The 116,150-nt window shown below is 38.1% G+C and overlaps 1 protein-coding gene across 3 annotated transcripts; it reads right to left on the reverse strand.

The window, feature by feature from the left end:
* Nucleotides 1-14,547: 14,547 nt before the first annotated feature.
* On the reverse strand, nucleotides 14,548-95,521 carry RGS12 (regulator of G protein signaling 12). 3 transcript variants are annotated; one of them, XM_009953961.2, is made up of 17 exons: nucleotides 93,665-95,521; nucleotides 79,336-79,455; nucleotides 58,537-58,558; nucleotides 50,487-50,656; nucleotides 47,243-47,335; nucleotides 45,429-45,572; nucleotides 40,929-41,108; nucleotides 39,573-39,726; nucleotides 38,569-38,645; nucleotides 36,593-36,793; nucleotides 35,559-35,632; nucleotides 32,681-32,807; nucleotides 31,629-31,725; nucleotides 30,036-30,112; nucleotides 29,362-29,515; nucleotides 26,123-26,740; nucleotides 14,548-14,912 (listed from the first exon to the last, which is right to left on the reverse strand). In XM_009953961.2, exons 1-17 carry the CDS (start codon nucleotides 95,519-95,521, stop codon nucleotides 14,548-14,550), a joined length of 4,530 nt encoding a protein of 1,509 aa, XP_009952263.2. The 3 variants fall into 3 exon arrangements, with proteins under 3 accessions (XP_009952263.2, XP_086320145.1, XP_086320146.1); XM_086464019.1 differs by lacking the exon at nucleotides 14,548-14,912 and having other exon boundaries at nucleotides 26,106-26,740; nucleotides 30,036-30,103; XM_086464020.1 differs by lacking the exons at nucleotides 14,548-14,912; nucleotides 29,362-29,515 and having other exon boundaries at nucleotides 26,678-26,740.
* Between the last annotated feature and the right edge of the window lie 20,629 nt (nucleotides 95,522-116,150).

A 116,150-nucleotide genomic window follows, 5' to 3' on the forward strand; every position in this document is an offset into this window, starting at 1 on the left:
AAGGACCAGAAACTTGTATTTCTGTAGTGACCAAGGCAGGCTGTAGTAATGCATGTTCCCATTACTAAAAACAAGCAAGAAGAAAAGTAAGAATGCATTCTGTGTCCATTTGTCTGCTCCCAGTTGCTGTAGTCCATAGGCATTGAACTACAAGCAAGACCTGCAGAGTGTCTTTCTGGTGAGGCACAACTCTAAGCTTTTAGCTCAAACCAATTCCTCAACATAAGAAAAAGGAAGAAGCACCAACACCAGGAGCCACTTCAACTGATAGAATGATGCTGGCACAAAGCAAAAGGAAAAGACATCAAAGCCAGGAGTTGCAACAGCTGCCGGAGAAGCACCACCATAGGACGGGGATTACCTCTGAGTAAGGTCTGAATAACGACCAAATAGTGATTTCAGGGTTCAGACAGATATGAATCATTAGAAAACCCTAACTACTAAACTGCCTGCATTGGTTCAGCAGAGAAGTGTCCGAACAGGTCTTGTGGCCATAGAGAAAAGGCAGAATTTGAGGTGTGTTTTTTTGTAAATTATGTTAAACGGTCAATGACTCTTTCAGCTTTTTATAACCAGCAGAAGGTCTGCCTGTCTTCATCAGGCTTTTTGTAGAATCAGTGAAAATGAAGTATGCCACATATTGTTTTGAGAAATGTTGTATCTCATTGGCAAGAAACTACTCAGAAAACTGAAGTTTTCATTGATACTGAATTCTTACAAACTTCACAGGGGTTTGGGCACTCGGGAGTTCATAAAGGTGAAGAATAAGGCCTTGGCTGTAGATATTTGTGTGTCATCAGCTGACACTGTTGGCTACAAGCAGCACAAAAGGTGTCTATGGAGGGACAGTTGGGGAACAAACCTGTGGTAAGAGAGCTGAGACACATGAATCCCCTACACTGGTCTGGTTTTATGCCATTCCAGATAAAGCCACCCAGCAGCACGGTCCTGGGTGAGCTAGGAATGACCTCAAAGGCAGAGAGGTACCAAGCAGGGAGGCCATCCCTTACCCTAACATATGTTCACGTCTGCCTCCGCAGCCTCTCCATCAAGAATCCAGATGCACAGAGCTTCCAATGTGAAGATAATAAAAATTGTGAAAAAATAAGCAGCACAGAGCTTAGGGAGTTTCAGCAGGCGTAGTTTTTTCCTTACTCATGTACACCGGTGCCACAATCACTGGTGCTTGGATGGTTTACGGGAATCACGCGTGACCTCAGGAGTGGACTAACCAGTGAGGAAGGCAGAACCAGAGCATGCAGTCAGCCACCTCCTCAGCACGCAGAGCATCCAGTGGTCCATGCCTGCAGCAGTCCTCGGCCTCTGCCAAAGACCAAAGAACCACTCTCAAGTTCAGATATCACCAGATTACACATGGTTAAGACTTCTGGGGATGCCTATCATGAGAGAAGTGTCTTCTGCTGTCAGGAGGAGATGCCGTTTGGTTTGTATCGCTGCAGCTGAGAACCCACTAGCCTGGGAGACCTAGGGCACCATGCTGAAACCATCACCCCATGGGTCAGCCTGATGGGTCCACAGAGCTACTCCCCTTAACCTTCTCAAATCAATTCATCTGGGAGAAATCAATTCATAAAGGGAGAAAACAGTCAGGTGTGTATGGAGCAAATATCATAACAACAACAAGAAAAAAGTGAAGATATGGAAACAATCCATATGGCATTCAAGATAAAGTCCTTAGCATAAGATTTTAGGCTTCATTTAGCACCCATTTCAAATGAGGGTCTGTAAAACGCTAAATAAATAAATAAATAAAAATATAGAGAGATTAAAATATATAAATAATAGAAATAAAGATATAAATATGTGTGTGTGTGTGTATGTATATGTGTGTGTGTGTGTACATATATATATATAAAAGAGAGGAAATCTGGAAATATGAGCTAGAGAAATAGCCTGGCTTTGGGGTGACAGAATATTTGTTAGCTCTAAGGTCTGGATCCTGTATTGCAGCTCATTCCACCAGTGAAACAGCAGCTGGAGTCTGGGTCTTGTTTCCTGAGAAAATTCCATTTTCATTTTAAAGAAAGGCGCACACTGATTCTCAGCTTTGTTGCACATAATATTGAACATTTCCTGTGGAACACACATAATCCAAACGCATTTAGAGGCAGAGTCTGCTACTGCGGAAGTCAATGAAAGTTTTCAAAATAAGACTAGGAACTCTTTATCATGTTTGCAGGCTGTAATCCTCTGTATCAAAGGCTAAAACCCCTCAGTTTCAGCGTTTTTTTCCTTTAACATTGACATCATCGTGGGAAAATGAAAAGGCAAATAAACACATGATAAACAAGCAGAAAGGGACAGAAATCCTTGCTGCAGGGGGTATAGCACATACCGATAATGCTGCCTCATACGTCTGCCTTTTCCTCACTTCCCACATTCCAATGTTTTTTAAATTTAACAATAACTAATAAAAGCCCAGATTAAGCCCAGGCTCTGAACTACTTAGTAATAATGAAACAATATTAACAACCATCCTAAATCATTAAATACCAACAAAAAGTAAATTAACTGAGTCAGCCACCAATATGAAATAATAAAATGGTGGGGTTTTTTTCATCAATTAGTTCACTAGACATAAGCGGAAAAGACAAGTTTAAACATACACACATCCGTTTGCATTTATTCCTATGTACCAGCTACCAGGCAGACTGGGGTTGTCCCACAACTTCAAGTTCATGTATTCTCCATTTATACATTATTTCCTGGTCATTGTAATGTTTCTGAGAAATCTACTACTCAACTACCACAAACCTGAAGAAAAGTCTTTTCTAATGACTAACTGATTCCCCGAGTATTTTTGCAAACTTCTGTGCTTTTTCATAGTGATAAGGTAATAAGGCTCTCTTCTTTCAAAGCCAGGTTCTTCTTCCCTTGTGAAGGTAACATACATCAGCCAACTAACAGGGCAGTGTCGCCTCCTGAGATGATCTAATTTCCAGGCTTTAGTCGACATTATTGTTACGAAACCCAAACCCACCTTCCTGGATAAGGAGGCTGTTGCAGCTACAGCATCGTTGGCACAAGGACCTAGTGCTGGATCAAAGTCTCTGCAAGTGTGCTGTGTCCGAGATGTTTACACAACCTGATGAGTGCATGTGTATTGTAAGTAATTAGAAGTATTTCTAGCATGAAAAATACAACTTTTGATTTATCTTTCCGGAAGGGGTAGGATGCAAGCAATCATGTGTGGCAATTCTCCTCCTGGTGTACTAGCAAGGCACTCAGTGTCAATGTAAGGCTGTGTACAAACCCCCCCACAACACTCTTTTCCTCTGGGGGACCTGCAAACCATGCTGCAGGCCTTTTTGTCACTGTCGGATGGGATTTCTTTCATCTCTGTTTCTTGAGATCGTTCCCATCGTTCGGGCCTGGAAACCATTACCAAATCTCATCTGTCCCCGTTCATTAATCAATATCCTAGTGACCAGAATGGGAGCTAATACTCACGGGCACCAAGTCTACTGACTTTTTAAAGATTTTAAAACAAGGCAATACAACAACACTAGGAGTGCATGAGGAGCCCATCCAGTTCTCTCTAACTGCTACTGCTCAGGGCTGCCCCGGCACAGGAGGGCTCAGGACAGACCTGTCTCGGGAAATGGTGCAACCCCAATCTGGTCACTTACATCCGAAACCAGCATCTTCCCCTTTGAACAAGTAGTGAGCCTCCATCTACTTTTCTCTGTTCTGGAGCGATGCCTAAAGAAAAGGCATTGCATTCCTCTTGCCAAAGCCACGCGCAAAGGAAGAAAACTGAAATAATTCTGCTTGTTTGCTTATTTCAGCAAGAAAAAATAAAAGCTTTGCCTCAAATCAAACTGAAAAGTTGAATTCTTCATATGGGACTTAAACAGTGTATCACCCAGCTTTCCACAGAGCCACACTGCAACCACAAACACCTCTGGGTGTCACCCCCTCCTCTCCCTGTGAGCTTCAGAAATCCCAGGGGAAAAACATAGACATGGTTTTGGCTTTCAGAGAGGACTGGAGCACCAGTCCATCCTCTCCTGTGTCAGACTTTGCTGTTAATATGCACAGGCCCCAAGCTCTGCATAACCTCTGTCACACCATAACAGAGCAAACAAATCCTTTTACAAACCGCCCTCCCCTCTCCTAGCGGCAGCGAGGCTGGTAAAAGCGCAGCTGCAGAAGGCTGGTTGTTGGGCAGCTGGGATCCAGCAAACATGGATTTGGCGCTGCTGCGCTTAGCAGATAATGCTGGGACAGAACGATATGCCTTCACCCAAATGTTTACTCCTCCTCACTCCTCTCACCTCCCACGCTCCTCCAGCACCTCTAGCAGCTCTCCTGGCTTCCCTCACCCATGAGCTTACAGCTCTGGGGTTTTCTGCACCAATTTCCTTTCCTTTCTCTCCAGGGACTGAAACCATTCTCAGATCCATTATGTTATTTTTTTTCATCTCACTACCTCATCACCCTCACCCCCTGCCCCCAACACACTGGCTGTGCATGTCCCATCCTGGCCCACGACCTTGGCAACAGCCTCCACTGCCTCACCAGCTCACAGTAGCAGAGTGAGTGTCTTCCTTCCATCCACGAGATGGTCTCATTGCGTTATCAGGTCTTCCTCTCACCTCTGCCTTCTGTAGGGCTTGGAGCCCTCCTTCAGCAGCTCCACAGACCTTCACAGTACTATCAGAGCTCCCCATGGAGATGGATCTTCCCCTGGACTCCTGGGTTTTCTCCCCATGGATCCTCCGCTTGCCTTCGGTGTGTTTTCATTAAACGTAGCTCTTTTTGCCAGATCCCATGTCCTGGTGCTCATCTGCCACTTCTACCCTTTTACCTCACTGCTGCCCCTCAGACATGGCCTCTTTGGTCTTGCTCTCCACTAGCATCTTCTCTTCCCACATCACCGAGTCTGCACTCACAGCCGTACCTACCTAGGTATCAGACCTTGTGTGTCCCACCTCAGTCAGAGTTGTTGTATTGATCTCCCCACCCTAGCCCAGAGCTTCACAGCCTGTCCTCATCGCCTCTGTCCTGCAGGAGCAGGCACAGGACCCTCCACAGCGGAGCACCCCAAAGGCGCAGCCTTTCAAACAGGCTCTGCAGCAGCAGCAAACACCCAGGGCGTCCCCTCCTCTGGTTTCAGCGCTCGTAGGAAGACTGTCCCCACCTTTTTGTACTTTCCCTGTGGCTGGAGCCCAGTTTCATCCGTTCCCGCACCAGTCTTTCCTCCTAACATTTACTTTCCCAAAGAGGCATATAACATACTGATTGAGGCTGCAATTCTGTGAGCACGACCTCCTGTATACTTTCTCCCATTGGCTTGTGTGGCTTTGCCTTGGCAGGACGTGGTATCAGACAATATCCTGCCTGAGATTTTCCTCTTTTCAACTGACCACCTTTGTGTGCACAGGTTTTCTAACGACTCCACGCTTTCTTCTCTGTGAAATCACATTTTAGCCAGATTCAGCCACTGCAGTTGTAGGTGTGTATTTTAAAAGCCTTTACCTGCAGCTGTGCTTACAGATGTTTCTTTCGTGCATCCAGAAAACTTTAGTTCTGATCTGAAAAATCAAATCGTATAAAAGTAGCAAAGGAAGCGCTGGAGTTGAGCTGCAGAAACAAACCAGCCTGTGATTTTATACCCCTAATCACACAAATCTGTGAGTGATTTAAAGCTCTGCTACGAGCCACAATATGCAGAACCTTCATTTATACACTGCAGACACAGATCTAGTTGCAAAAACTAACCAAGATTTTTAAAGTCCATTTCAAGACGATACTTAGTTCTGTTCATACACCCAGATGTCATGACATATCTAAAATACTATGCCTGCAACCAGTCTAGGATGTGTTTGCATGAAGAGACTGTTCCTCCTACTGTATGAATAAGAGTGGAAAGTAGGTAACTGTATTTTTCAAGGACTTTGATAGAAACCTTTGCCGATAACCCTGGCTGAAACAGTAGGCCCATATACAGAGGCGTATGATTTTTTTTTAGCCATGTGCTCACGGAAAACTGACAAGAAGAGGTGTAGAGGCACCCACCTTCCACCGATGCCAACTCATTTAGGTAACTTCAGCACAAGATGATTTGCAATTGTTAGGCATGTACATTTTTAGCTGTGCTCAAATTCCTGCTATTCCACCCACTTTCTTCATTAGCATATTAGACGCCCCCATGGCATACTTTAAAATGGTCTATAAGTCAGGCGTGTGTGAGGGAAGGTGGCTCCAAATCTGCAGCTGAAGGCAGCTGAAGTCTTCCCTTTCGAAGTAGGAAAGAGCACTAACGGGGAAGAGACAGCCCCATGAGAAGGACACCAGCCCCACAGCCTGCCTGGACTTCAGGGTTATTTCCTGTGATTGGGCGGAGAGCAGAGTTTGCAAATAGTGCTCTAATTATTCTGATAATATCCTGTATGGAAATCTGTATATATACATATATATTTTCCATGATTTTTTTGATAGATAGATATATATATGTATGTATAGAAACCAGATGTCTTATTAAACATGCACTTTCTGCTTTGCAGGTAACTCATACGAGAAGGGTTGAAGTGCCAGGTGACACCTGTTGATCAGCCTTTTGGCTATGGTGACCAGGGGAAGCCGTACGACGAGGTGCCCTCTGCTAAACCTGCACCCTGCGCAGACAGCACTCCTGTCACTCGGTGTCACTGCAGCAGCTGCCCTGGGCCAACAGGGCTGCTTGAACACTTGCAATATCATTATAAGGATATTCACCTTAGATTTGTCAATCTGTTAATCTACCATAATGTTTGCCCAGGCTTTCCCTGGGGGTTTTGCATCTCAAGTCTGGTAGGAAACCTCTAAGGGACTCTTCCAGCTTCTCCCCTTGGTCTTACTGCTGCTGAGCTTTTGTTCCTATGCAGAAGCAGGACCCTTGGACTTCAGTCCCACGCCTCGGGGTGTGTTGGGAGAGCTGGTAACGTAATGGGCAGGCAGAGACATAAGCTTGCCTCCTGGAGGGAGAGACATGGATGTCTCTTACCAGGGCTCCCCTCTCACTGCATACAAAAGCCCCACTAGTGATAGTCTCCTCTATTATCTCCCTCTGCTCTCACCTGCCCACAGTCTCATCCCGTTGGAGATGGATGTACAGTTCTTTCACGAACTCAATAGGGATTTTATCCCTGATAAAACCTAAAGGCCCTTTTTCCTTCACTCTCAAAATTAAGGCAGAGAGATGTCCCAGGAAGAACCTGGAGTCCCTCCCAGTGAGCAGCCATCTCCCCACTGCACAAATCCTTACTTCAGAAGTGATACGTGTACCGCTCACTACCTCACTGCTGGCCTCAAGAACAGGCTTAAGCTAAAGATTTCACAGCGTGGCAAACATCCCTACTGTATTTCCTTCTCTATTTCCCCCCTCATTTCCCTGCACCTCCAGTGCCACTCCTTGTAATTGCTGCAGAAATGTAATTGCTGCTCTGTGTAATTGCTGCAGAAACAATCTGAGCTGTCACTGATTTACATTGTTCACACATCAGGAGAAACTGGCAGATCAGAGTCACCCCACCTAGCTTCAGGGACCTCCTGCATAGGTATTTACATCTGAGGTATCTATCAAGGCTCCCAGCACAAGCAATGGAGACCTAGAAAACATAGAAGAGTGAAATTTAAGGTATGAGTCACCTGTCCAAAAATACGTTTCAACTCGAGGATGAAACAAATCATTCCTTATATCCATGGACAGTATTAACCATATCTCTAACAAATATATTTATATAAAGTAACACCAGTGTTTAGGATACAATGGCAGCTTTGGAGTAGACACCTAAAGTTAGACAAGAAGATCCCAACTGGGTTCTCCTAAAAGACAAATCATGACTTTGAGATCAGCTCTGTTAAGACTACTTTGAACTAAACTGGACTTTCTTTTGCTCACACGAGGCCAAATACTGTTAACTACACAGTTGTCTAGCAAAGAAAATTACATTTTATGGCACCACAGAGTGGGTCCTTTCACAGTATAAGCTGATGTCGTCACAATGAATGGCAGCAAAATCTCATACCTCTGTACCTGTACCTTTCCCACAAAAGCATAAAACAAACAGGCAAGACGCAATGGCAGAACCAGCATTCTCCAGGAGACTGAGGTGGTGCAAGACCAATGGAGTGTGCAATCCAGAACTTTCCAGCAGGAAGAGGAACATCTGTGCCTTCACCCTCTTGCCAAGGAGTGAAGTTGTGGCATGCATTGTTCTGGATTTTCCAATACACACAGGCACACGTTTTAGTCAATGCTCAAATGAGCAAGGACAAGATCAAAGATATGTGCCCACCATCACTGATTGCAAACAAGTTTCAGCTAACTGCTTTGCATACAGAGGGCTGATTTCAACCAGGAATTGCTTCATCCTGGCCATAGTATTGACTCTGGAAATTTAAAAGCATGGAAGAGGTTGAATTTACGCAGGTATTGTTGGTATTTGAGTTCATGTCGTTGGTATACTGGCAAATAGTTACTGAAAAGGATGCTTGTGTACATCCATAAGTGAGGGAGAATAGTAATTAAAGCATAGTTTCCCCTCATCGCAATGTTTCACCCTTCCAGGAGAGATTCAAATCATTAAGAAAGACCCTAGTTATCTCTCACAGGAGTGGGGAGAGGCATTAGTTACATTTTTGTGCCCTGATCAAAGATTATGATACTCCAAGAGGATTAGCTTTAATTAGATGAACTTCTAGCTAGCCTTTCATTTCTTTATCAGCCTGCTCTGGAATTGAAGCTTAAAGCTGTATAATAACTAAGTTGTATACTATTGTGAGAGTGAGGAGATCTTTGCAGTCAGAGAATGCAAATGAGGTACAGGTTGGTGCGTCCAGCTGAAGCAGACACGAGGTTTTTAAGAATACACTTCCAAAACTTGGACTTCAGGGCCTTCTCCAGTGAGGTAGGTGAGCGGTCTTTACAGTACTCGTCCTAACACTTGCTGCAGGCTATGGGCGCTTGGAAATGCTCTCGTGGCTTTGCAGCTATCTGTACCTGCAGGGGTGGGATTCAGCATCATCACTGGAAACTGGTAGGAGATGGTCACGGGGATGAATACAGTGCTGGCATGGACTTGGAAGAGTTACGTTTCATCCCATTCCCATCAGTCACTATTTTCTACTGTTAGTACTCAGACCTCTGTATGCCCCCTTGCTCTAGCACAGGGCATCCAAAGCACAAGCGAAGCGGAAGGTAAACGAGAAGGGAATAATTTAAGAACCATTGAGTCACTGATTCAGGTTATTGTACACAGACACTGAACCACTGGGCCCCCCAGTTATTTCCACTCTTGCTCTCAGGTAGATAGAGCATTCACACACTTTAGCAGTGCCTGCTCCAAGCACAGAGCAGTTCTGATGCACTTATCCACTCAGAAACTGCAGAGCTAGAAAACCCACCAAGACTATGCAGAAGCGAAGCCAGAGGAGGATTACACTGTACCTGGAAAACATTCGACTACTGACTTACCTCAGGTTTGAAATCCCTTTATGTTGCTAGAATAGAGCAAAAGGAATTAATTAAAGGCTAAAAACCTAACCCACTATTATTAAATTCCAGAGGATGAGCTATTTTTAAGGTGTATAAATATTTGGCAGAAATTCTTAACAATCCTCTTTTAAAGGAATTTCTTTACGTAAGCTAGGTTTAAGAAGACATCTTTCAAAATCTAATAAAATGTGGCCTAGTTTCAAGTTGTCTTATACTTCCATTGAAGCTGTGATGTCCAAACGGCAGCAGGTCCCAGAATAACTGAAAAAAAACTTTTTCACATCTTTTCTCTACACTGAAATTAGATATCGATGAAACATTACCAGTTCCAGTGGTATAAATTATTTACTTACTATATACACAATTAACATTTTAAATGAGTTATAAGCAGTACTGTGCAGTAAAGGATTTTTCAATACTTTGGGGAGACAAGGCATGAGAAACAAATCCAATGTGCATTTTCATATTAGAAAGTCATTATATAGACTTTTAAAGACAAAAAAACACAAATAAAACACGGATACAATCAAATTCTGTACAACCACATTGTAGACTGTACAACAGAATGATCACTTGGGATGAAAAAATATAAACAATTTTCTTTCCTTATCTCCCACCCAAACAACTCAGAACACATGTTGGTTCATGTGTTACATACTGTATTTGCTAACATTTTGAGTAATACAGGCAAGATTTGCAGACACCTGATCATCCAGCATTTCTCAGCAGATAAAGGTTTTTTGAAAAAAATCAAAAGTGACCCAGCTAGAAGTGACAGCTGGTCTACAGCAAAGAAATATTTCAGTAAGATCAATGAAAGATTTTCCTGTGCTTTAAATGGCATTGGATTAGGGTTCTCCTGGTTGTTCAGTACCCTGAGATGCTAGGCTTGGGGTGCTGTTCCAAGAGCACAGGCAGAAAGGAGTACTTGGATGCACCGCTTGTTTTTGCTGCAGGGTAAACACCCACACTATCCGCAGAGCAACACTGTTGTCACACGGGTTTGCTACAATCCCACAAAGCTTGGCAATCTGCCTCTTGATGCAGAAAACACAGTTTTTCTAAACCAAACACAATGAGTTGCCTTTGAGAGTTAGGAAGAGTGCCTTAGACCTGCAACGGTTTTGGCTTCTCACACCTCTCGATAAAGACCTGTCGCTGGGCCATGGCCTTTGTCTAACTGAGCCTTTGGAAACTTTTCAAAACCTTTGAGAAATTGTGAAAAGGTGCCTCTGGCTGTTTGCATCACAGACACTGTGGCACGCTACCGCACACTCGCCTGGTCTCCCAGATACCGAGTATCTTAAGAGAGACCAGTCTAAATGACAACATTTAGTACCAAAACTGTTGGAGAGGTTTGGGATGAGACGTAGCACCACTACTGATAAACAACTCATGGCAAGGATTTCAGTTTTGTGGCGAAAATCAGGCCACTTCCAAATAATGAAAATAAGCTCATGAATCTTGATTATCTCTGAGCCATGTCTTTTGTTTTCTGTCACAAACAGTAAATTCCAGCATCAGAAGAGAAGGAGGAATAAAGCAATGCACGCTACAGTAAAGGCAGGAAAAGATGCCAAAACTTTCAGGCAGAGAAGCAGTGCATGAAGGACCCAGCATCCTTGAAAGCCATTAAATAGCCCCCAGAAGACCTTCAGGGTCATGAGAAAGGACATGGTACAGCCAGGTATTGGCTCCTTCCCACAGAGCAGTAAATCTCTTGCAAAGTTTCTTTGCAAAGCCTGTTCATATGCTTTTGAAAAACATTGGTTATTTGTCATGCAGTCCCCCAGAGCTAAATTGTGCAGTGGTTTATTTTGCCTGTGTGTTATATCACAGATTTGTTGGCAAGGGACACTGCTACAGCAATCCTAAGGGGGAAGTCGCTTTGCAAGTTTGCCTATATGTATATTTTCCATTCTTCGCAGAGCCTTTAAAACAACAACAAAAAAAAAAAAACCAAAAAAACCAAACAAACCCACAACAAAACTGTGACTGTTGTAAAGCCTATGAGGCTGAAACCACTACCATTTGAAAATCAGAGACCGTGACAACAAGTGAAATGTAAGACAACTGGTACATTAAATAAGATTCAGAATGCTGCAGGATTTTCTAAGTGTTGGGGCTGGTTTATTTATATCACTGGTTGTTACAATTTCAGGTTTGAGTACTGATATAGGTCAGTGGATCTCCTTCTGCCATGTAAGAGGACGCGGAAACCAAATTCCCCTTTTATTTATCATTGTGGGATTAAGGAGACAGAAGAGTAACTCTCTGTACAAGTGGAGTTTCAACAGGGGAAAACTGGGAAAAGTAAAAGAGAAATAAACCACAAAAAATCTGATTATCTTTAGGAACTAGCTGGCAAGATAAAGGATGAAGCTATCAAGCACTGCTTCAATTGGGCTGCTTTTTTAATTGCAAGTAGATTTCAATAGTAATAGAAAACACAGTATAATGAGGCAACTTAAAATCATATTATAATTTGAAGTCATACAGTAGTTAAAACTGGAAAACATCCTTAGTAAAATCTTGGAAAACATCAGCCAGAGACAGGCTGTCCACGTTCATTTTTCTTAACTCCATGATCTTGGGCAATAGATTCCAGCAGGTTTAGCTTTTATATTCTGCCAGATATTGAAGAGGAGAGCTAATATTATTAATTATTTCTAAGTCTAAGGAACGAATTTCCATGAGTCCCAGCTAAGAACTCATTCTTTCAAACAATATACCAATAACTGGCATAACAGTGCAGTATGGGGAGGAACAGTTTTTCCCATGTCCCTTTTTTTACAGGATTTCCAGGCATTGTGCCAAGAGTTTTCCTTATGTTAAAGAAAACTCCGTTCTTTCACATCTTTCATTTTCCTGCACAGAGCTTGTCTCTCCCATGCTGTCAAATTCCCTTTGAATCCTTGATACAGTCAAATCCAGATTGCTGTCCTCAGAATTTAAAAACAGTGGTTTTGTTTGCCTTTTTTTCTGAGCACAATAGCTTGTAGAAAGAAAACAGGAGAAGGTGAAGAACCAGCTCTTTGATTTGAACCTGGGTTCTACTAGGTTCATCTGATGGCCTCTAATTCTTCTATTAGAAAAGAGTGTGACAGTCAATCCCTATCCACCCTTTCCATGGCACTCAAGTTTTTTTAGACTTCATTATATCTCCCCTCAGCTGTCTCTTTTTCCAGTTGAAGAATCCTGTATTGCTCACTAAAAGTCATTGAAGTGCACTTGCACAACGTAAGATAAGCAGCCTTATTCCATCTAAAATACTGTTTAGAGATTAATAAAGACTGTAGTGATTGGATTTGAATTTCAAGCTTTTACGTGTATGATGTTAGGATTTTATTTTCCAAGACACACAAAAAGTGCAAAGCATATCACAGGCCAAAAAGTCCTCTCTTGAGTTTGACTAGTGTAATGTTGGTCTTGATTAGAACAAAGCTATTAATTTTCCAGAAGATAGAAAAAATTTCTGTGGCCATTTATCTGTGCAAGGAAATATCTTCTCATGGGCAATTATTAGCAAAATAATTCCCCCCCCCCAAAAAAAAAGAAATACACATGGGAAAATGTTTAAAAATACATAGATACTTCAATATTTTCGCATCATTGGGCTATGACTGTTTTGTTTACGTTGTGCCCCACACAGGTGAGATATAGATATATATAGATATAGATATATATATATCTCACAATACAAAACAGCATATCCTATGGATCAGTATAGAAGCTTGCAAAAGTTTTGGAATCTCACTTTACTGTTATAAAATTATATGTATCTCTTCTTCATCTTACAGATTTGAGTTCAAGAAACAGAGCCACTGCCTCCAGCATCCTCGACTATTCAGAAAATTCACGGTTCTTGGTATGCTTTAGGAGCGAAGAAAGAGAAGGTAACGAATAATTACTGTGATGTTCTAGACTTACTGCCTGTGTGGCTCTGCAGTCTGGCAGCTATGCAACACGACTTTTTAAGTCTCACCATAATTTCAAAGCAGTGAACCACTGACAGATCTCAATATATACACTCAATATTGTTTCACATCGATGAGCAGAAGTCCAATGGTCTCATTTCTTTGTGTACCCTTTTGCAAGCCCTTCTGAAGAAATGGGAAAGGAGGAAAAGGAGCAGGTGGCAAAAGCAACGTGTTTAGTCATCTCAAGTATCTTTTCTTTCTCAAAACTCCACCCAAGCCTAGAAGATTAACTGAAACTAGAATTGACGACCAGAAGAATGAGGGGCACTTAACCACTTATCGAAAGACCAGTAACAAAATCCGCCTTCGCCCAAAGCTGAAAGACACCAAGAGCAATGATGAGGAGGGACGCGGACGACCTCCCACCACTATATAATTACTAGATACATTTCCGGTATGGAAACGTCACCAGTGTTGGCTACCAGAGCAGCTATTATTCCCAGCACAGGAAATTCACAGCTATTTTTTTTGCTTCTTACTGCTTGTATAACAACGGTCTTATTGCATATATCCATCCAGGCAATGCATTAGACAAGACTGAATTCCACTTGGACCTCTTCCCAAATGTTATGAGACAGATAGGAGGATATTAAGAAAATAATCCTAATCTTTTTACACCAGTAGCTGATTTTACTTCCACTTCAAAACTCTACCAACACACAGAGAATGCTGCAGACTAGGAAAAACCATTAGAAGATTAAAGTTAAATAATATTAAATAAAAAGTTTGGATAGAGTAATTTAAAGTGAGTTTGTCTTTATTAAAGACAAGAAGGGTAGGGGTAGAAATCATAATTTTAATTGCACTGTGCAATGGAATCATAAGGGAAAATTATATAGAAACAGTAAAAGAACAAAAACAAATATCTCAATACTTTCATTGAAATACTGGTTTTTTCATTCTACAGGTTCTAACTCATATCAGAAGAGACAGCCTGGCAGGCTCGTTAAAGGCAACTCGGTGCTGAAAACAACTTGTAACTTGCAGAAACATGTCTCTAAGGCATATCTCCGTTGCTGCTGATGCCAAGCAAAAATACCAGAACTCTTAATTAAAAACAGATATTTAAACAAAAGTAGCTTTATACTGATTCTCAGTGCCCTTATTCTTCTCACTTTTGACATTAATCAGAGATGGAAGGTCTGATGTCCTATAAACTCCGGTCCTCATCCTCCCTTGGCAAGATCTCAGTTCAGAGATGTAACCTTCAAAGCTGAGGTTCCCTTCGGAATCGTCACAGGAGCGTGTGCCAGTGTCTTCCAGTTTGACTCCATCCACATCGATTATCCTGTTTACAGGGAGCTCAGCTCTGGGGTTCTCTCTTGCACCAGGAGGACTGAAGTTTCTGCTGGTCTTCACTTTGTGAGAGGTGTGCTCACAAGAGTTTCCTGAAGTCCCTTGTGAATCTTTTTTCTTTCTGGGGTTTGCACCTAACAGAAGAATTAAAAACAAAAAAACACAAAACAGGAGAGTTATGTATCTTCTGCTTTTACCAGTTCTCAATATTGCAGCCTCCTCTGAGGTCCTAATGGTAGGTAGTCAGCTCAGATATTCCTCCACACCGTTAAGGAGACTTACTGATGTACCAAGGAGGTAACTAAACAGTAGATGTCAAATAAAGATAAATGTAAATATTAATATGCATCTGCCTTAATCTAGCATTTTTCAGAGTTTTTAAAAAGACTCCATTAAAAATAACTACTTCGTATAATTCTGTATACCTCTAGAACAAAACCTCTCACATCAGCAAACCCAAAGGGGAAGGAGGAAAATGTAGAGTTTCCACTGCGGCAGAACGGAAGATGTCCTTTGACTTGAGCTGGCCCCCAATATCAGATCCTTGCTGAGATATTATTTTGCTTGGTTAGAGATTAAATCTCTAGCAGACCTAATCTCTAGCAGACCTAGAAAGGATGATTTGAAGTTGCAGTTCACTGCCTTGAACTGCAACCAAGGAATTGTGGGCCACAGTTTACAGGACAAGAAGAAAGGAAATCACTTAATCCACTGAAGGGCTTTAAACATTGAAGAATCACCTGAGTTATGTGTGATTTTTCTATCATGAAGTTTCTTTTTGGCACAGTGCTTCTAAAATCACAGTTGTTAGGATTCAGGCCTGTTCTCTAGAACTACTCATACAAAGTCATCACTATCCCAAGTGAACCCGAGATTAAAACCCCGAGCTCCCAAAAAGGTAGTTTTGCATTAGATGTGACTCTGCAAATGAAGTTGGTTTGCCTGTTTCAACAGGCAACAGGAAGGGAAGAATGAAGAATGAGTTGATTTCGTGATTTGCACCAAGGTCATCAACACAATTTCTATAGTTGAGGTGCCCCAACCACAATGATATAAAAAGGGGCAAAATTTTCAGGGAGAGAGAACTGCTTTTATTAGACCTACTGAAATCCAAGAAAAAAATAGAGAAACTTTCAAGGCACAAAGGCAGACCTGAGTAAGGGCTTCCATTTCATATTTAATTTCTTTTTTCCATGTGTATCAGCTGGTCTTTTAAAAGATACCATCTTACCCAACATGTCTTACCTAAAACATTTTTAAACTTTTTGCCACAGGACACACAAATCTCATGAGACTTATGTGGTTAAACCTCGTAGCTGGCTTTAAAACCTCTCATGTTTGTTCCACAAAGTGATGTACACAGTTCTTTGCAAGAAAAATAAATTTCAATGTATAATCATTGTAATCAAGAACTTTTTGATACAGAGAAGAGGAAAAATTCAAATGAAAAGGACAAAAAAAAGCAATTTCATACTGTTTCAATCAAATCACTCAAGGGTCTTCTCCAGGGTTAAAGCTTTCTATTTTATGAAAATAAGTTTGAATTTTAAGTAGTGCAATATCATTTTAGTGCTTTAGTTACAGTGCAGCCCTACATTAATAATGTGGATATTCCACATAAGTAATGCTTGCCTTTTTTTCCACATCCAGAGAAATTAGATCAAATTCCAAACAAATGAGCTGAGCAATAGCAGGGAAAGTCAGAAAGCTTTCTCAGCCCTGCTAGCCCAGCACGACTCCAGCCTACTAAATTACAGCTAACATTTAATGGGACTATATTATGCTTCATGTTTACATCTTCCTACTGCAGCTGAACACTGGCTTAATTTTAACTGCTGTTTGCATGGCTGTGGTGTAAAATGCTATTCTTCTATTCTAAAATGTTTATCTTAACATGAATGTACTGAATTGTACTCTTGATCTTTTTAATCTACTATTCTGTGCCCTTTGAGGAAGATCTCTGATTCTCCTTTCAAGTTGGTTTAAAAGAGATACTAATTTCTAAAAAGCCGTACTAATGATAAATTACACCAAATAGTTTGCATTGACGGAGGATGAGTGATCCAGTTGTCCTAGTATTGAGAGTGCATCCTTCTGCTAAAGGTAATGCAATGTTGACTTGCACTAAGCCAAAACACTCCACAGTCAAAAGATACAGCCCACAGGGTACAACAGATGAAAGACCTGGAAACTCCTACTGAGGAACGCTACAGAAGGTGTAAGTATTGCTGTAGTTATTTGGTTGCTCAGTCTTTCTACAGCTAAATATAAGAAATGCCATTAAGTCTTGGAATTATGGTGTCACTGATTCACCACATGAAGCAACTGGGCTTGCAAGTTGTCTAACAGGAACAAAGCAAAAATAAGGTCAACGTTAACTCTTGGGCTTCACAAGACAGAAGCCCATCTGAAAAGGAATACATTTTGTATTATGGGCAGTTTTTTCTATTAATGCCCTTTCCAGAAGCAATCCCTCTGAAGCATCTAACAAATTACTACTAGAGGCGGGACAGTAACAGAGGTCTTATCTAAAATATTGGTACAAAAGTATATGGAATTACTGAGGGATGATACTGTGAACATGATTTCTCTTTTCCTGGCAGGGTAGAAAAGATCTTGACTCATCTGCACCAAGCTGGAGGATGATTTCAAGAGTAGCGCTACACTTAAAAAATATTTTAACATGCTTTTTTTCCTCCTTTATAAAAACAAAACATTTATGAAGCAAGGCTATTTAGCATAAATAATAGGAGAGATTCCCAAAACCAACAAACATAAATGTAACCCGCAATTTTTAAAATAGACTCAAGGTTTGCAACTTGCAATTTGCAACTCAGTGGAGCTTTATAATGAGACTTAACTGATGCCTACAGCACTTTGGCACTGGCCGTCTCCTCGTATTCTCTCTGTGAGCAACAAATCCTTAGCTATGCAGAGCACCATCTAAGGTGCAGGGAGCTTTCACAGATAAAATTTCTCTTCACATATTCTTGCACCGAAGTGACTAAAACCTCCACGGATATCTCTGTGGAGTGCATTGCCTTGCATAAAGCAAGTCAAGAATGACACTCCAGTTTCCTGAATCTAATCTGTCAAAGTCCTACCTAACTTAGGAGAGCAAGGAAGCCTGTCCTCAGAGCAGTGGTTGCACAGATTAATTTCCAGACTGGAATAGAATAATCACGCCTATTAGTAACCTTCACGTCCCCTGCTAAGCATTCCATGCAGCTCTAAGGGAATTTTCTTGTGCACCCAATCCCATTAATACGCTCCAGCTGGTTTAAAGATGGGATGATGCATGTTGTCACCTGCCTTTAAACTGGAGATCTGCTGCTTTACAAAGTCACACCTAGATGCTGCTTAGAAGGCTAAGTGCACTGGTCTTCATTTTTCCAAAGGTTAATGATCAGGCACGGTTTTTGGCTGATCTCCTGACTTCATTTACCAGTATTTATCTTTTCCTGATATTTTGATTTTGTGTATTATTCTCAAGCTCTCTGAATTTAACATTATGACTATGGAAAAGTGTCTTCACAAAGGAAAACAAAGAGAATTTTTCTTCTTCTGTATAAAATATTCCTCAAGCTCTGAGATCTAAGCAAGATACTGGAAGACACAGTCCTCTGAGTAGTTTAGGGCCAAGGGAGCATTTGGCCAAATTCCGGGTAAAGATGAGGTCACAAAAAACCTGGAAATTTCAGGAACAGAACTGTCAAATGTAGATGATAGGATCAAATAAACATAACTCTAATGCAAATGCTTCGGATTTAAAGGTCCACCCACAGTATCTTGTAATGCTAATTTTTTCTCTACCATAATTATTAGATCCATTTATTTTCAATGTGACAAATTTTAGTTATGATTCACTTAAAGCATAATTTAGATCTGATCTGAAATTCAGCACCTATAGTTTTACGTGATCAATACTCGATATAGTTCCAATCACACCATATTTATCTATTTTATAAAAGCAAGTAGATGTTTATTAGGTTTCACTGGAAGAGATAACTTTGTATTTGAAAGTCCATACTTAGTGGATTTCATAATGACAGAATGTTAAATTCTATTCCATAATATCCTCAACACCATTTCCATATAGGCAGACACCTCTTCCATGTAGATTCAGCATTTCACTTGGCATGCTACCTTTGTTAAAATCCTACTGTCCTTGTCAAAACCATTTACTGGCTCTCAGTTCTACTGAAAGATGACAAGAATACTCTGATGGCTTCTATACCATTGATCCCAGGCATTCAACTTCTGATGTCAAAGAGGATCAGATAGTCTATTAAAGAGAATGAGCTCCAGTTTGATGATTTTGTGCTGACTTACAGCAGATCAGAATCTGTTTGAAGTATTTCATAATGTTTCTAATACAACTCTTGTGAAAAGAAATCACCAAAGTTTTCAGAAATAATTCCTAGAATTGGTTATTTACTGGCATATATCACAACCAAATGTAATCAGTTATTTTCAGTCTCCAAATTAATAAGACTCTGGTGTGTTCTTTAATGCAGGAGATTGGGCAGAAACTGTTCTCATCTCTGATTCCGTACAACAATCTGTCCTAAGGTGATAACATGCCTCCTGAGAGAGCATTTTCTTACATGAGACTTAAAAAAGGAGCTTTGTGATGGTCACTTCTGCACTGGGTATTCACTTCAATGTCCTGGAAATATTTCAGTACAAGTAACTCTTCCTTAAGATACATGTAATCTGGCAGTTTCACTCTGGGAAAGATGGTTCTCCCTTCCATGTCCTAAACTGTTGGGAAGTGGCACTTCAAAGTTCTAGCCTTCCTAGATGTGGATTCTTTTAAGTAGTGGATAAATGACTTCCACACTAGCTGACATACTGTTAGTACTGTAAGCTTTTTTTTTTTTTAGTTTGTAAAGTGATTTATGCTTCCACAGGAAAAGGCTACTTTGCATTTAAGATTTAGAATTCTGCAGGTTACATTTCCTTTAACAGTTTCCTTCCTTTTATCTCCTAACTGATACAACATGAAGAAGAAAGAGGATTTAATAAAAGATTCCTACCTACAGTTTATGCTAAATCTTTTCAAAGGAAATTTAACTTTATATGCTCTATTTCACTTGCATGATGAAATACCAACTTCAGCATATGCTTGGTGCCTTGAAATCTGACTCAGTAATAATGAAGGCATCAAGCTAGGAATGGATTATTCTAGAAAGCAGCAATACTCTGCATTACCAGTCTATTTACTTTTGTCCTGGGAATTTCTCAAATACATTTGCAGTACTAAGTCTAGAAAGACAGGGCCGATGATAGAAATTTTTTCATTGCACTCATCTCAAAAGCATTCACAAGAAGAACAACGCAAAAATATTATTGAGAAAGAAAAATTCTGAATATTATATAGAAGAGAGAGCTGATACAGCTACTACTGCTCACCAGTGGCACATATAATCAAAAAAAGGAAACACTGCAAACTGTGTTTGCTGAGGGCAGTGACCTTTTATATACGTGGCTACAGCAGCTGCTGAAGGGAACTGCATACAACATCATTTAAAAGCCAGGAACAGTCTGAGAATAAATAAAATGAAGAGTTCTGAATTTTGATCCAGACTGACGCACACGCCCTCAATAACACTAACCAATTTCCTTAAACTTTCTGTTTCTCCACTGCTAAACTTGAAATAATTTTTGAATGCTTTCCAAGCAGTAGACATGACAAAACATCTCTGCAACAGGCTACAAGTATTCAGCCCCGAGTTTGATCTTCCAGCACTTATTGTTAACATTCATTCTGCTTTTCCGTCAGTAGTTGGTAACAGCAGGTTTAATTATTGCGGAGAGTAATATGTTGGGAAATAGTGGATTGAATTACTTGGATCAGTTTTAATTTAATCTGACATTCATTATGTTATTTTTCAATTAAGAAATTCTAAAATGTGGTTTAGCAAGGCTACCAGTTACATTTCAACTAATAATTCAGCTAAGTTCATTGCATCATCCAAATGTGTTTGCATAGATCCGGTTTTAGCCTGTGTGCATTTGGTTCAAAGAGCAACTGTAATTTTTCTAACATTTTATCTAGTCAGTGATAAAATTCGTAATTCCTTCTAAAATGCGTATCTTGCTGTTTTATTGAAATAAGCTTACATTTCAAATAAACATCCCTCAAGGCCTTCCTTGCCTCCCAGTTGTCTACTCTTAACATAAGTCCCCTTCTCCTTTGTTTATTATTGATCTCAGTCATGTACTACATGTAATTCTCTCATCTAATCATACTCTGATTAAAAGAGGATTAACAGATTCTGGCCTTAGTATTACTGGATGCCCACGAGTACTTTATATTGATCCAGAATCCAATTATCTTCTAAAAAATTACTCAGAACCGGTAAGAATATAATTAACGGCAGGACAACAGCCTTTGTTAAAAATACTGATTTACATTATTTTTATACTTTTAAGTCATAATCCCTTCCTTTTCTCAAATTTTTATTTCATTTATGTGGTTATCTTGATTTACACAGGAAACACCACTGGATTGTCTCTAAACTATGCCACATGAATTAAGGGATTAGGTAAAATATTAATTATGTAAAACATTATAGAATTTATTACAAAAATAAATATTTATTTTGCCTTTTTGAAGATAAAACTAAATAAACTATCACAGAGTTTATTGCAGATGGAATTCATGACCCTTATAACTGAAAAGTTTAACAGCCAAAAAGTGAAAGTCACAGAAGTACCACTATTATCTGATCTCTATTCCTCGGTTGTAGCGTGCTGCTTCCTCTCTGTGAATAACAAAAAGGAGCAGTTGGGAATTTTTTTTTTCTTTGGGAACAATAGCCAGCCCCAGGCTCTGAGAGTCCACCCTGCATTTTATTTCTGCATAATTTATCTTTCAAAGCAAAAACATGGTAGTGCTGGTACTAACTATCCCATTTCTGAAAGAATTCTTTCCAATAAGAAAGGAAACAAGTTTATTTTGAGGATACAATTGCCCATCTACTTCAGAAACAAAGCACTGTCTTCAGAAAGTTAAGTAACTGTTCATACAGTCCAAATTCACCCTTTATCTTCCACAGCCGTACTATTAAAGTATAATTCCAGAGACTTCACATGTTTTTATTTTCCTTAGCTGGCTCTCTATCTTAACCAATGACATTACATACCTATTAAAAGGGAGTTTTGAATAAACTCCATTTGACTGAATTGCTGGATCCAGCCTATACACCTACTCAAAAAAACACCTTCTTATTTGGTAGGCAACAATTCCATTGACTGCAATTGCAATTTCATTTTAAGAATATCTCTTACCCTAAATGAAAAAAAAAAGGGGGGGGGTGGGGGGTGGAATTTGGCAGAATCACATCTACAGTCTGCGCACCTTCAGTCTGGATGGCTGCACATTGTCCTATCCAAGGATGAAACAGTGCTCCCTGAAAAAAGCCCAGTTGCTACTAAGGCAAAATCCCCACCTACTTTGTGTTAGGGGCAACAACCACAGTGAACAACTCACAAGCCACAGTGGAATTTCGCTGAATAAATAACCTAGTGCAAGGCCTCTGGTTTGATAGTCACAGCTCTTGAGGGAACTAAAGGTTTGAAAGACTGCCTCTCCCCATGACAGCTATTTTTCACGTGGGTAATGAACGTATCTAACCCCCTGGGAAAAACTGGAAAACATTCAAAGTACCTAGACTATACCATGCAACTAAAAACAAAACAAACAAAAAAAGCAACCAAAACCCGAAAAGATTAAATAAGTATTTTAGCACTTTCAAAAATGAATGCATGACTTAAAGTCAATTACACCACACAATAATTGAGTTATTTTTTCCACAGATGGGTACCACCACCATTATATGTAGCGACATGAAGTAAGCACATTTCAGAACTAGTCTTCAGATTCCTGAAATCCCTGATTTTTAAAGTGGGAAATTTGCCAGAACTAAACAGGCTTATTCAAAAATAAAGACGTTTTCTCTTGATGAGTAACGCAACTGGAACCTGTAATGCTTGTGTTGCAAACTGATCTGATATTTACTTCACAGCTAAATATTACATATTTCACTTACATAAAGTTAAGATCTGCGTTTGAAAAATTGTTCTCAAAAGCTCTGAGCGATGCAAACCTCATTTTGCTGTTTTCCACTATTCATATTTTGCTTTCTAGATCTTCAAATGAAAAAGACCTCAAGAGTTACCCATTACAGGGATGGAGAGTGGCCTGGCTTTGCTACATCAGTCTGCAGTTACCGAATTGCCCCCTGCACAACATGAGGGACTCCTTCATCCCCCCCAAGCCCTTTTCCCAGCGTATACAAACCCAATATATAAAAGCCCAGTGCACAGTGTAAGCATACACGTCATTTCCCTTTATACCAATTTGAAACCAAGATTATCGACCACTTTAAATTACGTGGTCATTATTTTTCTTTTTATCCCAACATTTTAATTCAATAAACCAATCAGAAATGCATTTTCCATTGATAGGAGATTATGAACGGAGAACCATTAAAGCACTTAAAAAAAGAAACCATTATTAATGATTTAGTCCTTTGAAATATCGATTCTTGACTGGAGATAGTTTCCAGCAGTCTTTATAATTACTGTACATCATTGAATAGACTTTCCATGCAAACTCCAAGAAATCATCAAAATAGAAAAGTTTTGTTTCAGCTCACACTTTTTTCATAAAATCACTGTTCTTTGTAGAATAGTTCCCATAAAATAGTAGTGTATTGTGAGAGGAGTGTAGAATAGAGTTAGTGTATGCCATAAGGTTGTACCAAAAAAAGAAGGTGTTTTACATCTTTCTTTTATATTTTTGCTGTTCCTCAGGAAAAAAAAAAAAAAAGAATCTGGTTTGTCACAAAGCTAAGAGAAACTAAGATTTTTGTGTTGCAAAATTATTTTGTTTGACTACTGAAAGGTCTCTCATAGGTGACTTCTGACTATAACAGAAAAATAAAAGACAATCATCAGTGAAAGCAGAGTAGTTTTGAATACATACCGGTTTGAATACATGAAAATTAAAATCTGTAAAATAAAAAAACCCAAAACTAACATACTTAAATTTGTAGGATATTAGTTATTTGTTGTGGAAAAGTTTGACTAATTTTAAAAAGGAACTGCTACGGGACTTTCAGCTGCTTCATTTTCTTTCATGGAGGCCCACGACTATGTGGGAACAGAGTGACTTTTGGAAAAACTACATTTCCAGCCCCCAGAACACAATGAGCCTAGGTAACAGCATGACGAGCCTCTGCATTTTATTTTTTTTTTCCAATTAGGCTTCACAGTACTGTTATTTAGGACCCATCTCTAAGAATGAAAAGGGTAGCGCGGTCTCCAGCACCCATCCAACCCTCCATTTCTTACCCAAGACTATCAAATAAAGAGGTTGTTACATTGGTTACTCCACGTCAAATGAAGTGAGATCACCAGCTCATTTCTTAAAGACAAAGGAAGAATTACTTTAGTTTAAAATGAGAAGGAAAGTAATGAATGTAAAGTTCAGCCCAAGAACCCAAAGACAGAAGAGACTCTCCTTTCAGGAGTTCCTTATATGACTCATTTAAAAGAAATCTCCTGTCTTATCTGCCTTCTGGTGCACATGCCAATGCTATGGATTTCACATGTGACCCATCAGCACGTCAAGACAGCATTTGCCCGTTAGACTTCTAGATTATTAACATATACAATGTTTGTCAACTTTGTCTCACGGTAATTGCTAGTTCATATCTTTTAATCTGTTATTAGAAGATAATTTCAATCAGAATTCTTAATCCGGGACTGAAAGAACAGTTTTTAAATAATGAAGAAAATCAAAGCTTAAAACCAGTTTGCGTAACTAGGTCTAGAATTTATTACTCCTGAGAGAACAAAGATACAAAATACATGTGAAAACTACACAAAGATTTCTACAAAGTAAAAAGTAGAAAGTGGGAAAGGAAAAGCTACAGTTCAGTGGTTACACAGAAATGTATGGCATGCATAAAATATCGTAAATTCATGAAGTTTTTTTTAAGTGCAAATGGTTTTTTTAACAGTTCTCACTGAAAAATATGCAAATTGATACCTATGTTGTACACTTGTCATATTATCAGAAAGACACCAACACAAATCTATGCATACACACATCAACATGTCTGAAGTACATTTTGTGGTTTTGTTATTCGTAGGCACTGGTTACAAGTCTGCTCAATACTCAGTTTCAGAAAGTAAGTGGTAGCGCTTATAGAACATTTCTCAAACACTACTAAAGGAATTTGTTTTTAAAATACCAAGAGGACGAAATAATTTGCATTGCCATTTATAAGCATTCAACAACCAAGGAAGTATTTACAAATCATCAACCATACAGATAAAGAACAGTATCAAATACTCTGTGTAAAAAGATAAATAATTAAAATGCATATTCCCACATCACAAAGAAATGTGATCATACAAATTATGGCACCATATGTTTGTGAAACATCAAAAATAAATGTAGCACATAGATACTTCTTATATTTTACATTAAAATGTACAGTACAATGACTGTAAAATGTCAATGTCACAACACCCATCGTCTTCAAACTCTTGTTTCTGGTAATAGCAATTACTATTAGAGTTCATTGTTAAAAAGAAATTCCGTACTTCTGCCTTGGACTAATATTGCTCTGTGGTATTGCTAGACCATGAAACTTACATCCTTAAAAAAATTACATATTTTCTTTAAAATTATCTGATAAGAGCTATTTCACATTTGAACATTATGGGAGAAAGTGTGATAGATGCAATCTATTTCTCTGCGTAGCAAAGTATGGGTTAAAAAAAAAACCTGTAACTTTTTTTAGTCTCAAATATCTAATTTATTAGAGAAATATTTTTTAAATTAAGGTTTATCCATTTCAAATCTTAATCATAAACAGTACTGCAATTTTCAACACATAATTAGGGTTCCTCCTAAAGCATTTAAACTTCCAAACCCTAATCATGTATCTCATTATGACAAATGGATCAGAAAATCTGGAACGCTACAGTGCTATGGAGCTCAAAATGCTGATATCCTGTTTTGAACTTCGAGGGTAAAGAATAAGATAATTATAGCATATGGATGTACTTTAAAGGTTCGTCTGCATGTGTCCCTATTTGGCCACATGCCAAATCTGAACAAAAGTACATTGTTAAAGGCAACCATAAATATTACAGTTAGCACAGACTAAGGCAATGAAAATCTTTTTTTTTTTTTTTGTAAAAAAAATTAAGGTGCAAAGAGAATTTTCTTTCCTGTTTTAATGGGTGCCAAATACTGATTAACAGTGCCAAGGAAAAGTAGTTTTACTTAAAAGGAAAGACTATTAAAATCTAGAAATACCTGAATTGGATCTTTGATATCCAGATTTTTCCTGATTACCTGCAAAAGGAGTTGGGGGTGGATAGTTGGCTTCTGTAAGTTTACTGATGTCTGACGGTGGTGTTGGTGGTGGCGGTGGTAGCAAAGTGCTGTTAGGGCTACTAATGTCTCCTTCAGCCACAAGAGTCAAGTCTGCCACATTCTCATCATCTACCATCTGTATGCCTTCAGCTTGTAATTCTCTCGACTGCCTTTTCCATATTGCTGCATTGTTTTCCTGTGCATGCGGAATTGGAGACAACGCACTATTAAAAGGAACACTGAAAGTCTTCTGACTGTGGAGTGCTGTCAAAGCAGATTTATGTTTATTTTCTGAGTAACCCATTTTCTTAACTGAAATTTCATTAAAGTTTTGTACAGACTCCTGTTTTCCGGTTGGTGATGTACATCCATCCTTGCCATCATTTTTTGAAACTCGCTTGTGGAGGCCTTTAGGGCCTGCAGGAGTAGATGAGGATGGTTCTGGTCCGGTGGGTGGTAATCGAAGAAAGTCAGGAAGAATAAGGTCTTCTTTCCTTAGCAGTCCACGTTGGTCATCTGCTCTGTTACTTTGAGCTTTGGATATGAGTTCAAAAAATTCTATTGGGGAAAAACCCAAAATTGACAAGGTTTTGTCAGAAAGTGCAATGCCATTAAAACGTAAATTTTCAGCACATTTATTTTCCATGAAGATCTTCAATTCTTTCAATGCTGCCTTGAAATAAGATCCCATGTTAATTAGGAACTTTTTCAATTGCAGCAATGTTCTCTAGCATCACTATAATTAAGACCATCAGGACTGCTATTGTAAGAGTTTTGCAGTTTAGAACAGCTGCAGTTCACTGAGCCTTGAACACATCTTCTATTTTATGCAGTTAATAAATCTCTCCACACACAGAGAATTTTTTAATTCTTTATACAAAACAAGGCTCTGGTCTTATTGACAATGGGTGCACATTTTTATATTCTGGATGGTTTTTACCCATCTTAACTCAAAAATAGCCATGCCATTTGAAAGTTCAAAGATTCAGAATGTTGCAAACTTCCTTGTTATATTGACTTTCTCTCAGTTTAATAATATTTTATCACAGTTTAAATTCAACTCATGGTGTACTTTTAATCCAGGAAGTTATCATCACAGGGCATGATCAGATGATGATTTAAGTAACCCCATTTCACTTTGCGCCATAGTGAATCAGTAGCATGTAGGTTGTCAATAACCATCAAAGTAGCCATTACCAAAAGCAATGGGGCAGCTTTTTTACAGAGTTTTTAACACAATTAGAAGCGATTTTCTGATCATGTCCTTAATGATGTCCAACGGTTTAGTATGTTTCTATATATAAATAACACCCAGAGTAAATCATCACTGTTCTAGAAAGTCTCAAAACTTGGCAACAAGAAACTTCTCAATCATAAGTCAAGAATTATACCACTCCTCAAAAAAGAAGCATTGCAACATTAAACAAACTCTTTGGTACAAAACGTATAAATATAAAAATATGTAATTCTCATTATAGGGTCTCTGCACGTCCTACTTTTTCAAGAAGAGAGCACTGAAACTACAGAATATTAAAGATGCTTAAAAAGGCCATCTCCAACAGATGAATAAAAATCAATAGTTTCATCGCAGCTTATAAACACTGTGAAGCAAAATCCATCACAAAGTAAAGCACAGAATGTGAATATCAGTTTTAACTTAGCATACTATGAAGTCATACACTTGCATTTGTATGACCTTATTCCTAATCCTCTATTTATATTTGTCAGGCTTCGCAACATATTTGTAAAAACAAATTTTTAACATGCTTTGTCAAATGCCATAAAATCTGAACATAGCCAAGATGGAAGCTTCAAAACGCTTCTTATTGCCAAAGTTTTGCAAAATGGCGGTATGCATATTAAAACATGCAACACTTCTAATATGTCATACAAAAATGTTCATTTCTGAAATCTCAAACTTCATAGAACAGTTGTTGGTTTTTTTTCATTAAAAAACGATCTACAACATTTGGTACGTATTTTCCAAACTTGGACAAATTTCACAAAATTCAAAAATAAAATGTGAAAGCCTCGAATTCTGAAGTTTTCAAATTATGTTAATGATTTACTCAGCCCTAGGAAGAAAAATGAAAATATTAAAATATGGAAAACAAGTTAACAAAATAGTAAGCAACAGAAAATAATTTAAAATGCACTAATATTTTGAAATAACACTTACATTAACAAACATCTATTCTGCAATAAACATGTTAGCCACAGCATTTTTTCAATTCCAGTCAGTGGACATTTATTCACAGATGAACATCCATTTGCTGTATAACCATGCATAACCATGTTTTGGATATGCATACTAGGTAACATCAGCAGTAAATTTTAATCTGTGGGTAAAATATGTCCTCTGATTTTTTTCTACTTGGAGAAAATAGGGAGGAACGTGTAGGGCTGCCAAGATAGATAATTGCTTCAGCTAATGCCCTAGGGCAGAGGGTGGTATGTCAAGATTTCTACTGCTAAGTCCTTTTTATTCCTTTCTCCCATGGACATCTTTCCATAAGAAAGCAAATTGAGCTTTTTCCTCATTATGTCACCAAAACTATTAAGATGCAATTGAAGGTAAAAATAGGACTCAGCATATCCAAGATTACCAAAACCCTCTTCGCTTATTTCTACTTCTAACCACATTTTCCAAACACTTCCTGAATGTAAACTAAACTTTTACTCTTGCCCATCACAGCTCCTCCACAGTCATCAGACCATACTGCCCTGACTGTTACAGACTTTAGCAGAAAATTTTCAAAAATTCTTACCTGAGTAAGTTAGGGTCTACACCACTGTGCAGAATGCCTTTCAGTGAGTTGAAGACTCTTACATAAAGGTGAACAGAAAGGCAAGCTTCTACACAGCTTGCAAAGGGTATCGAATGGGATATTCAACTGCAATTGAGTAACTTACTCCTTTTTGTTTTACCGAAATTAGGTAGCTTTCACTTTTGAAAACCTCACTAGGCACCTACACCTATCTTAAGGTATGCTTAAAATTTTACCTTCAGCTTCAAGAACTTTACAATTCAAACACAGTATCGAACAAAAATGTAAGGATCATGACTATGATTTTTACAATGCAGTATTAGACACACAGTACCTTTTCCTACACAGATAAAAAATTCTCATTTTTCTAAGACTACTTATGTTAATACGTAAACTATAAAGTTCACATACCCTCTGCTTCATCCAAATTTATTTTCTGACATTTTTTTTTCCCAATCTTTGCAATAGAGTCTTCTCTCTTTGACAGCCGGACTTCCCTAGCATTTTTTCCATTTTCGCCTTTCATTTTGATAGAATTAGACTTTCCTAGTGTTCTTCCCTCTCCCTGCATTAGAAGGAAAGTTAAGGTACTACTTATATTTAGGCTATATCATTGTGTACATAATATGGTCTAAGTGAATAAAAAGTTATTTTGAAAACACATTTCTCTAACACCACCACACCAAATGTCTTAGTTTAACCTTGATTATTGCAAAGAACATTTGCCATAGTAGTTCCCAAAAATGTATAAACAAATATAATATTGTTTACTCTGAGGAATTCACATTACAGAAAGGGCCTTTGAGTTTCAGAGTAAGTCAATCATTTTCAAATATAGATAAGCCAATGAGACACAAAAAACAAAGACAACACAGTGAAAGAGCTATTTGATTCATCATGAAGACAAAGTTCTCACAAATAAATGCTGTTGACAGCAGAAAAACATCGGATGAATTATAGCTATACTCAATCTAGTTACGTAATTTGGCTGATTCAAAGTCATGGATGAATGCAGCTCTCAGTATAGAATTCCAAAAGGAAACAAAAGATGATCTAAGGGACAAAAATCATTGCAGAAGACTTACAGTAGATACTTGATTTCTTGAAGTAGTTACAGTTGCACTCTGTTTTACTGATGCACCCTTTTGTTTATCTGTAAACACTGAACATAAACATACCTTATATAACTATGAATTTATGATTTCCCAAAGATGTAATATTTAAGTGACAATGATGCACAAAACAGATTTTTTGCTTTAAAGTTTCTCAAAGATGTACTCAGAAAACAAAGAGCACAATTGATAGCCCTGATACTTTTCGGTCAAAACCTGCCTGAATCTCCCTCTAATATTCAAATTTTCCCAATACTGGCAAGACTTTAAACATTTAAAGTTTAAAGATGCTGAAGTTTCATGTAAGTTCTTCTAAATTTACAGTTGATTTAGATGAAATAGCTTTTAAAAATCTCAGGTAGTAACTCAGTTTGTACATCTCTAATTTTGAATTTAAACAAAAATAAAAAGAATTAGTCAGAAAAGACCTTGCAAGGTCATGTTGAATCTTTTCCAACCTGTTCCATGCATCAATTGTTTTCTAGACATTGCCATATCCTCCTTGTCTACACTTAAATAACTAAATGGCTCCTTCAAATTACAACCGCCTACAACAAATATACTAACTGAAGACGAAGCTGCAAATACAGAATCATGGCCCTTTTTCACTGGTATATTGCCATAGAATCAGCCTACTGCTAGGATGATGCTCTATGATTTAGGCTTTTCTAGCAGCTGGCAGCACATAGGATTACAGTTTTACTTGTAGCCCTTAAACTAATTATCTGTGAGAGTATTTAGATTGATATCTTTTTTCATAATGACAATCGGTTCTGTTTCCTAGAAAAATGACAAATCTGATCTCCTCAATAAATACCCCCATCTTTATTCTCCTAGTTCTTTCTCAAAGAGGATCTCTGCTCTAAGTCAATTTAATTTAACCACATCTAATTTCATTTGTAAAACTAAGTGTTCTATATCTATAAAAAGGTCTCCTAATGAAACCAAACCTTTACTCTCAAGGCTGTTTACATTAGTGCGTTAATTGTGCCAAAAGAATGCCAGCTATTCAGTTGTTCAACTTCTATTTTTCACTTACTTTGTCCAGAGAAATGACAAATTATATTCTTTTTAGTTTTATCTCTAGAAATCACCACTTAAAAGTGGAGATGTATACTCTGCTGCTTTCTCATGTCAAAGAAGGGGGTTATCACAGCAGTATATACAGCTGCTGCACAAACTGCATCTGTTTTATTATACAGAATGTTGTTTGTGAATTAATTGCCAAATTCACGGAAGTTATTTGGCATTTTAGTCTCATTATTATTACTAGGCACTACGTCCCTAAACGTCCATGTGGATCTACAGCCAAGTGCAAGTAAAATATTCAAATATTACTTGTGCAAAATTTCTTACAGCAACAGTAAAGTATTTGCTATCAACAGATAAATTTAATCTTCAATCTTTAGAAACTGCACTCCTTTTTAGTTAAAAAGAATATATGCTACATCTGACACACCTAAATTTAATCTCATTTACCTCACATTTGCGCCAACCGACAAAACTAACCAAAGTCAGGGTTTATGAAACTGACCTGACATCATAAAAGCTTATATGCCAACTTACCTCTACCCTTTGTTGGCTCTTTTTCATCTAGAACAACCCGCTGACCATCCAGATTAGATATAGGGACACCAAGATCAAGTGGTTCCTGCTCACCATTCTAAAGTCAGATCACAGTTTGTATATAATAGAGAAAAAGCTGTATTCAGAACAAATTTATGCAGTCTGACACTTTTTGAAAGAGAATTAGCAAAGCATTTTTATGTTTCAGTGCAACCTCAATGTACCTTTCTTTTACCATTCTAAAAATATTTATTCCATTTGTATAAAACTACCATGATTACAATAAGTGTAACCCATTTACATGAGGAGAATGGTATTTGGGGAAAAGAAGACAAGGAGAAAAAAATATCATCCGATTTGCAAGCATGCACAAACACTCTAGGGCCATTGGTGTATACGGTCACAAAATCATATTTTTCAGAGGCAGTTTGAGATTATTTTATATTCTAAATTGGTTGTATTTTATTAGTTTTGTAATTTTATTAAATGAAGTTATCTTTATAGCAACATGTTTTTCATTTATTTTGAAAACATAGACTACTTCAGCCAAGACAGTATACATTCTAGAAATACCACAAAAGTAACTTTCTATTCCTTGATATTCCATCATAATAGAATAAAGAAAATGCTAGCCAAGTGTTTAGTAGTAGAGAAGTTGAGTCAGACTGCTTCCGCAGAAGTTTTCTGTGAGAGGATTTGAGGCAACTTTCCTGATTTCCAGGATAATGGAACAACAGCTTTAGCTAATCTCAATCCAATTTCCCTGCTCATAGTGGAAAAATTGAGCTCTGGAAGAAGCTACGTTGAGGCTCTACTATTTACGATGTTGGATTTATTCTGAAGGAGAATATAAAACAGACGCAGACTAAAGCTTTGAGGTAGTTACTATTAAGCATAATGGTTACAAATACTATGCATTTTCATCTCAACATGTAGTTATAAATACAGATTTTAATGCCTAATTATAAGGATAGGGATAATTTCGGGGATTATCATATGATCTTCTCCAGACAAAAAATACTGCAGCTTGAATTACATCAAAAGATACTTACTAGTCTTGCCACAAGTTCATTAAGATTTAAACCATATTTTGCAACCACAGGCCTTAAGACCTCTGTTACTGGTTTGGTGGGTTTAGCCTTCAAACCAACCGATCGATTGATTGGAACAAGATCCAGCCTGAAACATATCAATTGTAACATTAAGTATGAAAAATTCCAGTAAAACAAAATGCACAAAACATATAAAATTGAATCTACAGCAAAGTTTTACTAGTTTACAGCTAGTGACCCTGAAACTTCACTAGCACAAATCTACCCTAACTTGAAGGTATAAAGCACTTCTAATACACATAAAAATTCCACTGTTTCACTGGCCAGAGCTGAGTGAATGCATGAGCCAACCCAATCGCATGGTGATCCTCAGACCAATGAGATACCATAGAACTTCCATCTTCACAGTGAGACTGCTTTGACCATTCTAGTCCAGGAGTGCTTCCAAAGTGACTCCATGCCTGTACTATAGCCTTGAAGGCAAGAAAAATATTTCTTCCCACTTCCACAAGAGAGGCTCACAATGTCTTGTTCGACTACTTGAGATGGGCTTGGACAGGAATTTTTATTTTTAAGCATAGGAATAAATACAGCAGAATTCCAGATGATGCCAATTTCTCGATAGATGCTACCATATCACAAAAAATTGCTGTGAAAAAAACTTAATTACAAAAGCTGTAAAAGAAATTCAGTTGGAATTTAAAGGATAAAGACAGCCCTCTTCAGATTCTATTATGCAATGTTATAACATTTCATCAAAATAGCAAAAAAAAAAAAAAGAAAGAAGAAATGTTTTTTAAAACCCAAACAACTATTCCATTTATGTCTATTTCCCTGCACAGAACTGTGCCTAGTTTGTTTGTTGCCCTGATTCCTCCATAACAGCCACATTTGGCTATAATGGCACTATAGTATGAAAACACAGGCAGGCTCATTACTTACAAAACTACCAGAATAAATATAAATCATCAGAAGAAATTAAAATTATTAGTGACTTTGTCAGTCACGATTATGTAAACCCCATCTTTTCTCTCACGCAATTACCCAAATACAAGATGTTTAGTTTTACTGACTTTCACTTCCACAAGAAACCTAAATAACTGAAACTTTGTCTTTCACATTTTCTTTGAATACAACAGCTACTAAATGGAAGTATCAGTTTTAATCATTAACTGGTAATTGACATAGAAGTGGCAGACATTCAGGTAACCAAGTATATCCACATAGTATTTGTCTTATGTCTGAAAATATTCCAAATATTTGAGTATTTTTGCTCACAGTGTCTACCCACAGAAGGAGATAATCTAGAACATTTCTACATTTTAATTAACACAGAAGTAACATATGGCACTGCCCACTTAAAGTCCGTTTTTAATTTGGAAACTCAACAAACTCACACCTAATAAAAGACTGCTCTATCTCAATTTTGAAATAGAATATGCTATATCATATTCATTAATCTGAAGTACCCTTAAATAGAAACTAGCCCTATTTCCTAAAGAAAAGTAATATAAAGCCAAAATGAAGAATGCCTGACAAAATACATTTTATTCACTTCAAAACCACATTCAATAATGTAACAGAAACATTCTACTTAACGACTTTTTCCTGAAACAATTATTTCAGGAGTTTTATAGCACTAGTTTGGATTTTTAGAATTTAAGAACATGATAACATTTTCTGGAATTTAGGAAAAAAATAGAAATATTATTTTGAAAAAAGTGCATACTATAAAATAACATTACATAATACTAAATATATAATGTATTGAATTATATTATACCCATATTAATATTATATCATTCAGGGTTATAAATTTATACACAGATTAATTTATATTTAAACAATTAGTCTTATTGTAATCTGCCAGTTAGGCACATAATTACAGATGTAACTGAATGGAAACATGTAATCAATAAATATATCCCTTTCATCTTAAAGGCCTATTTTTTTTAATTGTTGCATTTAGGATTAGACTGGGAGATTTGCAGTTCAATTTCCTTCTCATTCTTGTGCTGCTTCAGCCTACTAAGTGTGTCTCTTCCCCATGTGGAAGGTCCCTCTGGGCCTGCAGATCTGTCCTATCCTGTGCTTCTTCACATCTGCTTCAACTTGAGCTGTTAGACATCATAATAATATTTAAATATCCCTAAAGTGGAACACTGACATCAAAATCCCACTCATATCCAAGACAGCAATCCAGAAAGCTTCCTCTTGCAGCACTTAAAACTCACCAGGTGCTGCTCTACTCAGTTTGAAACATGCTTGTAGGTCCACATTTCTCCCACCAATCCTTACCCTGGTTGCCCTCATCTGAATCACCTTTTAGAGGTGCCCTAATCTCACCATCACCTGTAGAGGAAGCACTTCGCAGCTGGCTCCAAATCTAAGGGATATCAGTGCCTAAACACAGGCAGGGTATCTAACTTAGGCACTTGTGTAACTCAGAGAGTCCCCATGATAAATGCGAATCTCTTGCATTAGTGTTATTGCAATCTAAAGTAAAAATGGACTTTTCCTTTAATAGAAACTCAAACTGTGAGTTAACTGTAGGACATGGGAGTCAATAATTTTCAGTCACAAACATTAGGTCACCTTCCTTCTTCAGATGTGACTCTGCATGATACTAAGGCCTATTTCTTCTAATGTACAATGAATGGGAACCTTAGATCCCCTAATGCTGGATTCTGGATTACAAACTAAGATGTTGCATTGCACGGCTAACTGTATTTTTTACTGGATTCAGATAAATTCTTTTCTGCATTATCTATTGTTTTGCTGCACAGGTAACTGACAATATACTTTAGCGCAGTTACAGAGAGTAAAATGGAAAGTGGGGTGGAAAATACCAGAGGAAGAGAATATTTTTGACTCTTACCGAAATAAAGTGCGTTTTTCTAAACGTAGGTCCCGAGACTCCAGGATGCTACTGTCTTGGTGCAATACCAGTGGCTACAGAGCACATGTCAGAAACAAAAGAAGAGAGAACAAATTAATTTTAAAATACATAAAATGGAACAGCTGAGTGGTTAAAAGACAATTCAGATAAGTCAGAAAATTACTAATATAGGTTGTATGCATTCTAGCGGATATTCATTTACAATATACAACATGATTAAAGTGTATTTTATTTTGGCTAGGTGTGAGACAATGACCAAACTTCAACTTCCACTGCAGCAGCTATTCAGGAACTCAGTGTTTTAAAACAAGCCTGGGTCCTTTAACTTAAGTAAATCATTACATAGAATGATGCATTATAAAATATGGCAAGTTAACAGTCTTTAAAAGATTTAAAAGAACAGGCACATAACTATGCACATTGTTTGATTTTTGTCATTGTAATCATCTAGATTGGTCATAAGCACAATTTTAAGACAATAAATGTTTCACATCCACAGCTTCTCTTTGAATTGGATATGCTTCTGATGGAGTAAGAGACGTCACCCTCCCATCAATGTAGACTGCTGTCTTGGAAATTTTCCTCAATATTAAAACATGTACCTTAATTTTAGCATGAATTCATCTCATTCACCCCTGAAAAACTGAATGTCATTAAGTTCCTTTACTTCGATGAAGTACCATCTACTACAACACATTTGTTTTCTTTGTGGATACTTGCAATCAACTACAAGCTAACCAGTCCCCCAGACAAACTACACGGACTAGAGCCCTAAATTAACTTCTAATAATAAGGAAATCCTTGTCATGAGCTCTCTTCTGCTTTCTGTAATGCAGATACTACAATCACAGTACTTCACCAGTTCTAGTTTCACTAAAATTCTTCAGTTAACTAGCATTGCCAATATAAAGCTACAGGCAGAACTAGGAGATATGTATCACTATTAAGAGAACAGAATTCCTTATTAGTAAAATATGAAAATGCTTTAAAAAAAGCACAGGAATATGCAATACCTTATCACCTCCAACTAAAAAAAGGTCCACTGCAGCTATGTTAATGCCATGTTTCTCACAGAGCCCAGATAGCACCTCTTTGATAGAGAATCCAGATTTAACAGCCATTTTGCTGGATGAACCATCTGGAAGGTTTATACAGCAGTATTTGGGGGACTTCTCTTTATCTGGTAGAAATGCAGGTAATCTTGAGGCTTCAGACTTGACAAGAAAAAGAAAGAAAAGTCAGTGCCCAATGGGAAAATTAGGAATATGCATAAACTTTCAGAGTCTGTACAAATCAAACCAAGGCAAGAAGGATACTTTCTACCATGTTTACAGGTTAGAAATACTGCCAAATACCACAAATATCAGATAAATTTAAATCCTGAAAACAATCCATTTAGAAAAAGATAACAGCACTGCATAAATCTGAAAGTATTTCAAGAATAGATGAAGTTTTCAAGAATAGATTAAGTTTTCAACAGTATGTATGTAAAACAGGTTACAAGATTCTCAAACTATAGAACAGAGCTCCTAATCTAAAAGTGTAAGAATTAAATACAATCTTACTTAGCTTCCAAATACTTAAGTGTCTATACTCCATGACCTGCTGATGTAAAGATTGCCATTGGCACATTACAAACCAACGTTTAAGTGATGAGGAACACCTTTAAACATCAGGTTCCTCAAACAAAATTTCCTCTTCTTTTGACACAATCTGAATGCTACACATGCACATACACCACAGAGAAATTAAAATCTTAAAATTCACTTAATGACCACGCATTTTTTTAAGAGGTCAAAAAGTTCAATGTTATGGGTTAAGGCTAAAGGGCATAGCATTAACCTTTATTCTAAAGTAACACTAGAATAGTAATTCTACTATAAAATATCAAAAGTATCTTTGAAATTTTAACAAAAAGCTCACTTATAGCTTAAAAGGACACCACAAAAATACTGTTTTCAACAGTCTTTTAGGGTACTCATCGTGCTTTTTCTCTTGTCTTTAACTTGCTGCTTCTCATCCAAAACACAGTACCTTTCTGACTTAATCAGTTGGAGTAGGACTGAAAAAAGAGGTTGTTGCTTTAGGGACGCTTTGCATTTTCTCTTTTTTTTTAAGATAAGACTTTTCTGCAACAGAAATAGACATGACTTTGCCATGCTTGCTTCCCTGATCAATATTTGTAGCGTAGGCAAAATTACATACTTGCTACAATCTACTAGAGGGATATCAAAATCACAAAAAACTTTTTAAAATCTCCTTTTTTATATTCTTCCTCCATATACACATAGTTAAAATAAATTTAAAGTATTACATTTATGTTCTATTATTAATACTGCTTTAATTTTGCATTTCATTAGTTTTACACTGCAAAGGTAGAACTTGATGATTCGAAATCACAGTGTGAATATTTTCCTCCATGATATGAAAAAATCAGTTGTTTGCAATGAAATTCCCTACCTCTCTTTTCTCAGATTTCAGGAGCAGGGTTAAGTCATAATGACAAGAAGAAAAACTCACAACTTTAAAAGAAATGGAGAGGAAAGAAGCACAACAGACACTGGTAACACAGGAACCAACCTAACTCAACAACCTTTGCATACAGGTCAAGCACAGCAAAAGCTTTAACATGTGGTTATTCAGAACAGAATTTCAAAGCTCTGGTAGGTGGAAAAAGCTGTTTATAAGAGCTACAGTAGCTCCCTTTGAAAGGCAAACTTTTATTCTGCAAGTTCACTGGTGCCTGACGTTAAGACAGACAAGATGTAAAGAATATCTTACTGTTACAAGGACAAAACAAGAAGCAACATATGAACACAACCTCTATTACATTTCTAGTATTCTAAAACTGCTTAATATTACATCTTGCCCTTTCACTGTATCACGTAAAGACCCTTTCTCAAAATATTACTTCAAACTACTTGGAAAATTAGTAATTCAATGTTTTCACTGCTTCCCCACTTCTTCATAATTAAGAGCCGGCCATTACCAAGTCAAGACTAGCAGTTGATGACATGGAGCCTTGCGATTCCCGTCTGTATGACAATCCATTGGACTGAATAGAATCTGTTTGTGGAAACAAGCAGCAATCAGTAAAATAGCTTTCTGTATTATAAAAATAACAAAAATAAGCCATTTCAAGTATTTGCTCCTCTGGTCAGAAAAATAATTTTTTTCATTAAAGGAAAAAATAACAAATCTTCACACCATGCACTGAAGTACAGAAATCAAAGATATCTTGTGGGTCTGGGCCTTTGCTAGAAAATAGAGAAGAAGAAACCACAGTAACAATATGGTCCAAATTTGGTGTTCAGTGGAATTTCTCTATTATTTTTAACTCAGTGGAATGAGTTAATGCAAAACTCTCATCTCTCTTCTGAAGGCCATGTGTAGGTGCTCTCATAGGGGAACTCTTCCTTAAAGTCTCAAAAACCCTGAAGTAACCAAACAGCAGATTACAAGGGTTCTCACAACTCTGACTCTTCTTTTTACATTTTAGTCAGGAAAGGTGGAAACAGGTAGTGAGCGTGTTCAAAAGTGAACAAACCTGTGTGGTACTAATAAAAGAAAGAAAGGTAGGATAATGCAGATGGAGGACTTTTTAAATAGCTGTAACTATAGCACTATTTGCAAGTACAGCTCCTGAACTTCTCTGTGAAGAGTTGAAATTATCTTACTATAAAAATAGTAGCTCTCTGCTTGAAAAAGCAATTGTCAGGACACAGAAATGTAGAGTCTACTGGAAAGCAGAAAAAAAGTATTTTGGAAGTCAATAAAAACAAATTTAAATATTTTCATACTTTTATCTGTTTATTTGTACATCTGCTTCCACAAAACTTCCAGTGACACCAGCCCTGCGATGGCCTTCTGACTCGACAGTTTCTTTTCCCTCTGTCACACCCAAGGATGCACTTAGATGCAAATTAAACACGACGAGATCAGTTCATCTATTGCTGAAAAAACTTTGCAACAAATTGGAATGTGAATACTCACCATTTGGATAATCACCGTTTTCTTTTCTCTTCTGTGATTTTCCCAAACTCTTACTTCTTGACCATGAGAAAAATGTTCCCCTTTTTTTCTTCTCAGTGTCCTCCTCTCCTGACTCTTCATTTAAAGATCTTCCTGACTTTGATTTACCACTTAACTATCACCAAAACACAATGAAATCATTGGTTATAAGTATAATATCTACAACTGATCACAGTTATAAGTATAATCTCTAAAATAAACCTTCCCACAACAGGAGTGTGATGGTCAGGTTAGCTGTCTTCTTTACCCCACTCACAAGGGTAAATGCCAGCATGCCTCTCAGTAGCAATCAAAAAAAAACCACCCCAGTGGAAAAAAAAAACATAGATAGAAATGTGCTACTTTGTAAGAAAATCAAAACAAGCCATAAGAGAGCTCCTGCAAACAGGAAAGAAGTCTCCACAGCTCACCAGTAACGCCTAAGTTAAAGTGGAAAGGCCATTTGCCTTGCTTTTAAAACACAAAATTTCATTTTGGTATTTTTCCTAGGCTAGGCTTGAACATGAACTGCATTTAAGGACAATGACCAAGTATTGTTTAACATTTATAAGTACAATCAAAATATTTTTACTGCTGAAGAATATAAACATCAGGAATATTTGATATTAAACTAGCTTTTAACAAGCTACTATTCTTGTTAGATTATTAGAGTATTCCTTAAAATGCTACTTTTAAAAAGGTTCCTAGTCATAAAAATATATAATAGCAGATGGGCTAATGTGTAGTGATTGACACGAAAAATGCAAAATTATGATTTACCCATACAGTTATATAATACTATGGTGGTATTACCTACACGAAGAAAAAATAAACTCTAACTACAGGTTTAATTCTTAAGCAACTTTATCTGTTTTACACAGAATTATCTTAGTTCAGCAGGGGCTAAGAAATTCAAAAAACTGTCCTCTGCAAAGAGGAGTTAGATTAGCTTAAGCCTTCTCCAATAACTTCTGATAAAATGTCAGCTCTCAGCATAGGTTCAAATATTACATCTTAATTCCAATACTCAATCAAAATAAGCTTCTGAACTGAACCATTAAGGTAATCCTCAATTTTTTATTTGTACACATATATTTAAATAATAACAAAGGTATGAAATTATATTCAGAAAGTCAATAGCTAGAAATCTGATTCAAAGGTATGGATTTAAAAAAAAAACAAACAAACAGTATTTTCCTGAGATTTTGTAATTATATTTGCCAGCACCACTAAACAAACATTCTAATCATTTTTTATACATTATCTTCGATCTTCTAGAGAACTTTAAAAACATTATTTAAGAACATAGTTTTGAGATAACAACAATGCGAAGGTAACCTTTTTCGGTGTTGAGATATTGGACTTCTCTGAACTGATACTGTGTTTAGAAGTGGGGCTGCTGGGAACACGCTGAGGATCAGGAAGAGGACGACCTTCTACTTCAGCTAAGATGCATTCTTGGTAAAGGGGGGATTTAAGAAAGCGAGTATAGCTATCAAACTTCATCAAGTTAAATATCTGAAATTAAAATGGAATGGATAACAGTTATACAAGCTTAAATAACACATCAAGAAAATGAAGCTATTTCACAACAGCCAACTCCCACAAAATTTAGGATATCAACCTGTAAAAAACAGTAGGCAAGGCTTTGTTTAGACCTGGTTAAATACACTGCATGAATTTGAAGTGGTCTATTCCTTAGCAGAGGTTCAGAAAAATGCTATGATTTGTGCAAAATACAGGAGAAGCTGAGATGCTGTAGAATCTTGACAACACCATCCTCATAGCCATCTTTTACTGCATTTATGCCTTTGTTCATTCTATGCAGAGCGTAGCCAGCTAGACATTTTAAATTTTTAAAGATTATTACCTCAGTACTACACGTGACAGTATTAAATTATACAAGTGTGTTTTAAGGTAGCTGTGAACAAGAAAAGAGTTTATGATCTAAAACTCAGGAATACGATATAATCACAATATACAAGATATAAAAGGTTAACTACTGACATGGGGAGGGGCAAAAAGTCATTTACAGTATTCTGTAATGTTTATGTGTCCAATCATACAGAAAAGATCAGTATCTTTGAAGATCCAATAATCAAGGTGCTGCAAAATCAAGACCTTGAAAAAGAACAGTTTACATAAAACGGCTGTTCTGGGCAAGAACAACATTTATCTTTAACTACAGAGGAAGGAAGAAGGTCTATACCAGGCCTGGAGTAACATTTGGGGCTAATTTAGCCAAAGCTAAATTTATGCAAGTAAAGGAAGAAAAGTTCTTTCTTAAATGCTAAACAATGTCTGAATTTCTTGTTCCATTTTAGCAAACCTATCGTTTTAAGTGAGTTCATACTTTTACCTTTATATCATCTCCAGAGATTCACTTGATCTAAAAAACAGTGTGAATGCCTCCTTCTTTGGACATGACAAATTCCCTACAAGGAAAGAACGGTATGTGCCACCCAACTGGTTATGGCATTCCCAAGAGTCTACAGGGAAGTGCACCACTAAACCACAGTGGCCCAGCTGCAGATGGAAATTATTTTTCAGATTGTGCAGAGACACTCTTCCCAACAAGCATTAGCCCAAACCTTTTATGGCAAACAGCAAGATGCTGCAGTGTCAGAGAAACCTAATTCAAACTGAATGCTGACTTGGACATTCTTGCCTTCCCCCCCATATATTGCCTCTTAGGTGTTACCTGTGGTGTTTGTTGGGCCCTCTAGCAAACTGTATTCCACATGGTAAGGTATGGAAAAATAGTTTTGTAGGGTTAAGTTTTGCCAGCTTAACGTGCTGAAACAGCTCAGCACAAAGACTAATGTGCCCTCAATGCAGTGTCAAAGACACAATCGGGTGTCAATGACTCTTCCCACTTGAAAAACCGCTCACAAAAGGGGAATGTCTCATGCTATGAAAGATACAATCCTCTAAATGCACGTAAACTGGCAAAATTCAGAAAGCCAAATAGTTTCAGAGCACACGTAGTCTTCAGGTCAAGGCTCAACAAATTATTCAGTGTAGACAATGCACATAGCTCAGAAATGTTTCTTGAGTTCTGTTGAACTCAAAGTATAACACTGTGGTGTATTGCCAAAATAGCATAAAATACGGAGAGGCAATTACGAGATATCAAAATTTCTCAGTCTCACACTTAAAGGTGAACTGCTGATAGAAGGTTAGTTATTGGGGGAAAATCATAAGTGCAATCTGCACACACTAACCAAACACGAAGCTAACTGGAAAATACAAAATAATTCACCTGTCCTTGAGGTTTTCAACGAAACAAAATGTATAGATTTGACACTCAACAAATCTCAATATTTTAAGCTAAATGCGATTTGTGCTCCTAAAATAAAAGACACCATTTTACAATGCTAACCTTAAATACCTTAAATTTAATATCGTTTCAGGATGAAAAACAAAGCTTTTTCAGAGTTGTCTACTGTCACAGAATCTAGCACCAAAAGAAGATAGAATTGTTATTCTATGCTAGGCAGTTCTCTGCAATATTTTCCTTTATTCTTCCTAAAAGATACAAAGAGAGTACAGCAAAAAAATTCCAACCTTTTAACATTGCTGGACAGAGTGATGACGGCTTAAATACTTTATCTGGAGCTCATCATCATCTGCCCAACTACGTTGCTAGCCCACACTACATCCCCAATTTCCTACATTTAGCATTATCATATTAATTTACACGTTAATGACTTCCGCTTATTGGAAAAATCTAGCAGATGCAATTCCTTGTTCTTACAAATAACAGAAATATAGCTTATAAATGTGTAATTTGAACTCTACACGTGAACAAGGGTAGAAAAAAATTACATATGGTTATGCAACTCTACATGAAGTACATGATATTTTATTCTTATTTTAGTATCTTCAAGTGACCTGACAGTGTCTTGTATCCAGAAACACCAAAAAAACTTGTTCACATTCTACTACAAGAAACAGTGAAATCCTAACTAGACATTTTGGCTACATCCACACTGTCATATTACAACACCTCAAACAACAGGCTCAAGAGCAAATTTGGACAGAAAGCAACTTCCAGCAGCATTCGCAACAGGCAGTGCTTGAGAGATAATGGTTTCAGCAGTTCTTTCCAAGGCATTTTCCCACACACACTTCTGCAACTCCACTGAAGCCTTACAGCAACACTCCTTATTCCCCAGCATCATATTAACACTTACCCGATGACCACCACAGATCAGCACCCTTGCACTCTATCATCAGTGCTGAAATCTAAAATATATCTTGTGAAAGACCACAAACACAGAGTCTTCGCATTATTAATATGGTGTCACCACTGTGAGCTGAACTTTGAAGTCTGTGGGTGTGTTGTGCTAACTACATACACCTACAGTTCTATGTTCCTCAGGTCATATCACCCACCAGGACCACAAAAGCGATCTACTGCAGAACCACATCTTAGTGAAACCAAGATATTAATGGCCATCAAGGCAGTTAACGGCCAGCGCTGACCTCAGCCAGGCAACACACCATTAGTACCTCAACTAGCACACCTAGCTCTAAGGCGGCTTACTTTGGCAGAAGTAACTCTCATCCTGCTTCAGCTAATTTTTCAGTGGGAGGAATGTGCCTGACTGAGGGAATCTGATGGGAGAACTACAGAGGCATTGACAGTCTGAGTGAGATAAGCAGGTCAGGTCCAGACAGGCCATGCAGCATTTCACATCAGCATTTTCACCCACCTTATGAGCCCTCCAACCTAAGGACACAACGTTTTCAAAGAAGGAAGAAAATCTGCATCAGTCCAGCCACCAGACTCATTAGAACACCATCTGCTCCACCAGACAACTGAGAGAGGATGAAGAGGGATTCAGGCATGGGCTCCACAAAGCCAAGATGAGGAATGCATGAAAAAAAAGGTCTGGGAATATTGTGGCTGGTAATTCCCACAGAAGCCTCAGGCCTTGGTAGGTGCATTGGAAGTAGCTGTAATGCTAGAAGCTACCAGGCCAACAGTTAGACCTACCTTTCTATCTCCGCTTTGCAGATGGAGGAAGATACTATACCCACCTGCTCAGACTGCCCCAGAAGCATGTGATCTGAGGTTGCACAAAGGCTAAGGTGTGACCTGCTTCATTTACGCAGTGAAAGCTATATCCTTGATTTCTAAATAACATCATCTCAAAATTATTTCTACCAATAAATTATTAGGGTGTCAGAGTTACCAAAGAGATTACTTAGGAAAAAAAAAGAAGAAATTTAAATTCTACATAAATTGTAAAGTGTATCTTGTTGCTACATTAACTGTTCTGCACTCAATATCAATAATTATTTAAAATCCATCCACTTCAGAGGTCTTCAGACACCAACAGTTTTAACAAGCTCTTTGTCTGACAGTTCTATTAAAGGATAAGGGAACGACTCCTTTAATATAACAGACGTGTTTTCCAAACCACTTTAACCAAAATTAGAAAGTATTTGCGTATACAATTGTACACTAAAGAAAAGAATAAGCAACCATGTCCAAACACCATATGCAATGGTGTTGCTCACATGGAATTATTTACTTGCACTAAACCTTCATTTCAGTAATAGTATTTTTTAGTTAATGGCAGTTTTCTACACATATGGAATTGTACAGAAAAAGTCAAGCAGGCTTCCATTACACAGCCTTTTTCTGTTCTGCTAACAGAATCTGTATGATCTTGACTTCAGTGTCTTTTTATACATAATAAAATATACAGCATGTGAAACTACTTTTATAGATTTTAAAGTACTTCAAAGGAAAATATAATATATATATATTATATATATATAATATAATAGACATAAATGTACCGCAGTCATGCTTTCTATGGTTACCTGAAGTTGCTGTTCCTTGAACATATCTGGATGTGGAGAATTGAGAATATCATCTGCCAGCTGTGCCTGGCTATCAATATTAACTGGGGTTGTAGCTTTGCTACACAAGAACTTACTGAAGATCTCCCGAGCTCTGTAAGAAAGCTACAGAAAAGAAATTCTAAATGTATATTTGCTTTAAAACCATATTTTTAGACAGGTATTTCTTACAGTGACATAGTCCATTCAAAAATATACAGCCATTCCAGTTTTCTTAATATATAAGTATTTTTCATTTAACAGCTTTTGTTAAGTTTTAGGCATGTAAATAGAATTTTTCCTTTAAAATTAAAAATACTCACCTAGTATTTCTTAAGCAGTAAAAATACTCAAAATAAAAATTAAAATAATCAAACTATGAAAATAATAAAAGCGAAGCACATCAAATGCTCTTACCAAGGAAGATAATTTATTTTAGATTTTAGACCTTTTACATAACAGTTACTATTTAAATGAACTCTCTAAGCTTCAGTTTCTAGAAGTCAGAAAAAGGTAAGCTCACATATCAATATTTATGTTCAAAACCATTCATGCTCTATATTTAACTTGCTTACTTTGAAACACCTACATTCTGGAAATATTGAAAACACCACCAAACTGAGTTCAGAGCCCTTAAGTGTGTGTTCAGAAAACACATTGTCCAAAGACAGTGGGAAAAAAACTCAACAGTCCACAAAAGAACAAGAGGGACTTGGAAGATGAAACCATTTCCACAGCGTAAACCTGACTAGATTTGGCTGTGGTTTGAATAGAAGTGTTGCCAACCTGTACAAAATTCAAAATTCACCAAAACTGCCTGATCAATGTAGGACTATCTTAAAGGAATAAGACAGAGATTCTCATAATTTGTAAACAAATCTGACTAGTTATAAACACATTATCTTGGCTAGTGGAGGCAGGCTAGCCGAAAAAGCATGACAGGCTGATTTTTGCCTCTCCGTGACACATTAAATTAATTTGCTCTGCACGCCCTTGCACTGGGCTACTGCAGCTAGCCATTTTTCAACATCCAGTATACCTTAGCTCATTTTTACAGAGCTACCTCTGCACTTCACTGCATGCTAAATATATCCAACATCTTAAACTTGGGACAGTACTCCCAGGGGACTGAGAAAAATAGACTGAGGATTCAAACCTATTCTAGCGAAGTCACAGTAGAACGACCAAGCACAGCTCCAATAATTTCAATAATCTTGAAGAAGTAATAACTTCTGATGAAGCAACACCATGTATTGAAATACAACATTTGGTGAGGCTGCACCTCGAGTATGGGGTCCAGTTTTGGGCCTCTCTCTACAAGAAGGGCATTGAGGTGCTGGACAGGGTACAGAGGCGGGCTACCAAGCTAGTAAAGGATTTGGAGCATGTCTCGTATCAGGAACGGCTGAGGGATCTGGGGCTGTTTAGCCTGGAGAAGAGAAGGCTGAGGGGAGACCTTACTGCTCTCCACAACTACCTGAGAGGAAGTTGTAGTGAAGCAGGGGTCGGTCTGTTTTCCCTAGTTACAAGCGATAGAACAAGGGGAAATGGCCTTAAGCTGCACCAGGGGAGGTTCAGGCTGGACATTAGGAAGAACTTCCTTACTGAAAGGGTTGTCAGGCACTGGAACAGCCTGCCCAGGGAGGTGGTGGGGTCATCGTCCCTGGAGGTGTTTAAGAGACGGGTAGATGTTGTACTTAGTGGTGGTGGTAGAGCTAGGACAAAGGTTAGACTCAACGATCTTGAAGGTCTCTTCCAACCGAAACTGTTCTATGATTCTATGAACGTTGACTTACCTCTTTTTTATCATGTGCAGGTACATGGTTAAAATATTCACAGGCCTGCCAAAATAAAATATTTTCTTCACTGAATTCTTTCCGTAGAAAGTCCTAGGGGAAAAATAAACAAATATATAAATGTCTCAAAGAAAAGAAGTTACTTGCCATTTCAAACAACATATTTACCATGCTTGATAACTTTGCATAATGGTAACATTTGAATCAGTTTCACAGTCCAGTTTTCTTCTAAAGCAAAAATCAATGCATGTCCAATATATGCCTAGTGCTTCTCTTTCTCATTTCTTTTTAAATGTATGCAATTGAGAAGAATACATCAAGTTATGACCAAATCATTTGCATGTATACAAAGATGAAGTTTGAAACTTCATGTTAAGTAGTGCATAATTAGTGAATAAACTTTTAATAAAAACTTAAATTATTTATGACTACTTTTAAAAATTACACTATAAAACAGCTGTCCTTAATTGTAGTTCTACTAATATAATAGAGTAGAGGTTTATAGAGCAGTGCCCATAATCAATTCCATATTCATTACAGCATCTTTCTGCATCACATGGCAACTACAAATAATCTTTTATCACTCCTGGTTGATGTGGTTACATGGGTTCTCCTTGGAAAATACGTTCTTAGAGGGGGGAAAAAAAACCAAACCCTCTCAGTACAACACACAGTAATCGGGACATTTACATTAGAGCAACCAAAAGTCTAAATGAAGACTGGGACCCCATTCAGTTGGGAAATTGTACAACCACAAACTGTCCCTGAGTCAAATCTGTGTAATTCAATATTCTCCAAGCATTTTAATGGGGGCGTGGGGGGCAGGGGGGAGATATAAAAAAACCTAACTTGGTCTTCTGAAAAAAATTATCTAGGCACTTATGTAATTGTAACAATGCTTGTTTGTACTTTAGAGCTTTAGGTATTAGTGTTTAATGGAAAATTTTATTTTAAGTCAGCCCACAAGCCACAACCTTCACCCAAGCATCACATTGAAATGACTCAAGCTTCCTTAACATACAAGGCAGTCTCAGAAAGCAATGTAAGGAATCTTCACAGAAATACTTAAAACTTAACTTTATTTGTGCTTTTAAAATTTACATAGAGTTTAGGGAGTCCAAATGTGAGAAAGCGATTGAGAGAAACTACAATACAGGGAGTCTAAATCTACTAGCAAGCTCTCAGTTTAAATTAAATGTTCTTCAGATACCTAACCTGAGACACCAAATGTATAGAAGACTATTCAGAGAGTAGTCAGGGGACATTTCCGCATTTCACATGTAATTACAGATTAAATGAGAATCAAATTAGTGAGCAGGAACTGGAACCCAACTGCCTACTTCCCCCCTCAGTGCCTTCAATACAAATCTAGTCAATCTCCTGCTTGCTTGCTTTCTGGCCATATGATTTGGGCACAGCTGGCTGTACAACAATTCAGCTTCGTCAGGAAGACTGAGCGGTGTCCCAGTTGGAACATTACGTAGCCTTGCAGTTGTCACACATGGCTGGGAAGCTGGAGATGTTGGTTTGAACCACTTGAGGAAGGAACTTGCAATCAGGTCTCTCACTTCCTGGATGACTCCTCTAATCAGCAGACTATTATGCAAAATACGAGTATTTGCAAAACATGCAAAATCTCTTCTTAGAGAGTAATTCCTGCTCTGTGACAAAGCTGTCCTCAGGAAAGGCCTATGCATGCTGAATCCCAAATGCACCATGATGCTTACTATGTAATCGTAAATTAAATGCTGATGCTTCAATGTTCTTGAATACTGGCAGAAATCTGTAATTGCACAGTGTTGTGATAGCCAGGTTGAAGACAAATCCATGCAATGTCTCTCGATCTCTCCTGGGCCTCAAGAAAATAATGGTGCACACAGTAAATTTCAACATTCCCTAACTGTTCTTTAAACTGGGTGTTTCTTTAAGACACACACTTTTCCAATGTTTATAAAAATATTTTTTAATTAGAGTAAAATAGGGGAGAAAGTAAAACTCCCTGAATATCTGAGATTGCCTTTTGCTGACACGAAATGTAAATTTAACCTTTTAATCTGAAAATTTAATAAAATGACGTAACTACTTTCTGAATTCTTAATGTAAGTTTTGAACATGCAGAGTACTGAAAAATTACTGCAGCAATTTCTTAAGTGCACATAAATAAGCAGCACCCCCACAAATGGCATCATTTTTCAGGTGGACTCTAACATCAGAACAGAATTGTAGTTTTTCCTTCAGTCTGACAAGAAGTCTCACTATCTAAGCAGAAATGCTAATAATTCTTAGGCTACTCTGCTAAGAAAAATGGAAAGTCAGGGAACATAATATCCAGGGTATAATATTTTGCTTTCATCATCTCTGTTTCCGCAAACAGGTGTTCACTGTTAATGTGGTTTTTGGGTTCCAACACCAGTTAAGATGGAAGTCTGCTTATTGATCATTTTGGTATTTTAATACTTTTGTACCAAGTAAAGGAGTCTTTCTGACTTAGAAGCTAAATCTCCTATGTCATAGGTTTCTTTATATTCTCTTCCTGAAAATTATGTGGGTAGCACAAAATTGTCCTTGTGTAGCATATTCAGAGTCAGCACCATACTCTCAACAATGCAAAAGTGTATACACTTCAATTTCCATACATGTAAAACAGATGATGCTATTTACAACTTCATAAACGTGCTGTGAAGAAGTATAATTTAAGCTTTGCAAATACTCAACACTATTCCTGCAAGCTGCAGCTTTAACCAGTGCTCTTAGTTAAATTAATTACTTCCAAAAACTATTTCTAAAAACCTTTTGCAAGAAGATAAGCCACTATATAATTGAAAAAATCTTCCACAGGCTTCCAACATTTCAGCAGGTAAACGTGAAGAGATTACCAATTCCTAGGAAACGACTGAAACTATTGCCTTTTTCCTGTGCAAAGGCTACAGATACAAATATAACAAAATGTAATTGTTCTACAAAATGGAGTTTTCTAAATGTTCAGATACAAAGCAAAAAATAGCCTCCATTTTTATGTGAAACTTTTGCTATCCAGAAATCCATGGCAATATGTGTATTACTATGAACCGTACTCAACTGTGAACCAGTTTAAACTTAGAAAGATCCTCAGATAACAACCGTGTAAGAATGAATGCATATCTTGTCCTATGTAAGGACAGTGTCAAGAAAGAAAAAACACAGGAAAATTACTGCAGCAGTATCAAGTATTTTGAAAGGCCCCTTACTGTCCCTCAAAACTTACCGAAAAATATTTAACACCAACAGGATCCTGAAGAAGACGCTCAAACGAAACAGCCCAGCTTGCAACCCTTCTTTCTCGAAGTCGACGACAGCTCTGTACACTGGGAAGACTAGCATTACTACTGAGGCTGTTTTCACTGATGCAGTCTTTTAAATCAGTACTATTCAACTCTGTACAAAAAATGAACAAATCTGTCAATAAAGTATTATTTATTTTTACTCTTCAACATTGTTTACTTGATTTATCACACCTCCTGCTCAAGTTCACAGTAGTGGAGACTTCAAAACATCCCTCCTCATTTTTATTAGGAGTACTTGCATACAAAAAACAACCCCAAACATCTCTCCATTTTCTTCTGTTCCACTGCAAAGAAAATTAAATGATTGTCTTAAAAGTAATCCCCTGCCAGAAGCAAAAGGGGCAGGCACAAAAGGAAATCTTTTTTCTTGCTCCACAAAATAAAACATTTTCGACAAAATTTTCTGCTCACTTTCCTCATCCCATGGACCGCACTCCTTCATAAGGTTATCCAAGTAAGATAGACCTTCAAGACCTTCTATTCACCACAAAGTGGGCAAAAACCTATTTGGTGATAGGAGATAGCAAAATTTCATATACTCTTAAATCAGCAGAGACAGGGGCTCTGTGAAGATCCTCAATTTATCTTGGTTTCTGATAAAAACAGGGATCCATGATTCCCTTCCAGACTCAAGCCCACACGGTGCAATAATCTAGGGGCCCCAAGCTGAGAAATGACCAGATTCTTTAGATCTTGAAAAAAACAGAAGTGCTTTTTTTATTCTGAAAAACAAATTAACAAGAACCCATAGAGAATTCAAGAAAACACATCCTTGTGTAGCAGTGTAACTAATAATTTCAAGTATTAACCCCAGATCATCTTTGTCCCGTTATCAGTAAACTGAATACGCACAAAAAAATACTTAAAGTGACCACTTGTCCACAGAAGTGGGAAGGCAAAAGAAACAGATGCTCTAAGTAAGAGAGGGAACTGTGTACAACAGGGTCCTATTCACAAACTTGTCATTAGTTTGTTGCATGCCTTTTTGCAAATCACCACTCTCTCCATCTCTCGTTTACACAAATGGAAAACTGGTATGGTCGAGCTTACAGATAAACACTTCACAGAGGTGGTTGGAGGTTTAGTTAATTGGGAAGACACAACTAAATAAAGCCCTGAGCTACCTGGTCGTAACAGACCCTGCTTTGAGCAGGAGAGGTTGTACTAGAGATAGGCCCATTCTGTGATGAAGGGATAAAAAAAAGCAGACATTCAAGTCTTTGAAAAACTAGCAGAGACAGATGTGAAAAAATAATATCCTCAAACAAAATGGATGATATCTTCAAAAATTCTATGTCAAATGGAAAAGCAAACATACAGCTCACTATAAGTGTAAACTGATTGAGAAAACTGAATTCACAACCCGTAAGAAATGGCCTGTTCTTCACAGGGACATTTTATTTTTGTTTATTTTCCTCAGTTAATCACCTGGACAAACTAAAACAAGGCGTAATTTCACCAAAATTACTGTTCTATAAGCTCTCCCAAGGTCTCCTTTTCTGTTATATATATATTTCAAAGCACTCTGCATTTCCAAATTCTGTTACAAAACATTACTGTTCCTCCCTGGAAGTATGAACTTTGAACAAAAGAACCATTCAAAGACAGTTATAAGCAGAGGAAAAAGTTATAAAGATAGGTGTAAAGTTAAAAAAAAAAACAACTAAAAAATAGTTCTGAACCTTCATTTTTAAATGTATTCTGTAGCTCAGAAATACTTACTAAGATGTATCAGTTAACTACTGCAAATTTCTATAACCAAAGCTATTGTTTAAGATAAAAATAAGACAAAATAAGACAAAGATACAGGATTAGGTTAGGGAAGAATGAAAATGTAACTTTATATTTTCAACAAGGATATTTAAGGACCATAACAACACATCAGGTATATAAATATTTTCCTTTGCCTAATTGTCATATTAAGCAGAGCTAATTAAAACCAAATAAATATAACGCTGAATATTCTTATTACAAATATTCACTTTTTCCTTTAAGACATATGAAAAAGCATAACCAAGTCAACTGTTAGCTTCATTAGAGAATATCTGCCACTACAGTGAAACTACTGTGAAAGAAGCTAATGTGAATCTGAAAAGAATTACATCTAAGTTTATTATCTGAAGTATTTTGCTTTAACTCTGCAGGTGGATGCATTTTATTTTTACAGTCCAGGATATAAATAGACACCCACTTCTTGATAGATCTGGAACAGTTTCAGATACTGCCTCACTCCTAGAAGGTTCAGTCCCCAGTATTCTCCAACAACAAATGATGAAAATTTCCTAGTTTCTTTCAGGAAAAATCAGGTAAACCCATCCCACATGCCAAACCATTTAAACCTACTTGGCTGACAGAGGGAAATTAGGGAGTAGCCTCACCAAGTGCTCAACTCTAAATTCACAAGTCACAGCGCCTTCGGACTCAGAGGGGATAGCTAAATGGTAGGCACAGCAGTCATTAGCAGGTCAGCCTCGCCTTCCTCCCTCCAAGTGGCGGCTCTTGGGTTTCCCTATGGCAGGCAGGACAACCAAACTGCAATTACAGTCCCCAAATGTTTACACCAGTGGGTGACTGCTAACCACCTGTAACTGACAGCAGCTGCTCGCTCTCTCCAGCTTGTCAGAGTTACCTTTGCTCTAAACTACCCTGGGTTCTCGTTCCTTCGATATGCTGCTGACTCTGGAGGTCCCATGAAAACAAATGAACCGAAATAAGACTGCGTTTTCAACAACTTTGAGAGGTACTGGCACAGGTCCTCCAATGTGCTAAAGCAGCATTAAGGGATTACTCATTCACAATAAACTGTCTCTGTTCTGGTGCATTTTATTTATCTACTTCAGGTTTTTTTCAGAAAGAATTATTGGAATTCATACTTAACCCTGATACTGCTTTGTTTTCCCTTAAAGCAAAAATGCAGCCAGTTTGCTTTTAAAATTTGCACAGATTTCTGCTGGGGTACCTGTCAATCTCAAAACAATACAGAACAAGGTTGTTTCCCAGAAAAGGCTTGGTTATTCTAGTTTCTTTTACCACATAGATCAACAGTTGCAATTACAACAGTTACAGCCTAGTGCAGGTACGCCGTTTAGAATCAGAGGAAAAGAAAGGTCAGATGGGAAGAAAAAACTCACCAACTATAACACTAGTACGCAATTTATCCAAATCACATTTAAAAGAAGACCGAATAAATCATAACTCCTGCTCCACTCCTCTCACAGAGGAGCGTTTCCAATGTAAGACTTCAGTGTCAGGTTTCCTGACTCTCACAACTTGTGCGTTCCTAGGCACACTCAGCCACCTTGGAAAGTGGGAATGGAGAAACTTTCCAACCGAGTCATATATTTCACCTAATGAGGACCCTGTGATGATCATTAGAGGAAACGTGAAGTCCTGATTCCCACCTTCAAACGTTCTAACTGCAAGGCTGTTGTGCAAAGTGGCCTCCTCCTTCTTGTTAAGTGTTAAAAAAAAAAAAAAGAAAACTAGCTATTGTGAATCTCAGGAAGCCAGAGGAATTTACTGTGAAAATTCCAACTCAGATGCATGGACAACTTAGCAGTGTTGTGAGGTTTCCTAATGCCTGCCTTCCTTTCTCCTTACTGTGTGGAAGCACCAATTCATCTTGCATTACCTGTAAAAGGAGGCTCCTTACTCAAGCATCCTGGATCCTGGGGACCTAAATACATTTCTGTTCTGCCCAAGAGCCACTGTTCTGTTTGAAGAGCCACTGTACCTAGTGAGGAAGTACTACTTTCTGTGCAAACTCATTCAGCTTCATTTATTACCTTCATCAAACACAGAATTGACACAAAACCTAGTATTTTACACCTTTTGTGTTCACACATTCTGTGGAAGGTCTTGGTTTTATTTACTTTACAAAACCAGCATTATTTAAGAAAATGCAGGCATTTAATCAACTAAAACCTTTAACGTATTCAGGGTAAGATGGCTTTGAAAGTTTTGATTAAAATCATATAAAGCAGTAAGTCTGAATATAACTAATTAAGGATATTTTTATATTCATTTGTTTATAAAATCCATATACATTTTCGACCTACAAATACTTTTTATTATTGTGAGAAGCCACACGTATTCCTTGTAATATTGGAATATGTACATTCATATAATTAAGCTATACCAGTTAATCACTAAATACGTTACCTGGATAAAGCTGATAAGAACCACTGTGGTGCCACTTAATCAAATACTTCAAGCCATTCAGTGAAAGCCATCCTTCTGAATCCATACCAAGTTCAGCTGTAACGTCCCGGAACCCATTGGGTGCAGATTAGTCTTACAACTGGGCACATTGTTCCTCTGCAACTTTGGGATAAGGGGAGCTACCACGTTTCCCCCAAGCAATTCCTGGTACCCTCTAACACCATTCTAAACAAACTGATTCTTTACCTTCATGGCTTCAAGCAGAAGAAAGCAATAGTATACTTAACACAAAGCATTATAAAATGCTACATAAATAATTTAAAGAAAAGACCTTTTGCCACTGCTGCTAAAGGAACTTGAATTATTTATGTTCCAGTGGAACACAGCTACAGCAAGCACGCATTGCCAGCGTAACTGAGAAATAAGTCATATACCTGCTGGAGGAAATAATCCATCTGTATTTATAGTGTAAAATGTGTGAACAGTGTTTTGTTTTATTTTGGACTTCATTGCAGATTTTTTGCTCTACCTTCTTTAGTTACTTTTTAAAATACAGTTTTACATTATTTATTATTGTAAACAGCAGATTCCTTCCAAAAAAGTCTTTAAGAACACTTTTCCTCATGAAAATTCTTTCCAGGTGACGAACACTAAACCCAAAAATCAGCAGAAACTACAGCAAAGTAGCATCTTAGGAAATAAGACACGCATATAGTATCTGTTAAGTATTATAAAAAGACACGCATATAGTATGATTAAGTATTTAGAATTAATGGTCTCATCTTTGTGGAACTAATCTCTGTAGCGAACAGCAGGTAAGAACTGACTTAGACATTCTCAGATACCTCAACACCCGTCTGTCTCGGAGATGATGATGTACTTCTATTGACCTTGTCTTTGACCTTAAGTTTTTCCCTTTGTAAAGTGCCGTCTAGGTATCAGTAGCAAAAGCCAGACCTTAACTGGGGACTATTGATCATTCCTGTGACAATTCAGTTGGCATAGTGCTCAAAACATCAGGCATAGCCCCCACACTGTGTACGCACTCTCACTATTCCTACAGTCAGCAGGAATGGACAGTTTCCGAGATCGGAAGTAGGAGAAATCTGCTAATTACAGGTCATTGTAGTAACATAAAACGGTTTCTGCTACTCCTAGAGCGTAGGTGCTGCAGATTAATTAATTGATCTATAGCAGTGATCTTGCATCTAAGCATTATTGCAGTTTGCACCCTGGTCGTCTGCAATTCATTAAGCAAATCAATTACAGTTAAGTGGTGCTACTGGTCAGCATCCCTGGAAACAACACTAATTCAAGCACCTATATCTTTTACATGTTACCTATCTTGCAAAGCCCAAGCGCACAGTTTTAGCTGATGAGAACATCCCAGCCTTGCACAAGCTGTGTTACCATGTAAAATAAATGCAACAAGGGGTAGACGGTTTCCAGTTCCTGGCTCTAATGTAATAAAAGCCATATGACATGAGGCTTCATTGACCTTGGAAAGAAAATGTACAGAGAGCTGTCATGCCTCCTATTACACTGAAGGGATATATATAAACACATTGTAATTACTTCTTACACATAAATTTCCTTTCCCAGACTAAAGCTTAACAACATTATTTATAGTATCTAGTTATATGTACAAATACTAATACTAACATTTAGTCTAGGAAGGGAAGTACGGTTACACTAGTGAAATTTTCTTTAATCTAGACATGCCCTAAAATGTCTAAATCTGTGAATCTATTATCGAATAGTGAGACTAGAGAAGACTGCAAAAATTTCAGTGCTGTGACATATTCAATAAAAGTGAAAGCCTGAAAATGTAATTCAGACATGAATCAAGAGCTTTTTACTCCATGCAGCTTTAAATGAAATGAATTAGGATTTTATTTCATTTCACTTTTTCTGGTTACAGTCTCTCTGGTTCTTATTTTTCCAATGCACTTTCTATGTATTTAAGCAGATTAGATATTACTCAGTAAAGTTCAACTACACTCCTTACATAAATTATACCCCCTTCTCAAGTAGCATCTAACAAGGAAGAGAGAGTCCGTGTTAAATCTTCAGCACCAGCTGAAAAAATAGGTCGTACAACTCAAGAGAAAAACGCACAAAACATATTGCCTGTTCTTTCACCTCTGCAGTCTACAAGGCCCTTAGATTTCATGACTTCACAAAACTGTATAGAATCAATTGTGAACACACAATTACCTACAGAATTGGAATGAAATACAAAAGTCATATTGGAAGAACGAAAATAGGTTAGATCTTTAAAACAATTTTCAGCTGGAAGCATAAAAAGCTTGAAAAAACTATCATATGAATACTATCACAGGGATCTCCAAGTTTGGATAGGCAACAGAAGTAAAATAATTTTCACCAACATGGAACAAGAGCCTTCATGGAGACAAGATGCAAGGACATTCCATTTTAGCTAAAAAAAAAAAAAATCAATCAAATTTTTTGCCCCTCAGTACCTGGAACTTAATTCAACCACATACACAAACCAAAAAAGTCTGTGTTTCCTCTTGATCTTTACATCAAACAAGTAACATCTAGGGGAAAAATATATATTTTTCCCACAAAAACATAGCCTACATTTTAGAAATAGAAAGCAGAACACACACAATTATTTACTGTTTCCTTCTTTTGTCACTTTGCAGACAAGACAGACACCATATAGAGTCTGCTCTCATCTAGACAGAAGCACTATTACAGCAGTAGACTGAGTCAGCAGTAGAGAAGGAAAATACCTGACAACGTCAGCCAGCCACTGGAAAATGGCTCTGTCAAAAGGACCAAAACAGTAATGTTTCTCTCAACTTTAGTTTTAGTTTTGCAAGGAATCAGAAATTAGGACATGATGGAGTTTTGTGAATAGTATTGCTAATTTGCATTTACATCTGCATGTAATATGAAAAAATATCCTTACCATTCAAAATATTTCTTCAATTTCACTGCACTTATTAGAGCAACACAGTTTGTCCCCTTTTTATTTAATAAAACTGTCTTGTACTATTGTCAAAGAATAGCAAACAATATGTATGTAAGTGAGTTTCTCTGCAGGATCAAGTGAACCAAGTCCTGCCAAGCAAGACAAGTGAGAAAAGCTTTGTCTACCCTAAACCATAAAAATTCCTTTATTCCATTAAGGAAGCATACTTAAACTGTTTCGATTAACTTCAAAGGTTCAGAGACATCATCTTCTAGTGTTTAACAAAAAGTGGATGTCCTTTAAAACATTAAAGCCATGTTAAAATCAAAACAAACAGGCTCAGGTGACATAAAGAGAAGTTGACTTAGAAGTACTCCAGAACAGCAAAAGCTCCAAACTGGGATTTTACAAATATCAAATTACTTACCCCTTTCTCAAAATGCATCACACTGCAAAGAAATCTCCACCTCAAGAAATGCAACAGCACAGCTTACAACTTAGGAGCTAGAGCACGACTCTTCAAAAGCAATGTAAAGGACAATAAAACAAGATTTTATCTACCATCCAATTATACACAAGTCTACCAGCTCTGCCTCTTTATTATTATGAATGAAGAAGCTGAGTTATAATAAAAACGTGCATATATAGAGATGTGCCACCAAAAAGAATTATGCAAATAAACCAGTGGAAATATGTGAATGGAATCCTGCAATATTTTCATTGTCACAGTTCCCAAAGAAGTCACAGAGTTCTGCTCCACTTTGGACCCACATCTTGTAATACACCGCCTTATTTAACACATATTTTGTTGTTTAATGTGGAAAATTGATTCTTTTTCATTATAAAAGTAAAAACAAGCTTCAGCTTACCTCCATCAGAAACAGTTGCTGACTGCAATAAAAAAGAGAAAAATAAGTGTTACTTAAGTTTCACGGTAAGTATTAGAAATCTCTAAGGTTCACATACTATATGAAGTATTAGCTACTTTAATCACCTGACTAACAACAGATAAATGAGAGAGGAAAATCTAAAGAAACCATCCGTTACTTTCTCACAGCTGTTTCCTCCCCACCATGAAATTCACCCCAGGCCTTTTAACTGCTGTCCTGGAACTTGATCCCACTCGTATTTACTGGACAAAGTACTTCCTGCTGTGAGTAGCTACACTGCTTCCAACCGTCCTTCTTAGATGAATAGTACCCATTGGTTGGCATATGTGAGAAAGCAGATACCTTAAAACTGACCTGCAAAGACTTAAAATGAAAACGTCACCTGATACACTTTATTTTGCTGCAATATCTGGAGGTATGTGAAATCAAAATTAAAATTCAGTATTTTGTCAGTCAGATGACTGAAAACTTCCCCTCTCAATCACTTCTGACTTCCACAGAGCCAAAAGGATGCAAAGAGTGTTTCCAATAAGCTAGGTAAGAACTCCTCACCATCTCTACATCTTACATCAAATTGTCAAGGACAACTAGTCTTCTAGTGAAACAATGATGATTATGTGCTTATCTACCCTAAACTTCTCACCTTTGATCACAAATTACCTCAGGCAGCTAACATTTCTTTAAAATCAAGCAGGTGGCCACTTCCCTAACATGTACTCCCGTGCTTGCACCTTGATGCTCGCTGAGTGAAAGACTGGAAGGACAGCTGATTTTCAGATTTAAGTTTGTATTGATTTTTAATGGCTATTAAAAATTAGTATTATTTTAGTTTGGGGAATATTTTCTTGGCCATGTAAATTATCCATGAACCTTTAAGTAACTTTCTAAATAGTTCAAAAGGAACTCTCTTACTTTGTATGGCTCTTTAAAAAGACAGGGAAGAAACCCTGTAATATCTACAATTTCTTCAAGACAGAAAATGCACAGAAGAAAAAAACATACGTATATACACAACTCAAGAGAAAAAGCTATCTTTCCATAGTTTGTCCATATGTTCTAGCCTTGGCAACAAACATTCCTTCTCCCCTTCAAAATCCACAAAAACCTTTAGTAATCCTTGAAAGAATTGCATTTTCTCCTTTCTTTCTGTTTCCGTTTCTGTTTCACTGCAGGATCTCATACTGTTGTTAACACCATCTGAAGAACATCGCTTGTTACAAACTATTGTGGCCTCAGCATTTGCATCATCATCATAGGATCTGATCTAGTTTTTAGTACAAGTATTCTGGAACATTAAAAGTCTAAACTAGTCTCTACTGACATCATTCCTCTGGTGCTATTCAGATAAAGACAAATACATCTTTCATGGAAAAGATCAAAAAAATGATGGCACTTCTTGTTTGATGATGGCACAACAATAAATGCTTCCAAATCTGTGAAGCATAATAATATAAGTGTATCCAGGCCTCTCACTTTTTTTAATAGCACTGTTTCAGGTATCAAAAAGGTACTTTTGTTTTGGGTACAGTTCTTTAGTGATGCTTAGGACATCTGTTCTACTTCTATTTTGCACCTAAGTCTAACAAGCGTATTATGCATTCAGAAGCCATGACTTAAAAGAATGAAGGAATGGATGACTCAAATTAAAGTAGTAGTATCAGTTTACACATTAGATAGAAAAAAACAAAAATACTTTCAAAATATACACATTTTAGGAATGGCCATTTACTTTGGCAGCTTGCTTGAATCTAGACTCAAACACCACAAGTACAACTCTCCATGTTTCTGAAAGGTATCAAGTAAAATTAATAGGACTTTCACGATAGTAAAACAAATATTTAACCTACCTTTTTCAAAAACTGGGAAGTTGACAAGGGTAAAATATCATTTTAAAGGAAAAATGGTGTAATATCCTAGAAAAGCTCAAACATTACTGTAATAGTACCACCTAATTAAGTGCTGTGGACAATGAGATACAGTTTTACCTCAGTCCATTGAGCATACGTTAATGCAGTGAGCTTTCTACACACCATGGGTTGGTTTTGTCCATTTACTTTAAATGCTTTGGCTAATGCACATGACATTACATGTATCAACATCGTAAAATCTCTCCAAGTCAGGCCTTAGTAATTATTATGTCTAAACAATTAAATGAAAAAAAAAAAAAAGTACCCATAGGAAGAACAGAATTTCTTATCTAAATACCAACCATCTATATTTCTGGCTATTAAGATATTTAATTTCCCCTTGGTTTTGATATATTCCAACTGTATGGGGTTTTTTTTACATTACAGTGTCACTAAAACTGCCCAGCATGTTCCAAGCATTATCAGTTTACTTCTGTAGATCACAGACAAGAACATTTCTTTACATTATCTATGTAACTGAACTAAATCCACTTAATTCGACAAAACTAGAAACTACAGCTTGCAATTATTGTATAAGAATTCACAGTAATATGCACAAAACACATTTGTGAGTACTTGGAAATCTTAATGTAAACCTGTCAGAAACTGCATGCAATCCACATTTAGACAAAGCAGTTCCTTCTCTAAACTGTTCAGCTGAAACTTGTCTAGATTTGTCCAAAGGTATAAGTTGCAAGACCAGATTTTTTTAAATACTATGATGATCTCATTTTTAAAATTCACTATATGTTGGGGGCTGGTTTTCATTCTTCAGCACTCACTCTTACCACCACTGGAGGCTCTTCAGGACGAAATTTGATCTACTATACATATAAAGTTTGATTAAATTTAACACTTACTAAGAACTACCTATTAAAAAATGTATGTATTTTAAAGCTATAAAATCGAACAATTCCTGTATGTAGCCATTTCTGAAAGATGAGGAAGGGTAGGGTATGACCCTGTGCCAGCTAGGGCTAATGTAAAGATTAAAAAAAACAAACACTATTTAAGTATTTCATTCCAAATTACAGGACACGTATGTATTCATTTTGTGAATGTACATATGAACTATCACCCAGAGATAAAATCTAATTGCATTCAACCCTCAAATCTTTCACAACCAGATAAGAACTGAAATTAGTTATTTAGATTACGCTGACTTCCAAATTAGTTTAGGAAAAAGCCCGTGGTATATGCCAGCAGTCTGATGGTAACAAAGTTCCAAATTTTAAAAAAATAAATCTAGTTTAGGAAAACTAAAATGTCTTCATGAGAGCTCTGCTTGCTCAACTAGCTGGATTAGCAGCTGAGGTACACACATACGCACGCAGTCCCCTGCGCAAAAGTGAAGGATGCAACCCTCTTCTCTAGGCTTCCCTAGGGGCAAGATCTTGATCCCTGTGATCCAAGTGAGGAGCTCCATGCCAGGGCCAGCAAGCTGAACAGCGGCTTCCCAGTTAACATACCCCATAAAAGATGTTCTACGTCTCTGTAAACTGGCAAATGCTCCAGCATATATTAGATAGCACAAAGTTCTGATTAAGAGAAAACATGTAAAATTTCTCTTTGTATCATCTCTCTTTGCTAGGTGGAAAAACCAGAAGGGCCCATGAGTTTTTGATGTCATGTTCAGGATCTGCTTGCAACAAATCTAAAAGAGTATTAGCTTACAATAATTATCAGGGAGAAAACTACTTTGTGAGTACATAATTTATTTTTTTTTTCCAGAATAGAAATAGACAACCTAGTATCTTGCACCAACAACAGGGTACAAAGGGAGTGAGGGCATAAAGGAGAATAATTCATAAGGTTGAAAACGCCTATATCTTTTAGCTTTCATGGTCTATAACCTGCTAGATGTGTGCACCACTGCATAAAACTAGTCTGATGGCATCTTTCTGTTGACAGAAACTCTTACCCAGAAAATCCATTTAGTTCCATTTTACACGGAGCAGGTCCCAGGAAACTAAGTACTGTCAGAGTCTGCCACAGTACCATGATGCAGAAAACTGAAAAATACCCTACCCATACCCCAGACATTACATTGAGCAAATAAATCCACGTGTACAGACTACCCAGGTAACACAATATGAAAATGTCCTTTTTCTCAACCTCAAGATTTGTCATTCAAGTCAAAGTCATGCTCAAGTACTTGAGTAAAACAAAGGGAAAGATGGGGATACCGGGAGGGGTGACACATACCAGGAAATGCCAGGCCTTAGCAATAAAACGGAGCAACATGAAATCATCTGTGCTAATAGAGTGTGGGTGAGTGCCTTCCTGAATCAAAAAGAGACATATCTATTTCCAACTCTTTCTGAGATGTGGGGGGATAAAATCTATAAGGAGAGTGAAGACTTATTCCTCTCTCCTACCCTAAAAATGACAAAATCACAGATTAAACAGAAACATCTATTTCTTTCATGGGCATCCAAAACCATTCAGAGAAAAAGGGATCAAAAAGTACCTCTCTGTGTCCTTTCTAAAGTGTACTTTCTTCCAATGCAGGCATCAACTTTTTGTTGCATCCAAAGAATTCTCTGACTGCTGCCTTCAGAATCTGTTAGACTTACCTACCCCAATATCATACAACACACTACAAAAGCCCCTCTCATTAAGCTGTCCAGCTTGGAATACGATACCTAGCTCCACCAACCTTCTAACCTGAGTTTTTCATACAGTTTCAAGATTTGCGAAACTTGTCACGTTGTTTAAGAGATGAAGCACTGAAGATTTGCAGACTGAATACAAATAGCCAACTTTCAAACATTCAGGGAAAGCCTATCTCTCAGTCGACTGTCTGCTTGCATCTAGCTTTGTTCAAACTCCTCGTTAAATCACCTGAAGCAACTTCTCCTTTTGCCAAGGTATGAATTATGAGCAGGTCCCTATATCTTCAGTCACATTACTCCAGGACTTACATTACATACATGTATTTTTATCCTTTTAAATACATTACAGCACTAACATTGTACAAATGCCATGAACTCCAGTGATCTCTGGGAAGGAGATCATGTCTCAAAATAGGGTATACACTGTTCTAACATTTTAAATATAAAATAAAGCCACATTACTTATAAATTACTGCTAGATTTTCCTTCTAGTAAATAATCTCAAATGCACTTCTCATCTAAACATTAGAGTAATATTATAGTATTTTTATCCTTGTTTCAAAATGTTATTGCAATTAATTTCATGATTCAGAATTCTATGAGAAGGGTGTCCCTCCAGAATACCACTTAAAGGAGGACTATTACATAATTATCTTTTCAATTCTCTACCAAAGAAGTGCATTTATAACAGTTAATACAAAAGTATTCTAGATGTAAGAATTCCCAAGGAAAAAAAAAAATACAGTACAACTACTGTACAACAATTTTACTGAATACATTCTTCTCTGAAGGTTAAATATTTTGTCAAATATTTGAATCTGTAGAAACAACATATGAACAGTAAATGATTTGACATTTGGAAATCCTTTAAGAAATAAATGTTCAACATTTTACCAATCTTATCACATATCTACACAGTGCCATAAATGCCAAATCCATCCCTAAAATTATCTTAATAAAAATATATACAAAACATATACAGTCTTACCTAAAGATATAATATTGATATAACTGTACAGAAAGCATATACAAAATACATTGCAGAGAACTAAAAAACAGGCACAGATTGTAAACACACTGATTTTTTAGCTTCATACATATTGGATACAGGTCATAAACACACCTCAACATCTGAATGTTAGTTGGTACAATAAGATTCTCTTTTCTCTGATAATAAAACCCAATGTTTGCATTTACAAAGGAGTTTTAACTTAAATACTTTAAAGTAAAAAACCTTAAAGGCTAAGCAAAAAGCGTTCTGAAGCTGGTAACATTCTTCTCTAATTTCTTGCCAATAACAATAGCTTCTTCTAATTTCTCACTGCAACGATCTCTTGCTTAGCTAAATATAATTCATCACTTACCCGCTCTTCGTAAGAAACAGCAGTTATTTTTCCTAACAGTACTCTTCCTAAATTCATCTTCACTTAATATGGAAAAAGCATTTCCTTAACACATCAGCTTCTCAAAGATTAAACTAAAAAATTCAACCCTGTTCCATGCCTGTACACGCCAGCAAAGTTTAAAGGCATTTCGTATGAAGTTCTATTTTACTCCCTTTATGTTACCCATAGCAACAGGCCAATGCAGGAAGCTGTGGTTCGTCAGGGATTCAGATTAGATCTCAATTATCTCTCACCAGAAAAGCTAGATCATTTTATATAAATCATGCTGATTGTATTTTAAAACGTTTCCTTTAACAAATCAGGAAAATAAAATGATGTTGAATTGAGTGATAGTCCTGTACTCAATAAAACAGATTTCCAAGATAGTTTTCAGAAAAAATTAGTTAGTCACTCTAACATTAGTTATAGAAACATTTACATAGTAAACCACTATTTTCAGAGGTTTACATAATGCAAGCCAGAATAAAGTAGAACCTCAAACGGTCTATTCTGATTAACTTCTTTTCAGTGGTTAACACTATAAATTGCATGTAAAAATCTGCAGTACAAGGAAACTTGGCATATTTGGTTAAACCTAGGAGCAGCCTGTTGTCACTAAACCCAAAATTCTTCTTTCAGAAACCAGCTGATATTCTGCCCTTCCTTCCTCACTACCCAAGCTTGTGCTCAATCGATGTCAAGACAGTTCTGTGCACAGTGCCTTAGGAACAGAGAGCAAAATAGGCTACTTGTAATGTAAGAGGGAAGTGCTATTAACTTGCCTGTGACAGCAGTGTCTTCAAGAGACTGTATATGGAAAGTATAGGTTTTCATGAAGTTCGCTGCTGTTCACGAGTAAATAGTGATAGTACCTAAACCATTCATTTCTGTTATTTTTTTTAAGCAATCAGAATACAATTTTCTCCTAAAAATAAACGCCAGAATTGCAAACTGGGAATGATTAGTGGGCATTTTTATGCTAAGGAATGTCCTTAAAGCCAAGGTGGACTTACTAGTTAGCAGTTTAGGAAAGAGGAATCTTCTCCCTTGTTCAATGCAGCATGAGGAATCCCCCACATCCATACAGTTTCTAGGTTGAGCCCCTAATATAAAAACAACCCTATGAAGAAGGCAAATATTACTCTGAACTTATACAGAGAGAAAATGAGGCAAAAAGAAATTAAGAGCCTTTAATCAAGATCTCACAGTGACTGTCTTGCCAAAGACAACTCAAGTCTGCACATCTTCCCATTTTTGGATTTAGGATGAAGAGACTTGGTAAACAGAAAAACTCAATCTTCTCAATTTAATTTGAAGTGATCAGAGAAGAAATTTTAAGCTAACTGCAGATGAAAATGCAAAAAGCATACTTTAACAAGCATTCCAGAGAGATAAGCAAATCGCTGCAGTCAACAAAGTTCATTTTATGATCCATTACTTGTTTGAATAGGCACACCACTGCACTTTTGAGTGCTGTTTTCTGCAAGTATTTAATACCATGAAGAAATGCAATGGAAACAAATGGGCGGGTAGACAGGAAGGAATGTGTTTTACAAATTACACCCTCCATTATTCTAGGACTTAAGAAGCAAATGCCCTGTGATACTTGCACAGAAGAATAGTTTTACTATGTGCGGATAAGTATTAAAAATTTATAATTTTGTAAAGAAAAAGTGACAGAGCTGTTTAAATCCTGCATTTTGCTTGACACAAAACCAAGTGGGTTGCAGAACGTATTTTCACTGTCAATACCTTAACCAAACAGCAACACCATTACAAATATGCAGGTGACCAGGCACATAATAATCCTTACATTGGATAAGTAAAAAGCACAAATGGATCAGAAATGGCTAGAGAACTTTCCTGTGAACACCCCTTTGGGGTAACACAAAAAAGGTCTTTCATCAATAGTGTTTACTTAACGCTCAACCTCAGTCCTCTAGGAATCACCTAGAAAGACCAAATGTACTAGCAGCATTTTAACAGGGGAGGATGTTACCCACAAGGACACAAGAATGATTAGGAGAAAAATAACCCCACGTGCAGTGGGCAGTAGCTGTAACACTAGCAGTTCATTGGTGCAACCGTAGTGAACATTGTTAGGAACACTGTGGGTGGGCAATGTTTTATACATTCTAGGCACTCATACTTGGCATTATAAACCTCATAATCCCTTAGTTTAAACAGACCTTTAGAGATGTTGATTTTATTTCATTGAACTAAGCATTGCACATCCACATTTTTTCCATGCAGTGACTCTACCAGCACCGCAAATAAGGTCTACCAATCAGACAGTACCAGTTAATGATAATGGCTATGAAATGTCACGTGACTCTGAAAATCCTTTAAAAATTCATATCCCTCTGCATTTTCACAGATTATTTCAGCAGTTGCCTGATTCAAAATCTTGTGATTTTGTTTAGCATATTTGTAAACCAGGCAGGCAACTCAAAGTTCAAAGGTCAGAAGCAGAAGGTATGTTAATTTGCAAAGCTATTAATGGAAAGTGTTAAAATATGGCACAACAGCTTTAAAAACCTTATTCAGATATACCAAAGACGACATTTGTAAACCCACATCCATCTGCTTAGAAGCTAAACTGTGGGAAAGGGTAGAGACCCCAGACATGGTTGATCTGTTTTTCTCTTCTACCCTCCCTCCACTTCCTGCTCATATTTTCTTATGTACATTTGTTTTCAGAGCAGAAAAAGCTGAAGAGAAAGACAGAATGACAGGAAGCCTGGATAAGTTTTAACTTGTCAAAAGATGAATAGGATTTAATATATCCCTGACTCTTAAAAAAAGAAAACACACACAAAGAACACCAGGCAACTAGAAAGAGGCAATCCCCTGGACAAGCTCCTAGTCACGCAAATTCCTAAAGTAAATTTGATGTTGGCAGAATGCACCATCAAAAATCTTAAATCTCATCAATATAAAATATTTTTTTTATCTCATGTTAAAGAAAGTAACAACTACTTGCATGAAAAACAGAGAAAAAATATCTGCTAAGAATATGATTTAGCTCACTGACCCTAATTACTGAAATAAAAAGCAGGGGTATCAAAAAGCCTACGCACAAATTAAAATAGCTATAAAATTAAATGGGTTTTTTTCCTAATCCTCCAAATTTTCTATAATCTGTCTAGATATTTATTTGTCAGCTACTCAACAATAAACAGACCCCATATGTGCTACTGATTAAAAGAGGGAGGATTCTCTTTTTACAACATTGTGGTTTCCCTCTATCAATTTTAAAGATAAAACTCCTTCCAAAGCGATATTAATGAAAAATATTTTCAAGCCAAACTATTTGGAATTTGTTCCTGTATAAATAACCAAAATACAAGCCGCCTTGTCAAACACCAAGACTTCTCATACAAGAAATTCAGTGAGGTACAGGGACTGGATGCAAAGTGCTGTTCCGAGTGCCCCCTGCTGTCTTCCTACGCTTCTGAGGCTGATGTACACATTTTAAAATGTTAAGTTCACGAAGATTTGCCATCCAGAAAACTACTCTAAAAACAAATATTTGGTTTTGAAAGCCATATTGTAAACTGTGAAAAATAATTCTGTAGAGCCTGACTGTAAACTGATCATAAAAATTACACTTTTTCAATACTGGTTTTTAAATATTTACTATTTTTTTTCCTTCTGTTGATCAACATTTTAAGACAACTGAATTCTCCCCATTGATAAAAACACACAGAAACAGTGTAACTTGCACATCCAGATGGAAGGTGACTTGCAGCCCAATAGTAAATTAAAACTAAATTACATATTAAGGAGGATATGATTAAGTGACAGATCACTAAGACACATTAAGCCGCTTCTGAATTTCCTACTACTGCAGATGGAGCCTCTAAGAATCAATGGATTTTGAGGAAATCAATGTAAAGCTGAGCATGAAAACTACTAATTTTTAACTAAACAATGCATATATATCTTCCTAAGCCTTGCAATTGTTTCTTTCCCTTTTCATTTTAAAAACTGATAGTTTTACTGCTAGACTTTTAGCATTAAAAATAATTATACTCTGAGATATATAGACATAAAGAATAAGACTATAATGTCAAAATTTGATAATACAGCTAGGACCTTTACTTACAAAACATGTTTTCTGAGCAACAAGAAGCTAAAACTGGTTTGAAGTCTCTACACCTCAGAAATACTGTATTCTACAAATACTTCTCATTTATTTTCAGTTATTTTAATAACTCATATCATCTGGATTCTGTTTTATTGGACAAAAATCCAGCTGGAAGAAAAAAAATCACTGTAGCTGCACACCTTAAAAAAACACTTTAACAATTAGAAGGTAACATGACATTCTTGCTTTACGGAAACACATGTGCAAGTATATTGAAAACTGAGTGAAATATTTACAAAAACCTTAATTAGAGAAGTATCTGTATATCTACTATACTCACTCCACATTTTAAAAACAATACAATGCTAAAGAGAGATTTAAAACACGTCTATAAAAACGATGCATTCTTAATTTCATAATACAGCTTATATAGAAAGTCAACTTAAATACTTATACTTACGAACTTTGTCTCTTTAAAACCTCATTGAATCCTTAGAAGCATTATTTATCATATTTCACTGCAAGATTTCTTAGCTCGGAAGACTACTCATTAAACCATATTCCTGTTTTCTGTTCGCTTTAGACAAACAAAACTTTATACTTACAGACACTTGACTATCAGTAAAAGTTTTCTCCATGTATAAATAGTTTAATAGCTCATTGTTAAGAAACAGTCCCTTCAACTTTATTATTACTGTCTTTCTGAACACATATTTACTTCTTCCAGAGTCCAGTAAAAAAATGAGGCTTCTCTTGTCTGTTGCCCTATCAACACCTCTCCCATTCTCCTCCCTCCCCAGCACATTCTCCGCCCTCAATACTGGTTCTGTATCTTCTCATCAAAAGGAACAGGCAGCTTTTAAAATGGTGTTTAGGCAGGTCCTGTGTAACAATAAAGCTACTGTAAAGACAACAGCATGCTGCTGAGGAATCTGCTAATGTAAAATGCATTTGGTAAGGGCCTACAGAACTCCGTCTTAAACATTTGTCCAAACTTGTTTAAGCATTGAGTCAACATCATTTTCTCCTCTAAAGTATTCTCTTTTCTAATACATTCCCCTTCGATGAGTATATTATGTGAATGAACCAGGTCATCAATCCCTATTAAAAATACTTAAAATATAATCTAAAAATACTTTAAAAAAATTGTTAAAACTTATAAGAGTCACAGCGAATTTCTTTCAGTTGCTGGCATGTAGGTACGTGTCTCAGTATGATTACAATCACACGTATGCATATTATGCAATCTATCTCATCCTAACAAAACGCTCTGTGTTCTTTTGAGTAAGCAGGGCATTGGCATTTACAAGGATCGTGTTCCAAGTGAAACATGATTCTCATAATTTTCAATACCACACCTTCTCTCCAGACAGACCAGCAATATCTGTGTGTTTTCAGAAAGAAATGCACACGCTTTCTGTCCAAAAAACAATGCTTAAATACCATCCTTCTGCAGTTCCTCAGTCCAGAGGGAAGTAGAGGATGGGATTTTTACTGTATTTTTTTAAGTATCACAAGAACAGATTAAATGTTTTGATGATTTAATATTGAATAAAAAGCAGTAGCTCACCTACTAGAAGCTCGACAGGTGACTCCTGCAAATCCATGAGGACAGTGAAAATTAAACGGTACCAACTCCTAGACAAAATCTCAGTGGTTTAAGCATGGAGACAGGGTCAGAAACTATTCACAGATAGCTACAGTGTTATCATTTGTGCTGTATGTATTCTGTGATAATACCTTAGAAATACCACTTCAGTTCATTCAATAAGGCCTTTCATTCCCTAACATTAACCACGTCACACAGAGCAAAAATCCTCCTTACCCCCGTTAGCACGTGACACGACAAAAAGTCGTACCAGGTAACAGGAAGAGCAGCCGAGAGGGGGAGGAACAGAGAGGCATGAAACCAGTCACCCTGTTCCTCATTCCTGCCCAGGGAATTGCATGGGCAATCTGTTTTGCAGCAGAAGCTCTAACCAGGAAAGCTGCAGGTGCCCCCTCCCTCAGACAGCTGTAGCACAAACAGTAAATGCCCCCAGTGCCCACAGCACCTCACTGCTAGGAGCTACTATGGTCAGAGAGCCCTTTACTTTACAAACAGACAAATTTACATCAAGTGAAAGGTAACGCAGCTTCCTGTGCTGAGAGTACAATCCGTAATCCCACAGCTAAGGAGGAGCAATGTTCATCCTTGAGTCTAAAAGCATAATCAGTTCAGAACATGGGTTTATCAAACCCAGTACTATGTTTCCAGTAGCGGCTACACACGGATGTCTATCAACAAGTAGCACAGGACAACACATAGGACATTTCCCTGACTACATTCTCCCAGACTCCAAGTATTTTTAGTTCAGGAGATTTCCTGAACCTGGTGTGACTTGTCTCCTTACTAATCCCCAGTGGCTCTCTTTTCCAAATACTTGTCCACTTTCCCCCCAGGACATGCAAATTTCTTGCATCCACAGCACTCAGTGGTGAGGTGTCCCACAGACCAACTCACCTCCTACATGAACAATCGTGTTCTGTTTGTTTCGCTCCTGGCTCCAGCTAGCTTTAATTAATGGTGCCGGCTTCTTGTCCCGAAGGAGACAGTGAGCAGTCAATCCCAACTGCTTTTTCTATGCCACCCATGATTTTGTACTCTTTCTCATGCCTTTCTGAACCTTCTCTACTTCTAATATCATAACATTTTTGAAATAAACAGACCAGGTGTGGGCAAACCACAGATGTATACAATGAAATCATTATGTGGCTTTTTCCCTCTATTCCTTCCCTAATAATTCATAATGCAAGATTTTGTTTCATTGCTACTGTACTGAGCTTAAGTTTTCATGTCACTCTCCCTTATAACTCAAAGGCCACACTTCTGAAAAGAAACAGTCAGCTCAGAGACGTGTGTATCATTTGATAGACGAAGCTAGGGCTATTTTGCCTCATTTGCATTGCTTTACATTTATCTGCATACATTTTCATCTGGCATTTTGTTGTCCAGTCATTCAGTCATATAAAAGCAGCTTGCTCTCATCTTCAGAGACTGTTCTTGTCCTTATTACCTTGAGTAACTTCACCTCACTGCTCACCTTCTTGGGAGAAGCCTTAAAAGATGCTCTTGAATCAACAAGTGTAACATAAGAAACTGAAGCAAGGGCCAGCCTTAAGTGGCAAATAGTTCTGGGTTTCAATACAGACCCCAGTGCAGTAAGCTATTAATCTGTCATGTGCCTCATGAATTAGACCCAGAAGAGCAAACAGTTTCAGTTCAAAGAGAGTAAGCCCAGTTTTAGAAGAATGCTAGGTACCAAAGGTTACGGAGAAAGATACCCCTGAGAGGCTGCCCATCTACCAAGTGTCCCAGTTCTGCAAGCACTCACTGTTTTGTTACTTCTCAAGGAAACCAGAACCAAGGGAATAAAGCCAAAACCAAACCTTATATTTCTGAACTAAGGGATATAACCCCTCTGTAGCTTCAGGTGGTTACTTTAATTTGTTCACCCTGGCTAATCCTTGTAGTTCCACAAACATGACTGCATCAAAGATGTTGACAGCTTATGAACTCACCTGTGTCCAATTAATGACATGTCTCAAGAATGGTGGTAGTGGCTACTGACAAGAAGTAAGGCCTGCTGCCTGAGGATTTACGCAGCATACAAGTTCTTATCTAGTCCCTGAAAGTGTACACTGTCCCTCTGGTTCTGTGACAGAAATTGGTCTGTGTCGGAGAGCCAAGCCCACAGGCAACATGCTTGGACAGTGACAGGGTCAGACAATGTACGGATTGCTTCCTCAGTGAGAAATTTCTCCATACAGCGTCAACTGTCTTTGCACATATGGGGACTGAATTCCCTGTGGAATCCACCCTAGGCAACACTGTTGGTTTCTTCTCAGGCACAAAGTATGGGATGAGCACTGCCATATGCACCTCATGAAGAAAGTAGAGATAAGATCCAGCTACTTCTGGATTCTCTGACTACTCTGCTTTTTACATACAAATTTACATGGCAAATTTCTCCAGAATCTGAAATAAAGAAAATAACCCAAAAGCAGCAGAAAACAGTAAACGAGAAAATTAACAAAGCATGCTCATTTTACCACTTGGAGTAACAGAAAACAAACCCCATTATTCCCAATGTCTAAAAAAAACCTTAAAAAATCTAGAAATAAGTATCTCCACGATGAGGTTACACACAACTGTACTCATCTGTTGACCAACCCACCTTTGTCAGATAGTTTACAAAACAGCGGGAAGAGCGTAAGAACTTTCCATGATAAAGTCTATAAATGCAAGAAAAACTTATAAGCATTGGTAATCTTTTAAAAATTATGGCACAGAATAAAATACCAGCAAAGGTTTAACAATGCTAGTGCACAATCTGTGGAAAAAAATAAATAAATGTATACTGCTAGCATGAAGTTTTCCTTCTTTAGAGAGTAAAATTGAATGTAACTAAGGTACCTGATAAGATCACACATGCCAAAGTAAACACCTGAAGAAGATCCTCTACAGTATGCTTAAAAGAGTTTGAAATTCTAGAGCAGTCTAGAGAACCAAATGTGAAAAAATTATGCTCTTGGAAGTCTTTAAGACATACTAAGAAAGATGACAGCAAAAAAACAATGTCTAAGGGATAACACAGGCATCATCCAGAATGAGAAGCTGGTAATCTACAGACATACTGGCTGTATCTGTACTAATCAAATAAGCAGTGCCATAAACGACTGTGTAGCTCCAAAGACAGCTGGTGCTTTCTGGCCGCTATCATCCCACCCAGCTCTCCCAACCTCCTATCACTCAAGTTGGTTGCATTCAAACTGCCTGCTGAGCACAGGGATACTAGCTGTTAGGGCCAACTTCTAAACCATGTCCAAAATCATTTGAGAAAATACACTAGTTGGCCCAGGACAAAGCCACAAAACTGCCAACTCTAACGATGGGGCAGAACAAACATTGCAATTCCCTGCTGGCCCCCATGCCCTGGCAGCGTTTCCTCTACCAGCGCAGGTGTGCAGTCACTGTGTGGCACAGTAGGTAATCAACTCCAGCCACGACTGTAACAGTTGAAGTCTGAACAGAGTAAAGAATGCCTGGCAGAAACCACTGGATGCTTTCAAAGCTTTACTGATCAGCTCCACGACCAGATATGCCGCAGTAATTCAAGGTAAAGAAATCAATGTTTAATGTCATGACTAACTTACACTATTTAAAGTTATATATTATAGTTCAGCAAGAGGGTTTGAGCTATTATAGCAAGTGACTGTAAAATCACTAAGCACACCTCTTACGCTTTGCACTGTTGTAAAAGCTGAGCCCTGGTGGCACGCTCTGAGAAACAGGATCTGTCATTCACTGCTACTCCACCGAGCCACACCAGACAGGTTCTAGCAAATGGAAAAGAGAAACAAAGAACCTAGGCTGTGGTCACAGGTCCATGAGGCTTCCAAAACAGCACTGCTAGGGGCTGGACTGTGTTAGCATTCGGATTTCAGAATATCGGTACATGAGACAGGAGTAGCCCTTTAAGAACTCTATTATTAGCATGCTAAAAATACAGAACTACCTTTTACATACAAAGATGGGGATTTTATCTTGCATCCAGGTTTATTTCACAACTGGCCTTTTCTCCACCTTCATGAAGGCAGACAGCAAAACTGTCATTTGGTCAGTTACATCTTAGATAGAAATTAGGAAAAAATATATGCAACAGACGCAATACTTTAATGTAGTACATAGTGGAACCTGTGTATACTGGCAGCCCATGGCAAGGTATTATAGCTTAAAAAGATTGGTGAAAGCTAAGACAAAAATATACGTTCTTTTCAAATTTTAAATTCACAATTATAAGTTGACAATGAAGAGGCCTCTTGATTTAAATCACGTAATTATATTACCCGTAGTGGTGACATTGTGGTCATGGTGATGATCTAAGAACATCAGTAAAGCAAGCTGTGCAGGGAGGGTTAATACTTTTTATTAGATCAACTGACAGGGTGGGAAAAGTTTGGAGCATGTTTAGCTCTTTTTGTCTGATTTTCCTAGTATACTAGTTGGTCTAATACAAGCTATTATCTCCCTGTGTAAGCTTTGTCTGATTATTTAAATCAGTCAAACAAAGACAGGTACCCACTTAAAAACTCATTATTAAGTCAAATGAGCATTTAGGGGGTTTTGCCACCCACAGATGCCAAAGCTAATATCCAGCAGAGACATGTCGTTCATTAGTATAAAAACCTCATACCAAAGAGATGTGTTGTGTGCTTTCAATTAGCAGATGAAATACAAAAAAGAGTTGCTTCAGTGAAATTAACAAAACAGAAAAAAAATCAAGCAGTATTATCTATAATAACAGCTAATAACACTATGTTATTAATGGTTATAATTAAGATAGAACAATCTAACAAAATTCCTCACACTGATTTTAAAAAGGAATATATGATACATTCCAACTTTGAAAACATTACTAAACTCTAGAAATTTGATCCAGCAAATGTTCTTTTTCATATAGCATATAGCTTTAAGGTTTCCAAAATGGGATGAGGAAAAGAAGAAAAGCAGCAACAGCCATCTTTTTTGTCCTGATATTTAGGTAAAAGAATTAAATAGTCCTCCATTTTAAAAAGATCTCTACATTAAAAGATTATTTAACAATACTCAAAGACCCTGACACTTGTTTGCCTGAGATATTATGTCTCTCACGATATTATTCTGCCCTATTTTTAACCACAGAGAAATACCAAAAGTACAAGTGCCACAACAATTTTTGGGAAAAGCAACAGCTTTGAATGTTCTCCTTGGCAAGGAGAAACCTAAATTTGTTGACTACAAGGGAATACTGCAAGGGTCCCCCATTTTTACAGACCTGAAAAAAAATTAAAATATGAATGGAATTGAGCTACAGTTGAAAGTGTTAGAGAATCTGGTGCCAAAACTGTTGATGAGTAAAAGGATTACTCTGTTCAATGTATATTTTTACAAAGGCAGTGTTCTAGTCTCTGCAGTCTCGCAGAATCACCTTTAATACGTTTATAAATCTATAAACAATGTCTTTGCCAGGACAGAATCACGCAAGAGGATGAGTAGTGGAACTTACCTACAGGGAAGACAAGTAGGAAGAAAGATAGGCTCATGCTCTCTCATTAGTCCGTATATCAAATAATCCTAAATTAGCATTAGTTTAAGCTACATCTTGCAAATATAAACCAGCAAACATGCTGTGAAGTAAAATTGGTGGAATTCACATAATTTTAACATAGTTGTTAACGGACACTATTACATAACAACAAATGATTCACATAGCAAAATTTATTACTTCATACAAAAAATAGGAATCTGTTCTCAATAAAAACATATTTCTTGTAGTTTAATGAAGAAAAAGTTCTAAATACGTTGCTTGTGAAAACAACATAATTAAGGCACGTACTAGACACGCTAATTTTCTGAATTCAGTTACAAGTTACAAAGTAATCATATTCAGCCCTAGTGTGAACAAGCATAATTTCCACAGTTCAGAAATAAAATTGTGTATTTTGTGTTTTGTGAAACATTTTCTATACTGTAGGTGTAGCGTAACCGCATCCATTAATTTTGCACTCATCTTATTTTGATCCCTGCAGATATAAAATAATCTTGTATACAGGTTCTATAAGTAAAACAGCACCTAGAAGTTAATCCTACAAACTTGTCTGGTTTTTTCTATGTATAATACAGCATCTGCAGGTAAAATGAAAATGCTTAAGGAGGGGCAACTGTATCATTACAGCTAATTCTGACCTTATAAGAACATTGTCTGTGCATGTATAATCAGACATAATCTAATAATTTAAAAGAAAAAGTGAAATATTCTCTTGCACTATTGTTTTTATTTATTAAAATTATATCTATATAAATGTTTTATTCTTGGATAGATTGAAAAAAAAAAAAAAAACCAAACTGCAAAGAAATCACGCCACCTTATGGCAAAAGACAGAAAAACTGATGGCTGGTACTTCACACACTATGGCTCCAAAGACAAGAGGAGCAAGTTCATACTTTCACAAAAAACCCAAATACAGCCTTCTTCAGAGCCATAAACAAATGAACAGTGTTCAGCATATGCCCATGAAAGAAACTGCACAGAACCTACTTATACTGCTCAATTTAGAAGACCAAGTTGGATGCCAGCAGGAATCAAACCCACAAGCTCAGAGAAGTATATTCATTTTCAGACTTTATGTTTGGGTTAGTACCTTATCCATTCTGCTAAGATCACTGGAAAGAACACAAAAGCAGCTGAGTAGCCTATATAATATGTTCATGATCATTATTCCAAAGGTGGAGTCTCTAAGAATTTCCTGGTATTGTTATTTCCTCTTCCAGCAACTCTAAATAGACGGCCTGAAATAATCTAAGCATGTACTAACAACATTGTGTTCTACTACACTTAGTGTAACAGTACTTGGGAAAAGTGCTGCAGTAGCACTGTTAAAGTTAGAACCAAAATCAAAACACCTCACCGCTATTATACTTTCACTTATGAAGTTTTCGAAATTCTTCTCTGGGTCAGTATTTCTCCTGGTGGCTAGGATAACATTCTCTTATGACATGCAGAGGGAAAAAAAAAAAAAAGAGATTTCAAAGCAAAAAAAAAAAGCAATTGACAGAGAGCAGTCCACACCCAAATAGCTACATGTAGTAACGGCATTCATCCAAATACAGATTTTAATACAGATTGTTTCTTTGTCCAATTCATATCATGACCTAGAATGTAAGTTTCCCCATCCAAAGTAAGAGCTTAACAATTAGGACATTGGGAAACACAGAGAGTCTCTCAATCCCTCCTGTTGGTGCTACTCAATTTATATACACTAAAGAATACCAACTAAGACATAATGAGAGAAAAATGAACCTTTTAGGCCAGTAACTATGCTATCTCTCTGAAAGGAACAGAAAGTACCAAGTCCCTATTTTAATTAATATTTATGCAGTGTAAAACAGCTCCAACAACAGAAATTAAATTATATCCTTGGTGTTTAAAATACTCTCTCAAAATATGAGATGTGTGCATAAAACTATATGAAATTTCAATCTGGAAGATCGTGGTGTGAACCATGTTTTACCTATTGCATGTGAATTACTAGCACTAGGCTCTTAGATATTCTGAGAGGATTCTCTCTTATTGTGATCAGATACTCTGTCAAAACTGGTAATATATATTAGCAAGCTTTTTTAATTCAGAAGAACCACCATTTTCTCATGAAGAAAGATGTAGCTAGACGGTTCCCAAACAGCTTTATCCAGAGGATCTTGCTCTGTTTGTTAAGTTTATGCACTTACTGTATTAAAAGTTATGAGTGCAAAGAAATGAAAGTATTTTCCATGACTAGGAAAAAAAAAAAAAAGGCAAGACACTTAAAAGCTTCAGACAAGGTAGAAATAAACCACAATGAAAAATGTGCTTTAAAACATCTGAGCAATAAGTAATTATAGTTCCTACCTGCATTCCCTAAGCACACCAGAAGCTCCTTCCATATATTCTGTTTCCTAAAAATCCAGTGCACTGAGCTCCCTCTCCTTTAGTTCAGAGTCAGTGAAATGCTGTCCTTCCTACATTTTCCCATGGCTGGAAACTCAGAATATCTCCTTCTTTCCTCCTCCCATCTCAAACACTTTTTACACACCTCCTTCCCATTTAGAGGAATCAGTGTGCCACATTCCCACCCATGCTGAAGAGTGGTATAATATGTATTACATGATTCCTATGCCAAGAGCTCTGCACATATTTTTGTTTCTTCTCAATCAGAAACCTTCTTCCAGATAAGCATGATCAAGGGATAAGAGAAAAATATCTCCATTCACCTTCACATCACTATGGGTCAGGTTTTCCCAAGGAATCACACTAGAAGATATAATGAAGCCATATTCCTACAGCTGGTTGAGAGAGGCTCTCAGCAGAGCAGGAGGAGCAGCTTTTTAAATTCAGATGGCTTTTCATTCCTTGTTTTCATGAAAATCAGTAAGGTTTCGCCACTGAGGCCCAGGCATCAGCTGATGTTATACCAGATGTGAAATAGTGTTATTATAGTACACTCAGAAAGACGCAAAATTACCTTAACCAATGACCAACACCAAGTTGATTAGGAACACCCTTTTCTCAACTGCTGACATGTAAAGAGGAATAATCTATTTAAGTATCTTTAAAAACTTTTCCATACTTAGTAAGCTACATTCCTTAGGAAGATACGTAAAGAGCCTGGTCCAGCAACAAATTTAACCCCCCAAAATTTTCTCAATCCCATGATCATCAGCTGAATGAAAAAAAGACTATGATAAGCATTTGGGTTTTTATGATACCATGATACAATGCTTTCTAAGATATATATGACTCATATAACTTTCTAAGATATATATGACTCATATAATCATTAGGTTAGAAGAGACACCTAAGTTCATCAAGTCCATCCATCAGCCCAACACCACCATGCCCACTAAACCATGTCCTGAAGTGCCACATTTTGATCAGCAAAACTATTGTTTTGCTTTACATGACCAGCTGTGACGGCTAAAACAGTCAAAATTTCCCACAGAAAGAATGGCCACTGCTGGCATCAGTGTAAACTATTAAAGAAACGCTGAGAAAGTCAGGTGATACTTGAAACCTGTACCCCCCTCACATACACATCATATGCTGATTAGTAACTTTATTACTCTGCAGATATTACTTACTTTCTTTCATTAATGATCAGCATTAACTACTGTAAGTTCTTCTCTAGGACTCACTTCTAAGTTTTAACTGAAAGTTAATTACCTCAAGGTCATCCAGAGAACGAGTAATACTAAATCGCTTAGATCTTCCAAAGGATCTTCGAACAGAAGAACGTGGGGGAGGAGCCTGATGTAATCCCATTGGATGTCCAAATTTTGCACCCTAAACAAAACAGAAAATATATATCATTATTTTACTTCTTTAATTTTAGTACATTGCTGATAATAGTGACATCATCTGAATTTTAAGCATCAGTAGGTACAGAATTCCAAGGAGATGGATTTGCAAACCTGTAACAGGACCACAATTTCAATACAAGCTGGTCACTTGCCATGCCCCTGAAAATCACGTGTGAAAATCATTAAAGGTATGACTTTTCCAGTCTCAAGTCAAATATCACAAATATTCAGCATTACTGTATAAACATGAGTCACCAGTTAGGCTGCAAAAAGTGTACACATGCTACATGTCAGTATTAGTAGACAGAGCTTAATTAAAAGCAAGACAATCCTAGCTTTTTACTGTCTTAACTGGAAAATATTTACAACGACAAAACATTTGTTCCTTCTGTCAGAAATCATCTCACCCAGCTTCTGTTGGAATTCTTCTCTATGCTTTTAAAAATCTAACTTTCATGACCCTTTTTTTTTTTTTAAAGGCTTGCTATTGTGGAGTCCAACTTTTTAAATCACACAGTACAAAATGCAGGAACTGTTGTTCTGAGGAAAGAAACCTCCTCACTTGGATGTTCCATGACTGGAATTTGGTGCTGAAATAATTAAATCTAATGGCTTTCTCTTTTCCTCATAATCATACTCCTTCTCCTTGAAAAGTCACCAGATGTCACTTAAGCTACAACAGCTCAGCATGTACATATCTAGTTTATGCCAAATGGCAAAGTGTAAGCTTAAACCTAAGAGTAGGCACACAGTCAGTCACTGGTGCTAAGCAGATGTACATAAACTCACTACATTATGAAAACTTGTGATTATGTGCCTGAAATTTTGGATTCCTTTCACTGTAACATTCAATGTGGGGAAAACTCCTTCCTGTCTTCTGACGCTATTTCGCTTTAAAAAAAATGGAATTTAATTCAGAGTAAATTTCTTCTATTGCTTTTCACCATCTTTCTTCATCACAGTAAGCTTAAAAATATATTTATTACTACTTTTATAATTGCTTATTGGCAGCTTTGTAATATTTATTAAATTTCATATTTGTATTTGTTTATTCCTTTGGGGAAGTTTCTGTGCTCTCAATGCTGAAATATTTTCGTATCCCTTTGATCACTTGTTTAAAAGTCTATACAGATCACATTAACCAAAAGAACAAGAATACATTTCGCATTCTTATAATCTCATGTGAACAACCACTCATACAAAGTAGAGAAGAGCATTGAAAATATTTTACAGCCTCCTTACTGCAATAAAATATAAGGTGTCTAACAGATGTCTGCCTGTTTGCTTATTCCCATGGAGTCAACACCATTCTTTAGCAAGAGGGCTCTGTCACCAGTATTCACAGCAGACTCTGTTTACAGGCTCATAGAAATGTCAAGACATAACACAGCATACAGGAATATGGATCCAAAGTGTGTAGCAGGGTTCATCACTGCAACAGGCTGAGACTCGAACTTGTTCATTCAATATTAAAAGTCATCCATTTTTATATGAAATCTCCTTCCCTCTCAATTTTCAATTTACTGAGGTTTTTTTTTTTTATCGGCTACAAAGAAAATTGGGCTGGTTCTGCCAAGGAAAATTGGGAATCTGGCAACTGGAGATGAGCTTCTAAGGTTTTTAAGAGAACATTTAAAAGTGCGGTATAAACAAGCTAAGTAGGCTTTTGCTAAAATGATCAACTAAATGTGAAGCCAGGAAAGTTGCTCTCTGTAAACGTTCACAGAGCACCCACCAAAATGAGGACAGCTCCTGTCTTTCTGAGCAGCTTTTAAAATCATGTGTTCATCCAGGCAGGTACCACTGAGGTGGTTCACCCTTGGCTCATACCTTACAGTCACAGCAGTCTTTCCTGTCTAAACTGAAAGCTTACACCCAATGCAGTAATCTGTGTCAAACAGTGAACCCCATATTAACTCCTGACTAAATTCAGCAGTATCTATTACTATTAAACGCATAACATATTAAAACACTAACATGGCTCCTCCTGTATGAGTATGTCCGTGTGAAATCAGCATGAATATACGTGTACAACTATATGAATACATGTGTACAAGTATGACTACACCAGTTTTGCAATTTTTAGATTTTTAATCTGTGAATTAGTGAAAAATCTATCAGACTACAAACAGCTCAGCAAACTCTAAGGCTAGTGAAATTAATGACATCATTAGTGCGAGTACAACTGGTATTTTGAAACTAACAAAACAGTTACACGGTACAGATTCTGCTTAATGGTCTTCCATGTATTACTCAAAACAAGATGCATCTCTGACTTCATTGTTCATAAAAGAAAATTGGTGAAAGGAAACGAAGAAAACTATCAATAGCAGTCATATCTACTTTGAATAATGAATACATTTTCACTTTTCTTTCTAATTCAGGCCAAAAAGAATATAAACTGTCCAGTATATGTTTAAATAGTGGAGGTTGCTGTATACGATTGTGGGAGATTAAGACATACACTCTAGAGAACGTACACTCAAAAAATTTTTGAAACAGTAACATTACAAATTGAAGGAAGAGAAACAAACTGCCTGAAGACAAATCTAATTAGATTCTGCCAAGAAGCAGATTCTAGATAAGATTAATTATCACCAAATGCCCCATTTTAGAAGTAAATGCTGCTTACCTATGTGTGGTCAGAAACATGACAAAGAGGGAGAGCAGAAAAAAAACCACTTGCAAATTGTGTGGTAGTAGAAGAGGGAACAGTAAATTAGTATCCAATCAAAATTTTTATTTACAGTTTTTGACATTCTTATACAAAACTCACTACCATTCCATCCAGGGCTCTTTACGATAAGAGCAGGAAAAAAAGACCCTGAAAACAGAACAGCACTTAAGAAACGATTACACAATATAAAAATTTACTGAGCTATCCATTTCCCCAGTCCATTTGGATAACAATTGCAATTAGGAAAACATTTTCAACAGACAAAAATCTCTTCCTTCTTCTGAAGAACCAAATTAATAATCCAGGAAATTAAGGAAGACATTACTAAAAAAAAGACTGCAGTTCACAAAGTATTTAATTTCCTGGTAATGGTGCTGAGAAGCCTCCCTTTTCATCTTTTCTTGACTCTATTCCAGACATTGAGACGACGAAGGCAGACCTCCTTCTGCAGATCAATTAAAAAAATTGCCTTGCAGACACATATGCACACAAAGAAAGAAAGAATCACGTAGCTTAAGCAAATAGCAGCAACACTTTGGCAAATGTTTTTCATGGGACTCTGAAGAGCTGGAAATAAAAGCATCCATGACTTGAAGAGAGAACAGCCATTGCAACTAGAATGTACTACTCAGCATGGCTAAAGAAACACACAGTATTTGAGTAAACAGAGATTGCTAGTGCAATGACTGATATTAATGTAAATTTTGCAGTCTGTTACCCATAAAGAAATTACCATACTTCTAAAAGCCTTTATTACACAATTAAGCAGACATCAAAAATCTTTAAATGAACCTAGAAAAGTTTCAAAACAGTACACTATATGGCCAACAAAATGCTGTTTCATTCATTGTTAGCTGCCAAACTAAAACACTGAAATGTACTACACGAACACTGGGCTGTGAGCTTTTTTAAAATACAGATTGCCTACAAGCCCTAGAACTACTTACAATCATATCTTAAAGATTCTCTTCTGGAATCACTGTGTGGCTGAATCTATAAAAGAAAACTCTAAGAATATCTAGATATTCAAGAAAATCCGACAAATCCTATCACAGAACGGTATTAGAAACTAAAGTCCATCTGATACTTCACTAACTGTCTTCATGTTAGGAATACAGAAACAAACAGAAAAGCACAGAAGTTTGTGAAAACAAGCTGATTAGTGAAAATCATGTGCTACAGCAATACAGATACTTACAACCCTGCTACTACTATCTATCATGGTGAAAGTACAAAAGAGCGTTATCTCTAAAAGCCTTTATCCTGTTATGATTTGGCAGATGGAGAGGAAAAACAACAAAGGATTAAAGGAATTAACACATTGATGCTCTGAAAAAACCCATTCCTTTTTCTATTCTTATAACAAAGCAAAAATTATGAACTAGCATGGACTGAAATACCAGTTAAATGTATAATCATAAGAGAAAAAGTAGGACAATTAATGGGTCTGCATAGATCACTGACCAAACTATAGTCTTTCTTTCCCTTCAAATATGATTTTTAATTTTTTACCTGCTTATTTGGCCTTGTGGATGAGCTACCTCTAATCTTGACCAAAAAAAAGCATGAAAAACAAGTCACCAGAGGAGGACTGATATAGCAGCAGTTTGTGAATGTGTCCAAGTGAGAACAGTTTCTGTCTGATTACAAGAAAGGTGTACAAGAAAAGTACAAATGAGAAAGTGGAAAATGTTGTACTTCATGTATTAGCAAGACAGAGGGAGTGAAGAAGCACATGACTCATGTTAGACTGCAAACGGAGGGACAGAAAGAACAAAAGTGATCCAATACAAGGTGACTTGCACAAATCTTTTTCTTTAAAGACAGAAAGAAAAAGGATGGGCTCTTAGAAGTAATTTTAACTGATAAACAAGTCAGGCAGAGTTCCACACAACATTATTTTCAGCAGCTGTGCTAGCTTAAGGACTTTGCATGTACCTCTGACCACTCATGCCAGCTCCCAAATTGCAGCAGGCTGCCCCCTCATCTCCATGAACTAGTACTGTTTCTAACACAGATCCTCAGACAGTCGTGCCAACACAACTGATGATGCTCACTGCCAACTCCAGCCTGAGCGTGACAGGAACTCTTTAAGTTGGCACTACCAAAGAAATGCAATGTGAAACTACGACAGTCGATACGATACTTTAACCTGCAGCTTCAGTGCACAGAAGCAAGTAGATGAAACTGTATCAATTATTCAGAACCCAAAGAAACCAAACACCTTTAGACAACATCCTCAATTAGCTTAAAGAAATTCCCAGCTATAGCATGAGCTGTATCGTGCTCTTTCATATTCTAGCAAACACGCTTATCAAGTGTTATAACTTTTTAACAAATTGTCATACGTAACAAGCTGAAATTTCCATTTTGTACTACATAGTCTTTGTGTCTCTCTACAGCTAAACATATATTGTCCTCTCATCCAAATAGCTGGACATAACTAATAAAACAACGAAATTCCTCTTCCCTGGTACAACAGTTTTAAAGCTGGAGCAGGAAGGAGATAGCAAGGAGATGACACCAGCAGCTCTAGTACAAGAGGCTAAGGAAGCAGGAGATTTTTGCTGGGTGTTCAAGCATCCCTGACAACGACAAAATACAGGGAGCTGGCAGCAGGAATCCAGAAAGGGGAAAAAAGGAGAAAGAAAAACTGTGAGGCTTAGGCCAGCTTTACAACATCAAGCAAATTCAACCTTTTCATGGAAAACACATTACAGTTTGTGACCTTGAGGGGAAACTAAAGGGGCTGAATCTTATGGGACAGAAATTTTGGCTGCTGTACGGAAAAGCAGGAAAAGGGAAAGGTAAAATATAAGAAGAGGAGCTAATCTAAAAAGTTAAAAACACACTAACTTCCAAAACTGTTGAAAAAATTAAAGCTAGTCTCACAAGATTCACAGGTATGTGAACGAAATAGTTTTTTTAAGTGTTGGAGAAAAAAAGCATAAGAAAGTAACTGAATGTCATGAACAAAGTTATAAGAGCTCCAAACTAAAAATATAGTTACTGGTATGTAGTAATTTTGACAGAAATTGTTTCCTGCTCCTGTTCAGGTGAAACAAGTATACTGTCCTCTGCCCTGACTGTTTAAGATAATACAAAAGGACCACGCACATGCTAGAAAGGTCACATAGGACTGCTTGTCAGCTGGATTAGAAAGATTCCCCAGAACAACACTTTGGGGAGTCTTACACAATTCAGCTAAACCACGTTTGCGTCAGAAATAATCATCTTTACTTTGAGGGTGACAGAGCACTGGAACAGGCTGCCCAGCGAGGTTGTGGAGTCTCCTTCCCTGGAGATATTCAAAACCCGCCTGGACGTGATCCTGGGCAACCTGCTCGAGGTGAGCCTGCTTCAGCTGGGGGGGTGAGACTAGATGATCTCCAGAGGTCCCTTCCCATCCCTACCATCTTGTGATCACTACCCAGACAGCAACTGACCTTCTTGATCCAGAGAACCAACTCCCCAGGTGAGCATCTCCCTACACTAAAAAGCCTAATAAATTAGATTATTTTAACAAAAACTCTGTCTATGTCTGTACAAGTGTCAAATGAATACTGATTTCTGATTAATTGCCTCTAAAAAGCATGTAACAAAAGAAGGGTGCTTGTATTCACAGATTTTATCGCCAAAAAAAAAGGAACAGCACCATTTAAAAGGCCTCAATTTAAGGAGTTCAACTAATACAGTATTTGCTACATTCTATTTGTCACAGAGCTTAATCACACTAACTATAAAATCATCACATTTTAATTTGTCCTACTCCCATTTCCAGCTATTGAAGCTTTTAAAAACTCTCACTGTTTTTAGGTTTGACTCTATGACTTTGTATGGTAAAGTGCATAATAGTTCGGAACCCGGATACACAGATCATATAATTTGAAACTTGCATTGATACTCAAACCATGCCAATTTTATTTTCGGATGTTACAGCAGAAGGGTCCAGGGTAACTGGAGCAGCAGTTCATCTTTACTAAAAATGCAAGTTTAAGACTTCAGAAACAAAGTTCCTAATTCAGACCCTTCTGAAAAGGGTCAGGAAACAGGGATGCCACAGTAACGTCAATATAATCAGTGCACAAAATCTCAAAAAATACTGAAAGTCTTGGAGGATCATAGAACAAAGTAGTTGATACAAATATTATTCTGTCATCAATATTAGTTTCAAATCCTGCTCTGGAGCATTTGGTTTACTATTCTTCTGTTGCCCACTACCATCCCTAAGTGCCCGTTCTCCTGATTACGGGTGCTGCTAGCTGAGGGCCGCCCCACTATAGCAATGCAGAGCAGGCAAGACTGTAGGCCATGACCTCCCTTTACCACTCATCCTATCAGCCATCACTGCTCCTCCACCCAAAAACTGACAGTGCAGACTTGCAGGACTTGTAAAGTGAGCATCTACGGGGTCTGAGAACGGGATGGATTGAAATATGGGGTATGCTGGGTTAGGGCCTCTGGTACCCCAAAAGATATAAAACAATCCGGGAGAGAAACGGGAAAAGAGCTTGCTGTGGTCCAGTCCCCTGGACCATAACGAGAAGCAAAGCAGTAAGTGCTGGGGTAGGAGTAGGCATTGCAATAGAGGGGGCTCCATGTGCTATGGAACAAAAAAAAGAAGGAAGTAACACCCTCCAGGCTGCCCTGCGCTGCTGCCATCATCATCACCTCACAAAATTGGATTAGGTGGGGGAGGGTTAATTAAAAAAGGTCTAGCACCATTCAAATTTTACTGATGGCTTTTTCACAGGCTTTAATTACACTGCAATACCTGTAATTATTTATATTTTTTTGGCACCAGTATTACAAAGGATTCAGATGGTATTATTCACTATCACTGGTCAATGGATTTGATCACGTTTAAGAATACCTCTTTACTAATCAGACGATGACATAGTTCACTGCTTTCTAACTATTACAGTGGCATTTTTAATGGCAGTTAGGCCCACAGTATAATCAAGAATGATGTAACATTTCAAGTAAGATCTCTATGCACTCTGGGAAGACATAGAAAAGAGGCTGTTCTGTCACATTGAACATCCACGTAGATGAAGTTTATTGCTTGTCTCCTGTACTAAGGATACTAGGCACACAACACTGACCACCTGCATTTCAGTACTATCCTAATCCCTTTCAAATGAAAAACCACACACATTGATGGTATTGATGTAGATGGAATAGTGAAATAATTTTCTAAGTATAACCAGATAATAGTATCATGTATGAGTTGGAACCCTACTAGTTGGAAATCACAGAGGAACAGAATGACTTAATACACTAAGGGAAAACGTGGGGGAAATTACAAGTACACACATAACAATTGGTTCTAAATCATCTTGAGATTTAGGTAGGCATTAGCTGGGAACATTAAGTCAGTATCATCCAATAATCACTAACAATTAAAAAGGCAAATGAAGAAATCATCAGAAAAGCAAAAGAAATCAAGAAATAAGCCTTATGAATATATTACCTGACCACACATTTTGAAAACTGCTTAGAGTTCTGGTCAACCCATAGTTCTCGTCAACCCATCTCAAAAGTAATACAGTACAACTAAGGAAGGAAGATTACAATTAGGAAAAAACTTTTGTATGGGAGGAGACCAAGATTACTTCAGCTTGGAAAGTAAGTGATTGGCGGTTGATGTTTAAAACAAAATAAAATGACTAAAAGAAGATAAATACAGAGTAAGACTGTTCAGTATTTCTCATGACAAATATTAGCAGGTATGAAATGAAACTATATGGAAAGTACAAAATGTACTATTTTCTTTCCATGCTATTAAACTGCAGAATACGTAAGTCAAACGATAACAGGAATGCCAAAAGTACAACTGAATTTAAGAAATAATAAAAAACCATTTAAATTCAGGTGTAATGAAAAATTCTAAATCTCCATATTCGGAAGGAGAAAATTTCACAAATTACTCTACAGACATTTACTGTCCAGATTTTATCTAAATTCTTTTTCAGAGAAAAGCAACCAGCATTATCTTGGCTTTTTACATATTTTTTAAAGATCCTAGAACTGACCATTCTTTAAAATCCTTATTTTAGAAGGTTACGATACATCTGAAAAGGCTGCATGAAATTACAAAACATTTAATTGCTTTTCATTTTCTCATAGCAAAATGTATCAGAGGACCTATTTCATATAAATGCTTCTGCAGATTAAGTCACACTAGCACATCCTCAGATCTAGCTCCATGTTTGGGACTTCAGTTGAGTTCTCTTTAAGGCTTAGATGTACATCTCAAATCAGATCAAAGCCTATAATTCCAAAGGTTAACATTAAATTGTACTGTGTAAGAATAGCAATCCAGCTGCCATTAATTGCGCTTTATAAACAGCTGGGGTGGAACAATTTAAGCTAGTGAGCAAACAGAATTGTAGAGGAAAAGAAAAAACCCATGTAATTATATAACAAAAAACAAATACGGGATCCACACAGCTTTGCCAACATTGTCTTTGTATCTAAAATATCTGCTTTTCAGTTAGTTCACCATCCAGTTTCCAACATTAAAAACTGCAGTTCTTGGATTTGAAGCAAATAATGAATTTTCACCAAAAAGACGATTCCATTTTTAACTTGAACAGCATATCTTTTTCGGTAATACTTGCTTTGGAAACAAAGGCAACTCTGAAGTAGTTACAGTTAAACTTCTGATCAAAACACAGCAACAATAACAGTAACCCAGAAAATCTATTAGCAAGGAAAGATGCACTAGTGAACTCCACAGTATTGCTCACCTGTCTTCTCTCTTCTATATTTTTACAATATTTTCAGTAGCTTAAGACATGAAGGCTACAAAGCAGTTGATATGGTTTTTGGTTTTAAAAGAAAAAAAAAGTATTAGCAATACTATCGTCCAGCGAGTCTCAGACAATGAGATTATCTATTTTTTTTCTTTCTCTAAGATCTACAAATAGGATCAATTTATAGATTCACACTCTTCATGAGCACAAACAAGAATGTGGTCAAGATAGAAGTCTTTCAACAAATGTGCAGCAGAAAAGGGTTTCTAAAAATCAATATCCAAAATTTTAAAAGACTTTTTAATTACTTTTTAATAGATGTGGTCATATTCACTTGAAATAAACCTAGTACCCAAATACTAGTTATTAAGCTCAGGTTGTAAAACCTCTTGTGATCTCAAATGCTACACTTGCCTCCACAATACTAAAACAGACTTTCTTTTTTTTAAAAAAAAAAGAATGGTGAGAGGTCAATGACTAGGATTCTGTCCTTATGGAGAGAAAACTCAAAGACTAACTGACTGTTATGAAGCCTTCCAGTGGAAAAAATAGTATTTTCCCAGTAAAACTTAATTTGAAACAGTAATGGGTAGACATATTTTTGGCCAGGCACTAGCCCGAAAACAGAGAATGAGGGTTGAACAAAATCAAACGTATTATATTAATTCAGTCTAGAGGGAAAGGAATGCTTCCCTCTTCAGCAATTTCTCAAGTCCCTTGCCAATCCTAACATCCCCTGATGTTTTCATATTGCTTATGGTGCTTTTCTTTTGCATAACCCAAAATCACGCAAAAAGGCAAGCAGGAAAGTGACTGGAACTTCGTGGGATGCTGAAGAAGGTGGAAATAACAATGTGACAGCAAGGGTAATACAGTGCAAAAGGAATAACAAACCAAAAAGCAGGAATTATTCCATTCCCACTGAAACTGTAACCAGACTCTTCATCTACTAGTCTCACAGACCTCATGAGACCACACACCCTTACCCAATATCAGGTGGCTTCTCACCACCAGAAATCTTCCTTAGTCATTCTGAGATTGAAAGCCACTTCACCTTCCATGATCTGCCTTTTCAGTGAATTTCAGCAATGTCATCAGGCCTCCCACTACTTGTTTTAGTCTAAGGCCTACAGAAGTCAAGGAGACCCCCCAGAAAGTCTCATAAGGTGCTTCAGTAGAAATCTGTTCACATGAAACTTTTAAGAAACACAGGAAACCTCAAGTTCAGTACAGGAAATAATTGCAGAGGTGCACAAGGCCAGAGATACCTTTCAGTAAATCTCAGTCAGAAAAGGTGGAATAGAACCAAAATTTCCCTGATTTAGTGCTCCTCTTGCCACGTACAACCACCAATTTAAGCCAAAGATTAAAATAAAAAATAATTTTTAAAAAAAATCGATTGTGAAAATATCAGTTCGGTAATTTAGCGATATATTCCTTACAGCATTTTAAAGCAAAACAAAAAGCCTCATGCTATCCAATAATATTTAATCAAATCAGGCATTTTTAATTTTTTCAACTACTCACACTTACACTGAACTTTAAAATGCAGCATAAAGAATATTAGTATTTAAAAAGTGGTTTTACCAATTATTACAAAATTAACCACAATTGTACTTTGTAAGTGAAAACATCATCATTAAAGGGTCTACACCACTAAAGGGAAAACAAAACTCAGAAAATGCATTTTCTTCCCTGTAACCTGAAGCCTGAAATGCCATACTTATTCCTACCCACAAGAAACACTTCCCAGGTCCAGCTCTGAAAGAGCAATTTTAAATAGATATGTTCACTAGCGCCTTCTCACATCTGCTCTTGTGTTCTGTACAATTCACAAATGGTTTATCAGTGCAGCTATAAAATCAGGAAAGAGTTTACACCCCTCTTACCCCCCACAAGCACTATACATTACAGCATATTTTCCTGAATTACATGCTGTGATCATCACAGTTTAGCTGCACAGCAGTTCTGCTAGATCAGAATTTCATCCAGGAACTCACGTTCTTTCCCCAGTGTGTAATGAAAGCTCCAAGGACGACGGTACATAATACGGATGTGCAGAGCCCATCACAAAAAAATTCTAGTTTTGGTAACCTTTTTTCCCCTCTAGTGGCTTCTGTACACACCCACTTGTAGGATATATTTCCCTTTAGTATTAATGTAAAAGACAAAAAAACCCTCACCTTAATTAAAAAGCAATTTAAGGACTACTCTGCCAAATGAAGCATTAGATTCAGCCACTAGGTTGTGAAAATATGAATGTAATCCCATGTGGCCACTTTATATACTTTGCTCCATGACTGGAATGTGTCTGAGCATGCTGTGTAAAATCAGTCCTTACCACTTAAAAAGGTCACAGGAAGCTGAGGACATACAGCTTTCTAGAACGCAGCATCTAACCCATCAGAATAATGTTTTGGAACAGACATATCTCTTCTCTTCACACAAAGAAAAAAAAGAGCCAATTTCTTATGAAAGAGAATTAGTGCTCTAATACGCAAAAAACAGATTTTCCCTATTTCTGCAGTACCTACAGAAGTACAGATTTCATCAATAATGACATCCCCTGACTATTTTCATTAAAGATTTAAGAACATAGTACTACTTCATCTTTTTTAATTACATGCTCGCAACTTAACTTGCAAACGATTCCAAGACTTTCATGAGCTTTTCTCATCAGTTTCAATAGCCTTCAATAATACTGAAAAAAAAATTAAAACGCAAAAAAGGTTCTGTAGCCTTAATGGGGAGACTGAATGCTAAAGCCATATAGCAACATTCTAAATGTGTCTTGCAAACAAATTTGTTATTAATCAAAGAACAGAACAGCTATTTTATTAGGAAATAGACTTAAAAGGGAAGATTAATTGAGATATTTACTGTTGGAACATATATTCTGGTATATGCTGATCTGATTGATACAGCAAGTGAAATATTATTTGTTTACCCACATATAGAACATCTTTTATCTTAAAGCATACAATTTTCTGTGAGATTTTCATTAGTATATTCTTGACTTCCATTAAATAAATGTTTCAAACATTTCAGAAATATTTTTATTTTTACATCTCTTGAAAAAAATCTAATCCATATTACTATCATGGACAACACTGCAGACACAAACTTGTTGCAGAGACCCTGAAGGAATTTAAACAGCATCCTATGCAGCTGGTCCAGTTTCCAAAGAGCTCTTGGGACCAACATCCATAATGCATCTGCACTAGGTGGTACATATAAAGATGCCTTTTCCTTGGTCCATCAGCAAAGAGATCATGAAGCATTTAGTCTTCAGGATAGCAGGTAGAATTGACAGGTGGTTTGGGTGGGCAACATTTACAAATTCAGTTTTTCTGTTCAGATAATTTCTATTTGGTTTTTGAAAAGTGTGAATCACCTTGTATTTAAGATCACTTGAAATTTACTACACTATTATGGGTCTGGAAAACATTGCTGCCTGTAACAGTCACTTTACCTTAAAAATATACTAGTGTATTTTTTTATTTTCAGCACAAAAAGCGTACAAAAGAACATATGTGAAAGTTGTTGGCTTCACAGTGCAAGAAAAGCAATACAAAATAATTTCCCTTTCCACACCAAAACCAAAATGTTCTGAGTGTCACAGAAATGCAAAGATTTTATAACAGTACGAAACAACCAATGAATCTTTACTGTCACACACTTGAGCAGCGGTTGGATATTTTTAATCAGGCGAAAAAAACCATGTTTTCAAAAACAGATTTTCATAGCATGATGGACACTTGCATAAATCATATCAGCAGTACTTTCTCATGGCAGGACAATGCTTCTTGAACACTAATTTGGAGTAGAAGGTTCTGTCTTTCCGTGGAGTCAGCAAATGTTTTAGATACAACTCTGCTACTAACTCTTTTCCTGTAGGACCAATGACCTCCACTTCACTAGAAACCGTTATCAACAACAGCCTCCCATGAGATTAGCTCCCTCAACAGCAAAACATGGATGTGACAAAGGGAACGGTAGGTAATTACATTGGATACCCCTCACACATTTTTTTTTTACATCTTCTCGCCTTGGTTTATAGAAGCTTAACAGTAGACAAAACAAATAATGAAGCAGTAATTTGGAATGCAATTTGAATCACAGCTTACTGGCAGAATGTTGGATTTGTGACCTAACAGTGGGCGCTATAATCACCACTAACAACTATCCTTTTATGTAGGTTTAACACTACTTGTACTGAGAGGCTTGCTGGCATGAATTTTTGTAATAAAATTGTCTTATTCAGTTACAGTTAAACGTCTATAACACACGTTTTTGACTAATGATTAGACTGCATCTCTATAAAAATAGGTATCGCTAAAATAATAACATTTGCAAGCCAGCCTTCTATAAAAAAGGAACCAGACTGAAGATCCAGGCTGCCTCCATTCTTTTCCTGCTGGAGGTCAGAAGGAACTGAAGTTGCTAGAATGTCATGTCTCCTTTTATCACAATGCCACTGCAACATTTGGAAACAATGAAGAGACAAGAAGAAATGCAAGAAAGCTCTAACAGACAACACTTCCAGCAGAAGTACAATTCCAGAGCTGCACTCAATTAGACAGGAATATGAAAACCCTCTGCAGAGGAGAAAGAACCATACTACTTTCTTCATCTGAGATTTTGTAAATGATACAAAACATGTTTAAATTTTAGTATACAAATATCACGGTGTAAAAATACCACAGGCTGATGGGTTTGGGTTTTTTTTTCAGGAACCAGTACCAACATATTCTTACCTTTTTATCTTCTTTAGACTTCCTAATGCCATGCGGAGGGCCAAATTTGTTCTGCATGCAAAACATCTTCTTAGACCATTCATTTTTATGAGATTTTAACTGCGGCTGACCAAAGCCACCATCAACTCTGTATCTGTCAGCTGGAATCTTACTCATCGGTGGGGGAAGAGTTCCACAGTTAACACTTGACCAGCCGTCCGTAGAATCAGTGTACGACTCCTGGTCGCTAGCATTTCCATGCTGCCATTCTTGTAAAACATGCACAGGCAACCACTTTTGATTGCCTACGCCTGCAGTGTTTTTCTTTGATGGGGGTACGGAATTTCGGGAGGAAACCAGTGGAACTTCAATACGAGCAGAAGGACTTAAGTGTTTGCTTACATTTTGGGACTTATCACTCGGAATTACTTCTAAAGGAATGCTTCCTTCTTGTTCATGACAGAAGCCATTCCAATGGGAAGCAGGCTGATTTTGTCCCCTTCCTACTGGATTTTCCCATAGGCTGTTAGGAATATGTTTACTCGGATTGCTCCCTAAATCAACCACCAGAACTCTATTATTCTTTTCTTCTTGATTAAAATTTCCAATTCCACTATCACTGTTACTGCTTGTACTATTATTCTGATGAGCATCTGCATCGCCATCAAGAAAAGCCCTCGCACGCATTCCCTCAATCAATTCCCCCATATCCCTATACAAGACAGAAATAAACTGAAGAACAGGTAGAGATGATGTTGGAAACTCCAGACAGCCATTTGTGTCTGGATCTGCTGTACATTCCAGTCCAAAACGTCTTGCTATGCCCTGGTGAATTTTATGATGAAATAATTCAGGATCCACCATAAAAACATGGCAAGATGTCCTCAGAACCCCTTCATCTTCCTGAGCCAAGCTTGCATCATCATTTGTCTGCATTGTAACTAGTCCAAAGAATCTCCTATCATCTGGGCAAACAGCGCTGAATGCCAGTTTCTCTGCAGGATATTCTGCCACTACACCTGATTTGTCACTGCAGAGCTGAATACAGTCATGCATTATCTTCATCATCACGAGTGAATGGATTTTTTGTTCTGCCCGCAGACGTCTCATGCATCCACGAATAGCCTGCAAACTCTCATTTTCCAAATTCGAGGTTGTTGAAGGAAGTTCAATTGAGCCTAGGTAACCCACAATCATGGCAACATTTAAAATGCTTGCATCTAATCCGAAGTCTTCTGCACTCTCCAGTCCAATTCTAAAAACTGAATCATCATTCAGGACTTTGGATATTTCTTCCTTTGACAGTAGGTTTGGATTGCTTACACTTTCATTGCCAGTTTCAAATTTAATAGCAGCGGAAACTGAAAACGATCTTTGTTTTGGTGCAGAATTATCTGAGTTACCAGCACAAAGAGTAGGATTCTCAAAGATCATGTTGAAAATGCCACCAGACTGCATTTCTTCAACAACTTTCTCTGCTCTGTTTATACCCAGAGCTTTAGAGTCAGGTTTGGGTTTCAGCCACCCTTTCCCATCATAAAAACCAACTTCTTCATCACTTGAACATGAATCTACATGACTAATCCCTTCAGCAATGACCATGTGCAGGACTCCAGAACATTTTCCTATAAGCTTCACTACATCTTCATGAGAGGCTTTCTTCACATTGATTTCATTAACTGCAAATATCTGATCTCCTGCTTTAAGTCCAACATAATCTGCAGGGCTTCCTTTCATAACACAACTAAGAACACAAGGGGCTTGTCCAGAAAGGGTAAACCCATAACCTGCTCTGCCTCTAGCAACTTCCACGCTTCTTATCCGAGGAGGAGCATGCATGTTGAGTCGACGTTTGACAGTTTCCCCTGGTCTATACATTTTGTGGGTTTTTTCCTGAAATAGGAAAACTTTTAATTACTCCATTTTTTTGTCACGTTTCAAGAGTCACTCATTCATCTGATGAAGCTCTAAAGAAAGAAAGAAAAAGACATTTTAATTCTCAATCGTATTTCAGGCTTTCAGTACACAGTATTTCCTTTACTGTTCAGAAATATGGCTAGTGAACTCTACCAAAAACTATTGCTAGAGAATTGACACTCAAAACCGTTTGAAAAGAACAGGTACCGCAGTCTCCAATTTTAACACAGCAACAAATGCAAATAAAGTGGCTGTCCAAAATGACAAAGTAACTGAATGGCAAACCAAAGAACAGAATCTAAGTCTCGTGATGTATGGACAGTGTTTTTACACTACAGCATGTTGTTACATCTCCCCCAAGTCCACCACGTTACCTACTATGCAGTTAACTTCTGGCTTACTGTAGCATTACAATACCACCATATTTTACAGCACAGTGAAAATCCTGGATGAAGCTCATCTATCCTTTCCCTGTAACATAAAAATCAGAGCTCAAGTGTATCTACTCAGCTATAGCCCACCCTCTTTTATACTCAATGTACAGAAACAGGTACTAAATGTATCCATGTAAAACAGGTTAGAGAAATTACCCCTGGATTTGCCTGTGTCTCTCCACTCACTGACTGTAAAGGCAGCTTAAAGTAAGTATCTCAAACTTCAACTTTTGCACATACGCTTCAGTTACATACGCAACAACAAACAGGCATTCAATCACTTATTAGACCAAAAGGATCCAAAATCAGATTTACTCTGCTACACCAATCAATTAATCTATTCAAAAATAATTTGTCAGAGAGCAAACGCTATAAAAAAAGTATTTCTGTCAGTCATTCCAACATCCACATGTTTTAGTTTAGCTCAAAAATTCCAACAAAAAAGAGGAAAAAAAGAAGCAACTCCACATGCTGCCAGTATTAATCTAATCATGACTTTACAATTAAGATAAAGCAGCTTTATCTGAACAGCAAGAAACAGTAGATTTCATTACATTTCGGTGTTGACACTGAAGTCTGGATGTCTTGTTCTAACTATACTCAGATAAATTCCACTGTTTTAGGGAGGGTTCCTCCACTGAGCAGGTTAAAATGCATAAAAAATGTTTTAACATAAAGACTAGAAATGACAACTTGGTCAACTTTTTAAACTATCCCCTTGTTGCATGATATGAACTCTTACTTCCACAGGTCTGGAGGATGACTGACTGAAATAACTGGAGGACTACAGCTACATAAAACTGCAATAAACTCGGTCTGAGCAAATGAGAACTAATCTGAAAATAATTACTGCTCTGAGCTGGTCCACGGGCTTATTCGTAACTCAGTCACATTGTAACCTACTTGGAGTGCATAAGGTACTCGAAAGCAAGTACCTTGTATATGTGGGCAAAGCACGGGCAACATTTTAGATAAACAGATGCACATAAAAATACATACATGAACACACAGAGACATACGTTTGTTTATTGTATCTAAAGTGTTAAATTAGTGGTGTCAAACCCACTACTTGCAAGGAAGAAAAATGACCAAGAAATCCTTCTGACACTGCTCTCAGCTACAGAAATAACAAAAAAAACCACACTCAAAATACAGTGCAATCCACAGCACACTACTTTCACAGTATTTCTGCCTGGGATAGAACAAACAAAAGGGCCGTGACTTCAAAAGTTCCACCAAAAAAAGGGGAAAAAAATCAAAACAAAACCCACTAAAATACGATTTAGGATCAAAGTCTTAACTACTCAACTACATATGAGCTCTTTGACTACCAAATGTAAAAAAAAAAAAAAAAAAAAAAAAAAAAACCACACACCTTTGTTTCTTGAATATTCTACTAAATACTCAACTACAGGCTGTTATTCCCTTACGACCTTTACAAATCCTAAATAGGACAGCCTTCAAGATACTAGAAGGCATTCACTTGGCTTTACTTTTGCTTTTCAGTTTGTATTTTTTTGAACAAAGGGACATCAGGTTTTTACGTCTCCATGGTGCAGCTGTGTGTTCAATACAGTATGGTTTTTGCAAATTGTTTTAATATAGCAATTATCTAGCTTCAATAACAACAGTTCCCCTATAATTTGAGAAAATAGCTTTAAGAAGTAATGAAACTTCACACTTAACCTTTGGATGGAAATCATAGCATAAGAAATGCTTTGCAAACATTTAACCAAACTCACACGTTGCTGTAAAAGACCCCTGTCATTTTGAATCCAGTCTCATGCCTTAAACATAGATTCACCTTTTCCTGATTAGGCTACACTTGTGAACCAAGAGATCACTGTGCATTCAGCTATCTCTAATCAGGTCTGGTACTTTCTGAGAATAAACATTACACATTTCCAGATATAGTTCTCCAACCAAAAAAAACGAAGCAACAAATGCCCAACATGCTATCTAGGAGCAAGAATATATATGTGTTTTAATTTGCCTTACAGCGAGTATTTCTGTTCTTGATTGTCCGGAGAATAGCCTAATGTGTCCCTTGGGTGCCCCTCCAAAACTGCGCCGCTAACCTGGTCAACATAAAGTGCTGTATTGTCTGGCACCTAAAAGTATGCTACTTGGTTAAAAGCAGAAAGGTAACAATTTTTTTAAAAGAGTATTAGATTATAAATAATCTGGTCAAAATATATACTAAAAAGCAGTAGCTACAAAAAAAATAAGATAAGATTCAACATTGTAATATTGAAGTGGCTGATAAGAAAAACAGATTTTTCCAGCTGTCTTTCTAATCTATTTAAAAAAAAAAAACTAAATGCAACTATAAAAAACACACAATGAAAATGTAGTTAGTCTGCTTTGGGAAGACGCAAACCCAACGCTCATGATCCCACATTTGCTGTGAGAGGATTCCTTTTAACTCTATTCCCAAGTCAATTCATCTATTTGCCTTCCTAATCTATGCTCCTTCCACATCACGCGTTTATTCCAGATGATAACCACTGATAAGGGAACATCATTCCAAAACCCGACCATTACAAAAACAAAACAGCAGACTGCTAATACGTTATTTTTCTCTAATGATGAAGTTCCAGAGCTGTGAAGACTTTCAGCTACTAATAGATTTGTGTGATTTGGTGAGTGTAAAGATAGGAAGTAATTCAACATTAAAGGAGTTTTTGCTATTCATGTGTATATACCCTAAAAAAGAAAAAAAAAAAAAAAAAAATGTGTTACATCACCGGAAAAGCCATCTCCTCCCTCCCTCAGTAGATGAATATTATTGTGCTTTTTTGTGCCAATTACACCCAGAACAAATAACAGCTCACTAATTTTACCTAGAAAACTTCAAGACAAAGGACAAACGTAGCTGTTCTGCAAGGACTCTCAGCACTCAAATTTGTTTTACTGCAACAATGGCATGACAGGCAAATGGAAAAACAATGGAAATGGTGTTTCTCATAACCAGAGAGATATCAGTTGAGTTACAAACTGTTAACAAACCAGTTCAAAACTAAATTATCAAATCATCTAATTGCCTAGGTTTTCTTTTAATTTCTTTGCTGATTTGAAAGCTGGAGCTAAAGAGATATGGCACCAAAATGGCACAAACTTCCAGATTCAAAGTAATTATATGGCTGAATATCCTTTTCCTGTAATAAATTACAAAAAGTGTAGTGTATCCAGTGAAACAAAGACATCATTTTAGTTGCACCGATAAAAAATTTTGTAGGTGTCTGCGTGTTTACTAAAACATGAAATCATTAGTAAACTATATGCCCTGTCTTAACTGTCACAAGTAAGATAGAATTATTTGAGCTGTTAATTTTCAGTTCAAATTAAATACTGAATCTTACTGAGCCTACCAATAATACACTACTGTAATTCCTTCTAATAATTACAGCACTAAATTTTATTAATTTGAGAACATAACTACATTCAGTCATATACAATAGGTCAGGAAAATGGTTACACCACAATACTACACATGCCCAAGCTTATTTTGACTTTCTGCTGTCACTAAGTATCATAAAGTAAGTCTTAAAGAAAAAAGCCTGTACAATACCAAAAAACATCAGTGAATATGTGCATTTCATAGGAGAAAACAGGCCTATAAAAGCAGAATAAATTCTAATACACGGTAACTAGATCTTAAGCAAATCATACAGTTTTGGGACACTTCAATATACTTATTAAAAACACTGAAAATGTAGAATTCCTACTACCATTTGAAGAACACTGCAAATATAAAATTAATACCGTGATTTCAAAAAGTTCATCGAAATTCATAACCAACACAGTAATATGGCACAGAACAAATACAGTTTAAATACTACAAAATATTTCACAGGGCATTTCAGACAAAAACACTAACATATACAAATTAAGAGTTGTTCAACTACATGAAATAACATAATTTGCCTATATACATCAGCTTTGTCACAGAACTACAAAACAAAAAGAAACATCTGAGTTTTCTGCCAGCATGTGTTCTGGTCTACCATTTCAATCAATTATTTTTGGGGTATAAAACACCAAAAATACCAGCTACAGTTGAATCGTACTTTATTCCACAAACACTACATTTCTTCATGTAATGTTTTTGCATATCCAGACTCGCTTTTCATGTCATTTTCAAACCCTCTACTCCAGAGAAAATAACACTTATTTGCTTACTTTCAAGAGAGAGAGGTGGTTTGTTTCCTGCTTCTGCTCTTGTTAACTCATAGCAACAAAAAGAGCAAACAGAAGCAGGAGGCGTACTCCTGATAGAACCTATGTTAGATTAAAACCTTAACAGTTATAGAGGGCAGGGAGGGGAGCATGTGAAGCTTGAGACTACATTGCTGACCACCAGGTCATTTTGCAAAGCCTTTGGCAATGAGCTGATACTCAGCACTACAGTATCCATGTTAATGGGCTTTTTTTTTTTTTTTTTTTTTTTAAAGCAGAGAACTGGTTGGCTTCATTTTGTTTTTCAATAGTGAGACTGTAAGAGGATAAAGCATGCAAGCTGGAGGCGCAGAGGAGAGAGACTGTTCCCTCATCTCTCCCTCGCGTCTTGAAGTACTGCAAAAGACTCTTCAGCATGGGTGCCACTCATTAAGGCAGAACTGACTTTCACAAGTGATGCCACTGCAAAGTTCAAATGAAGTTATAAAATTTGAATTCCACTCACTATTCAAATGTGGTACATGTTCATAGACAAGTTACACAAGAAATATAACAGCACAACCTGTAGAAGACAGCTACCAGTGGTTTGAGAACTTGGGCAGGATTTATCAGCATTTCACCATTGGCAAAACATACCATTATGTTCCCTGCATAAGCAGCAACTGCTTTGACAGAAAACAATTAGGTGTACATAGCGTGATCATTCAGAAAATACTGGTTTTAATTAGAAGCAGCAGGCTGAAAAATAGTTGTTAATAAAGCTCTTCTCACGCCAAAGCCAGCGTACAAAGCGTAAAGAACACAAATCGGACATTTGCTGTTTTGTCTGACAAGACTCCTGCGACTAAGGACAAAGTTTTCTAAAGCTATTGCATAAACAGCCATGTATTTCCAATTGCAGACTAATTTATCTGTTATTTAAGAAGGTGAGAAAGTTTTGTTGGTAGTTAGGCATTTTTTTGCCCTTCTTTTCTTGCAACTAGGTTCCAAAACTGTTGGGACGCTGCGAAAAAGGGTAGCGCTTCGGACTGAAGCAGCGAGAAGCGAGATCTGTTCAGGAATAAAAGCGGTGGGGAAGAGGCTTGGGATGGTTTGCGCTCACGGCGAGAGCCAGGAGGGGCGCGTCTGCCTCCCGGGGCAACGCTACTCAAGCCGCTGCAAAAGTTACGCTGCGGGCTGCTCCGGCGGCACACGGGACCCGGCTGCACCCACCTCCCCGGGAGGGCTCCTGCGCCGGGGGCGGCCGGGCGCTGCCCTTCAGCGGGGCGTCGGAGCATCCCGCGGGCGCTGGGCGCGGAGGGCGAGCCGGCAGGCCGCGGAGCGGAGCGGGACGGAGCGGCGGCGGGCGGGCGGGCGGCGGGTCCGCGCCGCCGCTACCCGCCTCGAGCAACGGTCCGCGGGGTTACACATTAACCGCCCCGCGGGGCAGCCGCTTCCCGGGAGGGTGGAGCTGCGGGGAGGGGAGAAGCGGCACCTGAGCGCGTAGGGACGGTTTGAAAAGTCGAGCGGTAACGAGACGGGAGGGCACGGAGCGCCCGCGGGCCCCCCCGCCCCCGCCGCGGGAGGGGCCCCCCCCTCCCCTCCGGCGCTGCCCGCCGGGGGTCGCGGGCAGCGCCGCAGCCCGAGGGGCGCGCAGAGGGGGCGGCGCGGGCGGTCGGCTCCCTCCGCCGCACTCCCCTCCCCCCTCGGTTCCCCTCACGCCGCCCATCTGCTGCCCCCCTCCTCCTCCCACCACACCCCGAGCGGGGTCCCGGGCCAGGCACGGCGGCGGGGGGGGATGGGAGAGCCGGGCGGGCAGGGGTGGGCGCTCCCCCGCTCGGACCCACTCACCTCCGTTCCCCCAGGACTCCGGCTACTCTACTGAGGCACCAGCTCCCCCCGGTCACCGAGGAGACGGGCGCCGGGCTCCGCCACACAGCGCTTCGGCCACTGGCTGCGAGGAGCTGTCACTCACCGCACTCACCCGGCAGGGGTGGCGGTCGGGTTCCCGGACAGAGAAAGGGGAGAGACAATGCCCGGTGCCAAAGAACTACAGCTCCCGGCGTGCCTTGCGAGAGGCCCGCTCCCTCCAGCCGTGGGAAGCGGGCCGCGCGGGGCATGCCGGGCTGCGTAGTTCCTTCGTCTCCCCGAGCCGCCTCGCCGGGGAGCGGTGGGCAGTGGGCGCCCCGCCCCCTCGCCTCCAGCGGGGAGGGGAGTGCGCAGGCCCGGGCTGGCGGCGCTCTTTCGAACGGGGCTCTGCCGGCGCCCGCTGAAGGGGCGGGAGGGAGAAGCGGCCCCGCGGCCGAAACCGGGGTGAGGGGAAGAACTAGAGACCAGTGTCGCGGGTAACGACAGCTCGTTCGGTCCTCTCGGAGTCAGGAGAACAAAGTGGAGCCAGTCCTCGTGCAGGCAGCACGGCGGCGTTAGCTGGCGGGGGAGGGGCTCGTTAGGATAACCTGCAGCGCCGAAGCGGCGCTGGGGAGAAGGGGCAGGTTGGTCAGGGAGGACAGGCCGGGAGGCGTTCGGCGGCGCATCAAACAGGTGTGCCGTGCCTTTGAAGCCCAGGAAGAAAGTGAGACAGACCTTACAAGGTAAAGGTAGAAGTGGGAGGGAGCGGGGTGGCACTAGGTTCAACCATCAAGCCACCCGATGAGGGCGAGGAGGTAGGTGAGACATTTCAAAGTGATTAAGCATCCAAAGGGCACGAGTATGTGTAAAGGGGAAGTTTTGCCACCCGGGTGGAGCAGGGCACAGGCAGCAAGTTCTCAAAATACGTTAGAAGGGCAATGCTGGAGAACCTTGTTTTAAATAGGAGAAATAGGAAGCAAGGAAGATGGTAGACACAGAAGTGAACATCAGTTAAGAGATTCCTGAGGCATGTAAGGTCCAGAAAAAGGGAAGCATTAACCAAAACTGTTTGGCTTTGCTACAGAACCAGAAAAGATTTTGTGATCTTTGCAGAAGATTGTGATCTATAATTGTTAACAAGGACTTGTAGAAATCCTTTGTATGTGGGGGATTTCTTCATTTCAGCCTGTATCTCTGTGCACTGGAAACCTGAAATGGAACTGAACCTGCCAGTCACAAGGCAAAGCAGAACGCTTTCTTTTTCTTTCTGGTTTGTTTGTTTGTTTGTTTTTGTTTTTTTCCCAGTCTCCAGAGCAGGGTATCTATCCCACAACTCACTATTGCTATTATGTCTGTAAGATAACTTCTAAATTTAAAACTGTGAGTTGATGACTTAACTTCAGTAATTTGTCTAATTTCTATCCAGTCTAGGAAATTGTTTCTTAATATCTCCTTCCCTTTCTGAAATGCTTACTTATACTTGAGTCTTCAGGAAAAACAAAACCACAGGCCATTTAGAAAAATAGAAGATCCTGCTCCTCTACTCCAACCCCTGTCTTCTCATTCTGCTGTTTTTTTCTTTGTCAGTTCATCCCAAGGAGATTTCTACCAACATGAAACATTTCAGATCGACTTAGATCCCAGGTTTTATGGGAAAAGCTTCTGAAAGGGAAAATAACAGAATAAAATAAGCATTATTTCTTTTCCTCATCCTCACAGAAAAGATCTTGACAGATCAGTGTAAAATTACAAGATGACAGACCTCCCAACTTCTCCAGACATACTGTGTCCTATAAAAGTAATTACTGATCCTTTAGGGAGGCTAAAAATTCAAAGCATAAATAAGAAAAATTGACTGATTGATTTTAAACCTCACAAAATTGATTCTTTCAGGTGTGGTACAGTAATGTAAAAAAATTACTCAAGAGATCTAAATTTGGCCAAAGAAGTGATAGTTCTTTATCCCTTTGACTGGGGAGATATCACAGGGGCAAGAATTGCATTCCACGAACAAAAGCTGTTGTTTTGGGTTGTCATCCCTTAATAGCCCAGTTATTTCCAGCTTCCATATGAGGTTGGCAAGACTATGTCTTTTGCCACTATTTCTGTTGCCCGTCCTACCCCAACAGGTCTTGCATTGACTTGCACTACCTCCTTGTCTACAGAAGGAAAGATTGGTCAACAATGTATTTCAAAGAGTCTGTCCTTGTAAACAGCTGTAACAGAAGAAAATCTCTTTGAAAGTGACAAGTAGTAAAGTGGAATTGTTAACTATTCCACAGAGGTACCTACAGGTCTGCCCTTGAGTCTTTATTGAGCTAATACAAAGAAATTATGCTTTATTTTGTTTTGAAGAGGAGGGATGCTAAGAAGCGGTGTCAACATCTACTAACTATAAAATAATTACTCCAGGGCAGTGCCAGATTACCTCTTCCACAGATACTGAACCTGTTCTCTTTGTGATTGCCAACAGAATTGATTAGACTTTCATAATAGCACAGGGGTATGTAATGAGTCTGACTGCACAGGAGGCTTTTCTGTGGTGGAGCAGAATTTCCTGTGTGAGTATTGCTCAGCAAGGAAGAAAACAATGAAGACTGACATGGAAACAGGTGTGCTCACGCAGCCTACTTGCAGTCAGAAATATCCAACGCAGTGTGAGTGAATTCAGTGCTTTTCTTCAGTGGTTTTGGAAACGGTGATTAAGACTTTGTGTTGGAATCTGGAACAAGGTGATTAATGGCCCCTCAAAAATCCACACAAAGTCTCAGCTGTAACTTCTCTTACTGTTTTCATCGCTGTTGGAGACAATAAAGGAAGAAAGGGTGTGAAACAAAGTGATAAGGATTTGCGGCTTTGGGGCTGTAAAAGCTTTGGTTTATAAGCCTAAGTAGCTTAATGCTAGGTGTACGACATCTCAATCACACTGAGGGTGGCTGTCACAAAGCAGCTTGTCAGATTTGTTCTGGAGAGGTTTACAATGCATCTTGTAATGAAGTGCGATTATTGCTGTCACAAACACCAGAGGAGAAGTCAGAAAATAAACATAGTCCAGCATCTGATGCAAAGTCTATGGTTTTAATTACCGTTGTTTAATTTCCTTGGTTAAAGGAATTAAAGTGTTGGTTTTATTTTAGATATACGGAAATATCCTCACATAAATGTCCATTTTCTCATGTTTTCAAAATGTTCAAAATAATAAAATTGTATATAATTGTCAGCATTAAATGCTTCTTCAGTATACAAACTTCATTCCAATTTTCCTGACTTAATTTTGTTCTGAACATCAAAGATTATATATCCTGTATATTAGAGTTAGCTTTTGTTGGCCAATTAATATATAGTTGGGAGCAAAATCCTCCATAGAGAACCTTTTTCTTAAATTCCAAAAGCTCATCCTGCTTCAGTTGACCATCAGAGTCCAATCCAAATGATCACTGAAGATCATTATTTTCCGCACTGGGGACTGCAAGATGAACGTATAGCCATCGATATCTGCCTTGGTTTACGAATCTCATCTTTAGAAATACCTTTTCCTTTCTTTTAAACATAGTCTTCTCCCTAGTGGGAGACACCTAGCAGTGGGAAAAGGAAGAAAATATTTTTATGTAAATGCATTTTTGTTTGGATGATGGTGTTTCCTTCCCTAGAGTACCGATGTAAAAAAAATCTTTACAAGTTGTTGTGAAGAGGCAGAACTACCCAGGGATACCGATCTTGTTAAATCTTGACTGGCCAATAGAGGACGTATCCTCTCAAATCCTATTTAGACATAAAAGGATTGATTTATATACATTGTGCATCTGTTTGTCTTTGTAACTGTGTCCTTACCTACTATGTTATTTAATTAAGCATTAAAATGTACTTAAATAGTTTTTGTGTTGAAAGATTCTTGTGAGCACTTACTCTTAAGTATGAATGTTACCATTTGCAGAATTGAAGGTTTGCAAGGTAAACAGCCTGGAACATCTTTCTCTGTGTGAAAACAGACGCAGCTAGGCCATGGTCCTGACTGCTCATTTGGATGGCACTGCAATCTAAGTAAAATTATTTAATGTCTTAAGAAAATTTATTTCTCTAAAATAGAATGTGCTACATTTATTTTCCCAAATTCACTAACATAATTAAGCATTTGGTTGTATACAAAAATTGAAAATACAAACTATTGATCACTGATCTCCATTTTTCTTCCCTTACCTATGACTACATGTGATTAAAGTTGGTGTCATTTTAAACCTCCAATGCTGATGAGCAACCCTAATGTATATAACCAGAACATCTACTTCAAGTACACAAGCATACCTAGTATACTTTTGACAAGAACTGGAGACCCAAGAATTGTGTTTGGCCTTACTGGTGTCAGTGGAAGCACAGAGACCTCTACCCCACCATTTCTTGTGGGCAAATAGTGTATACTCTAAATTCCTTAGTTTCTGAGGAACATCTTACTGAGGTAGAATGATTTTAAACTCTTAAGTTCATAGTGTGTCATGGACACCTTCTAATATTGTTAAAACACATAAACAAAAAATGAAAAAAAAATTTCTAGTGTATTTCATTCTGGGTTTTTTTTTGCTCTGAAGGGATATCTCTGAGACATTACTGAAGGGTTTATTGGGTTTGGTTTTTTTTCTTCTTTAAGCCTTGGAGCTTTAATCTTATAATTCAAAACTGCCTGACTAATTAACCTGCCATGGCCTTGCTGCTCCGTTTAAGCTGTGTCTTCAGTCCCACTGAGCTTAAAAATATGTATCATCTAGCAGCTGAATTTGCATACTCTGAAGAAGCACTGTATAATTTTGGTGCTGCAAGGAAATCGGGTATCTCGGGGAGGTATTCCTTGTGGCTCTGAGTAGCATGCCAAAAAAGTCATTATCATCATATTCAGCAATAGCTTCTCACAGCACAAGCAAGTTCTATCCTGGCTTCTAAACAGCAAGCTGAATTAGGATCATGAGTGACATCTCCCAGTCCTGTACTCCTGTCTTCCGTTTCTCCCTCTTTGAAGCCACTTTCAGTGTGGCTCTCAGGTTCACGCACCATGCAAGGGTGATGTATCAGGACTCTGCTGGCTAAGTTTATTGCTAAGCACATTTCCTAAGTGATGAGGCACAAATGTCAGTATGAAGGTGCCACTCATATCCCTAAACCTCAGGAAAAACATGCTAAGAGTTCTCCAAGTTCACACACGATTCCGTGAAAAGGAACTGGATGAAAATGAGAGCCTGAGGCACTGAAGAGGTGACCTGAGTAACAGACAGAGAAAATGACTTTGCATATTCCTGTTTAATGATGCATAGTTTGTCCTGGAGCCAGGGTCTTTTATCAGGGGAATTATGTTAAAGTAAGGAGGAGGGATCCTCTATTCCCAGTAGCTGGAATCGGAGAACACATTTTACCACCTCTCCACTTGGGATGTGCCGAAGTCAGGTCCAAGCATTTTCCCATTTCCTCATCCAAGCTTTTTATCTCCAAACTTTGGCAAAAACAGAAGGTCCTTTTGGACCAAGTTCCGTCTGTCTTTAGGCTCCCTGCCAGAGGCGCTGCTCTGCTTGTCATAATCTGATCTGAGGTTCAGCTGAAAAGGCATGACATGACTGCAGTGACTCTTAGGTCCACCTTGGCAGAGGCGTTTTTGGTGCTAAGGGCTTCCATGCCTAATAATGCAGAATGACAGGATTCTGCTCTCAAATCTGATGTAACTCAGGCGGATCTTCTGCCACCTTTTAACTCAGTTCTGAATGGCTTTTAAGATTAGAAGGTACCTGCTCATTCGGGGTAAAAATCGTCATGATTATTAGTATAAAAACTCGTTAAGATGTACCTACATAAATTAGAAAAATTTCCTTGTGCTCCACCAAAACTTTGGTTTCATTTAAGACTAGCCTTGCAGTTATTCTAAATGACCTTTTGGAATGAAAAGAAATGGATTTCTCCATTAAGTGCATTTTTTAAGAGTCATTTTGGCCTTGATAGCATATGTGGAAGTCTGCTCAGTACCCTCACAATCATTTCTTAAGGTTCCCCTCAGAGCTAGTTAAGGTCCTGCCTCCTACTAAAATTTCTATTCCATGGTAGAAGTTGAACGTTGATGGATTATTTCTTTGAACCTGTGGCAGCCAACTTCCTCTTTCACCTTTTTAAGGATACATTTGTGGTGGCAGTTTCATGAGCCAGGTGATCCAGGCAGTTCCTGGTGAAATCCTGGTGATTATGGCTGATCCTCCATACACATCCTTTCTTTGGTAATTGGCTTACTCCAAGTTATTGTCTAGCATAACATTGGCCAATGCTTTTTCTTATAAGCTATATTCTTAAAACTGAAGCATGTACCTTACACATCAAATATGCTTTCTTTTTATTTGGAGTGGGCAAGAGAAGATCACAGGACTTAGCTGTGTCTCCAGCTAAGAGATTCAGAAGCATAGTGATAGCTGGAGACAGATGACTGACTCCAAGGATTATCAGAGAGGAGTTTTCTTCTAGCTCTGAGGAACACTGCATCAGCATTCAGACAAATTAAACTTTCATGCCATTCCCGATGTTTCAGCACATGGGCTAACTGTCTTCAGCACGTGGGCTAACATCTGCAAGCAAACTACGCCGCGTGTGGGATGTTGTATGGAGTTGTTCATTGTACAAATGAACCCAAACAGTCAGATAGTCTCACAGAAGGAAAGTCTACATAAGAATAAATTTCTTTATATTGTACCTTCTTTAGCCACCTTCCTAAAATAAGGTCATGGCTTATTTGCATGAGAATGCATAAATCAAATCAGAAAAAGTTTTTGCCAGCAAGGAGACATGAAAAAAGTACATAATTTCTAGTGTAATCTGTATTATGCCATTTCAACTGTGGTGAAATTCAGTCATAGCTTTTACTGATTGTTAACCAGTGTGAACCAGCCCTAAACAAGCTTAAATCCCTGAATACAGATGAGATGTAGATTTAAACCCTATGTGGACAGTTTTATTTTTGTGAAAGATTTAACAGTGGTGATTTCATTTTCATCTAGTGAAGTTCCAAGTTAAGCTAACTGAAAAAGAAGTATATAAAATATTATTCATGTAAGTTTAAAGAAAGTATACCGTTATAGTTAACACCACACAAGTTCACGTGGGCAAGGTTTTTTGCATCCATAAAGGACACTGCATTTGATCAAATTATATTGAATTAAAGATAAATTATAGTTAAACCTGTAGGAGGAAGAATGAAGATCATGGAGAGTTTTTAAAGTAGTTTTAATTAATTTTCTAAATGTGTTTACTTTGAAGCTGATATTCCTATAGCTTTCCTCAGTGAAACAAGCCTTCCTCAAGCTGTGATAAGTACTTCTCAACATTTAAGTAGGTAGCAAATTTTATACCTTTAATAGTATGCACCGATTCATTTTTTTTCTTGCAATGCATAGCAATCCAAAGCTTACCACTAAGATAACAACATACAGTCAGGAAGTTAGAGTTTCATTGTAAACGTTACCAACACATTTACAAATCTAAATTCAGATATATATGAATTAACATCGTAAACAGATGTTTGCTGGAAGGCCTATACAGCTGGCCATTCACAGGGATGCACCCACAGGTGCTGAGGGAGCTGGCAGAAGTCATTGGTAGACCACTCTTCATCTTTGGTAAGTGGTGGGGAACAGGTGAGGTGCCTGAGGACTGGAGAAAAGCAAATGTCACTCTAGTCTTCAAAAAGGGCAAGAAGAAGTTTCCAAGTAACTACAGACCAGTCAGCCTCACCTCCATCCCTGGAAAAATGATGGAACAACTTATCCTTGGCACTGTCTCTAGGCATATCAAGGATAAGAGGTTCATTAGGAGCAATCAGCATGGCTTCACCAAGGGGAAGTCATGTTTGGCCAGCCTGATAGCCTTTTATGAAGATATAACCGGGTGGATAGATGATGACAGTGCAGTGGATGTGGTTTAACTTGATTTCAGTAAAGCGTTTGACCCCGTCTCCGAAAGCATCCTCACAGCTAAACTGAGGAAGTGTGGTCTGGATGATCAGGTAGTGAGGTGGATTATGAATTGGTTGAAGGAAAGAAGTCAGAGAGTTGTGGTCAATGGGACAGGGTCTAGTTGGAGGCTTGTATCTAGTAGAGTCCCTCAGGGGTCGGTACTGGGACCAGTACTATTCAATATATTCATCAATGACCTGGATGAAGGAATAGAGTGCACTGTCAGCAAGTTTGCTGATGACACAAAACTGGGAGGAGTGGCTGACACACCAGAAGGCTGTGCTGCCATTCAGAGAGACCTGGACAGGCTGGAGAGCTGGGCGGGGAGAAATTTAATGAAATACAACAAGGGCAAGTGAGGAGTCTTGCATCTGGGAAAGAACAGCCCCATGGACCAGTATAGGCTGGGGACTGAGCTGTTAGAGAGTAGCGTAGGGGACAGGGACCTGGGGGTCCTGGTGGGCAGCATGAGCCACCATGTGCTCTCGTGGCCAAGAAGGCCAATGGCATCCTGGGGTGTATTAGAAGGGGTGTGGTCAGAAGGTCGAGAGAGGTTCTCCTCCCCCTCTCCTCTGCCCTGGTGAGACCTCATCTGGAATAGTGTGTTCAGTTCTGGGCCCCTCAGTTCAAAAAGAACAGGGAACTGCTTGAAAGAGTCCAGCACAGAGCCACAAAGATGATGAAGGGGGTGGAACATCCCCCTTTTGATGAAAGGCTGAGGGAGCTGGATCTCTTGAGCTTGGAGAAGAGGAAACTGAGGGGTGACCTCATTGATGTTTATAAATACGTAAAGGGCAAGTGTCAGGAGGATGGAGCCGGGCTCTTGTCGGTGATGGCCAATGACAGGACAAGGGGCAATGGGTGCAAGCTGGAGCACAGGAGGTTCCACATTAACATAAGGAAAAAGTTTTTCACTGTGAGGGTGACAGAGCACTGGAACAGGCTGTCCAGAGAGGCTGTGGAGTCCCATTCTCTGGAGACATTCAAAACCCGCCTGGATGTCCTGTGTGACCTGCTCTAGGTGGTCCTGCTCTGGCAGGGGGGTTGGACTAGATGATCTTTCAAGGTCCCTTCCAACCCCTAACATTCTGTGAAACATTTTAAGAGTTATTTGCCAAATTCTTAGAACCTGATGGAAGAAGCACAATTTATGGAACCAGAATTATAAAAGGATTCATTTTCAGATGACTGAAGGCAGCTACTTTTAAAGATATTTTTGTATGAGCTACTTTCTTTAAAAAAATATCTTAGTACTGAACAAGAAATTTGGAATACAAGCAACACCCTTCACTACATGCAAGTATTTCAGAAAGACATGGTTCTTATGGGTGACTTCAACTACCTAGACATCTGTTGGAAGAACAATGCAGCAGCTTACATGTCTTCCATCAAGTTCCTGGAACGCATAGAGGACTGCTTCCTCATACAAATGTTCGTTGTGCCAACCAGGAATGAGGCACTATGGAACTTGTTACTCACAAACCAAGAAAGCCTGCTATCTCCATTAGCGAGAGCTTTGGCTGCAGTGATCACAATATCGTGGAGTCTGGGATCCTGCTGAGCACGCGGAAGGTTAGTACTAAGACAGAGGTTTTAGATTTTAGAAGAGGAAACTTCAGCTCACTCAGAGCTCAGTTGGGAGGGACTCTGTGGGAAGCTTCCATGGAGGACAAAGAAACCAGAGAGTGCTGGGAGTTTTTCAAGAACACTCACCTGAAAGCGCGAAACCTGTTCATCCCCTTTAAAGGTAAGGGAAGTAGGAGGCGCAAGGGACCTCCCTGGCTTAACTGTGAGCTGCTAAGTCTGCTCAAAACCAAAAGAGAAGTGTACCAGAGATGGAAAAGTGGATAAATACCCATTGAGAGCTACAAGGGCGTTGCCAGGGTGTGCAGAGGTGCAGTTAGAAAAGCAAAAGCTCAGCTCAAATTGAGATTGGCCAGAGATGCCAAAAACTACAAGAAAGGTGTCTTCAGGTATGCAAACAACAAGCAGAAACAGAAGGACAATATTGGCCCACTGTTAAACAGGAGACGACAGCGCTGACAAGGCAGAGGTTCTCAATGCTTTCTTCAGCTCTGTCTTTATCACCAGTGTTGGGCCCCAGGCCTTGGGAACAAAAGTCCAGGTGGATGCGAACACAGACGCACTGTCAGTGAAGGAAGAGTTGGTATGTAAACTATTACAGCAGCTTGACACCTACAAATCGGTCAGCCCAGACGTTATCCACCCAAGGGTGTTATGAGAGCTGGCTGACATCATTGCGAGGCCGCTCTCCATAATCTTTGAGAAGTCATGGGGATCGGGGCACATCCCAGAAGACTGGAGGAAGGCAAATGTCACCCCCATCTACAAGAAGGGCTTAAAGGAGGACCCAGGAAGTTACAAGCCCACCACACTTACTTCAGTCCCTGGGAATATTATGGAATGAATCCTCCTGGGGGCAATCACAAGTCAAATGAAGCACATGACCTGGAGAAGCCAGCACGGGTTCACCAAGGGCAAATCATGCTTGACAAAGCCGACCGTCTTCTGTGACAAAGTAACCTGCTCGGGTGATGCAGGGCAAGCAGTCAGCATTGTCTGCCTGGATGTCTCCAAGGCTTTTGACAGGGTTCCCCACGGCCTCCTCCTAGAGAAACTGATGTGTTACACTCCAGGCAAGGGGTCCGTGCGGTGGGTGAGGAACTGGCTGACAGGCCACGCCCAGAGGGTGGTGGTAAATAGCTCCTCTTCAAACTGGCAACCTGTCACAAATGGGGTCCCCCAGGGATCAATATTGGGCCCAACACTGTTTAATATCTTCATAAGTGATCTGCGTGATGGGATCAAGTGCACCCTGATGAAGTTTGCTGATGATACCAAACTGAGTGGGGAAGCGGACACTTTGGAAGGGAGAGCCACCCTGCAGGAAGAGTGGGATAGGCTGGAGAGTGGACTAACAAGAACGTTATGAAGTTCAGCAAGGACAAGTGTAAGGTCTTGCCCCTGGGAAAACATAATCCAGGAGGGCAGCACAGGCTGGGATCTACCTGGCTGGAGAACAGCTCTGTGGGAAGGGACCTGGGGGTCCTGGTGGACAACAAGCTCAATATGAGTGAACAGCATGCTGCAGCAGCACAGCAAGCCCGCAGGATGCTGGGTTGTATCCACAGGGGCATCACCAGCAGAGATAAAGAAGTCATCATCCCACTCTACTCAGCACTTGCCAGGCCACACCTGGAACACCATGTGCAGTTTTGGTCGCTGCTGTGCAAAAAAAGACGTGGACAGGCTGGAGAGGGTCCAGAGAAGGGCCACAAAGATGATCAAAGGGCTGGGAATCCTGCCGTATGAGGAAAGGCTGAGGGAGCTGGGTTTGTTCAGCCTCGAGAAAAGAAGGCTCAGGGGAGTCCTTATCCCCATGTTGCAGGATTTAAAGGGTGGCTACAAAGAAGAGGGAGCCTCCCTTTTTACCAGGAGTCACATGGAAAAGAGGAGGGGTAAGGGGTACAGGTTCCTCCTGGGGAGATTCCAATTGGACACAAGAGGAAACTTTTTCCCAATGAGAACAATCAGCCATTGGAATAATCTCCCCAGGGAAGTGGTGGATTCCCCAACATTGGACACTTGTGAGATTCAGCTGGACAGGGTGCTGGCCCTCTTGTCTAGACCGTGCTTTTGCCAAGGAAGGTTGGACCAGATGATCCTTGAGGTCCCATCCAACCTGGTATACTATGATTCTATGACATCGCTTTCAAGGAGGATCAAACTGAGATCTTAACGGTAGTAATTAGTCAGCTCTTGATAACTGGCTGTTGTTCACTGAAGATGACTGGTCTTTTTTTCAAGGAACATACCTAAATTTTTTCATCCTTATTAGAAATATGTTTCAATAAAACACCTTAAAATAAGCAATAGGAGAGTGAAAAATTTCCAACCAGAAAATTTATGCATAGGAACAAAATTTCACCCCCAAAATGGCAAAGTAATTTAAATATTTCTGTTAAACATAAAAAAAAAAAAAAAAATCAACACAAAAGTTTAATGATCTAGTCTCAAGCTTGCACACACAGGAAGTATGCTACCCATAAAATCAAGGGAAATCGATTAGCAATCTAGAGACCAGATGGGTAGTATTTACTTGCTGACATAACACCACCAAATGTTCCTAAATTTCTTTTTCAAATTTGCCTTTCACATTACAGTATCAGCATAGGAACTGATCCTGCAAACATATACATACAGGGTTCAATAAATTTATTCATTTGAGTAGTCCCATTGACTTTCGTACAACAGGCTATTCACAGAACCAGGATGTCAACTTAGGGTGAGTCTACAGAGTTGTAAACTCTTTTTGCTTACACTGAATTGGGCAGATTAAGTCTGTAAAAAATAATTTAAAAAATCTGTATACGTGTTTTTCTGCTGGTTTTGTACCTTGCAAAAGAGATAGCCATTTATGGAGAAAATCATAAAAGACATTGCATGTCCATAAATATATTGCCTGCTTTTGAGGATAACTGTTAAACTTGGCAAAGCTTGAAACAAACTGAGATCTTAAAATGCTTCTCCAATTTGAAGTCAAGGAGTAAAAAAACTATTTTAACCATTAACACCAACATAAGAAATTGCTTTTTAATTGCAATGGGATCCTCCTACAAATTACTTCACCCCTCTCATTTGTGAAAAGTGGTTTTGCTTCTAAATACTTGTCCAGACACTCATTTTTCTGTGGTGGGAAAAAAAATGTTGTTACTTGCTGTATGCTATTGATAACTTGTCCAAGTTATCTGTAGGAGCTGCCTATTCAAAATACACAGAATTTCACTAGTATTAGTTCTTCATATTCATACTGCAACTTTCCTCCTTCAACATTATGATTTTTCTTCCATTTTCACTTTCCTGTCTTTTAAAATGTTGTGTTCCTTCTCATCCCTGTCATTACTAGCTTTGTTTGCCCCTTTGCCCAACATGTTTTTTCCCATCTTTCCTTTCATCACAACACGCTTCTCCTCAGTTGCTTCCATGTTCATCAATGTGTCGTTTTCTCATCTGCCTCCTCATGTTCCTTTTCATTCTATTTTTGCAGCACGTACAAAGTCACCTGCCTCCAGGCAGCGTCTTTCCTCCGCGTTTATTTTTTCCATTGGTACCATCTGTGTGTGTATATGTAACACAGGTGCTTCATTTAGTGAAAGTGCTATCATACTGTGTTGACCCCATTAATGACCTGAAAATAAGAAATTTGTTTTCCTGTGCTACACTTTATTTGTTGATCACACTTCTACAAGCCACGAGGGAGTTCCTTTAATGTCATAGTTGCAATGATAAACTTGAGTAACCCCTGATGTGCGCTCCTTGAATACTTACTACACTCTAATGTCCCTACTTGCACAGGCACAGAAGTAGCACAGTTTCACAAACCTAGGAATTCTACCAAGCATTTTAATTCTAGGCAGGTCTTTCAAGTTATAATTAGTCTGAATATCTCAAACATTCAAATATCTTTACCTGCAGCTAACTGTCCCATATAGATGAGAAATCTGTGCCTACCTTGAAAAAAAATAACAACTATCAACCAGAAAACAGAGAAATCACTCAGCCTATTTTTTCAAGTAAGTGTTCAGTCTTTACTAAAACAAATGAAACACCAGCAAAAAGAAACTATGGTTAGGTAGGGAATTTTCAACCTGTTGTCAAAAAGAGCATAAGAAAAATTCTGCCATACATGACACTGGTTGTATTTGTTTACAGCAGTGCTGTGTTCACTCTCTGGACAAAAACAGGGCTAGAACACAGATAATCTGGAATGATGGGAATAAAGCCTTTTGATGGCTTTTGATGGGGTTTTAAAATTGAACTTCTAAATTTAACTACTAAAAAAAATATGGTTTTTATAGAAATAAAATCTCACAACCTCCAGAAAACACCACTTCCTTTAATGCAGTTACGTAAGGCAATGTTCAGAGTCTGATCTAGAATGCTGTATATCATTCATCTTTAAAAAGGTTGAACTCAAAGAGCAAAATCAGCAAAACAGTCATCAGAATAATCCCTACCTTATAAAAGAGTGTTATTCTTGTGAAGAAGGGCTGCATGGGACATGACCTCTGGCACTCAAGAGTAAAAGCTACAGAAAGTGGCAAAATCACAGTGTTGATACAAGAAGAAATTGGTATAAATTGAACAGGAATAATCCTA

Source organism: Leptosomus discolor, chromosome 4, assembly GCF_034619465.1.
Source record: "Leptosomus discolor isolate bLepDis1 chromosome 4, bLepDis1.hap2, whole genome shotgun sequence".
Taxonomy (NCBI): Eukaryota; Metazoa; Chordata; class Aves; order Leptosomiformes; family Leptosomidae; genus Leptosomus; species Leptosomus discolor.

Excerpts from the sequence above, each read along its gene's own strand:
- RGS12 (XM_009953961.2), bottom strand. The coding sequence starts at position 95,521 with ATGTATAGACCAGGGGAAACTGTCAAACGTCGACTCAACATGCATGCT. Across the intron at positions 36,794-38,568 it reads CAACTGCTAGTCTTGACTTG|TCTGAAGCCTCAAGATTACC; the intron begins GTAATGGCCGGC and ends TTTCTTGTCAAG. Across the intron at positions 32,808-35,558 it reads GAAAAACGCACTTTATTTCG|GCTGGATCTTGTTCCAATCA; the intron begins GTAAGAGTCAAA and ends GATATGTTTCAG.